General features: G+C 56.5%; 6 protein-coding genes across 14 annotated transcripts; 3 read left to right on the forward strand and 3 right to left on the reverse strand.

Annotated features, from left to right (window-relative positions):
- Window positions 1-2,479: 2,479 nt before the first annotated feature.
- SERPING1 (serpin family G member 1) lies at window positions 2,480-12,623 on the reverse strand. Its single transcript, XM_050957188.1, is given in 9 exon segments — window positions 2,480-3,461; window positions 4,168-4,387; window positions 6,167-6,309; window positions 6,661-6,864; window positions 7,599-7,736; window positions 9,514-10,267; window positions 11,656-11,711; window positions 12,504-12,572; window positions 12,575-12,623. Coding segments are annotated over 9 exon segments (1,869 nt in total). The 5' UTR covers window positions 12,609-12,623; the 3' UTR covers window positions 2,480-3,210.
- Window positions 12,624-13,599: 976 nt separating this feature from the next.
- On the forward strand, window positions 13,600-18,995 carry UBE2L6 (ubiquitin conjugating enzyme E2 L6). Its single transcript, XM_050954410.1, has 4 exons — window positions 13,600-13,717; window positions 17,242-17,337; window positions 17,498-17,684; window positions 18,080-18,995. The coding sequence occupies exons 1-4, from the start codon at window positions 13,691-13,693 to the stop codon at window positions 18,232-18,234; spliced, it is 465 nt and encodes a 154-aa protein (XP_050810367.1). The 5' UTR covers window positions 13,600-13,690; the 3' UTR covers window positions 18,235-18,995.
- Window positions 18,996-20,275: 1,280 nt separating this feature from the next.
- SMTNL1 (smoothelin like 1) lies at window positions 20,276-27,865 on the reverse strand. 3 transcript variants are annotated; one of them, XM_050954348.1, is made up of 11 exons: window positions 27,767-27,865; window positions 25,612-25,971; window positions 25,468-25,515; window positions 24,890-25,227; window positions 24,402-24,558; window positions 24,148-24,193; window positions 23,722-23,889; window positions 23,230-23,332; window positions 22,368-22,519; window positions 21,479-21,624; window positions 20,276-20,419 (listed from the first exon to the last, which is right to left on the reverse strand). In XM_050954348.1, exons 2-10 carry the CDS (start codon window positions 25,967-25,969, stop codon window positions 21,480-21,482), a joined length of 1,515 nt encoding a protein of 504 aa, XP_050810305.1. In that variant the 5' UTR covers window positions 25,970-25,971; window positions 27,767-27,865; the 3' UTR covers window positions 20,276-20,419; window position 21,479. The 3 variants fall into 3 exon arrangements, with proteins under 3 accessions (XP_050810305.1, XP_050810304.1, XP_050810303.1); XM_050954347.1 differs by having other exon boundaries at window positions 25,468-25,563; XM_050954346.1 differs by having other exon boundaries at window positions 25,468-25,971.
- Window positions 27,866-31,260: 3,395 nt separating this feature from the next.
- On the forward strand, window positions 31,261-32,549 carry TIMM10 (translocase of inner mitochondrial membrane 10). The gene is made up of 2 exons (XM_050954428.1): window positions 31,261-31,425; window positions 32,236-32,549. The coding sequence occupies exons 1-2, from the start codon at window positions 31,355-31,357 to the stop codon at window positions 32,435-32,437; spliced, it is 273 nt and encodes a 90-aa protein (XP_050810385.1). The 5' UTR covers window positions 31,261-31,354; the 3' UTR covers window positions 32,438-32,549.
- A 3,009-nt stretch (window positions 32,550-35,558) lies between these two features.
- SLC43A1 (solute carrier family 43 member 1) lies at window positions 35,559-59,650 on the forward strand. Of its 7 annotated transcripts, none has more exons than XM_050954332.1 (16): window positions 35,559-35,935; window positions 41,471-41,567; window positions 42,166-42,333; window positions 44,882-45,065; window positions 45,451-45,506; window positions 46,406-46,482; window positions 48,857-48,949; window positions 49,200-49,333; window positions 49,867-50,045; window positions 53,291-53,437; window positions 54,967-55,002; window positions 55,404-55,542; window positions 55,880-56,021; window positions 56,236-56,309; window positions 56,735-56,858; window positions 57,747-59,650. In XM_050954332.1, the coding sequence occupies exons 3-16, from the start codon at window positions 42,180-42,182 to the stop codon at window positions 57,939-57,941; spliced, it is 1,734 nt and encodes a 577-aa protein (XP_050810289.1). In that variant the 5' UTR covers window positions 35,559-35,935; window positions 41,471-41,567; window positions 42,166-42,179; the 3' UTR covers window positions 57,942-59,650. The 7 variants fall into 7 exon arrangements, with proteins under 7 accessions (XP_050810289.1, XP_050810288.1, XP_050810290.1 ...); XM_050954331.1 differs by lacking the exon at window positions 35,559-35,935 and adding an exon at window positions 39,818-40,239; XM_050954333.1 differs by lacking the exons at window positions 35,559-35,935; window positions 41,471-41,567 and adding an exon at window positions 39,818-40,239.
- A 17,414-nt stretch (window positions 59,651-77,064) lies between these two features.
- RTN4RL2 (reticulon 4 receptor like 2) lies at window positions 77,065-84,155 on the reverse strand. The gene is made up of 3 exons (XM_050954358.1): window positions 83,898-84,155; window positions 79,819-80,306; window positions 77,065-78,884 (listed from the first exon to the last, which is right to left on the reverse strand). The coding sequence occupies exons 1-3, from the start codon at window positions 83,926-83,928 to the stop codon at window positions 78,108-78,110; spliced, it is 1,296 nt and encodes a 431-aa protein (XP_050810315.1). The 5' UTR covers window positions 83,929-84,155; the 3' UTR covers window positions 77,065-78,107.
- Between the last annotated feature and the right edge of the window lie 53,634 nt (window positions 84,156-137,789).

Consider the following 137,789-nt stretch of genomic DNA (forward strand, 5'->3'; position numbering starts at 1 on the left):
ACAGGGGAGCACGGGGAGTACGGGAGAGACAGGTTCTCTGCTCAGTTCCAGCAGTGCAGTGGCTCCTGGCAGCCAAGAGCAGAAATTGTAGGGAAAGTGCTGCTGAGCACTTGCTTCCCTGGGCTGGTTGGCGCATGCTCAGTGCAGACAGAATCACTGGATGTTTTAGCTGCCTAATTCTTAGACTCTGCTGAGCATATGCAAGATGTATAAGTAGGTCAAATTTAGGTGGATTTTCACAGGCACAAAGTCCAGCCCTCTTGCGAGTACTCCTCTAATCACCAGACCACACGCCTCTTCTAGAGTCAAGAACAGAAGCCAGGAGTCAAGATCACCTAACGTTCTCCTGCTGTGTGACCCGCCACGAAGGCTATGCTGTGATGAGAGCTGGGAAAATGATCGATTTTTTTTTTGGTTCATTGGTCACTCGGAAAAGTTGGGAGAAAAAAATCTGTGTCAGGTTGGCCCTAAGACAAACATTTCCAAAATTTGTGGTGGACTGAAAAAATCGAAAAGAAAAGGGTTGTTTTGGGTCAAATCATGTGTTTTGTTATGACAACGTTGAAACATTTTTGATATTGACCATTTTTGTTACAAAATAAACTGAAAGGGCATTTTTTTAATGAAAAGTCTTTTTAAACTGAAAATTCAAAATGTTTTGAGCTTTTTTTTTTTTTTTTCCCCCAAACAAACAATTTGGTGAAACCAACACAAATTCATGAAATATTTCCAGCTCGTTGAATTTGCATTTTTCTCCAGCCAAAGACAGTTTTGGGTGAAAAAATATCATCGAGTTCTAGTCAAGCCTCCAGAGTCACTGACTGAATGTTATTGCTGTAACACCTGAGAAAGGGAACTGTGGCGAAGATCTAAAGACCAAAGGTTCAAACATCCATGCCGGGAGCCGTCATGGGCTTTTCTGTTTATCTCTTTCCCTGATTTATAAACCTGGTGTATTTCATTGCCTGACACAGACTTGCCCTTTCCAAGTGGTTTGATGGCTGGGGAATGTGGTGATCTGCCAGGCATAGGGAGTGACCTGCAGCAAAATCCAGGTGTTCTATAGTTTGGTGACTCTCGGAGGGGCGACCTCCTGACATTTCATTCTCCCTCTCTCTCTTTTTGTTCTGCCCAGCAGCCACCAGCAGCACCGTACCCATCCTTCTGCGAAGTGGCCTGGCCCTTTGCTGGCACCGGGTGGAGGGAGATCACCACCGGGCCCCAGCTCTCCAAGGAGCTTCTGGAGTACTTGAAGGAACTGCAGTTCCCCTGTGGCTGAAGACACATTTTTGTGCAGTGTGTGTGTGTGTGCATGCAAAAGGTAGGGGTAGGGGGTGAGTGTGTTTGTGCATTGCTCTGCGTATGTGTGTGCATGCGTGTGGAGGGACAGTTGAGACCATGGGTCGAATTTTCCAACATGCTTGTATGATGAAGTCATTTCAGCTCCAGACTTTCATTGATTTCAACAGAAGTGAGACGCCCCCTTTGTGGCTCTGGGCCTAAGTCCCATCTCTGAAAGAGACAGACATAGGTGCTCAGTCCCACTGAGACTCCGGCTCCTGAGGGCCTGAATCACTTTTGAAGATAGGATTTAGGAGCCTGGGTCACTCAGACACTTTGGAAAATGTACCCAGTGCTCCAAGCCCAGCTGGAAACCAAAAGCACTTTTGAAGTGATGAATGGGGCTCACGAGAACAAGAGGAATACGCTCTCCTGCACCCCTTGGTGCATGACTGCATCTCTCCAACCATGCTACTAATAATTATATTTAATATCTATTGCCTCTCTCACCTTCCCACCGGGGTGTGGCCCCACGAGGTGGCTTTGGTGGTGAGTATATTTTTAAATAAAACACATCTTTTCTAATCCTGCGACCATGGTATACCTGCAGCTCATCCCTTTGGCTCATTTGCATACAACACTCCAGCTGGCTGGCTGGATATACCGCAGCAGAATCTGCTCAGCCCTCCACTTGGCCAATCCAAGCGCTACATGCTAATTTCCCCTTGCCTCTGAAGCATACCACTGGAAGGCCAGGCCAATGGGTGGCGCCCCAGCTGTCAAGCTACTATACCACCTGGAGGGTGGAGTAGGGCTGCCCCACTGGCTATGGTGCTAAATATGGGGATTCCTTAGGGCAAGAAGAGAGATGGAGTGGGGGGCAGTAAGGGGCAGAGGGAGGCATCTGCGGGTATTATGGGATCTCTCACGTACATGTATGTAGCTCATACTAGGATCTTGGCCTAGGAAATCCTTGAGTCAGTTCCCTCCAGGGGAATTCAGTGTGACAACAACTTGCATGGGTGGTGACTAGATCTGGATAATGACCCCTTAAGGTGTTACCCTTGTGCCCCTACATTTACCACCCAGGGAGGTAACTGGACCAGTGGAATCACCTCCTCCACTCCATAATGTTTGCCCTCACACAGTCCTTCTGGCGGCAGGCACTTTGGAAAGTGAGAAGGAGAGGCCAGGAAGCCAAAGTTTTCAGAGTTTATTTACTGTTGGAAGAGGCAGCGGGGGCTGTGAGGGGGACAGAGTTGAGGGAGTGGGGAGAAGGGACCCCCCACAGCTCAGCTCTTCCCTGTACATTTCGGAAGATCCGAGCCTGGGATGGTCACAGGCTACAGACAGTCAAGTGAGGAGAGGGAGGAACAAAGGGGCTGAGGGGAGAAGAGAGAGGGAGACAGAAGGAAAATCCAGAGAGAACAGACTGTGGCGATGAATGAGGTGTATTGGGAGATAGCTAGATAGAAGCTACGTATTGGGGATGCATGGATAGATAATAATAATCCCTCGCTCATCTACAGCCCTTTCCATCAGCAGATCTTTAGTGCTTTACAGAGCAGGTCAGGATCATTATCCCTATTTTGTGGATGGGGAAACTGAGGCATAGAGCTAGAACATCTCTTGATCTAGGACGCCTAACAGCAGAACCTAGGTCTCTGAGAGTCCCAGTCCACTGTGCTAACCGCTAGGCTACACTGCCTCCCAGGTCAGTCCCTTGATAGATGCTGTGTGGAATTGATAGCGAAGTAGAAGGGAGTGCATGGGGATGAATGGATGGTTATATACGGAGGGGGAGAGACAGACACAGATATTCCCCCCCTCAAAGCGTCACAGCCAAGCAGCACTCCGTGGGCACCCTGTTCAGTGCCTGTGACACCACGGCATACCAAGCAAGTGGCACTGGGTGTGGAGAGGGTTGGTTCACACTCTGGGGTCATTGACGTGACCCATGAAGATGGGGAAGCTGTGGTCGTCATTCCACAGCACGAAGAGGAAGGGCTGCTGCACATCGAAGACCCAGGCAGTGCGGGCCACCGAAAAGGCCGTGGCAGCCGCGGCCTCCACCCCTTCCTCGTTCAGCTCCAGCATGGCCCGGTGCCGGGCACTCGTCACAAACAGATCTTCTGCCTCTGAGATTCCGCACAGGTTCGAATCATAGAAAATGCCATAGTCTGGAGAACAGACAGAGAAGGGAGGAGGTAGGAACCACCCCTCAGTGCACAGGAGTCTGCTCCAGTCCTGGAGACCCTCCTCCAGGGTAGACACCAGTGCCAGAGATCAACCTTGGAGATGGGCCACTCAGAACCAGGGGAGCCCACGATACGTCCAGTGGTCTCATGGGACCAAGAGACATGGGACTGATCAGCTATGGAATGAGTCATTCCAAACCAAGGGAGCCTGTGATGTGTCCAAAAGTCAAATGAAGCCAATAGATATTGGTGTGATGGATCAGCCCTGGAGATGGGTCACTCAGAACCAGGTGTCATGATCCACCCAGCAGTCTCACATATCCTTCAGACATGGGATAGATCGATCAAGGAAATGGGTCACTCAGAACCAGGGAGCTGAGGGGGGTGGGGGGGGCGGAGTATCCATGGTGTGTCCACTGGTCTCAGACGCAATAGACACTGGTGTGGTGGATTAGCCATGGGAATGGGTCCCTCAGAAGCAGCGGTCCGATGCCACCCCTCAGGAAATGACAGCATTGCTCAACCATTCCCCTCCAGGAAGTGATATCACAACCCAACACCCCTGCTCTGATGTCCCTTCCTCCCCACACGGGAGGGGGCTCTCTTGCCTCTTCCCCTCCCACCCCTCTTACCCCCCCAGCCCAGCCCCCACTGCCGCCATCCACCACCCGCCCAGCACCATTCTTACCCATCTCCACTAAGATGTCCATGAGGTCCTGGGAGCTGTCCAGCTTCAACTTGGGCAGGCTCACCACAGTGGGCTTGAACGGGACACCCATCAGCTTCTTCATCACCGCAGTGAAGGTCTCTTTGGTCAGCTTCTGCTCCACCTGGGCGAGCATCTGGGACACGTGCTGGGGCACGATGACTACGAGGCTCATGTTGTGGGACAGCTGCAGCCGGCCAACCTTGGGGGAATACGACACAAAGGCCTCTCTGTGCTGAGGGCCTGTCCTAAGCCCCAATCAAACGTCCCCTTCTCCTGTCCATCCCTTCATGTGCCACAGCTGGGCCCTCATCACCGCATCCCCCTATTCTTGGAGTCCTTCTAATGGGACCTCCAAGCCACCCGTGGGCATGAACCAGCATCATACCACTGACTGCCGTCTTGGGAGCTGTGCCTACACCTACCCTGCACCACCAACTGCAACCTCTGCGAGCCAGGGCATGGGTACATGATGTCTTTGCTGTCCCACTCTCCATCACTGGAACACTATCCAGTTCTCACACATGCTTTTGTGTCCCCAAGTCCCGCTCCCGTCCCGTTCTTGGTCCCACCCACGCCCATGCCTGGGCAATTAGGGCTGAGCGACACTTTTTCATCAAACCATTTTTCCCCCTCAAGGGAGCTGGCATTTTTCAACCACGTTTCCTCCAAAACTTCCTGCCAAATATATTTTTGGACAAAACAGTAGAAAATGAAAATTTTCCATTAAATGGTTTCAGGTTTCAAAAGCCAAAAATGCTTCTAACTTTTTTTTTTTAAACTGAAAAACTATTTTTTGCAAAAATCAAATTAAAAAAGTGTTTAAAACCAAAAAAAACCCCACTTATTTTTATGTAAAACTATTTTTTTTAACCAAAACCTGTTTTCTTCAAACCAAAAACCAATTTGGTTTCTTACTGAAATTTCCCCCCCTAATAAACAACTGATTTCCTTTATAACAGAAAACTTATTTTTTTAACCAAAAACAATTCGAATGTTGTTTTTACCAAAAACGTTTACTTTCTACCCAAAAACTAATTAAAAGGACAAAAAAGATTTCTTAAAGAAAACCAATTTAAAAAAAAAATTCTTGCCAGAAACCAATTTTCTTTCTAAACAAAACGCAGTTGTTTTAGAGCACTAAACTCAGGTTTTTCCCTGCTAACAACTGATTTGCTTTCTAACAAAAAAACCCCTGATTTGCTGACAAATTAAAATGTGTTAGTTTCTCATTTAAAAAAGTCAAGGCCAAACAAACGCAGCTGCGCCCCCGCCCTCACCCCCCCCCAAAAAAAATCTTTGAAAAATGTGTTGCCTGAAAATCATGAAGGAAACAACCATTTTTGGACTCTTGGTATTTTGTGACCAGTTCAGATTATAATGCTAGGGTCAGATGGAAATGTGGGACAATAAAGACTTGCAGTCGTCATGCTGGCCACCCTCTCTTAGGATCTTATCCCAGCACCCAATATCTGGGCGCCTTGCATGTAAAACCAATGCTCTACTGGAGAAAAAACTTCCCAGGCAATGACTGGACCCATGCTCTGTGGAGCCACGGATATTGGATGCCATGAGTTGAGAGTCCTCAGCTTGAGATCTCCACCTGCACCCTGAGCCTGCTATTTTGAGAGGTTGGCTTCACTCGGATGAGATGGGAGGTGGGGAGGGGAGAGGAGTGTGGGGCATAGGGGTAGAGTGACCAGATGTCCCATTTTTAAAGGGACAGTCCAGTTTTTTGGGACTTTTTCTTATATAGGCACCTATTACCCCCCCACCTTGTCCCATTTTTTTCACAGTCGCTGTCTGGTCACCCTACATAGGGGACATCATTAAGTGACATTATGGAGGAGGTGCGATGGGGTGGAAAACAAGGAGACAGTGGAGGGGAGAAGGAGGTGAAAGTGGAGTTGCCATTGGAAGGTGGGCAAGGCAGGGGCCAAGAGGGGAGGGGATGTGGCACAGAGCACCCACGGGAGCTCACCTTGGCCTGCAGGCTGGGGTCATTGAAGAAGGCCAGCGGGTACTTCTTGCTGGTCATCATGGGCACCTGGATGGGGGCCTGGCCTGGGCGGTAGAACGTCTCATTCACTGTGTTCTTGACTTTAAAGGTCGTCTTCCACTTGGCTGGAGGGCGAAAGGACAGGGAGATGTAGCCAGGGAGCACCCTCAATGCAGGGGTATCCCAGAGGAGTCCCTCAAGGGCAGGGGGCTTGAGGGGATGGGCAGCCTGGAGGAGTCCCTCGGGGCAGAGAGCTCCAGGTGGGCTCCCTGGGATCTAGGATATCTCAGGGGACTGATCCCAGTGGGTGCATGTGTTGCAGGGGTGAGTCTACCAGGAGTGGCAGAGGGAGTGTGTCCCTGGAGACTTGGATATTGAGGGGGGCAGGTCCAAGGGACCCGGGTTTCTGGAGGGAATGTAGGGGGGCAGGGGAGCCGGTCCTGGGCATGGCACGGTGCAATGCGCCCCTCCCTTACACTGGAAATAGACAGCGTTGAGCAGCACCAGCTGGACGTCAGGCTCCAGCTCCTTCAGCAACCTCTTGATCTTGCCCTTGGTCACGTCTTTCACCCACTTGTTGATGAATCGCAGGTCCTGGGTCTCGTTGCCACTGAGCACATGGGGCCGGCTGTTGTAGAAGCGCAGCGACTGGTTGCGGAAGGCTTCGTTCAGGGGAAGGCCTGCAAGCCAGGAAGGCAAGGGGATGAGGAATCCAATGCCACCACGTGAAGCCCTCAAACTCCCCTCTGCCATCTGGGCAACACCAACCTCCCCTTACTCCTACCCCCTAACCATGTCGCAAACCCTCTTCCTGACCAAAGGAAATTAGACAACCCCTCGCCCCTCTCGGTGCCTCAGTTTCCCCATCTGTAAGATCAGCCTCTCTGCTGAGCAGCATTAGATGCTGGGGCCCTGCAGGGGAAATCGTGAAGAGTGTAAATAAACAAGTTATCTATCTCCACCTGTCCTGGAATGGGGTGGTCACAAAGAGCACTCAGGCTAATCCTCTGTTTCAGAGATCCCAGTCCAGACTCCAACGCCCACTTCCCAGGAAGCAAGTCTGTCCCCAGAATCGACTCTAGTTACAGACATTAAGGCAGAGAGCAAAGCTTCTGCTGTTTGTAACAGCTTCTCCCAAAAAGAAGCTGGATTACAAAACTAACAGCAACACAGCATGTCTCCAAAGCCTGAACACTTGTTTGCATGCTAAAAAAATTAAAAAAAAAAAAAGAGCTTCTAAGACTCTGTGCAATAGTGCTGCCTTGGGACCCCTGCCATGACAATATATCCTTCTCTGAAGACATGCTGGGGAGGGGGAGCTGGAAAGTGCTTTGAGATTCTCAGAGGGAAGAGCAAAGCACTGGCATTTCTCTGCTGACCTGAGTGCCAATGCGAAGCCCTCATGCCCACTCACCTTGGCGGAGGAAGAGCTCTGAGGCCGAGATCAAGGGCTGGGATTTGACAAGCCGCTGCAGTGAAGCGTGGACGCAGATGAGATCTGAGGGGTAGGAGAGGATGGACTCCAGCCGCTCTTTGGTTTCGCCCCGGGCCCCTGTGTGAGAAGAATAAGTTCTCAGATGGGAGGGTGAGGATTGACAGGGCTGGGGAAAGGGGCAAGGGCCACTCCTGCAGGGGGACTGGCCTTGGATAATTCGGTATGTGGCTGGCACAGGGGGCTGGGCTGGAGACTCATCCCCATGGGATTGCCTGGTCTCTGGAGTTTCCTTGGTTGGCCGGGCCTCTCATTCTCATCAGGGGCTCTCAGTATCATACACAGTGGTTGTGTGTGTGTGAAATGGTCGTGTCTGCGCATGCAGTGGTTGTGTGCATAACGGTTGTGCATGAGATGGTAGAGTGAGCACGCAATGGTTGTGTGTGTGTGTGCACGCATGATGGCTATTTGGGCCTGTGATGTTTGTGTGGACATGTCTGTGCGATGACTGTGTGTGTGTGTGTGTGTGTGTATGTGAGAGAGAGAGAGAGAGAGATGGTGTGATGGGAGTCTGACAGCTGGATGCGGACGCGATGACTGTATGTGATGGCTGTGTGCATGCAATGTGTGTAAGACGGTTGTGGGTGTGATAGGTTTGATAGTGCACAATGGGGATGTGTGTGATGACTGTGTGTGTGCGCACACTGGTTTTGTGTGCTATGGTTATATGTGTTTGACGAGTGTGTGCGTGCCATGGGTGTTTACACATGATGGGTGTTTTTGTGGTGGCTGTTTGTGAGCATGTATGACAGGTGTGTGTGTGCACTGTGTGTGAGACAGCTGTGTGTATGCACTCTGGGTGAGTGTATGACGGTTGTGTGTGTGTGATGGATATTTGTGTGACAGCTGGGAGGGTATGCATGCACAATGGGGGTGTAGATGTGACAGGTGCATGTGCAGGCTGGGTGTGCGTAAGATGGGTGTGTGTGTGCACGTGATGGGTATCTGTGTGACAGCTGTGGGTATGCGTGATGGGTGACTGTGTGATAGGTGACTGTGATGTCTTTGACTGAGTATATGTGATAGGTGTATGTATGAGAGATATGTGTGCAACATTTGTGGGTATATGTGAGAGGTGTATGTATGATGTGTGTGTGTGAGCTGTGGGTATGTGTTATGGGTGTATGTGTGAGAGGTGTGTGTGAAGGCTGCGTGTATGTGTGACAGGTGTGTGTGTGACAGATGATGGTACATGTGGAAGGTGTGTGTGTGGCTGGTGTGTGCGCGGCTGGTGTGTGTGCGCAACAGCTGTGGGTATGCATGATAGGTGTATGTATGGTGTGTGCATGTATGAAGGCTGTGGATATGCGTGATGTATGAATGTGTGACAGCTCCGGGTATGTGTGATAGGTGTGTGTGTGTGATACCTGTGGGTATGCGTGATGAGTGGATGTGTGTGTGTGAAGGTTGGGTGTATGCATGAAAGGTGTGTGTGAGATAGCTGTGGGTATGTGTGATAGGTATATGGGGTGTGTGTGTGTGCGTGTGAGAGAGAGACAGCTGTGGGCATGTGTGATGTGTGTGTGTGAGAGGTGTGTGTGTGATGGCTAGGTGTATGTGTGACAGGAGTCCGTGTGTGACAAGTGTGGGTATGTGTGATGGGTGTATGTGTGACAGATGTGGGTACTCGTGGTAGGTGTATGTGTGGCTGGTGTGTGTGCAACAGCTGTGGGTATGCATGATAGGTGTATGTACAACAGGCGTGTGTGTGTATGTATGTGACAGCTGCGGGTATGTGTGACGGGTGCATGTGTGACAGGTGTGTGTGTATGACAGCTGCATCTGCGTGTGCGATGACTGTGTGTGCGACTGCTGTGTATGTGTGCACTGCCCTTACCCAGCAAGAGATGCGAGAGTGCCAGGGCCACACTGAAGGGCGAGAAGACCACGTTGGAGCCAGTGCCTTCCACCTTCACCAATTTTGAATAGAAATTCAGTGCAAAATGAGTCAGCGCTGTAGCCACCGTGGCGCTCTCCTCCTTGGAGTCGTCCCCACAGCTTCCCCAGGGGTCACTGGGTGGGCACCGCTGTGGTGTTGTAACAGGCGCCGTAGTGGCCTCAGTGGTGGGTGCTGCAGTGGGCTCCTTGGTTGATTCCTTGGCCGACTCCTTTTCAAGCTCCTTGGCTGGCTCCTTGTCTGACTTCTTGTCAAGCCCCTTGTCCGGCTTCTTGGCCAGTTCCTTGTCTAGCTTCCTGTCCAGCTCCATGGTACTCTGGATCTCTGATATGTGTCTCTCAGGGACCCCTCCCGGGCCACTCATGCCAGTAGCTCGATCAGCCTCCTCTTCTCCCTCTGTCACGCTGGAGGCAACTTCGCAACCTGTGGACTCCTCTCCCCCTGGCCCTTCCTGCACCAGTCCCTGCTGGGTCTCCTGCTCCTGCCCCTCCCCCTCTCCCTCATCCTCCCCTCCCTTCCCCAAGGTTTGTTCGGGGCCTTCCCTGGTCTGCGGAGCTTCTTGGCAAATCATAGCCTCCTGGCGGGTCCCATTGTTGGCCTCCTCATCTTCTGTGGAGTTGTGGGCAGTAGCTTGTTGGGGGATCTTGGAAGCAGGGCACTGTTTGTCCCCTTCTGCCCCATTCAGCCAATTCTGCTGTGCCAACACCATAGAGGAAAGGAGAAGGATCCATCAGATAAGCGAAATCCAAGGCCCAAGAGGTGTGATTGGATCTAGTACCAACTAAGGGGTGATTCTCTGTCCCTTACCTCTCAGGAACTGCCTGACTCTCCCCGGCTGGAGATTCAGTTGAGTGGGGAAATCCCCAAGGGTGGAGCTACAGGGAAATTCCTAGGAGGCGGAGTTTCCAGGAGGCAGAGCTGGGGTGGCGTTTTCAGGAGGTGGAGCTCTGGGGGAGTGGGTGCGGCCAGAGCACACCACTCCGGTCAATATTCTTTGATCAAAACGTTTTTTCAACAAAAAAAATGGCTTTTTAATCAAAATGGCATTCCTAGGGTGTGTGTGTGGGGGGGAATCTCCATTTTTGGATGACGAGGGCGGTTAGAAACCCAATTTTTCAGTTTTCAGCCACCAAAAACTGAAAAATTTCAGGACTTAAGTGAAAATGTTCAGTGAAAGCAAATATTTCTGTCCAACTGGCTAAAGTTTTTTGCTTTCCGGTTGCCAGAAACCAAAACATTTTCAGTCACCAAAAACCATCATTTCCCCCAGTTTTAGGTTTTTGCTGAAAAAAATGAAACGTCAGAAAACATTACAGTTTTCAGCAATGAAAACAAGTAACACTCCCCTTGGGGGGAGAGATAGCTCAGTGGTTTGAGCATTTGCCTGCTAAATCCCAGGGTGTGAGCTCAATCCTTGAGAGGGCCATTTGGGGCAAAAATCTGTCTGGGGGTTGGTCCCTGCTCTGAGCAGGGGGTTGGACTAGATGACCTCCTGAGGTCCCTTCCAATCCTGATATTCTATGAAACATCTCAGGAGGAAAACTTTCAATAAACCCCCAAAGCAGGTGAACATTTTGGCATTTCCAGTGCCTTAAAACCCCCTAGTTTTGGGAAACTGTTCTAGCTTTGGCAGCCAAACATGGAATTTATTTTCCTTTTTTTTTTTTTGGTTAATGAAACCCCAAAAGGTTTTGCAGAAAAATATAGGCAAAAAAGAAAGAAAATGGTTCTTTTTGCCAATTATTTTGAAGGTTTAATAAATCAAACATCCTCCACATCCAGAGCACTGACCATCCCCAGATGGGCACTTACCAGTTGGCACAGTTCAGAGCAACCCCCAGGCTGCTCCAGTCTGTGCCAGGATTGGGGCAGAGTTGGGCAAAGACCCAGGATGCTATGCTGTGCCCACTGGCTCTGGCCCTGTAGTCTAAAGAGTGGGATTTGTGGCAATGGAGCTGGTGCTCAGCACCTCTATATCTCCAGCCCTAGGGTCCTTGGAGCATTCATCTCCAGCACTCAATGGGTTAAACTCCCCACTCCCCAGGAAGGACAAGGCTCCCCCAGCACGGAGGATTGACTCACGCCTGCGAAGGTCACCAACCACACCAGGATCAACCAGCTCTTCATGGCAACGAATCCTGCCAAAGCAATGCCCAGAAGTCAGTGAAAACCCTGTCCACCTTTGCCCTCTCCTGGCCCAGATGCTCACAGTGCTGGGCCTGGCTGGGACCCCCAGGTGCACCCCCTCCTACCGAAGTACAGTGCCCCCTCCTCTGCCTGCTGAGCACAATGCCCTCTCCATTGCACTCCCTCGGATTCTGTCTGTCTGGCCACCCCCTCTGTGCCAGTATGTCTGTCCTGTCTCTCTGTTCCTGAGTCTCCACGTCTGTCTGCTCACCCCCTCTGTGCCTGTCTGTCCCCCACATCTCTATGTTAGTCTCTCCATCCTCCCCCTCTGTCTGTCTCCCCCACCTCCCTGCCTGCCTGTCCTTCCACACCCTGTCTATTGTTCCCCCATCTCCCTGCTTGTCTGTCTGTCCATCCCTTCTGCCTATCTCCCCACTCTGTGCCTCTCTGAGTCTGTCTTTACCACTTTTCTGTGTTTGTCTGTCCCCCACCCTCCCCACTTGTCCGTGTGTCTGTCTGCGCACCTCTCTCTCTGCCTCCGTCTGTCTGCCTCCCCCTCTCTGTGTCGGACTCTGGGTCTTCCCATTCTGTCTCTTTCGCAATCTCTTATCACATGGCCAGTGTGGATGCTAGGTTCGCTCCCAGCAGCTCCCCACCCCTGTTGCTGAAAGGCAGGGGCTGAGAAGCTGAGCCAGGGAGTCGGAGGAACAGACACCAGATGCAGAAGAGAGAGAGAGAAGGGATGACAGAGGTGAAAAAGGGCTGCAATCTGCTCATCTCCGAGCTCAGACCCAGAGCCCCACCTGCTCCCTGTGTTCCGGAGTGATCAGTGTCCAGACCTGAGCCCAGGCACTCAGGGCACAGAGGGCGGTTGGGGGTGGAGCATGGGGTGGACGGGATGCACCCATTGGTTGGCTCCGGCCCCGACCCGTTAAAAATTAAGGATGATTGATTCCTGGTGTGATTTCCCGTAAATCAGGGGGCAAGAGGGGTGGGCAGCAGCTCGTGCGGGGGAGGCACCGGGTGGATTATCCAACTCTGTCAATGGTGCCAGCTGGAAACCAGGGCCTTGGCCCCTTCCCCCGAGTATAGCCCCCTCTTCCCACCCTGGGGCAGCAACTGGAGGCCAGAGGTACTGGCTTGAAGTGCTTTCCATCATATACAGCAGGGGTGGGCAAACATTTGGCCCCAGGGCCCCACCAGATACAGAAATTGTATGGGGGGCCAGGTAGGGAAGGCAGGAGGAGGCTATGCCTCCCCAAACAGCGAGGCGTGGCCTGCCCCCCTATCCAACCCCCTGGAACCCACACCCCCATCCAATCTCTGCTCCTCACCCCTATCCAATCTCCCCTGCTTCCCACCCCGACCACCCCTCCTGGGGTCCTCTATCCAACCCTCCCTGCTCCCCCCACCCCGTGTTATCTGTGGGGTGGGGGCAGGGGGCTCAGTCCTTTCCCTGTGGTGTCCCGTGCTGGTTTGGCTGCTCTCCCTGGCCGTCGGGCAGGGCTCGCTCCGTCTGCGCTCGGCTGCTGCGGACAGGGGCCAAGCACGCTGGGGGTGGCGGGGGGGCCTGGCTTGCTCTGCCCCTGTCCCCGGCAGCAGGGCCCGGGCCCCCTGACCGCCCCCCGGCAACCTCCGCCCCGGAGCACCGGGCCTGGCGCCGCTAGAGCCGAGCTGCCCGGCCTGAGCCGCAGCCCGCGGCTGTGAGGGAGGCGGGGGGCGTGGACAGGCGCGGCAGGGGCGTGGCGCTGGCTCCTCCCCCAGCCCGTGCTGACCCCGCCCCCCGGCAGGGGCTCGGGGCCAGAGGGGCGGGTCCTGCGGGCCGGACTTTGCCCCGCCCCACCCCATCATGATCCCTGAGGAGGCGGGGCAGAGGCAGCGTTCTGGCCCCGCCCCCTCTGGGGCCGGCGCCGGTGCACCAGCTGGAGCCGCCGCCCTGCAGACTCGCTGCTCCGCGCTGAGCCGGCCGGGCTGGGCTCGGGCCGGGAAGATGGCGGCGAGCAGGAGAGTGGGCAAGGTGCGGGGGCCGGGCCGGGTGTCTGATCGCACTGGCCCGGGGCGGGCTGGGACGAAACAGGGTGGGGGATGGGTGAGTTGGGGGCAGGGAGTGATGGGGCGTTTGCGTAAGGTGGGGAGGACTGAGGATGATGGCGGGAGGGGGCTGGGTGCTTTGGGGGACTGGGGAGAGGCAGGGTGGGGAGATGGAGGAAGGCGGAGGAGAGGCTGGGTGAGGTGGGGGGCTGGGGAGAGGCCGAGTGGGGGGCCTGGGTGAGGTGAGGGGCTGGTTGTGGGGTACAAGGTAAGTGGTGGGAACTTTGTATTACTTTCACTTTTGTTTGAGTGCTCCTGGCTAGCCAGGGAGGTGCTGGACCCACCCTAGGGGCTTGTCTACATCAGAAAGTTGCAGCGCTGGTGAGGGAGTTACAGCGCTGCAACTTAGGAGGTGTACACATCTGCAGGGCACCACCAGCGCTGCAACTCCCTGTTTGCAGCGCTGGCCGTACTCCCGTTTTGTCTCGGGTGTAGAGGATCCAGCGCTGGTGATCCAGCGCTGGTAATCAAATATAGACACTTACCAGCGCTTTTCTTGACCTCCGTGGAATAAGCAGGTATCCCAGCATACCTGAGGAAGCCTCTGGTAATCAAGCTGGTCTCCTTCCCCGGTTTGCTCTCGCGTTCCCCGAACCCCGAGCAAGCAGGTCTCCTTCCCTGAGGTTTGCTGGGTGGTTCCGGGAACGCGAGAGCAAACCGGGAAAGGAGACCAGCTTCGCCGCGGTTTGCTCTCGCGTTCCCCGAACCCCGAGCAAGCAGGTCTCCTTCCCTGAGGTTTGCTGGGTGGTTCCAGGAACGCGAGAGCAAACCGGGAAAGGAGACCAGCTTCGCCGCGGTTTGCTCTCGCGTTCCCCGAACCCCGAGCAAGCAGGTCTCCTTCCCTGAGGTTTGCTGGGTGGTTCGGGGAACGCGAGAGCAAACCGGGAAAGGAGACCAGCTTCGCCGCGGTTTGCTCTCGCGTTTCCCGGAACCACCCTGCAAACCGCAGGGAAGGAGACCTGCTTGTTCGGGGAACGCGAGAGCAAACCGCGGCGAAGCTGGTCTCCTTTCCCGGGTTTGCTCTCGCGTTCCCCGAACCACCCAGCAAACCGCAGGGAAGGAGACCTGCTTGTTCGGGGGTTCGGGGAACGAGAGAGCAAACCGGGAAAGGAGACCAGCTTCGCCGCCGTTTGCTCTCGCGTTCCCCGAACCTCCCTTGAAGCCGCCCAACAGCGCTGCAGTGTGGCCACATCTAACACCACTTGCAGCGCTGGTTGCTGTAAGTGTGGCCACTCTGCAGCGCTGGCCCTATACAGCTGTACTAATACAGCTGTAACAACCAGCGCTGCAAAATTTTAGATGTAGACATGGCCTAGGTCTCTGATGGCCACCCCATGGGATGGGGGGCACTCCGGGTCCCACTGTGGCTCCGAAGGCCCCCTGCAGAGAGATTAAGCCCTTCCTGTGTGTCCCCCCACCGCATCCTGTCACACTTGCCCCATTGCTTGTCATGTGCCTGGAGCCGGATCGAAGGTGCAGCTGTGATCCCTGTGCAAGTGGGGGGGGGGGGGTTGTCTCCAGCTCTGATCAGCATCCGGCTGCCCAACCCCATCCGACCGGACGGGAATAAAACCCAGATTGGAAAAACCGACTTGTAACGTATCAGAATCACGCTGGTGGGGCTGGAGTGGCTGGACTGACCTACAGAAAAAAGTCAGGCCCTGGATTCTCCTTAGGGTGAGGTGATGGGGGCTGGCACCCTTGGTGCCCTGGCCAGCTTAGGACAAATGCCCCACACTGGCCCTGGTGGTGCTGGCTTTATAAAAGATCCAGGCCAGATTGCTATGGACGGGAGTGTTCGGGACCAAAGCAGGGATGAAGCAGGAGGAAAGGAAGCAGTTAATTTTAGGAACAATGCCTAAAAATAAGTGCCAGGACCAGGCAGGTGCTTTCACTTTCTATTGTGGCTGCCTCGGAAAGTCCCTGGCTGGTTTCTTGGAAACCAAAGGTGCAGGGTGAGGATGGATGCTGGCTGAGCTGATGGAGTGGACTCTCTCCTCTGGAGTGACCTGATCTGGGAGACATCCTGTGTCTGGGGGGCATGGGGAGGGGAGACCTAGAGTAGGGTGAGGTGAGGGGACTGGGTAACCCAAGGGTCCCTTCTGTCCCTGGGAGTTGGGTTGCTAGCAGCAGGAGGCTCTGTTGTTTATTTGCCTTTGGGAGCAGGAAGTGAGTTTGCCCCGCCCCCCAGTTTCAATGCATTTCTGAGAAATGTGCTTGAGCCCGGGCCAGCTGCAGAGACGGGAAGAGCCCCACTCAGCCCCTGCTCTCTGTGGCCCTGTTGTGGGGAGATAACGGCTGAGGGAGGGTGTTTTGCAGTGGTGCCAGTTGCAGGGGCTTCAGGGGATGAGCATTTGCTCAATGCTCCATATGCCCTGGAGATGGAGGCCATGGCCGACCACTTTTAAGCAGAGATCCCCGTACTAAATCAATGCAGCTGCTGCCGGAGCGTCACCCTGGCTGCGGGGTCTCAGCAGTGCTCAGATTTGCCCCGGTTGCCCCTCTGTCCTGACGGGAGGGTGGCCAGGTCACGTTTCAGCAAGTGACATTACTACCTGGCGCACAGGGGTCACAGTACCAGTCAGGTTTGGCCCGGCTGCCCCTCCGTCCAAAGGCTGTGGTTCTTGTTGGCTGTGGTTCCCGGCCAATGGGAGATGTGGAGTCAGCGCTGGGCGTGGAGGTAGCATGTGGCATTTCCCTAATCACCCCTGTGCCTAGGGGCCACAGGGTCATGCTTCTGGTTGCTGCGCAGAGCCAGCCAGACTTTTAACCGCCTGGCAATCCTCCCCCCGCAGGGGGCACTGAGGCTCCAGGCTTCTGGCCCACAGCATGGAGACTTGCCATGGGCCGGAGGTTTCCCACCCCCGAGTTAGACCCTGAGCATGCGAGCAGGATACAGCCTGCCAAGCACCTCTGAGAGAGAATGGTAGATATCCGACTCCTAATGTCCCATCTCCAGCTGTGGCCATCCCTGATGCTTCAAAGGAGAGAAAAAAAACTTCCAGAATACACTGAGAGAGAGGGGAAGTCCCTTCCTGACCCCTGCGGGTGGCTGTGGCTGAAACCCTGAAGCATCAGGAACACAGGACATAAACCAGAACTGAGCCTCAGGGCTGCTGAAGCCAGTCCTTACCATCACAAGCAGCCTTGTCATACAACTGCACTTAGACATTTACCCAGTGGAGGGGGTGACAAGTGGGAACTAGAGCAGGTTCCTGGTGTGTGTGTGTCAGGAACTGGAATTCTGCCCCCCGAAAGATCTGAATTGGTGCCACTGGTGGTTTGGTTTGTGCTGCTACCTGGGGGTGGACGGGGCTTGCTGGGGAAGTGGGAGTCTGAGGCCTCTTGGGGTGGCAATTTTAGGGAGCAGAAGGCTGGGGCCAATTGGGGGGCAGCTCTGAGGTGGGTGCAGCGCGTGATCCCTGATGACTCGGCTCTGTCCCACTGCAGGAGCTGGATGACTTGAAGAGGTCTGGGTCCCGCTGCTTGAAGGACATTGAGGTGGACGACACCAATGTTCTTCTGTGGAAAGGGCTCCTAGTGCCGGTGAGTGTGGGGACTGGGAGATGAGGGGTGATGATGTCAGAAGGGGCTGCATGCCCCAAAGGGGTCTGTGCTGGGTTCAGATGGGGGAAGCCGCCAGTTCTCCCCAAGGATCATGCTGGCTCTGTAGCTTCCTGCCCTCTTTCTCCTGCCCTATGACCAGGACAATCCTCCCTACAACAAAGGCGCTTTCCGAATTGAGATCAGCTTCCCGGCCGAGTACCCCTTCAAGCCCCCCAAGGTCACCTTCAAAACTAAGATCTACCACCCCAATGTGGATGAGAAGGGGCAAGTCTGCCTGCCAATCATCAGTGCTGAGAACTGGAAACCCGCCACCAAGACAGATCAAGGTACGTGCCCCCCTGCTGCACATACACTCCTCCAGGGAGCTAGTGGGGGTGTTGCCCAGAAGCGCTGGGCCTGTGGAGTCTGGGGGGTTACAACAAGGGTGGCAGTGACGTGGCTGCAGGGGTATGTGAGGATGGCAGCATGCGGCAGTTTGTGTGCCAGGATCAGTGCGGGGGGGTGAGGCTGGTATCCTGTGGGGTAGGTGGCAGTGCCAGTGGGCAGCATGGATGGGTGAGGCTGGTACCCTGTGGAGCGGCTGAGAGTGACAGGGGGCAGTATGGGTGGGTGAGGCTGGTATCCTGGGGGGTGGCTGGGGGTGCTGGGGCCAGTGTGGGGGAGCAGGCACAACCTGCCCTGCTCCGTGCTGTGCTGACCCCCACCCTGCCCCTCTGTGCAGTGATCCAGGCTCTGATCGCGCTGGTAAACGAGCCGGAGCCAGGCCACCCGCTGCGTGCCGACCTGGCCGAGGAGTTCACCCACAACTACAAGAAGTTCCTGCGCAACGCCGAGGATCATACCCGCAAATTCAGCGAGAAGCGGCCCTGCGAGTGACCCTGCTCCTGCTCTGGCATCCTCTGCCGGCTCCTGGTGGGGAAGACTTGGTGTCCCAGGCAGGGGTGGGGCCTATGCACTTAGTGGGTGGGGCCAAGGTGCCGCCTCCCACCATCACATGCTGTCATGGCGATGCACCCCATGGAATTCTGGGGCGTATGCCCCACCCCTGCCCGGACTAAGGGGGGACCCAACACCTCACAGGAACGCTGTTGTCACTTGTGGGAGCCCTTCAACCGAGAGGGGGCACTGAAGCCCTGGGGGGGTTGAAGTTGGGTATTGGGCTTTCCCCTTCCCTTCATAGATTGACTCCTTTGCTCACCCTGTCTTCACCGGGGGGCCCCCAGGCCTGCCAGGAGTGGTCGGGCCAAAGGCCACTCCCTGGGCACTGAGCTCTATGCCATGACCCCCGTTGCCACTGTTGATCTTGTTTTGGTTTGTTGCCTGGCACTTTAAAACCTCAGCTGCAAAGACCGGAGCGGGGAGAGAGCAGCTCCTGCCCCCAGCCCATGCAGACAGGAAGTGATGGGGGTTGGGGGATGCCCCCCAGGAGCCCTGCAGCTGGGCAGGTGACTGGGGCTGTGTGCGGGGGAGGGGAGGGGGTATCAGGCTGGAGGGTGATTCTGGGGTGTAATAGTGTGATGAGAAATGGTTTTTAAAATAGCCCCTTTGTTTGTCGACTGGAGGGTGGGGGTGGTGTGTGTGTGTGTGTGTGTGTGTGACATAATTTCCTTTTTCTGGTCAATAAAAATGAACCGTGATCCCTCTGCTCCCATGTGCAGATCCCCCCTCGGATGATTTCCCAGGTAGCTGCCTTCCCTGCCCCAACACAGTGTGGGGCCATTCCCTGGGGACCTCGGAATAGCTCTAGACTCTTCCTCTTTCCTGCTGTTCCTGCCCCAGCCACTTCCACCCTCCCCCTTTGAGGTGGGATTGGAGCAGATGCCCTGAGGATGAACCATTCTGACACTCCTCCCCCTGCTCTGGACTGGAGGGGAAGGACTCTGGGTCCTGTCTCAGCTCCCTGAGCCAGCCTGTTCACATGGAGCCGGGTGCTTTTCCTAGCCAGCTCCCCCCAGCCCTCCCTCACATTCTCCCCAGTTACCACGGGCTGGCTTGAGGGTCAGACCACGGAGTTGCCCAGCTGAGAGCTACCAAAGCCATATGTGTGACCCTATAGGGCCCCCCGGACAGCGTGGGGAGGGAGGCTGCATTCCCAGGGTACATAAAACCGAGGTCTTTGGCTGCTTGTGCCAATTAAAAATCCCACAGGCAGGTGTGTCAGAGCCCTTGCCAGCTTGAGTGATCACACCCTGCCTCTCTCTCTCTCCTCCCTTGGTATGGTCCACTCCTCCACTTCCTGTCCTAACCGCGGGTCACCTCAGCACACTGACCCTGCACCTCCAGAGGCCTGGGCCAGCTCTGATGGCCCTTGCACAGCTGCTGCCTTGTACCCTGGAGCTGGAGGAAGTGGCTGCTGTTGGTGCCGTCATCGGTCTGGACCATCCATGATCGAGCTATAGGGTCTGTGCTCAAGCATACAACTTCCAGGCCCTTTGCTGAGCACCCACTGCGGGATCTGGCAGGTTGGCAGAGCTGAGCCAAGGCCCAGAGCAGAGGCCTGCACTTGGACAAGGCCCTTCAGAGCTTGGAAGATCATTGGCACCAGCAGGAAGGCAGCCCAGGTTCAGTGTCACATGGAGCCTGGCAGCTGCTGTGGGGATAGCCCTGAGTGTGAGGCGCTTGGTTCTAATGGACCCTGGAAGTGCCAGGAGAACCACCCCTGCTGCGCCACAGACGTGTTCCAGGCACCCGCTGCCAGCTTGGATCCACGAGGAACGCTGGCCCCAGCCCTGTGGTGAAATGTGCTCATCTGGCGTTGGCGGGGGGCAGAGGCGACTGCCTGCTGCTGATGGGCATCGCTCCTGTCTGGACTGCAGCCGCAGCCACGTCTGTTGCGCCCTGGCCGAGGAACGTGGCCGGCGCTGATAAAGCCCTCAACCTACCCGAGCTAATCACAAGAAACCGCCCAGCGTCTGCCTGAGCTTGGAGCAGTTCTGCTTTACTGGATCTGCCAGGGTCTCGCGTGCACACGTGAGCTGTGGGGAGGGGGGCAGGCAGGAGATGGCTGAGGAGAGTCACCAGTGGAGGAGCTGCCACATTGGGGAAGAGCCCCAAGACAGACCTGTTGGGAGAAGGGGAGCAGGTGTTGTGGGGGTCGAATGCCTGTGAGGGGGGCTTGCTTCAGGAACTCTGCCTTGGAGGGGTCCTGGCCAGCTACCACACACCCCAGTGAGGTGTTGGTTGCACCTGTTGGAAGCTTGCTCTGCCTCCCACCAGCTGGGGCAGCCTCAGCTAAGGACTCCAGGGGTTGGGAGAGCGGGCAAGGGCCAGGCCCGGGTATCCTGCCCGTAGCAGGTCTGCTGAGCAATGGGCTCTATTGCTGATCATTGGGCACAAGGCTGAACCAGGTGGGGGAGGGCTCTGTTGAAAAGAGGCCACGGGAAAGAACCTGTTATGACCCCCTCCCACCATGCCTCCTTCCCTACTTCGGGCAGGGGAGAGAAGATGCCCCTGGAGCTGTCGTGCCCTGCTGGACCCCTCACCCCATCCCAGGCCTTGTGGAGGGGACCACCACAGGGGTGGTGCTGAGCCTCTTGCACTTCTGATTCAGGAGGTTGGGGGAGGGAGGGGATAGCTCCTCCCCATCATGCTCTTCGCTTTTCTTCAAAGCAGGAAACCCCCTCCCCACTCGTGCCTATTTCTACCCTGCCCCCATGGAGTGTTCAGAAACAGGCTCCCAGCTCGGCCAGGCGCGGGGCTAGGCCGACGGGCCAGGATGGAGGTGTCCCATCCTGCAGGGAGAACGCACACAGCCCCACTCGTGATTTGAACGGGGCCATGGCGGTGTCCTGGTGGGGTTGGACTCTGGGCCTTGGGGAAGGTTCTGAAGGGGCCAAGGTGGGCACAGCACTCCACCCCCATACCTAGCCCAATCTGCCCCTCTGGGAAGAGGTGATGCCCAGTCACTGAGGAGCCCCTTGCTCCCATGTGAGTAGTGAGAGGGAAGATGGGGAGGATGGAACGTGTAGACCCCTGGCTGCATGAGCGCTCCCATTCCCAGCAGCACCCCCTGCTGTTCCTCACGCATGCCCCCGTGTGCCAGGCTGAATGTCTGGGTGGCCTGTCCTCACCCATGCCACCTGGCGCTCTCTCTGCTTCCCTAGCCAGCTGCTACCCCTACCTCATTTCTTCTTGGTCTTCACCAGCCCCTTGTCCACCAGGCTGCGGTACAGCTCCTGGATGTAGGTGTAGACGCACTTGGAGTCTGGGACGCTCATGCGCACCATGTCCTCCACCTCCAGCAGTGGGGCGCAGTCGGCATGCTTCCTGCGGAGCGAGATGCCAGGGATCAGCACGGCAGCGCTGCCCTCGGCCAGGGCACTCGACTCGTCCCCAGGGCCCTCGGTTTGCTCTGTCCCCCCCCGGGCATGGCTGTCCCACTGGCCTCCCCTTCCTCCTATCCCAAGCCATGGCCCCTCTGCAAACCAGTGGGCATAGGGAAAGTGGCCCAGGATGTGCCTGTCGTGACGGGATGGGAGTGAAGGGAGGGGACCACGGACCTAGTGCCCTAGAGAAGGGCTTGGTGTCCAGTCCAGGCTAGAGGGTGTGTCCCTGGGGCTGCTCCCGGGCCTGTCCCAGTAGTATCATGCCCTGGTCTGGCTGGGTTTGGCTGCGTGGCTGGGCCCGTGCTGTCAGGGTCACTGAGCTCTGGGCTCATGGAAGGGGGAGAGGGCAGAGCTCCCGGGAGCCACAGGGTGGCCAAGGTGCAGAGGGAATATTGCTAATTAGCTAACAGCCTCAATTATTGGATGCAGCACCCAGCTGGGCCTCATACATCAGCTGACATAGGGTGGGCTGCTACTGCCAGGCCCACCTGGCATCACAGCACCTGCTGCTGGGGAGAGTGGGGCTGGGCAGTGCAGGCTTCTCCCCCTCCCTGGTGTCACAGCACCCCTACTGGGCAACTGCAGATTCTTACTTTGCCTCTGAGCCCCATGTTGGATGTGGAGCAGAGGCCCTTCCCTGGGTGGGGCTGGCCGCCCTGGGCTTTGGGGGTGGGGTGCACTCACTCAGCAGTGGCAAAAGCCAGGGCAAAGTTCTCCCTGCGATTGGCCGGGTCGAGGGCTGTGTAGTCAAAGGCATCAGGGAAGAACTTGTGGACGAGGGCGCAGAAGGCCAAGCCGCTGCTCCAGCTGGAGGAGAAGTTCTGGATGTCCACGTGCTGGCAGCCAGGCAGCAGAGCAGGGGCACAGGGAGGGAATGCCAATCAGCCCCATGAGCACTGGGTGGGCCTCCCCCCCCGCAGCCTCTTTGTGGGCACTGCAGGGTCCGGGGGTGCCCGACCTCGTGGGCTGCTCACCCCTCCCATGCACTAGGAAGAGAGGCTGGGGCAGAAAGCTGGCGGCTGCGTTCTGTGGCTGTCTCCACAGTGGATGGGTGGCAGCACTGTGCCCAGCATGGCAGAGGCCTGCCTGGGGCAGGGGGGCACTCTCCTGCTGTTCCTCCTCTCCATGTTGTAGTCATCACTGGTGACCCAGGGCCTTGGGGCAGAGCTGCTCACCCGGGGATGGGTGAGGGGACCTGGCCCCCCATGCAGCACCCATTGGGCCAGCCACCTGCCCCAATGCTTCCCAGCGGCTACCCCAGCTGCCTCCCCTTGCCATCTTTCCCCCCTGGGCCAGGTCTAGTCCCCCCCATGAAGATCCAGGTGGCAGTGTGCTTGGCTGGGTGTGCCCCTGCTGAGTTATGAGCACAGCAAGCATCCTTGGGCCCCTGCCCCTTCCATTTGACATCCCTCAAACCCCACGGTCATTGAAAGAGTGGGGGAGGGGGGCCGGCTAATGTCTACCCTCCTCTCTACTAGGGCCTGCTGTATGTCCGAGGGGAGGAGGCTGCAGGCCAGGCACCAACTCACCCTTGCCAGCCTCTCACCTCATAGCCACGCGTCTTGGCACGACACCACTCCAGCAGCATGTTCTTGATGGTATTGGCACCTCCTGTCTTCTTGATGTTGGGGGCAGGGCCGCTGGCTGCCCTGCAGGGGGGATGGAGGGGCTGGTGTCACAGAAAGAAGGGACAATGCGTGGCAGTGATTGGCCAGGTCCCCTATCCCTGGGCCTTCCCTCTCTGTCCCACCAGCCCCCAGAGCCTGTGCTGGGCCAGGCGCTGAAGGGGTAAACCCTCATGGTACCCCTGGTGCCACAAGAGCTGCCACGAGTGCTTTGCCCCTAATGTCCAGTGGCAGGGAGTTCCACAGGTGACTAGTACCTCTCCCTACACCCTCTCTTGGTGTGTGGCTCTTTAATGACACTGGGCACCCCCCATTGGTTGACCGACCAGGGCCTCTCCTCCAAGCTCCACCCTTTCGTGTGTAGGCTGGCCCATTCGTAGCCCCTGGCGGGAGGTTAATAGGGGATTGCGCACCCCCCAAATTTCTCCACAAGGTCCTTGCGGGACTGGGCCCTGGGTGCCAGGCGGGGTCGGGTCAGCTCCCTCCGATCCAGCGCTGGTCTCTTTGGCTTCTCCTTGGGAGGTGCAACTCCTTCAGGTGCAGGGCTCTGCACGCTGTCCTGCTGGGCTGTCCCTTCAGTGCTGCGAAGAAATGGGGAGTGGATCAGAGAATGGGCCAGGAAGGTGAGAGGGGGCAGCTGTTCTGTGGAGGGGGGAGATCTCCCTTCCCCAGGCTGTGTGCCTCCACTTCTCTGCCTGGCACCAGGGTGTGTGTGTGTGCTGGGGGCTCTCCCCACCCCTGGCTGTGTGCCTCCACCTCCCTGCCTGGCAGCAGGGGGCGCTGTGCTGGGGGTAGGAGTCCCTTATCCTAGTACTGGGGGCCCCCGCGGGTGCTCTCACCTGGTGCTGCCACCAGGAGCGGCTTCTCGGCCTTGGGAGGTGCCTCCTGAAAGGAATTTACGAAGTGTTTGATGTTAAAAACAATCACCACAGTGGGCTCAACTGGGTATCTGAGATTGGGGGGCTGTGCTGAGGGGGTGACCCTGTGTGAGTGGGAGATGGGACTGGGGGGGGCTGTGCTAGGGGGCGCTGTCGGGGGCATCCCCTCTCTGTATTCTTCCCCCACCCTCATTCCCCAATTCAATTGGCCTTACCCGGTTGGGAGGCCCCAGTCTCCTTCCCAAAGGCAGCGTCCCCTGTGGGGCTGGCCAGCCCCTCGTCGGGGGAGCTGGGTGCAGGCTCATCCCACTCCTCCTCCTCGCCCCCCATCTCTGGGGACAGCGGCTCCTCTGAGGTGCTCCCACCATGCCCCTGAGGGGGGGAACAAAGCCCTTTAACAGGCCCCTGCCCCTCAAATCGCAGACCCTCGCTGCTGGCCCCGGCTCCTGTCCTCCCCCCCATGGCCTCCCCGCCCCCCCCAGGTGAGATTTGAACCCACCTCCCCTGGAGGGTTACCAATGGGGCTGAGTCCCACAACCCATCCCGAGCCCTGGGAGCCGCTCCCTGCGATGGCCTGGGCATGGCATCAGGGAGGGCAAGTGGGCATCCGCAGCACCTTCCGGGCAAGCTGGCCCCCTAGGGAGGTGTGTGTGGGTTTCCCTCCTCCCTCCCATTGCCCCATCTAACCCAAAGGGACACTCACCTCTCTGGCCACGGCACCGTTGGTCCTCTCGGCTTCAGCCTCTTGCATCTCTGGCTCAGCCCCTCCAGCCCCATCCTGGGGCTCAAGCCCAGATCCACCTACTGCCTCCCTCTCCTCTGCCCCAGTCCTCTTTCCACCCTCTGCCCTCTCCTCTGCCCCAGCCCCAGAATCCCCTGCTCCCTCGGCCTCACCATCCCCCTTAGCATCTCTCCCAGAATCCCCTGCTCCCTCGGCCTCACCATCCCCCTTAGCATCTCTCCCAGAATCCCCTGCTCCCCCAGCCTCACCACCCCCCTTAGCATCTCTCCCAGAATCCCCTGCTCCCTCGGCCTCACCACCTCCCTTAGCATCACTTGCAGAAACCCCTGCTCTGGTGGCCTCTCCGCCTCCCTTAGCATCACTCCCAGAATCCCCTGCTCCCCTAGCCTCACCGCTTCTCTTAGCATCTCTCCCAGCATCCTCTGCTCTGGTGACCTCACCGCCTCCCTTAGCATCACTCCCAGAATCCCCTGCTCCCCCAGCCTCACCGCTTCCCTTTGCATCGCTCCCAGAATCCCCAGCTCTGCTGGCCTCACCACCCCCCTTAGCATCTCTCCCAGAATCCCCTGCTCTGCTGGCCTCACTGCCTCCCTTAGCATCGCTCCCAGAATCCCCTGTTCTGCTGGCCTCACTGCCTCCCTTAGCATCGCTCCCAGAATCCCCTGTTCTGCTGGCCTCACCACCTCCCTTAGCATCGCTCCCAGAATCCCCAGCTCTGCTGGCCTCACTGCCTCCCTTAGCATAGCTCCCAGAATCCCCTGCACCCCCAGCCTCACCACTTCCCTTTGCATCGCTCCCAGAATCCCCAGCTTTGCTGGCCTCACCGCCTCCCTTAGCATCACTCTCACAATCCCCTACTCCCCCAGCCTGAATGTCCCCCTTAGCATTGCTCCCAGAATTCCCTGCTCTCCCCTTCTCCCCCAGTCCATCCCCACCCCGAGCCACCTCCTTGGCTCCAGTTCCAGCCACCGCTTCAGCCTCCTTAGCTGTGGCCCCGGGCTCCTCTGCTGTCAGCCTGGGTGCACCTTCCTGTTCCTCCATCTCTGGAAGGAGACAAGAAGCATGTGGGTCAGATGGGGGCAGCAGGGACCTGGATTGAGGCTGTGAGAGGCCCCCAACTGGCCTGCCCAGGGATCAGCCTACCAGATCCCTCCATGGCTCTTTCTCCCCCACACCCCTGAGCCCCACCACTGCCAAGTTTGGGGGGGAGAGGGAGGGCGTAGGAGGCATCGAGTCGTGCTCTGCTGGCCGTACCATGGCATTGTGGGGCCTGTGATGGGGAGCTTACATCAACTCCAATGCAGTTCTTTTTCTTGGGGGAATGCAGCCTGGGGGAGAGATTGGGCAACCATGGTGTGGGGGGAGGGGGAACCTGAGAACACAGAGCCCCCTGACATGGGGGGCAGATTGGGGAACCTTGGTGTGTGGAGGGGAGGGAGAATGGGGGGCATACAGACGCCCTGGTGTGGGGGAGAGATTGGGGAAACCTGGGAGGAGAGGAAATGGGGGCACACACAGCCCCTGGTGTGGGGGAGTTGCTGCAATGGAGGGTCCCTACAATGGAGGGTTGAACCCAGGGACCTTGTAGGGGGTATGGAGGGGTGCCGGGAGCCCCTGGTTTATGCAATGAGCTTGGCCAATACCAGCGATTGTGTGACTATGCAGTAAATACTGTAGGACCTACTTAAACCCAGGAGAGCTGGAGAGGCAGCCAGGGAGAGGACCCTTGGGGCTGGCTGTGCTGTCAACCCTTTCAAGTGGAATAGGAGGCTAGGCTGAATGCTGGCCCTTTAAAGCAAGGTGCCCCACCCCCAGTATACAGTCCTCAGGGGCTGGAACAGGCCTCTGACTCAGGCACCAAACCTGCAGCAGGGGGAGGGCACCTTGGGTAGGGGGCAGGTGACCCTCTCCTCAGTGGCTAAATATACCCCTGACATTTACCGCTCTGCCAGACCCAGGGAATGGGGTATTCATCAACCGTGGCCCTGCCACCCCCCTGTGGTAAACTGCCTGCAGCTCCGGACTTCCACTCCAGCTCTGCCAGTGCCCCTTTATAGCGACCTGCCACCCCCTGCTAGCCCAGCTCTGAGCTCCCCCCAGCTCTGCCAGTGCCTCTCTACAGCGACCTGCCACCCTCTGCTAGCCTGGCCCTGGGCTCCCCCCAGCTCTGCCTGTGCCTCTCTATAGCGACCTGCCACCCCCTGCTAGCCCAGCCTTGGGCTCCCCCCAGCTCTGCCAGTGTCCCTCAATCCCAACCTGCAGCCCCTGTTATTCCAGGCCTGGGCTCCCATGAGCTGCCTTTGATTCAGATGGTCTCCCCTAGTGCCTGAGAGAGGAAAGGGGGTTGAGGTGATTCCAGGGGCTCCCCCAGTGCCTGAGAGAGGAAAGGGGGTTGGGGCGATTCCGGGGGCTCCCCCAGTGCCTGAGAGCAGAAAGGGGACTGGGGTGATTCCGGGGACTCCCCCAGTGCCTGAGAGCGGAAAGGGGCTTGGGGCAATTCTCGGGGCTCCCCCAGTGCCTGAGAGCAGAAAGGGGACTGGGGTGATTCCGGGGACTCCCCCAGTGCCTGAGAGAGGAAAGGGGGTTGGGGTGATTCCAAAGGCTCCCCCAGTGCCTGAGAGAGGCAAGGGGGGTTGGGGTGATTCTGGGGGATCCTGAGCCAGAGGCAATGGGCAGTGGACCCTCTCTGCACCCTGAGCCCCATAAGCCAGGGCAGGGAGTGTCTCCAGCCTGACCAAGCTCCCCCTATCGGAGGGGTTCATTCAATGCCCCACTTCCCGCCCCCCTCCAGCTCTGGGCCCTCCCTGGAGTAGGGGTGCTGGCCAGGGCTGCACCCACCTGCTGGCTGCTCCACGGGGCAGGCTGGTTCTGGGCTCAATCCTCTTCTGTCCCGCTCTTTGTGTCACCACCCTTGGCACATCCCCCATCCCGGGGCAGTGCAGCCTATTTTTACCAGGAGAGGAACAGGTGCCACTTTCATTCACACTCCTCCACTCTGCTAGCTCCCCTGGTCCTCTGGGGAGGCGGGGGTAGGGGGACCTCCACTCTCCCAGGGTCACATGGATGAAACCCCCTGGGACGAGCCTGGGGGGCTAAGGGGGGACCTCACCAGGCAGGAAGTGCAGCCACTAACCCTGGCAGGGGACCCTTGTGCTGAGAGGTAGCAAATGGGGAGTGAAGCAAAAGGACAAACAGCCACAGGGGATCCCACCCCGACAACACCTGGAGCTCTTCCCTTCCCCACCTCAGGGTAGTGGCTCCACTCCAGGGAACACCAGCCATCCAGCTTGGCACCCCGGGGCTGGAGCTAACAGAGCCATGGGGAGTGCAAGGGGGACCACAGGGCCTCTCCTCTCTGTACTGCTAGGGGTGCCCAAACACTGGGCAGGGTTGCCCTCCTGAGCCCGTGAGATGCAGGCGCTTGGCTGCTGGAGCATCAGGGATTTGGGGGTTGCTCCCCACTGCCCAGGCAACCAATCAGGAAGGAGACTGCCCCCCCCACATCCTCGTGAATGTCTCTGTGGACCATCCAGGCCACTCGATGTAGTACAACTGGTCTGTTCCCAGTGCAGCTCTGGGGCCTGGCACATCAACCCAGCCAGACACTGGGGTGCTAGGCAGTCACGTGGGCATCATCCATGCGGCAGAAGGAAAAGACGGGGTAGATTCCACCTAGTCCAGGCCCCTGGGTGGCTCCCCTGCAGCCATTCCCTGCCTCTTTTGGCCTCTCAGGCTCAACTGTGTCGCTGCCTCCCTTCTAAAGACAAAAGCTCCGTGCTCTTGCGGGTAGAGCCAGGAACTGGGAGTCAGGAGAACTGGGTTCTGTCCTGATTTTGAGCTTGGGCAAGTCCCTGCCTCGTTCTGTGCCTCAATTTCCCGGTGTGTAATATGGTGGTGGGGTGTGACAAACCGGGCATGCACACTGCCTAGGACAAGCTGCCTGGCTCTGTTTAGCAGGAGGCTCAGACCATCACTGGCTCAGAGGCAGATGCCCCTTTCCACATAAAATTGGCAGCAGCAGAGACAGGCACCGCCACAGGGCCATTCAGCCCAGGGCATTTGTAGGTGGCGGGTAGGTGGTAAGACTGGCAGCCAGGGTAGGGCACGTTCTTGTGATGTGTTTGGGGGGGCGATTGGGCAAGGCCTGCTCCAGCCCCGCCGGCTGTGGGGTCAGCCCCAGGTCCCACACTGCAGTGCCGCCGCTTCTCTCAGGGGCCCATTGTGGGAGGTGCTGCCTGGGGTCAAAGGGAGAAAGTGTCTGGTGGTGCCCAGCATGATGGTACAGGCTGTGTCTGGGCTCTGGCAGCTCTGTTCCTGCTCCAGGTACAGGGGACTCTGGGGGCATACCGCAAATAACAGCACAGCCCCACTGTCTGCTGGCTCTCACTGTGATCACCCCCTGACCCCCCCACAGCCCTTGTCGCCCCACTGTCTGACAGTCCTCACAATGAACCCCCCACAGCCCTTATTATCCCAAAGCCCCACTCCCTGACAGCCCTCACAATGAACTCCCACAGCCCTTGTCACCCCACAGAGCCCACTGTGATCACCCCAACCCCCCCCCAGCTGCTCCCGTCCCTGCTGTCCCCGAAGCCCTGTAGGCTCCCCGCCTGAGGGGGGCTGCCCCAGGGGGCCTCTCTCCTTCCCCTACACCCTCTCCTCCTCCCGTGGGGGAACCTAGCCCTCCAGGGGTTCTCAAACTGGGGATTGTGACCCCTCAGGGGTTCACAAGGTTATTACGGGGGGGAGGGGACGCGAGCTGTCAGCCTCCACCCCCAAACCCGCTTTGCCTCCAGCATTTGTAAGAGTGTTAAATACAAAACTCGTGTTTTCAGTTTGCGAGGGGCGTCGCACTCCTAGGCTCGCTGGGTGAAAGGGGGCCACCCGCACAGAGGTGTGAGAAACTGTTCTAGGCTCATTAGACATCCGAGCTTCTCTAGCAACAGCTAGATCTCTATGGTTACAAGGCCACGCCCATCAACTCGTCTGTTCTAGCCTGGGTCCTTCTCCAGCTCTATGGTCTAATTGGGTGCCCCGCCTTCCTCGGGAGTCAGCTCCTCTCCGCTCTAGCTCCAGTCCCGGCACCTCTCTATGGTTTGGAACAGGCCCCGCTAGTCTCCTGCCTGTTTCCTCCCGCTCTCTGGGGGAGCTGAGTCCGCCACATGCCGGAAGTGGTTCTCCCTCGCCCACTCTATGGTACCTTGGAGGAGAGCGGGGCCCATCATGCCGGAAGCGCCTGTTCCCCACGTGTTTCCGGTTGGCGGCAGGGCTGGGGAGTGTCGCGATACATCCAGGAGAAAGGGCCGGCCTGGGCCTGACCTTGCGGGGGAGGGAGGCTGTTGACCCCTGACCGCGGGGCTCAGTGATCCCCCGAGGAGCGCGGCGGGTGAGGGGTCCCCGCACAGGGCCCGGGGGAGGGGGGTTCAGCTCTGAGGCGTGGGACGTGCCCCCCCCAGTGCATTGGCTGGGGTCGGTTGGCCAGGCTCGGCGGTGGCGTCCCCTCGGGAGTGTGTAGGGTGCCCGCACTGGGTGGGAGGCTGCCCTGGGGGGAGCTGCACTGGGTGGTGGTGGTAGGGGCTAGGGGCTGCCCTGGGGAGTGGAGTTGCCGCCCTAGGGGGGGTGGGGGACTGCACTGGGGAATGGGGGTGACGGTAGGGGATTGGGGCTGCCCTGGGGGGTGGGGGGAACTGCACTGGGGGATGGGGGTGACAGTAGGGGCTGCCCTGAGGGGGTGGGGGGAACTGCACTGGGGGGAAAGTGGCGGTAGGGGCTAGGGGCTGACCTGGGGGGAAGGTGGCGGTAGGGGCTAGGGGCTGCCCTGGGGGGGTGGCGGTAGGGGCTAGGGGCTGCCCTGGGGGGTGGGGGGAACTGCACTGGGGGGAGGGTGGCGGTAGGGGCTAGGGGCTTCCCTGAGGGGGATGGGGGGAACTGCACTGGGGGGACGGTGGTGGTAGGGGCTAGGGGCTGCCCTGGGGGGGTGGCGGTAGGCGCTAGGGGCTGCCGGGGGGGGTGGGGGGAACTGCACTGGGGGGGTGGCGGTAGGGGCTAGGGGCTGCCCTGGAGGGGGGGTAGGGGGAACTGCACTGGGGGGGTGGCGGTAGGGGCTAGGGGCTGCCCTGGAGGGGGGGTAGGGGGAACTGCACTGGGGGGAGGGTGGCGTTAGGGGCTAGGGGCTGCCCTGGGGGGGTGGAGGGAACTGCACTGGGGGGTGGGGGCTGCCCTGTGGAGTGGCGTTGCTGCCCTAGGGGTGTGGGGGGAACTGCACTGGGGAAAGGGTGGTGGTAGGGGCTAGGGGCTGCCCTGGGGGGAGGGGGGGACTGCACTGGGGGGTGGGAGTGGCAGCTCTGACAGGCTCTGTATGTTTCCAGGAGCAAGTCACGGCCTCCCGCCCCAAACACTGGGGACCCAGTGCTGACTTGCTGTGCGATGGATCCGCTCAGGGCTCAGCAGTTGGCAGCCGAGCTGGAGGTGGAGATGATGGCTGACATGTACAACAGGTAATGACCCCATCATGGCTGCTCCTTGTCAAGGGCAGGGTCCCAGCCCCCCAGAGTGAGGCTTGCTGGGGTGTCATAGGTTTGAAAGCCAGCAGGGACTATTGTCTTCATCTAAATTGGAAGGAGTCTGGTGGTACCTTAAAGACTAACAGATTTATTTGGGCATAAGCTTTCGTGGGTAAAAAACCCACTTCTTCAGATGCAAATTGGAGATAGTCCAAGGAAGAGCCCCAAGAATAATTAAAATATGCCTCCTAGTGAGAGACTCCAGAAGCTCAGTCTATTTAGCATAACCAAGAGAAGGTTAAGTGATGACTTGGTAAGTACCTATGTGGGAAACAGACATTCAATAATGGGGTGTTTAGTCTAGCTGAGAAAGGTCTAACATGATCCAGTACCTGGAAGTTGAAGCTGGATAAATTTAGACTGGAAATAAGGCGTCAGATTCTAATGGTGAGAGTAATTAACCGTTGGAACAACTTACCAAGAGTCGTAGTGTATTCTCCATCGGTGATGAGTTTTAAATCAAGATGGGGTGTGGGTCACAATGAAGGGAACTGGCGGGCTATGGGCGTGCTGGAGTTGAGGACTGGAACATCAAAGGGCCATGGGTTGGGATTGAGTAGAATTGGCAGAGCCCAGAACTGCAGTAGCAGGGGCTCTGGATTGGGATTCAGGGGCACTGTCAGAACTGCGGGCAGGGTGTGGAGAACTCAGGGCTGGGATAGTAGTGGGGTCTGTGGGGAAGAGGCAGGACTGCGGTCACAGGGGCATCTGTGTATTCTCATGCTCTCCCCCTCTGTGGTCCAGAATGACCAACGCCTGTCACCGGAAGTGCGTCCCTCCCCACTACAAGGAGGCAGAGCTCTCGAAGGGGGAGTCTGTGTGCCTGGACCGTTGCGTCTCTAAGTACCTGGACATCCACGAGCGCATGGGCAAGAAACTGACAGAACTTTCCATGCAGGACGAGGAGCTGATGAAGAGAATGCAGCAGGGGGCGGGGCCAGTGTAGGGATTTCCTCTTGAACATGGACAGCATGGACGACTGGCCCAGTGGCCCCACCATTGCCTTCCGGACTCAACCCTGTGCCCCCTGTCAATAAAACCTCTGCAGTTGTGTATGAGCCAGGTCTTTGCCTGCAAAAACATTTCAGAGAGCTTGGGCTGGGATACACCAATGGGATGTTCCATTTCCCCCTCCCACTCCTGCCTTGCTCCATCCCTGCATGGATAGGATCCCAGTTCTGCCCTGTCCAGCTGACCTTCTCATTTAGCAGGCCAGTCTAAGTCCTTTTACTGTGTCATGGGAGGAAAGGGTTAATCGAAGTCAGTTCCTGCATGGGGAGCAGTTCTGCAGGAGGCCAGGTTGGATTCTGGCTGCTTTTTCTTCTGCCAGTATCCCAGTGGAGCTCTAAGGGGCGCTGTGCTGCTGGGGCAGGGGTATATTTTCCTGGTGCACTGTAAAGCTCAGGTTCTCTTCTGCTGGGCACACTAAATTCCCTTGGCACTTTCACTGGGTCGGTGTGTGACTGGCAGGGTCCTGATCAAGTCTGGATAACTTCCCCTCCCCTCCAGGTATCCTTTCACTTCCTGTCCCAAACTCCTAGTGGAGGGATGTCGCTCTTCCTCTTTAATCACCTCACCCCAGAGGTGGCTGCAGATCCATGCGTGCCTGTGTGAAGAGCTTGTCTCTTATTTCAATCAACTCATCCTGGCAAGCACAGGTGGCTGATGGTGCATTGTGTGCCCACTAGGGGGCATGCTGCTCCCTGCAGAGCATGCGGCCCTTAACCCCTCGGACTGTGGTACACGTTTAACAATCCAGGATCTTAATTGGGTTGTTTCCCTGCCTTTGTCTCATTCAGAGTGCTGACCGCAGGTTAATTACATGGCAGCTTTGTTGTGCCAGAGGCTGAATTCTCCCATCCCAGCTACTTAGAGATCAGAACTGGATTAAAAGGCACCAGCTGGGAGTTATTTTTAATTCACCTGACTTGAGGTTTTGTTCATCTTGGCTGGGTGGTGGCCTCTCTGGTGAGGGAAATGCTAGAGGAATGAGCTGTAATAATGAGGAGTCGGAGATTATAAAGCCAGAAGGGACCATTGTGCTTATCTAGTCTGATCTCCTGTATAACACAGGCCTGGGGACTTCCTTGAATTAATTCCTGGTTGAAGTAGCGGATCTGTTAGAAAAACATCCCACCTTGATTGAAGAATTGTCAGCGATGGAGAATCTGCTGCAGCCCTTGGTAGATTGTTCACATTTTGTGCTTTGTTTCCAGTCTGAATTTGTCTAGCTTCAACTGCCAGCCACTGCACCGTGTCAGATCGTTGGCTGCAAGGTTTTGGTAACCCTTGTGTGCTGGGGGCTTCCCAGATGTTCAGGAAGGGAAGTCCCTGCCCTACTTTGATCACGAGCTGCAGACAGACACACACACCTGGGATGGGGGAACAGCCAGACAAACCGGGCATTCGTAGTGGTAGCAGAAGCAGCCTTGTTTGCACACACTCCTTTTGCCCCTTTGCGCTGGGGACTGGGTCAGGCATGGAGCTGGGGTGGGGCGGGAGCAGAGATGGGGACAGGGCAGGGCCCTCCCTCACTGCCCCCTGTGGGGGCTGGCCTAGCCTGCTGTGCGCCCCCCCAAATGTCTAGGGGCCACGTTCCCCAGTCTAGGGATCTGTGCTGTAGAGGAAGGGGGCTAAGCTGTACTGTTGTAAGGCACCTCTCCATTCTGAGGGTGGCGCTGGTCTAACAACCATGCGGCTGTGGTTATTCTATCCCGGAATGTGTAGGAGCCGGCCTCAGGCAGTAGCCATAGGGAGGGACAGGGAAGGAGGCATGATGGAAATGATGCCAACGGCTGGCAATTTGGGGGCAGGGGAGCAGCATGATGGTGGAGGCAGAGATCCTAGATTCCCAGGCCAGTGGTGTGATCAGCGAGTGTGACCTGGCTAGCCCAGGCCAGAGCTGAACCCCAGGGCTGCTTGTGGGGTGGAGCCAGAGCGGAGTGTTAAGAGAGAGAGAGATATGCCCCCTCTTCCTTCAGGGGCTTAGAGTGTTGGGGAATCTGCCCCATGCCTAGGTGGGCCTCAAGGGTTTATGGCCTAAAATGAGCCCGTTATTTCCAGCCTCATTTGCTCCTGCTTCAGGCCATTGGCATTAGATCCAGGAGGGAGGAGAGCAGGGCTTCGAAGCTGCGGTGTTGGGGAGGGGAGCCCAAAGGAGTCTACTCTGGAGGGTGGGGGGCAGTGTGTGTTTGTGTGGAGGGAGTAGGGAACAGAGGGCCAGGCCCCAGCAGGAGTGGGTGACTGGGGGAGCCAGGCCCAGTAATGGGGACAGTCTTTGAGTTTCCCTGGTGCATTGGGGATGCTGTGCCCCAAGGTGATTTCATATAGATCCTGAGAGGGGGTAGGAGGATTAACTGGCCCCAGTGCCGTGGGCTCTGGGGAGGAGTGGTCTCCCAGCGCAGGTGAGACAGTGCCATCTGGGGGCTGGGCACCTTGCCAGATACTTTATGCCACCCGTGGGCCATTCCTGCTTGAGCCCAGCCATCAGCTGAGGCTACAGGTCAGGAGTTTTCCACTCACAGTGTTCCCCAGCCCCTCCACAAACCTCACCGCAGCATTTAATCCTCTGGCATCCAGTGGCAGGGAGTTCCACAAGGTCTCTTGGGGAAGGACAGCTGCCTGTTTCCATGCAGTTAATACCCCAGTGTCTCTGGTCAGAGGACTGGGGAACCGACCCCCTATAGCCCTTAAACACTGTGACGTTCCCCTCTGGTGTCATCTGGACTGGTGATCTGCTAGGTCACCCCAATCCTTGACTCTGGGCCCCAGCCTTACCCTGCTCTGCTGTGAGAACCCCCACTCCTGGGCAGTTCGTGCACAGCCTCTGGCATGTAGAGTGCTCCTTAGATTGCACAACGGAATGACATGAGCCAATATCTCCGGTCCCAGACGCAACCCTAGGAACCTGCAGTGTCCAGTTATGCCCACTGGACGCTGTGAGCTTATATGAGTTCGTCAATTTAACAAAGAAATTGATATGTACCAGGCTTGTTATCCCAAGGGAATCTCTGACATGCTTCAAACCAAACGCACTGCGTCAGGTAGAATAAACAAAACAAATGTCTTAACTATAAAGATAGATTTCAAGTGATTATAAATCAAAACATATGTCAGATTTGGTCAAATGAAATAAAAGCAAAACACATTCTAAGCTGATCTTAACACTCTCAGGGCCCTTACAAACTTAGATGCTTCTCACCACAGGCTGGGTGGTTGCTCTTCAGCCAGGCTCTCCCCTTTGATCGGGACTTCAGTCACTTGGTGGTGGTGTCTGTAGGTGGAGGTGGAAGAGAGAGGAAGAGCATGGCAAACATCTCTCACTTTTATCATGTCCTTTCCTCCCTCTTCGCTTTTCCCCCACCGCCCCTTCAGAGTCAGGTGAGCATTACGTGGAGTCTCTCCAAGCAAGGCTGAACAATTCCACTGGTGGGGCCTCCTGCAGGTAAATCGTTGCACTGTAGCTCCCTTGCTGGACAATGGTTGTTGATGGATTGTTTGACACCCCGCCCGGGCGTTGGTTACTTTCCTTTCTGTTGCCTCTGAGGAGCTAATATCTGGCTGATTCCCCCAACTTACAGCATGTTTTAGTGACAACCATACTACGCAATCCTCATAATTTCATATGCATTAATGATATATCGAGAGAAATGACTTTCAGCAGATCATAACCTTTTCCCTGATACCTTACAAGGCCTGCTTTACACGCAAGATCACGATGATATGAAAATGAGGAATATGGGGGTTACAGCACGCTCCCCCTAGGTACAGCGGCGGCTCCAGGCCCCAGCACGCCAAGCGCATGCTTGGGGCGGCATGCCGCGGGGGGCACTCTGCCGGTTGCCAGGAGGGCCGCAGGCAGGTAGCCTTGGGTGGCATGCCTGCGGAGGGTCTGCTGGTCCCGCGGCTTCGGTGGACCTCCCACAGACATGCCTGCGGAGGGTCTGTTGGTCCCGTGGCTTCGATAGACCTCTCGCAGACATGCCTGCGGAGGGTCTGTTGGTCCCGTGGCTTTGGTGGACCTCTCGCAGACATGCCTGCGGAGGGTCCGTTGGTCCCGTGGCTTCGGTGGAACTGTGGGACCAGCTGACCTCTGCAGGCACGCCTGCTGGAGGTCTGCCGGAGCCGCGGGACCGGCGACCGGCAGAGCACCCCCCACGGCATGCCACCGTGCTTGGGGCGGCGAAACATCTAGAGCTGGCCCTGCCTAGGTATAGAATGTCACAAACACCCCCTTTTATGTTGCATTGTTACCCAGTGGGGAAAAAGAACAGTTTGCTGTCTGGACAGGCTGGGAGATGTCAGTGTGAATGTTACATGGCTGCCTGAGTGGGTCATTAAAAAGGAAGGACTGGCTGAGGGTGGCTCCCCGAGACAGTAAATCCACTCACCAGGACATGGACGCCTAGCAGCCTATGCCCCAGAGGAGGATGGATTTCCCCACCGCTCAGCAGGGAGGCTGAGCAAACCCCCCAGCAGGAGAACAAAGGGCTGGGAAGGTGGGGTTAGGAGTTGGCTGTGGGAAGGAGTCAGGGCTCTCACCTGGGAACTGACCAGGGAGGTCAGACTGAGACAGAGCCTGAACAGAGGTGTTCACTACAGCTTGGCTGGGTTCTGGGCTGAGCGGGACGGACTTGGGCCGTGCTTTAACCTTCACTTCTCTGTGCTCACCTATGGCCCTCCTGTGCTGGGTAACAGCTGACTGCTGAACCCAGCTGTTTTGACAACACTGAGTGTCACCACAAATACTTAATGAGGCGCATTAAGAGCAGACAAGGCTGTGCCAGGAGTCTGTCCCAGCTGGGAACTCTGAACTGAGCTCACGGGATGAGGCAGAAGGGTCAGTCACGGCGGTGAGGCCTGATGCCCTTAAGGAAATGTGGGACCCTTTGGGGGTCTGGCACACTCCAAGAGACTGTTCCAAAGCTGGGGGTGTACCACTAATCCTGTGGATCCACATCACACAATCACACAAGGACAGACACACACCATGCAGTGTCACACACAACCACAGACACCCCATGCACCCACACAGAGACAGACACACACCATGCACAACCACACACCATGCAGTGTCACACACAACCACAGACACCCCATGCACCCACACAGAGACAGACACACACCTTGCACAGCCACATACATTTTACCACAACCACGCCAGGCACAGCCACGTGCACACACACCAGGCACAACCACATATGCATGTTTACACACAAACACCATGTACAACCACCCACCATGCACAACCACACGTACACCCACTCTCCATGCCCAACCATACGTACACACACACAACCACATGCACAACTATACACACACATGAATGTGCACATGCAGCACAACCACACAGGCCGGCCAGGGGAGGGGGCACCTGTGGGTGGCACCCGGGGAGTTAAAGGTTGATCTGTAGGTTGTGTTTGCGCAGCTGGACTCATCACAGCAGCTAAAGGCTGGTCAGTGGCCAATGAGAAGCTGGGAGGGGGGAGGGCTCCAACTGCACGCTGGGGCTGTGGGAGACATAAAGGGAAGGGTGAGACACTCCCCACCCCTACCACCAAGTGTGATCCTGGCATTTCTCAAGGGTGACCTGCACTGGTGAGATCTGCCTGGTCCCAGTATATGCTTTTCCTCTGTTCTCCCTGCCCTACTTTCTTCTCTTCTGTCCCATTTGGAAATCTCCTCTCTGTTCTTTCCCCCCTCCTTCTCCCTCTGCTCCCTCCCAGTCTCTCTTCTCTATCCACTCCTTCCTTCTCTCACTACTTCCTTCAGTTCATTCTTTCTGGTCCATCACTCTTTCATTCTTTCCTTCTTTCTTTCTCCTTTTAATTTGTTCTTTCCTTTTCTAATGCATTCTTTTATTTCTATTGTTCATTCTTTAATTCTGTTTCTCATTCATTTCTTTTCCTTTGTTTTCTTTCCTTAATCCTTCTTTCTTTCATTTATTCCATCTTTCACTTGTTCTTTCTTTCCTTCTTTAATTCCTTTTCTGTTTTGCTCATTCTTTATTTCATTCTTTTTTTACTTGTTCATTCTTTCCTTCTTTAGTTCTTTGTTTTTTCTAACATTTTTTCACTCTTTTCTTCCCTTCTTTAGTTCATTCTGTATTTTGTTTCTTCCATCTTTTGTTCATTCTTTAATTATTTCACAAGAACATAAGAATGGCCAGACTTGGTCAGACCAGTGGCCCATCTAGCCCTGTGTCCTGTTGTCCAACAGTGTCCAGTGCTTCAGAGGGAACGAACAGAACAGGGCAATTATCAAATGATCCATCCCCTGTCATCCAGTCCCAGCTTCTGGCAGTTGGAGATTTAGGGACATCCCCAGCATGGGATTGAACCCTTGACCATCTTGGCCAATAGCCATTGATGGGCCTGTCCTCCATGAATTTACCTAATTCTTTTTCGAAACCAGTTGTGGTTTTGGCCTTCACAACATCCCCTGGCAACGACTTCCACAGGCCGACTGTGCACTGTGTGAAAAAATACTTCCTTTTGTTTGTTGTAAACCTGCTGCCTATTCATTTCATTAGGTGACCCCTGGTTCTCATGTTATGCGAAGGGGTAAATAACACTTCCTCATTCACTTTCTCCACATCAGTCCTGATACCACAGACCTCTATCATGTCCCCCCTTAGTCATTTCTTTTTTAAGCTGAACAGACCCAGTCCTTTTAATCTCTCCTCATATGGAAGCTGTTCCAGACCCATAATAATTTTTGTTGCCCTTCTCCATACCTTTTCCAATTCTAATGTATCTTTTTTGAGCTGGGGCGACCAGAGCTGCATGCAGTATTCAAGGTATGGGCGTGCCATGGATTTACATAGCGGCATTAGGATATTTTCTGTCTTATCTATTCCTTTTCTAACGGTTCCTAACACTGTTCGCTTTTTTGACTGCCAGTTCACATGGAGCAGATATTTTTAGAGAACTACCATGATGACTCCAAGGTCTTCCTGGAGTGGTAACAGCTAATTTAGACCCCATCATTTTGTAGGTAGAGTTGAGATTATGTTTTCCAATGCGCATTCTTTTGCACTGATGAACACTGAATTTCCTCCAATTCATTTTTTGCTTGAATTCATTCTTTTTCACTCATTCCCTCCTTCTTTAGTTTGTTCTTTTATTTCTTCTCGTTCCTTCTTTCTTTAATTCATTTTTTCACTCATGCATTCTTTCCTTCTTCAGTTCGTTCTTTCATTTTCTTTCGTTCTTTCTTTTTGTGTCTCACTCTTTCTTTCCCTCTTTACTTTGTTCTTTCATTTCTTCTGGCTTTCGTTCCTCCTTTAATTCTTTCACTGACTCGTTCTTTCCTCCTTCAATTCACTTTTTGTCTGATCTTTTTTAATTTGGTCTTTCTGTAATTCACTCTTTCTTTGCTCATTCGTCCTTTCAGTCTTTCTTTAACTTGTTTATTCTTTTATTCATTCTTCAATTCTCTCTTTATTTTGTTCTTTGCCTCTTTAGCGCCTTCATATTTTCTTATCCCCCCTCCTGGCTCTCTCTCTCTCTCTCTCTCACACACACACATGCAGAGTTGATGCCCTTATAAAGCAGACCACACATGCTCTTTTCACTTCCTGCACTGCACACACAAGCGCTCTTCAACTCCCGCTCAGCCGTTTCTAACTCCAGCAGTTGGCAAACAGCAGGCAAAAAAAACACACCGCTTAGCCAGTGGCTTGAGGCAGAGAGAGAGTTCGCTTGACCCCTCCCTGCTCTGGGATCACTGACCCCTTTCGCCAGGAGGGTAAGTGTGTGCGAGGGCTGCCAAGGGGGAGCGGTGTGAGGGGAGGTGGTGGCTGGGGAGGGGGCCAGCTGGGCCAAGGGGACTGGAGTGTTTCACACGTGTGTGACTGGGTCAAAGCGATCGTTGTGCAGTCCACGTGGCAGTGTGGCCAGGCCAGGCGCAGCCCAGCCCTGTATTGATTCTGGGCTATTTTGGGGGAGGAGTAGGGCCATGTGGCTGGTTGTGCTGGAACAGGAAGAGGAGAGGGGGATTCTAGGAAGCTGCTGGGTGGGGGGAGGCCATGTTGCGAGGGGGCTTGAGTGGATTACAGAGCTGGGATGTTGGAGGGATGGGAGCACTGGAGGGGATACCCCTGCAATGGGGGTACCCCAGAGTGCTGCCTCCTGTCAGAGAAGCCTGACATGAGAATCCTGGCAGCTGGGGCTCAGCACCTCTGCTTCCACCAGGGGGTTGTGGGACAGCTTGAGGCAGGGCAAGGCCCTCGTGGACACGGGCCGTCTAGGGGCTCTTCCCCCAGGGCACAAGTCTTTGGCTGGTCCGTGGGGCCCCTGGTCCTTCCCCCAGGTGCTATTCCCCTTTGAAGCCATTTTCTCACCTAAATTTCTCTTCCTTAACATTCTCTCATCCCACCTTTGGAGATCTGCAAACTCAACAGAGCCCCAAACATTCTGTCTCCCATTGGGAACGAGCCCTGTGTAGAGTCAGCACTGGCACCGGGCCAAGGGCAAGCCTGTTGCTCCAGCCTCTTCACTCCAGCCTCCAAACTTGTGCCTCACTTCAGGGAGCGCTGCCCCACTCCCCCACCTTGGTCTTTTTCACAGTCTGTGCCCCCAGCCCCGGCGGGGGGGCACCCGGCTTTGAGATCGGGTTGCTCCAGCTGGATTGGCTGTTGCTTTTAGGGTGCTCAGACAGCAAATGTGAAAAATCGGGACGGGGGTGGGTGGTAATAGGAGCCTATATAAGAAAAAGCCCCAAATATCATGACTGTCCCTTTAAAAATGGGACATCTGGTCACCCTAGTTGCTTTCCCCAGTCCTTAATTTGTGCCAGGGCTCAGCCCCGGCACCTCAGGGCTTGGCAGGTCATAGCCCCCACATCGCTGGGCTTGGCAGATCGTGGCCCCTGCACCTCTGAGTTTGCTGTGTCAGTTAAGAAAGCAAAACAATTGCGTCTCTTTCACTACAAATCAAACACTGGCTTTCCCATGTGAAATCCCGTGTTGGTATTTCAGAGAGTCACAGATCCGAAAGCCAGACCAGCCCACTGCGACCAGCTCGTCTGACCTCCTGCTGCCTTGACTGAGTTGGTGTTTGAACGAGAGAGACCAGGTGGGTGAGGTAACCCTGCTCACTGGACCGACTTCTGTCCAGTTTTCCAGCTCTACAGAGACCAGCACAGCTACAGCAACCCTGCAAACACGGCCGAGCTAGAGCAGATCTAGCAAAACCGTCAGTCTCCATTTCCTGCCCAGGTGGACTAACTCTCTGGCCCTGGTGGGTTGTTTCCCTGGCCTCGCTCGTAGCATCTGTGACTTTCAATAGGAGAAAGGATGGTCCAGTGGTTAGGGCACTAGCCTGGGACTGGATAGACCTAGGTTCAGTTCCTTGCTCTGCCACAGATCTGGGGCAGGTCACTTGGATTTCCGTGCCTTAGTTTCCCCATCTGTACAATAGGCATAATTGGCCTGTCTGTGTAAGGGTACAAAGGCATTGAGGGAGCTCAGGCACTATGGGCCAGGTAAGTCTCTAAGACAGATGGATACTGTGCTGTTTACTCCCTCTTCCAAACTGGTAGGGCAGAGGTTAAATAAGACCAGATCCCTGCAGCACCCCCCATCCTATGCTTTGCCATTTAGTTAAAGAGGGGAGGGGCAAGGAGATAAAGTGGGAGAGGGCAAAGAATGAGCCAGTCGCTCTGTGTCCCCAGCCTGTGGAGCAGGGATGGTGCTGACGCTGCAGCAGGCGTACCGGCGGCGCTGGTGGATGGCGTGCACCGCTGTCCTGGAGAACCTCTTCTTCTCTGCCGTGCTGCTGGGCTGGGGCTCCCTGCTCATCATGCTCAAGCACCAGGGCTTCTACTCTGACATGTGCACAGGTGAGAGGGGAGGGGCCCAGGGAGAGAGCGGGGCAAGGGAAAGTGTGTGGGCTTGAGCGAGAGAAGGGCGGGGCACAGAGAGAATGGGAGGGACAAAGCTGGAGAGGAGTGGGGAAGGGCACAGAGAGAGTGGGAGGGACAAAGCTGGAGAGGAGTGGGGAAGGGCACAGAGAGTGGGAGGGACAAAGCTGGAGAGGAGTGGGGAAGGGCACAGAGAGAGTGGGCGGGGCCAAACATGAAAGAGGAAGGACAATGACATGGGCGGGGCCAAGCAGGAGAAGGGTGGGGGATGATATGAGGAGTGGAGGGCAAAGGGAAGTAATGGGATTGGGCAATCAGGGGAGGAAGCTGAGATGAGGAGGGGCATGGCCAAGCAGGGGAGGGGTGGAGGCACGGTAAGATGTTGGAATGGGGACATGTGGGAATGTGGGTGTGGCCAGGGCTCAGTCCCTGCAGAGGCCCCACAGAGCTGGGTTCCTCCCCAGATCAGCTGGGCTGGTTCTGGCCCCTCCTCCCAGGTGAGTGGGACAGGCCCGGCGGGGTGGATGGGTCTGACAGGGTCTGGGTTGCTCTGCCTGCCACAAGAGACCTGCAGCCAGACACAGCCTGGAGAGGGACAGACGGACCTGTAGGCGATTGACAGGCACCATGCCGCTGGCACCTCCCACCAATCCCAGCTGCTTAGAGCAGGCTGGGCCAGGCCCCCCTCAATGGGCCCGGGCACTGATGTACACATCTGCCCTGTGCCAGGCTGTGCTGGGACTCATCCTGCCTTGGCCCCCCCGACACCCACCCCATGGGGCTGCAGCATGCCCATGGACAGGTTGACAGTGAAACCAGCGCTTGGCACAGACCCCACCAGGTGTGGCACCATACAGCATTCCTGAGCCAGGGCTGGAGACCCTAAGGGACTCCTCTGCCTCACCCTTGCCCCCAATGGGATCCCGCTCCCTGCATGGGAACCCCTGCCCCTCCCATCCCCCATAGGAACGGTCAACGCTGAATCCCCACTCTGTCACGCTGAGTGCACAGATGGGGCCCACAAGGATTTTAAAAATTAATACTGGCCACTCCAGGCTTGTATTAAACTCCCAAGGTTACAGCTTTTCTCTGACCTTGGCTTGGTAAACACTGCCACCACCCAAATGCAAAAAACCCCTTTTGAACCCAGGAAGGAGCACTTGGGAATTCCTCCCTGTGGGACACCCTCAAGCCCTTTCAGCCCCGCTGGGGGGAAGAGCTGAGAAAGGAAACAAAGGAAATTAGCTGTGGCTAGCAGCTAATTAAACAACATGCACAAAGTGCTTAGGACACCAAAAATCCAATCCTGTTCTTAAAAAAGGTAAATTTTATTAAAATCAAAAAGGGGAAAAATACATCTGGAATTTAGGCTTTTTGCTAGATCTTAAAAGAAACAATTATACAAATCAGGCACCCAAAACAGCTTTCCTGGGGGGTTCAGCTTAAAGGTTACAAGCAAACGAAAGCATCTGGGGTTAGCACAGAGGAGTCCACAAGCCAAAATAAAGAAAATCAACCTGATCGCGTCTAGCTAAACATTCTGATCTACTTACACATTTAGAGTTCAGATAAGTAGTTCTAGTTAAGAGCTGATGATTTATGATCATACCTAGCTTAGCTGCTTATAGCCCGGCTGCTCTGTCCCTCTAGCCCAGAGAACAACAGGCAAAGGCAAAGTTGTTTTCCCAATTTTAAAAAGTTTCACCTTCCCATTGGTTCTTTTGGTCAGGTGCCCACTTTCCCCTCCCTTTACCTGGGGGACCTTTTAACTCTTTGTAGGTAAAGCAGGTAAAGAACAGCTCCCAAGAGGGATTTTACAGCTAAGTGGCTGGCTGGGTGGCATCAAAGGGAGCTCTCCCCCCCACTTCTTTATCACAGGAACCCTGACCCTCCCCCTTGCCTCCTGTCCCTCCATGGGAACCCTGACCATTCCACTGAGAGCCCCTTGTCCCCCCATGGTGCCCCCTCAACCCCCAGTGAGACGTTATTGCCCTCACTGAGAGCCCGGCTTGAATCCCATGAAACCTCTTGCCTCCTGCTCTCTCATGGGCAGGGCCGGCTCCAGGCCCCAGCGCGCTAAGCGCGTGCTTGGGGCTGCATGCCGTGGGGGGCGCTCTGCTGGTTGCCGGGAGGGCGGCAGGCGGCTCCGGTGGACCTCCCGCAGGCGTGCCTGGGGAGGGTCCGCTGGTCCCGCGGCTCTGGTGGAGCATCCGCAGGCACGCCTGCGGGAGGTCCACCGGAGCTGCGGGACCGGCGAGCGGCAGAGCGCCCCCTGCGGCGTGCTGCTGTGTTTGGGGCGGCGAAATGGCTAGAGCTGGCCCTGCTTATGGGACCCACCTGGTCCCCCACTGAGAGCTTTCCTGCCCCCCATGAGCCTCCTTGCTCCCTGATGAGACTCTGTGCTCCTCCCGTGGGCCCCTGCCCAGCTATGGAGTGAGAGGAGAGTACGGCCCCTGGGGCAAGGGGGGTCAGAATCGGGGGGCTCCCCCCAGAGCTGGGGAGGGTCTGACGCTGCGAATATCCCCAGGTGAAAACGGGACCAACGGCTCAGCTCCGGAGCATCCCCTCCACCACTGGCCTAGCTGCGTGGAGCAGGAGGAGATGCTGAACCTGGGCTTCACCATCGGGTCCTTCCTGCTGAGCGCCGCCACCCTACCCCTGGGGGTGCTCATGGACCGTCTGGGGCCCCGGCCCCTCCGCCTCCTCGGCAGGTGCGGGGTGGCCTGGGGGGGTCAGGAACCCCCTGGGTGGGGGCTGTGTGGAAGAAGGGCCCATGGAGATGGGGAAGAGCTCCACGGATTTCTTCAGGAAACAGGGCTGGGTCCTAAGATGGGGGAGGTGGCTGAGATGGGCGTGGGGGGGACAAGGTAAAAGGAGGGAGAGATGTGCACTGGGGATGTCCCAAGGTGTGGGGTGCCAGAGGTGCCCGAGGTGGGGGCTGGGTCCTGTGGGGGTAGGAGCCTCAGGGATATGCTTAGGGTGGCTAGATCTCAAGATGTGGGCACTTTGGGAGGTTTCCATGGGAATGGAGGGATCCCAGGGTTGGAGAGGGGCCCATAGACTGGGAGTGCTGATTACTGCCCTGTGCCTCTGTAGTTTCAGCTTTGCTGTCTCCTGCGCTCTGATGGCCCTGGCTGCCTACGACCCCCCAGGTGAGGTGAGGGCTCCTCCCCACAGCCCCCCACCCCCTTGTCTTCCCAGCAGCACCCACAATCTCCCCAACCTGTTTCCTGAACCTGTTCCGTACCTCCACTGACACAGTCCTCCATCTCCACTGCTTATCTCACGTTCTGCTGTCCCCACAGTCTCCCAGCCCTGCGCCCCTCTGCTTTCCCGTTCACGAATCCCCAGCCCTGCGCCCCTCCGCTCTCCCGTCCCCAAATCCCCAGCCCTGCACCCCTCCGCTTTCCCGTCCCCAAATCCTCAGCCCTGCGCCCCTCCGGTTTCCCGTCCCCAAATCCCCAGCCCTGTGCTCCTCCGCTCTCCCATCCCCAAATCCCTAGCCCTGCACTCCTTCGCTCTCCCATCCCCAAATCCCTAGCCCTGCACTCCTTCGCTCTCCCATCCCCAAATCCCTAGCCCTGCACTCCTCCACTCTCCCATCCCCAAATCTCGAGCCCTACGCCCCTCTGCTCACCAGTCTCCCAATACCCAAGCCCCATGCTCCTCTGCTCTCCCGGCCCCCCAAACCTCCAGCCCTGTGCTCTTCCACTCTCTCGGCCCCCCAAACCTCCAGCCCTATGCTCCTCCGCTCTCCTATCCCCCCAAACCTCCAGCCCGTTGCTCCTCAGCTCTCCTGTCCCCAAATTCCCAGCCCTGCTCTCCTCTGCTCTGTCATCCCCCTAAACCCAGAGCCCTGTGCTCCTCCGCTCTCCTATCCCCCCAAACCCACAGCCCTGCGCCCCTCTGCTCTCCCGGCCCCAAATCCCCAACCCTGTGCTCCTCCGCTCTCCTATCCCCTCAAACCTCCAGCCCTGCTCTCCTCCGTTCTCCCATCCCCTCAGTTCCCCAGCTCAAACTCATCTACTCTCCCCACCTCTCTCGCCCCCAGTTCTCTCCCCACTGATTTTCCTCGGCCTGTCCCTGAATGGCTTCGGGGGGATATGCCTGACATTCACCTCGCTGACGGTGAGTGTGGGCTCTGTGCCCCCTGGGGGGAGGGGCTGTGCCTGTTGCTGTGGGGCAGGAGGGAGTGCTGAGCCCCTCAAGATGGCCAGCTGGGGGCAGCAGTGGTGGAGAGGGGCTGTGCCTGTCACTGTGGGGCAGGAGGGAGTGCTGAGCCCCTCGGGATGGCCAGCTGGGGGCAGCAGTGGTGGAGAGGGGCTGCGCCCATTGCTCTGGGGCAGGAGGGAGTGCTGAGCCCCTCGGGATGGCCAGCTGGGGGCAGCAGTGGTGGAGAGGGGCTGTGCCTGTCACTGTGGGGCAGGAGGGAGTGCTGAGCCCCTCGGGATGGCCAGCTGGGGGCAGCAGTGGTGGAGAGGGGCTGTGCCTGTCACTGTGGGGCAGGAGGGAGTGCTGAGCCCCTCAGGATGGCCAGCTGGGGGCAGCAGTGGTGGAGAGGGGCTGCGCCTGTGGCTGTGGGGCAGGAGGGAGCGCTGAGCCCCTTGGGAGGGCCGGCTGGGGCCAGCAGAGTGGGGGAGGGGTACCATGCCAGCCTTCCTCAGGGCACAAAACATCTTTGGTCCCAAGGCTCCGCTTGGATGCCCAGAGAGGTCAGTGCCCTGATCTCCTCCCAGGGCTTGGCACAGGGGGCCTGAACTCCACAGCTGAGTACCGAGGAGGCAGGTGGTGTGGCAGGACCCTGGCCTAGAGTCACATGGCAGGGGAATGACTAGCCCCCCTGCCTGTTTCTGGGTCCCCACGGCTCCCTGCTGGGCCCTGCCCTGGCCTGCTGAGGACGCCTGTGCTTGAGCTTGCTCAGCCACTCCTGCCCCACGCGGGGGTTGGTCCAAGGACATGGCGCAGCACCCAGTTCTCAGCGTGGGGCCGAGCCTGGGTCCCCAGTGTGTGGGGAGGGGGCTGTGTGTGTGTGTGTGGGGGGGTGCAGGTCATAGTGCTCATGGGCAGGGGCTCTGTGCCGTCTCTCACCATCTCCCAGGGCTGAGCGCGCTCGCCCCTCGTTGCCTTGGGCTGAGGTGCCACTCGCCTGCCACGGCTCCCATTGCTCTGGGCCAGGCTTGGAGCTATCTGCCTCCTGGCTGCCTCTGCATGGGCCTGACCGATGGCTTACACGGTGCTGGGGAGCACTGCCCTGGTGCCCAGTGTGGGGCTGCTTGCCCTGTGGGGTGGAGACTAGGCCAAGCTCTGAACCTGGCACAGGAGGGCCTTGTGCACCTGCTTGGGTCAGGTGGGGGCTGGGGCGGGGTTGTGTTCGCCCCATGCTGAATGCTCCTGTCTGCGTTGGTTGCTGAGGGATGGGCAGCTGGGCACTGCAGTCCTGGGCACACAGGGGAGGCCGGTTGGCTGGAATGTCAGTGCAGGGTTTCTGTCAGGGCTGGGTCCCCTGCTGCAGCTGGGCCCCGGAGGACAGGCCGGGGTGGTCTTGGGGGCCATGTCCCCATGCCAACTGCAAGGCCGGGCGTGATCCCGCCCCTTGCCTGCTTCGTGATGGGGTCTGACCCAGGCGTCATGCACATGCTGCATGCAGTGCTCAGAGCTGGGAAGTGTGCCGGCGCTGGGTGCCAGCGAGCCCTCGGGGCCGGGCTGCCAGGGGACCTTGGCAAAGGGCTGGGCGGAGCAAAGTGGGCAGCCTCTGGCATGGGGCACTGCATGGGTCAGGGGAGCGGGAATCTCTCCATCCAGCACATGAGGGGTTAGGATTACACCCTCCCCACCCCGGTGGGGTCATGTTGCATCTTGGCACAGGCACAGGCCCCCCCCCAACCTGCCAGCAGTCACGTGACCTGGGCAGGTAGCCGTGCAGCCAATAGGGAGGCAGGATTGTGGAGCACACCCCCTGCCCCAGCGCTGGAGGAGAGGGAGGGAGGGGGCAGGGCACGTGTTGGAGCTGGGTTAGGGCCCCAACCACGTGCTGGCCTGTTTACTAAACCAAGGTGCCCTGCTGCTTGCGGCTGCACCTGGGGGAGGGGAGGATCAGGCCTGATCCCCTCCCCCATGGGGCCCCAACACTGTCCAGAGCTGGGATCCAGCCCTGCCCTGTGGCACCCTAACCCTGTATCTAGGCTTCCTCCCCAGGGGGAATCCAGGCCTCCTCTCCCCTTCCCCGACCCACTGCTCCTCTACTGAGATACCCCCCGCCCAGTGGGAGTCAAAGGGAAATGGCTGCCCCCAGGCTGGAGTGGATCTGGCCCCCTCAGGGCAAGTTGGCCTGAGCTGGGCAGCGGGGAGGGGCCTGCAGCAGGGAGAGGTGGTGTGGATGGGATGGGATGGGGGGAGGGGGAAAGAGATTGGGGAGGGCTAGGGGCTGTCCTGGCACTGGGGTTGTCCCCCCCACCCCACCGCCTCTCCCCCCACTAACATCTCTGCTCTGTGTCCTCCCCAGCTGCCCAACATGTTTGGGAACCTGCGCTCCACCTTCATGGCGCTGATGATTGGCTCCTACGCCTCCTCGGCCGTCACCTTCCCTGCAGTCAAGGTACGGGGCCTCTCGATGTGGGGGCAGGTTCAACCCCGCCCATCCCCACTTCCTGCTTCAGATCAGTGGGTGGCCTGGGCTGCTGGATTGGGGTGGCTCACAGAGCACTATCAGCACCTCTGGGTTACATGGGGAGAAATCGGGTATCAGGGTGACCCCTGCCCAAGATGCCAGCCAGACCCTCCCTGTCCCATCTGGCCCCCTCCCTGTCCTCATCCGCCCCACTAACCTCCTGGTCCCTTGTTCCCAGCTGATCTACGATGCCGGCGTTTCCTTCATCACCATAATGCTGACCTGGTCAGGCCTGGCCTGCCTCATCTTCCTCAATTGCCTGGTCAACTGGCCCAAGGAGTCCTTCCCGGCGCCCGAGGAGGCTAACTACACGTGAGCAAGGGTGTGGGAGCGCCAGCCTTTCCCAGCAGGGGGCGCTGGCTGTGGAGGGAGCTCCCAGCAGACAGTGGCAGGTCTCCCCCAGCAGGCAGCGCTATGGGGGCAGTGGCAGGTCTCCCCTAGCAGGAGGCGCTATGGGGGCAGTGGCAGGTCTCCCCTAGCAGGCGGCGCTATGGGGGCAGTGGCAGGTCTCCCCTAGCAGGAGGCGCTATGGGGGCAGTGGCAGGTCTCCCCTAGCAGGGGGCGCTGGCTGTGGAGGGAGCTCCCAGCAGACAGTGGCAGGTCTCCCCTAGCAGGCAGCGCTATGGGGGCAGTGGCAGGTCTCCCCTAGCAGGCGGCGCTATGGGGGCAGTGGCAGGTCTCCCCTAGCAGGAGGCGCTATGGGGGCAGTGGCAGGTCTCCCCCAGCAGGCAGCGCTATGGGGGCAGTGGCAGGTCTCCCCCAGCAGGCGGCGCTATGGGGGCAGTGGCAGGTCTCCCCCAGCAGGGGGCGCTGGTTCTCATCTCACCCCCCTTTCCCTGGGTCAGGAAGAAGATCAAGCTGAGTGAGCTGGCACTGGATCACAGGGTGACGGGCGATCGGTTCTACACCCATGTCACCACCGTGGGGCAGCGCCTGAGCCAGAAGGGGCCATGCTCGCAGGAGGGCAAGGAGCTTTGCACATCCACGCAGAACCTGTGCCACGGGGCCACGATCCCTGCCGAGTGTGAGTGCCACATGCCCCCTGGGCTCCTGGTGCCAGCTGGACCCAGCACCCATGGGGGCAGAGGTCAGGGTACCTTGCAGGGGGCAGGGTCTCTGGGTGGGCAGGGTTTGGGGGCTGCTGGGCTTCCCAGAGTGTGTGGGGTGGGGGAGAGGGAGGTTCAAGGTGTATAGGGGGAAGGACTTTGCCAAGGTGGGGGGCAGAGCTTCCTGAGGAGGGTAGTGTGATAGGGCCACCCAAGAGTGTCTGACGGGCTCAGGGTGTCTGATACCCCCCAGGGGAGCAGTGTGTGTGAGGGGGATCTGTCAGGCTGCGAGGTGCAGGGGGGTATGGGGCTCTCCCAAGCTGGGGGTACAGGGGACTGTAGGGAGTTGCAGGGCTCTCCCAGGCTGGGGGGTACAGGGGAATGTAGGGAGGTGCAGGGCTCTCCTAGGCTGGGGTTGCACAGGGTACAGTGCAGGGCTATCCCAGGCTGGGGTGTGTGTATGCAGGGATCTCCCAGGCTGGGGGGTACAGGGGTGCAGTGCAGGGCTCTCCCAGGGTAGGGGGTAGAGGGAAATGTAGGGAGGTGCAGGGCTCTCCCAGGCTCAGGGTACAGGGGAGTGTATGGAGGTGCAGGACTCTCCCAGGCTGGTGGGGGGGTGCAGGGCTCTCCCAGGCTCAGGGTACAGGGGACTGTAGGGAGGTGCAGGGCTCTCCCAGGCTCGGGAATACAGGGGAATGTAGGGAGGTGCAGGGCTCTCCCAGGCTGGTAGGCGGGTGCAGGGCTCTCCTAGGCTGGGGTTGCAGGGGGTGCAGTGCAGGGCTCTCCCAGGCTCGGGGGTACAGAGGAGTGTACGGAGGTGCAGGGCTCTCCCAGGCTGGTGAGGGGGTGCAGGGCTCTCCTAGGCTGGGGTTGCAGGGGGTGCAGTGCAGGGCTCTCCCAGGCTCGGGGGTACAGAGGAGTGTACGGAGGTGCAGGGCTCTCCCAGGCTGGTGAGGGGGTGCAGGGCTCTCCTAGGCTGGGGTTGCAGGGGGTGCAGTGCAGGGCTCTCCCAGGCTCGGGGGTACAGAGGAGTGTATGGAGGTGCAGGGCTTTCCCAGGCTGGTGGGGGGGTGCAGGGCTCTCCTAGGCTGGGGTGGCAGGGGGTGCAGTGCAGGGCTCTCCCAGGCTCAGGGTACAGAGGAGTGTATGGAGGTGCAGGGCTCTCCCAGGCTGGTAGGGGGATGCAGGGCTCTCCTAGGCTGGGGTTGCAGGGCGTGCAGTGCAGGGCTCTCCCAGGCTCAGGGTACAGAGGAGTGTATGGAGGTGCAGGGCTCTCCGAGGCTGGTGGGGGGGTGCAGGGCTCTCCTAGGCTGGGGTTGCAGGGGGTGCAGTGCAGGGCTCTCCCAGGCTCAGGGTACAGAGGAGTGTACGGAGGTGCAGGGCTCTCCCAGGCTGGTAGGGGGATGCAGGGCTCTCCTAGGCTGGGGTTGCAGGCTCGGGGGTACAGGGGAATGTAGGGAGGTGCAGGGCTCTCCCAGGCTTGGGGGTACAGGGGAATGTAGGGAGGTGCAGGGCTCTCCCAGGCTGGTGAGGGGGTGCAGGGCTCTCCTAGGCTGGGGTTGCAGGGGGTGCAGGGCAGGGCTCTCCCAGGCTCGGGGGTACAGGGGAGTGTACGGAGGTGCAGGGCTCTCCGAGGCTGGTGGGGGGGTGCAGGGCTCTCCTAGGCTGGGGTGGCAGGGGGTGCAGTGCAGGGCTCTCCCAGGCTCAGGGTACAGGGGAATGTAGGGAGGTGCAGGGCTCTCCCAGGCTGGTGGGGGGGGGGGTGCAGGGCTCTCCTAGGCTGGGGTTGCAGGGCGTGCAGTGCAGGGCTCTCCCAGGCTCGGGGGTACAGGGGAGTGTACGGAGGTGCAGGGCTCTCCCAGGCTGGTGGGGGGGGGGTGCAGGGCTCTCCTAGGCTGGGGTTGCAGGGGGTGCAGTGCAGGGCTCTCCCAGGCTCAGGGTACAGGGGAATGTAGGGAGGTGCAGGGCTCTCCCAGGCTGGTGGGGGGGGGGGTGCAGGGCTCTCCTAGGCTGGGGTTGCAGGGCGTGCAGTGCAGGGCTCTCCCAGGCTCGGGGGTACAGGGGAGTGTACGGAGGTGCAGGGCTCTCCCAGGCTGGTGGGGGGGGGGTGCAGGGCTCTCCTAGGCTGGGGTTGCAGGGGGTGCAGTGCAGGGCTCTCCCAGGCTCGGGGGTGCAGCCTGGGGCAGCGGGCGGTGTGTGGCCGGGGCTAGCCATGCCCCCAATCGACCGGCCGATTTATGGCCCATTTATGGCCGGGCGGCTGCTCAGTGCAAGGCCGGGTACCTTGTGCATCAGGCAGTGGCTCTGCCTGGGTGTCTAGCTCCACCTGCTGGCGGGATCGGGGCGCTGCACTTTCCCCGCCCGTAGCGCCCGACACCGATAAGTCCCGCTGGGCTCTACCTGCGGGATCTGGGGCGGCCCTAACCCACGGGGGGGCGGAGCACCCACGTACCCACGCGGCGGGCCTACTGCGCAGCTGCTAGACCGAGCTCGAGTTTGGAGAGAACCCAGGAGTCCTGGCTCCGAGAACCCCTGCCTGTTCTAACCACTAGATCCCACTGCCCTCCCAGAGCTGGGCTGCAACCAGGAGTCCTGACTTCCACCCTGCAACTAGACCCCACTCCCCCGCCTCTCCCCGAGATGGGGTAGAAGCCAGGAATCCAACAGTGCTGAGATTCACCTTTCCCACATGTCAGAGCAGAGGTGGGCAGTGACAGATGCCCCTGTCTGTTTGTAGGGAGGTGATGGGAGCTGCCTTAGCTGGTGAGAGTGGGGATGACTCTGGCTGAGGCTGTCAGGGGGATGGGGTCTCTGATGAGGGGCAGCCTGGGGATGACTCTGGCTGAGGCCATCGGGGGATGGGGGCTGGGGTGATGGGTGGAAGCCTGGGGATGACTCTGGCTGAGGCTGTCGGGGGGATGGGGTGTCTGATGGGGGGCAGTCTGGGGATGACTCTGGCTGAGGTTGTCGGGGGGATAGGGTCTCTGATGGGGGGCAGCCTGGGGATGACTCTGGCTGAGGCCGTCGGGGGGATGGGGTCTCTGATGGGGGGCAGCCTGGGGATGACTCTGGCTGAGGCCGTCGGGGGGATGGGGTCTCTGATGGGGGGCACTATCGTGTCTGGTGGAGGAGGTGTGGGGGTTGTCTGCTCTGCCCCAAGAAAAGCTGGTTAACCCTCTGCACTCGTCTCCTTGCCTTCTCCCTCCCTCGCCCCTGCCTGCAGACTCGATCCCCTTCCGCCACAGCGTCTGCTCCCCCATCTTCCTGTGGAGCCTGATCACCATGGGCATGACCCAGCTGCGCATCATCTTCTACATGGCAGCAATGAACAAGATGCTGGAGTTCCAGGTGACGGGCGGCAGCCAAGACGGTGAGGGCCCAGTGGGGACCGTGTCATGGATCCACTGGCCCAGCCTCTTACCAGTCCCTGGCCCCCAAGGCCCCACCCAGTTCCACAGGGGCAGGCCCATGGCCTCTAGGGCCCCAGCGATGGCCGTCTGTCTCCTCGGCTTCCGGCAGGTTTGTGCCCGTTCAGGGCACTGTGCTGTCAGGGGTATCTGCAGCGAGAGCAGCAGCCTTCCCAGACACGGGGGAACATTAGCCGCCTGGCCCACAGGATCGGAAAGGCCTTGTGTTCGCACAGAGAGGCAAAGCTCGAGCCATAGTCCAGCCTGGCCAGCGCCGGTGCAATTAGCCAGCCAAGCTGTTATGGCCTCTATCTCCATGTGGCTCCTTTTCAGCCCCAAGGCCTTGCCACCGGCCTCCTTTCCCCTTTGTTCTCCCGCTGGGGCCTTTGTGCTGCTTCTCGGCTGAGGGCTGGGGGAACGTCTCCTTCCTCCTGGCTGGTGGCTGCTAGGGGTGAACAGCCCGGCCATTGGGGTTCCCGCTCTCTTGCTGGATTCTCCATTGATGTGGGTTGGTTTTCGCCAGTCCTTTGCCGACCCTTCGTACCACCCCAGCCAGCCACGGGATGCACACACCTCATGGCTCTTGCTCTGCCCCAAGAAAAGCTGGTTAACCCTCTGCACTCGTGTGTAGAGCAATGCAAAGCGCAGAGGGAAACCGAGGCACGCATATGCCTCATAAACATGGCACCAAAATTCCCACTTGGTCACAAGGGGACATAGGCCAGGAGGGGGCTTTGGGTAGGGGCCTGCTGTCATGGACCCACAGGGTGTGTACTGTGCCCTGCTGTTTCCCCTGCCCCTTGGAGGAGCCCCACCGAGGGCCCCGCTCTTCCTGAAGGGCCAGACAGGCGGCCTCCCCGCCTCTGGGCTCCACTGCGAGCTCTGTCCAGCAAGGCAGGCTCCTGGCCACAGATTCGCCCGCTCTTCATGCCAATGTGATTTTCAGCACAAACCTGCCCTAACTCAGCCCGGCCAGTTCTCAGTCTGTCGTCCAAGGGACGAGTTTGCCTGTCCGCCTGCGGGAGGGTCCCAGGGAGCGCCTGGGGCTCCCACTGGCTTTACGCACCCTCCGTCGATGTGGAGCCAGGCCCCAGACTGTTATGGGACCCAACACCTTCTGCTCCCAGAACTGCTTTTAATCCTTTTGTGCCCACAAGTAGCAATGCAGAGTACAGAGGGAAACTGAGCAATGCATAGAAATATCTCAGAAAATCATCACTTCATCACAGGAGGGCATAGGGCATGAGGGGAAGCTGGGTGTGTGTGTGTGTGTGGGGGGGAGTTGGGGTAGGAGGGAGAGACCGAGGTGGGCTGGGGTGGGGGTAGGGGGGAGCTGGCATAGGAGCGGGGAAGCAAAGGCCAGCAGGGGGAGCTGGAGGTGAGTGTGAAAGGGAGAAGGTGTTGGAGGGACATTGGCTTGAATGGGGGCAGGGACCTTCTCTCCAGGCCCTTTATCCCCTGTCTGTGTGTCTCTCCCCCCTGTTGACCTCAGTGCCGGAGGAGCTGATGGAGCAGGCTGAAGACACAGGTAGGAGCGGCTGGGGGTAGCCGAGGCCAGCCCTGCCCCCTGCCCTTCCAACATTGCTAGCTCCGGCAATGTACGGAGCTGCCAAGAGACTGGGGAGCCCTGGGCCCCTATGGGGCAGGCAGTGGGAGTGGGGTCTCCCACATGCAGTGGCTGATGGACCGATGCCCTCCCCAGGTGCTGTGCTCTCCGCTATACAGCAGGGAGGTGGAGCGTGAGTGTGGGGTTCTCCCCCTGATGGGGAGGGCATGGGCATAAGAGTCTCCTCTCTGATCAGAGACTGGGGGTGGGGACTGGGCACAAGGGTCTCCGCTCTGATGGGGGTAGGGCCTGGGAGTCTTCCCGGCAGTGGGGTTGGGGACGGGGCCCGGGCACCGGGTTCTCACCCTCTCCCCGACGGACAGTTGAGTTCTACGCCTCCATCTTCGGGGTCATGCAGCTGCTCTGCCTCATAACCTGCCCCTTCATCGGCTACGTGATGGACTGGCGCATGAAGGACTGTGTGGATGGGCCGCTGGGCCCGGGCGCCACCGCGGCAGCTGGGTGAGTGTGTGTGTCCAGGGCATGAATCCAGCTTGGGGGCCTGCGGGTGGGGGTGGGGGGGAGAATCCTGGTGCCTCAGGGCGCGGATTCCTGCTGGGGGGGGGAATCCTGGCACTGGTGCCCTTGGGTGCAGACCCCACTTGGGCTGCTGGGGGGTGAATCCTGTCACTAGTGCCATTGGGTGCAGACCCCTCTGGGGCTGCTTAGGGGTGAATCCTGGCACTGGTGGCCTGGGTCACGGAACCTGCACGGGGTGCGTGTGTGAATCCTGGTGCTCATGCCCCGGGGTGCGGATGCCGCTGGGCTGGCTAGTGACTTTTTCCCCTGCCGTTGCCAGGGCCGGGGCTGAGAAGTCATCTGCTAGGCCCCGCTCCCGCAAGATCCAGAAACTCACCAATGCCATCCGGGCCTTCACCTTCACCAACCTGCTGCTGGTGGGCTTCGGGGTCACCTGCCTCATCGACAACCTACCTCTGCAGGTACCGCCGGCCCCTACTCTGCTCCCCCATGGTGCCCCAGGCAGGTGCCGCCCCGGCCTGCTCCCCCTTGCCCCATGGCCCGCCAGAGCTGGTGCCACCCTGAGTCTCCTGTCCTTTCCCATCGTGCCCCAGGCCCAATGGTCATTGTCTGCTGCTGATCCTCCAGGGTGCCCCCCACATTCTGATGCCCCCATCTCTCTCTCTCTCTCTGCAGTTTTTGACCTTTGTCCTTCACACCATGGTGCGAGGCTTTTTCCACTCCGCCTGTGGGAGTCTCTACGCCGCTGTGTGAGTCCCCCACTCCCCGCACACGCTTGCCCCATCCTTCCTACTTGCCCCTGCCACACCCAGAGCCTGGAGCGCTGGCTGGGGATGCTCACAGGGGCATGACCCAGCAGCTGGGGACCCTGTCTCCCTCCCTCCTTAATTTTCCTGGGGTGCCAAGGCTGATGGAGTTTGGTGATGAGCGTTAGTCCTTCTTGATGGGGGGAGGGGTACGAACCAGCTGGGATGTGGGGCAGGCGGGAGGGGAGATGGGGGGTTTCCCCCTCGATCCCACTCATTCTCCTGTCTGCTGGGGCCATGGCAGAGGACTGGGGTCACTAATCAAGGGGAGGGTCATTCTTAGGACTTTGGTGGGGGCGGGGCCTGGTTACCCGGAGGGGCACCGGGTGGGCAGAGCCCTCACTGGCCGCTTGGCCTTTGGTTGGCAGGTACCCGTCCAGTCACTTTGGCACTCTAACTGGCTTGCAGTCGCTGATCAGCGCCGTCTTTGCTCTGCTGCAGCAGCCGCTCTTCATGGTCGTGGTGGGGCCCCTGGCTGGTGACCCCTTCTGGGTAATTGAAAGGGCCGTGACCCCAGGCCAACCCTATCCTGGGATCCCCTCCCCACAGACCTCAGGCTGGGGAGTCCCTGCCCCCACCTGGGGAGCTAGCATATGGCAAGTGGCGGGGCAATACCAGTGCCTGTCCCCGCCCCCCAAGGGCTTAGGCTCTGCCCTGCTCTGAGGCTGATCCACCAAGGGATGAGGGAGGCTGGAGTGGGGAGGATGGATCTGGTGCCCCTTCCGCTGGCTGGGCAGGGGGCTCTGCGGAGGCACCTGGCCCCGTTAGACCAGAGGGTGCCGTTTGTCCCAGCTGAATGCGTTAGCTGACACTGGAGAGATGAGGGGTGGGGCTAGACCCAGGCTCCTCCTACCATCCTGAAAGGGGTCACAGGGACCTGCCTGCCCTTGGAGAAAAGGGTATAGTTGGGGGAACAGGATGTCTCAGGGAAGAGGGGAATGGGACATGGGGCCCCTCCCCTCTAGGGGGCACTGGCTCTGATCTGACCCCAGGATGGGGTCACTGACTGGCTCAAGTGGTCAACGGGGGGGAGTGGGAGTCTTTCCCCTCTAGGAAGCGCTGATCCCTGCGCCTGGCTGGCTTGGGGAGTGGGACAGTCCCTGGTGGGGCAGGTGCCTGTGTCCAGATTGGGAAATCTGCCCAGTTGGCACTAAAAAGGTCTTGGAGTCCGAGCTCCTTGCCCCCCCCCCCGGGGGAGGAGTGCAGGGCTGTGGAGCGGGCCCCTTTCCCAGCATGCCATGCAATTAATAGGGGGTGGAGAAGGAACATATTTTGGTGGCTGAATCACTGAGTGGGTAGCTCAGCTGTGAGATGAAATCACTGATTTCCCCCCTCCAAATCTCTCCCACTTGCCTTGCATCCCTCTCCCCCCCACCACAGGTCAATTTTGGCCTCCTGATCTTCTCTCTCCTGGGCTTCCTGCTGCCCTTCTACCTCTGCTACTTCCGGCGCATCCTGCTCCGGGACCAGCCGGTGCTGGGACAGATCCCAGACCCGGCCGAGGGCGCCCAAGTCAAACTCCAGGACGGCGTGGCCCTCAATGGCATGCTGAGTGCTGACGACACTGCGGCATAGGAGGGGCTGGAGAACGGGTTGGGGGGGGTGGAGAGCGTGGGTGACATAGAACAAAATGCCAGATCCGCTCATCAGCCGATTGCCGAACAGATGGGATGAGACACTAAGAGCAGGAAAAAGAAACACTTGTAGGTTTCAATACGCGGGAGCCATGGAAATAGCCGAGCTGCCTCGAATTTCTAATAGTTATTTTTTATATATATATCAAGAGAGAGATCTATATATTTTTGCAGGGAACTTTATAAAGCTCTGTGACTGTAAATAACTAACCAAAGATCGGGGTGCGCTCCTAAGCCCCAAATCAGGACATGCCCTTACCATAAAGATGTGCCCCTTGGAAAGAGGTGCTGGATCAGGGCATTCAGGATAATAATTTCTAGCACTTACCTAGCCGCAGTCAAACTGTGGTGGGTGAGTATCAGAATTCCCCCCCGCCCCATGTGATAGATGGGGAAACTGCCTAGCTGCCGAGTCCTGGGTTTGAATCGTAACTTCCCCCTCCCTGCCCTGCCTGACTGAGCCTTTGCCTATCAGCTAACATGGAGGGGTCAAAGTTTCCTCATGCTGCTAGGACGTCTCTCGTTGGCCCACACTGGGTTGTCGATAAAGGTTCCTTTAAAACAAATGAAAGGAAGTATTTCTCCACACAGTCAGCCCGGTGGAACTGTTTGCCAGAGGATGTTGTGAAGGCCGAGACTAACAGGGTTCAAAAAAGAACTAATTCATGGAGGACAGGTCCATCAATGGCTATTAGCCAGGATGGCGAGGGATGGTGTCCTTAGCCTCTGTTTGCCAGAAGCTGGGTATGGGCGACAGGGGATGGATCACTTGATGATTCCCTGTTCTGTTCATTCCCTCTGGGGCACATGGCACTGGCCACTGTCGACAGACAGGATACTGGGCTAGATGGACCTTTGGTCTGACCCTGTACGGCCGTTCTTATATTCTCTTCTAGGATGTCCCCTGTCTGCCAACACTGGGGTGTCGATAAAGTTTCTTTCTCTTCTAGGACATCCCCTATCGGCCAGTATGGGGTGTTGATTAAGTTTCCCCTCCCTTCTCAGGCCACCCCACACCAAGATACCCTTTATCTGCTAACTCTGGGATGTCAGTCAAGTTTCCCTCCATTATAGACACTCTCTGTCTCCTGACACTGGGGTGTTGATCAAGTTTCCCCTCCCCTATTTTATAAGCTATCTTGTTGTGTATGGTGGTTGTGGATCCCACCCCACCCCAGCAGAACCGGGCCCTGGGAGGTGTCTGGGTGTATTTCTCAGGTGCTCCAATTCATCTCTTATTTGGGAGAGAGCAGACGTCCATGTCCACAAATGATACTGAGGGTGGATCAGAGCCGACAGTGAGTTCTGAGTCTGGCTGCGGACCCCTCGGGGGATGGGTGCAGGGGCCAGGTTGGCAGTACTGAAGGGAGGTGCTTGAAATCACATCTGTCAATCCAGGCAGCGCTGGGGAGCAACCACAGTTGGGCACCTTCCAGAGACATCGTTGCATCCATTCTCTATGGTGTTGCTACCCCTTCCTGGAGACCAGCGAAGGGGTTGGCCAGGAAGGGGTGGGAATGGGCCCCTGCCCCCTCCTCTCTGTAAGCCCCTCTCTATTCCCTCCCCCGTTGCCAGTGCTCCCCAGCCAGTGGGGGATTTAATTTATTGTTCTGCTTGTATGTTTCAGAGGAAATAAAAAGGCAAATATAAGGCCTGGTAGTGATTGTGTCTCGGGGATCTGGGCCCCACCCCAGTGATATCCCAGCTCCCTTGGGGCTTCCAGGAATCTCAGGACAAGGCCGCTCAGGAGGCGTTGTCTGAAGAACAGAGGCTCAGGTCTTACCCCAGATCAAAAATGGGCCAAGAGGCAGAAATCAGCAAGATCAGGCAGGCAGGTTCCTTCCTGGCAGAAGGTTAATGCCAGGTCTGCCGGCTCTGCACGGGTTCCCGTGTCTAAGCTCTTAGGGTGCTGGCAGAGAAGGTGAGTGGCAAAGCAGCAGCAGCTGCAATGGAGAACACACCCAGTGCGTGAGGTCAGCCAAGGCACAGCGAGGGAGCCCAGAGGGACAGGAACGGGTAGCATGCTGGGAGCTGGAATTCAGTGTCTGCCCAATGCAAGGAGATGGAAGAATTTGAACCCCACATCCCACCTGCCAGGGGTCTGAAATAACTGTTGCAGCTCAGAAAGGGGCCTGGGTGTCATTGCAGACAGATCAGTGGAGAGCTCTGCTCAATGCGCAGCTGTGAGGATGCCGAAGGAACGAGATGGTGAATAATAGTGAGGATATTATAGCACTTTCATATCAGTGGATGGCGCAGTCTACTCCAGACACCATGCGCCACACAAGGATGGTGCAGATCTTGAGTGGTTCAAAGAAGGGTGACGAGAATGATCCGGGGGCCTGGACACATGCTTTAACGATGAGCGATTGAAAAGATGGGGGATTGTTACCTTAGACGGGATGGAAGTCTATAAAATACCACAGGGAGAGCTGGAGCGGCTCCTCTCCTTGTCCTGACACAAGGGGACAGTTGGAGACGTGGAAAGGGGGGCAAATTCCCACCACAAGAGCGGAAAGCTTATTTTAGACAACACACCACTAGCCGGGGGAACTGCCTGCCACAAGATTGCAGTGAGGCTGAGAGCAGGGCTCCAAAAAGGGACTGGCCATTTCTGTGGGTAACAAGACTAGAGTGAGTTTTAGTGACTGCTGCCTGCATTGGGGCAGGGATCTTAGAGCTCCGGTTTAAGCCAATCTCTGATTACTAGTGATGAGGATGAGACCCTGTGTGTGGGTGGGGGGTGGGGCGGCAGATGATCCCACCTCGGATCCCGCGGGATTCTTACACTTTCCAGCTACTATTAGAGACGGGAAACTGGGCCTGATGGCCCTGGGCTCTGCTCCGGTCTGCTGGGCCCTGTGTCCTCCATGGTGACTGGCTGTACCACTCGCTGCAGCCTCCTGCCACCCTGTGATTACCCAGTCAGAACAAGGTCGGGTCTGGTTAGTACTGGGATGAGAGTGCGGTGGGAGGTGCTATCCCCTCGCAGTCAGTGCTGGCTCCAGTGCCCCAGCATGGTGCTAGGGGGTGCTGTGCTGCAGGGAGCAAGGGTGGGGTGTCACGGATCTACAGGGTCTGTGCTGTGCCCTGGCCTGGATGCCCTTCCTTGGGAAGACTCCTTCAGCACGCCAGATCCCCAAAGGGTTCCACCTTTCCACCAGAACAGGCCACGTGGCTTCACCGCCTCCAGGACCGAGCCTCTGGGCTCCAGCCCTCCTCCTTCACCCCGCGAACCGTGCCCAGCGTGTCCAGTTGAGGCAGACACCCGGCCAGTGGCCAGCGCACCTCTACACTTCCTGCCGTGACCGCAGCCGCCATCTCCAGGGTTGTTACTCAGCTGGCCCCCTACATGGGGCAGGCCTGAGGTCAGCACGGAGAGACAAAAGGGGAGGCAGAGCTCAGCCTGGTCCACTCTGTCCTGTTCTTGGAACCGTCCTTGGCTTCCCGGCTGCGTCTCGGTCCCAGGGGAGAGTGCCCGTGTCTGGGAGGCCAATGCTCCCCACAGGTTCCGGTTACCGCTCTGCTCTGGACTGCACTGGGCCTTGCTGACGTGTTCCGCTGCCTCTGCAGGGAGATGTTCAGCTTCACTTCCCAGGGACGGCGTGTGCAGCAAAACAACTGGTAACCATGGCTCTTTGGTGGTGGTGGTGGGGGGGGGTCATTGGGGTTGCCATTCTCTCTGTAGGCTCTGCCAGTGATTGGCGCTGGTGCCAGTCTGCCCTTAATGAGTCCTTCAGATCACCCCATGCAGTTACACGTGCCAAACACTTCGGCTCTCTTGTGCTTTACACTCAGCGCATAGCCACACAGCGCACCAAGGGAAACTGAGGCATGCATTGAGTCATACAAATATGACAAAAATTCCTATATTTGTCATAGGGGGCTCAGCAGGGGGCACTCTTTCCTCTCACACCAGGCTGGCCCCAATGCCCCACTGGGGTGCTGGCCACGCCATGCTACAAAGAGCAGGGTATGGGTTCTGTAGGGCTCAATCTTGCTTCACAGCCAGTGCAGCCCCCTATGCCACAGCACAGCACTAGGGGGCGCTGTGCTGCAGGGAGTGGGTTGGGGGGACTAGATAGGGGGCGTTTTCCCCTCATAGTCAGCGCTGACCCCAATGTGGCACTAGGAGGCTCTGTGCCATTTTAGGTTCTAGCTTTCAGGTGAGACTGAAAAATGAGGCGTGGCCTAAGTGCAATGATGGAAAAGCCTGTTGCACTTTCCAAAAGCACAGGGGCATTTCCTCGCTGTCCCCCACAAACTCCAGCCCTGTATTCACCTTCTGCCTCCCCTAACTGCCCCAGGGAGTTTCATTTGGGCAGCGCTTTCGTCTGTTTCTTTGCCTAAATGCTTCTGCTGTGGTGTTAATAACAGCTGCTGCGCCTCTCCCCAGAGGTGGCTGTATTTGCATGCCGAGGGCATACGGCCCCTGGAAAGTGCTGTGGGGGTCCTACAGTATCAGGACACGGATGTTATTGTCTCATCCCCTGTGGGGTCTGGCCCTCTTGGTGGAGCTGAAGCCCAGCCCCACATGATTGCCCAGAGTTGGGGTTGTGTTTAAGAGCTCTGTCCGCCATTGCTGTCCCCTCAATATCTTGGCAGCCGCAGTGCGTTCCCAGCCATGATAGCTGCGGCGTCTGGATCCCACTCTGCCGCATGCTGGGCTGCGTCTCTCAGTGCCAGGGACCCACCGGCAAGCACGATGGACTCGCCGGCCGAGGGCGAGGCTCGCCAGCAGGCAGGGTAAGGGAAGGAGTGGGGTGGGGGGAGTAAGGCTCCTGGGAGGGCAAGGTAGGGGGCTCCCTCATGAGCTGAGACTTCTGGGATGGTGGTAGAGGGGCTCCTGGCTGGGCCTGGAGGGCACCTGTGAGGGGAAGTGGAGGGTGAGGCTCCGACTACAGGGGTCTGCGTCAGGGTGCAACCACCAGCCTCTGTCTCCCCAAGCTCTGTGGGGAAATCCCAGCACCTGTGCCATTCGTGGCAGCTCTGGTGGGTCCAGGTCCCCCCCAACACACACTGGTGCCCTCACGTGTCTCCGTAGTAGCCAGCTGCAGAAGGGCTGGCACTGGGCTCAGTCACGTATCAGCCTGTGTACTGTGTGGGGTCCCTGGCCCATTCCTTCCCCTGTGCAGGCCCCAGCTGCTAGATGCCATGGGGGCGGGGCTGGGGTCTCTCTCTCTCTCCTGCAATGCAAAGCCAGGCTGGACGGTGCCCTGGTCAGAGCCGAACCCTGCAGGAAGATCAGGAGTTTTGCCTGGGAGGAGGGAGGGGAGAATTTCCTTCATTTTTCTTCTTTTTTTCCAAAAATCAAAGGAGAATTCAGTGAGGTAACGCAGGCCGTGCCCTTGGCCCAGTGACCCCACCTGTCAGCCCTTTGTAGGGTTTCAGCAGATTTCCCTGGGCTGAACACCGGACAGCTGGTAAAATTATTCATATTCAAGTGAGTTCAACAGTGATCAATCAGAACTATGCGGTGCAACTGTTCAAATTAATATCAAGCTGACTGAGCCCCTTACAAAGAAATACTGAATAGCTGAATTCTTTTTATTTATCTTCTTATCTTTAAGCCTTTAAGATTCACATGGGAAGGGGTTACACCTTCCTTATCCACCCCCCCCCCCATGCACACACAGGAAGAGGGAACACACACACACTCCCATACACCTCTCTCGCACAGTGGCGGTGACCGACTGATCCAATTCTCCCTTCCTGGTGCTCTCCACCCTCCATGCTTGGCTGGACCCCAGGGATGGACCTGCCTGTCCTGGTACGCGGTGCCACATCTTCCTGAGGCAACACATGGAGTGTGTGTTGTGGGGGACACGCAGGGTCTCATACCCCAGCTCTTCAGATTTCTGTCAGGTTCACACCAGAATGTGGCCAGCAGCTTGAGGGAAGGGATCAAAACTGCTTCCAGCCACAGGGTAGGGGCGAGGAAGGATGACCTGGCCTGTGTCTTTGTCTCTCCTCCCCCAGCCCCCCTTGCTGGAAGCAGCTTGTCCCTTCCTGCTCCCACAGTTTCAAAAGGCAGCTAACACCTCCAGGCCGCTGCTGGCCACCAACATAACCCAGCCCCTTCCTGCCACCCCCCGCCCCCCCCGGCTGCAGCCCTAAGGCTGCATTGTGCACCAGGCTCCAGGGAACCTGACTGCAGGGGCTTCAGCAAACCCAGCTAGAGAGGTGGCTCAGCAGGTGTCTAGGGGATGGAGCAGCCCTGTGCCCCCTGGGACAGGGCCCAGGGAGGTGGAAGGGGTGTGAAGAGGGTGCTAAGCCCCTGCCTGGAGGGCTGCTATGGAGTCTGTAGCTTTGGGGAGCGAACGGGCGGAAATCGCTTCCACCACCAGCACTCCAGAGCTTAGCTAAGGGGCTTCCCCGTGCCAGTGCTATGTGGGGCTTTGGCACATGTAAGGCTCGGTTCCTCCTGGCCAGCCCCCAGGGCCAGAAGGTCTTGGGCTTTCCCGGGGCACTGGTCCAGCCAGAGGCAGGGGGGGAAGGAGCCTGCCGGCCAGGCTGCAGGTGAGCTCAGCTCTCCAACCAGAGGCTGGTTCTCCGCACAGCGCTGGGAGTGGGAGATGCCCTGCCAAGGCGGTACGGAGGAGCAGCGGGGTTGGGGGGATGCAAAGCAGAGAGAGAACAGTGAGAGGGGGAGCACATAAAGGGCCAGTGGGTGGGCAGCAGAGGCGACACGTAACTGGCAGCCACCTAGCGCCTGCCACACTCACCAGCCACTGCAGCTCGCAGTGTGCAGCGAGTGCCAGCTGGAAACGGGATGCGGGCTGGAGCCCTGCTGGCTGAGAGCTGGCACGCAGAGGGGGCTGTGCTGATGGACCTGTGTGTGTGTGTGTGTGTGTGTGTGTGTGTGTGTGTGGCCGGCCCCGCATGCTACATCTTCACCCCGCCACCAGCCTTGCACACCCACCCACATCAGCAGCCATTGGATCCCCCCTGCCCCGCCACTGGTTTTCAGGCTGCTGGCGAGCAGAGATCTGACCAGCAGCAGGACCTGACAGGACAGATTAGGGGGAGACAGAAAATACAGGACAATTTGCCCATTTTTAAGAAAAAGTCGGGAGGGCCTAAATATGGGACTGTCCCTTTAAAAACAGAACATCTAGTCTCCCTAGCCCTGAGACCATCTCACCCTGCGCCCATGGCAATCCCAGACCCCTCTCTGCCCCGTACCGAATCCTCCCGAACACACTAAATTAAAAAGAAGGGGGGGTTGCCCATTGCCAGAAGAGGATCAGGGTTAGGAGCAAGGACGTGATGCATTGAAGAAGATTAAAACATTGGGCTAGAGGCCAGGACTCCTGGGTTCTATTCCTGGCTCTGACCTTTTGGGTGACCCTGGCCAAGTCCCTTCCCTGCTCTGTTCCTCAGTTTCTGCATTTGTCAAAAGGGAGTGATGGGAGGGTCATGTGGCTAATTTGTTAATGACAAAGGGTTTTGAGCCCTGCGGCTGGAACAGGCTAGAGAGGGGCAAAGGGAAATATGATTTATCAGCGAGGGCTGAGTCTAAAGGCCATTTACTGAGGCTGAGGGAACTGGGATTGTTTATTCTGCAGAAGAGAAGAATGAGGGGGGATTTGATAGCTGCTTTCAACTACCTGAAAGGGGGTTCCAAAGAGGATGGATCTAGACTGTTCTCAGTAGTGGCAGATGACAGAACAAGGAGCAATGGTCTCAAGTTGCAGTGGGGGAGGTTTAGGTTGGATATTAGGGAAAACTTTATCACTAGGAGGGTGGTGAAGCACTGGAATGGGTTACCTAGGGAACTGGTGGAAGCTCTTCCTTAGAGGTTTTTAAGGCCCAGCTTGACAAAGCCCTGGCTGGGATGATTTATTTGGGGTTGGTCCTGCTTTGAGTAGGGGGTTGGACTAGATTCCTCCTGAGGTCCCTTCCAACCCTGCTATTCTATGAGTCTATGATTCTATACGTTAATAGACGCAGCGTTTCTTTCTTTCTTTGAAGTTCTTGTCTCACGTATTTCTCTAACCCAGCACCATGCTGGTAGCTCAGTTCATGCCAATGGATGGCAGAGAGATGCAGCAGGTAGATTTCCGTCAGATGGGGTGGGTGCTCCTATTTGCAGGAAGAGGGCACAGGCAGGGCCCACTAACACCTTGGCTGCTTCCCCAACCACAGGGACAAGAAGGGAGCGCTCTGCTCCCCTCTCTGGCACTGCTCCAAGGAAAATAAGCCCAGGGTGAGATCCATGTTCGCGGTTAAAAGATGGGCTCCAGGGCAAAGCCTGCTTCACTGCTGGGTTTAATGCACTCACCTGCAGGGAGGGCGGGTGACACAAAGGGCCCAAGGCAAATATCCATGAAAGGAGCCTCCCCGTCCTGCCTGTGGGGTGGGAAAGTATTGATCTCCTCAAAGGGGGAAACTGAGGCCCAGAGAGGAGAAGTGACTTACCCAAGGCCAGATAGCATGTCAGTGCCAGAACCAGGAATAGAACCCAGGAGTCCTGACTCCCAGTCTCACTCGTGCTCTATCCATTAGACCCCACTCCCCTCCCAGAGCTAATGACAGAACCCAGGAATCCTGGCTCCCAGCCCCTCCTCCCACTATACCCACTAGACACCACTCCTCGCCCACTGGTTGGGTTTCACTAGGCCTTGTGCCCCCACAGTAGGGATGGCTGCCTCCACAGTGACCCCTTGTGTTATACGACCCTTCTCACCATTGTCTCGCACTGAGGTTATTTCACGTGCTGAGAGGCCAGGATCCTGTCCCAGTTCTTCCCAGGGCAGTTGTACCCAGAGCCCATGGGGGGTGGGGCACAGTCAGAGCCAGTTGCCCGTGGGAGCAGGGGACAGGAGCAATGGGCCATGAGTGGCTGGCTGCACAGTGTGATCTCCACCCACAACACCAGCTGGCCAGGGGCAGGGGCTTGGCTGGTGCCCACTCAATCCATGGGTCAAGCTGTGGATGCCAGCGGGTGCATATCAAGCCGGTGGTCTGCAGCACCATACCAGACAGACCATGCTGCACATCCAGGGTGGGCCACCTTCCCATGGGCACAGGAGGCTGCCATGCCGCAGCCCTGGGGAGCGCAGACACCAGTTGGGGGAGGTGTGGGAGGGTCTCACCCAGCAGCCTCAAGCCCAGCCCAAGTGGTCAGAGCTGGGCTGCCCGCCTGGCAGTGGAAGCACCATGTTGCTTGTCGGGGACAGACCACCCCGGGGTGTGGCACCATGCTACACTCCCCGATCTGCAGCAGAGCTGTGGAGAGGCAGCCAGGCAATCGGGGTAGTCCCCTTCCCACACCGCCCCCTCCGCCCACCCCGGCCCAGCCAGAGCCCTTCACTTCCCTCTCCCTGCCCATGCTAATCCCTGCAGGAGGAAGTAATTCCCCTTGCCGGGAAGATTATTAGAAGAAGCTGGACTGCGCCCCTTCTAATCCTGGCCCCCGAGGGGGGGCCTGGGCCTAGTGGGGAGGGGCTGTGGGGGTCAGTGTGTGGGCCCCAGCCCCTCCCACCATCTGGGGCTGGCACAGCCACATGCGTGGTGTGGTCTCTCTCCAAGCAGGGGCACAAGGAAACTGACCCTCCTGGGGAGAGGGGTGATCGGGCTGGGTCTCCAGGCCACAGGACACCCTGCCCCGACCCCGGATTGTCTTAGTTCCCTGGGAAGGCAGCCCCCAGTATTAACCCTTGAGGGGTCAGGCCCAGCAGAGCTGGGTGTTGGCAGGCAGGGACCAGGAACAGCATCTCCCACTTGGCTGCTGTGTAGATGGGCACCAGCTGCAGTCTGGGCAGGGAGAGATGAGCAGCACTGGGCTCTAATGTCCAGGACACCAGGATGGGTCCCTGTGCCCTTGGGGGGCAGAGCAGCCTTGGTGGTGGGTCTCTCTCACAGCCCCCCCCCGCTCTGTCTGCCTTCAACCCGCGCCCTGGTGCGGCAAGGGGACCCCATTCCTGTAGGGACCCCCGGCTGCGCACTGCGGGCCAGGAGGGCTGGCTGGGGGAGAAGGGGCTTGTACATGTGGGGAAGGGCCCAGATGTTGTTGGAGGGGGAGGGCTGGACTCCTCCCCCTGAAGTTGGGCAGCGAAGAGCAAATGAAGGCACCGGGAGAGGCTGGAAAAGGGAAAACAACCTGATTTTGGCAGCCAGCAGATGCTGCCAAAGGGCTGCGTGTTGGCTGGAACATGGCAAAGGGATCACAGAGGAGGACTGAAGCCAGGGAGCAGGGCTGAGCCCCCCCAGCACCCTTCTGCCCCCATCCAAGAATCCACGGGGTGAGGCTGCCCCCTCCAAGCAGCCTCACTGCCCCAGGGCCATCGAGATAGGCACTGGGGGCCCTGGTGCAGCTTTGCCAGGGGGAAAACCCTGCCTCACATACACATGGCTCCCTCTGACCTCTCCACGGTTCCCCAGCCAAGTCTTAAGGACGCTTTCTGCCCGTGCTCCCCAGCGTACCCTGTCCTGGTCGGGAAGGGGGGCACAGCACCCCCCAAGCTCTCTATGTCATCGCACCCCCTTCCCAGCAAGGGAACCCCCCCAGCAGCACAGCTGGAGTGGGGTCAGGCAAGGGTTAACACAGGCCAGGTGCTGGGAGTGGGAGGTTCTCGCTTAGTCAGGGCTGCAAACGCTTGGCAAGGTGTTGGGCTTGCACCACAGGAGGGGGGTGGCTGAGGGGGTGGGAGGGCAGAGGGAGGGGCACAAAAGGGTAGAGGGGAGACAGTGGGGACCAGGCAGTATCACAGCAGGAGGGCAGGGGCCTGCGTGTGCCAGGTGGGCACTTCAAGGGCTGCCAACCCCCTCCTACCCCGCATGGGTCCATGGGAGAGGGGGGAGGATAGTGCCCACCAGCGTGTCCTGGGTTCACCCCACCTGCCCAGCACACCTGCACTAGCCTGCCCATTGCATGGCTGGGATCCTGGGTCGGGGCACCCACCTCAGCGCGGCTCCCGGCATGGCCCTGCCTTAGCTCCGGCCAGGCCCAGGTCCTGGGTGACAGGGCAGGGGAAGGAGGAGATGCAGCTGCCCCACCCACACGTCCATCACCTTAGATGAGGGCCTCTGGATTCAGGCCTAGGTGCTGAGAAGCCAAGCTGCAGCCCCAGCCCAGGATGCCTGGGTTTGCATCTGGCTCCGCTGGCAGTTAAAAAAAAAAGAAGCAAGTTCCTCGCCTTTGGGAAGCCCATCAAATTGTGACCCCGGTGTGAGAGATGCAGTGATCCTGCCTGGGGCTGCACAGAGCCTGAGCCCATCACTGGGAGGGGTGTGAACAGCCCAGTGTGTAACTGACATGCTGCCCTAGTCTGCTGAGAGCCTGAGCCCATTGCTGGGAGGGGTGTGAACAGCCCCCTGTGTAACTGACACACTACCTGAGTCTACAGAGAGCCTGAGCCCATTGCTGGGAGGGGTGTGAACAGCCCCGTGTGTAACTGACACACTACCTGAGTCTACAGAGAGCCTGAGCCCATTGCTGGGAGGGGTATAAATGGCCCAGTGTGTAACTGACACATTACCTGAGTCTGTACAGGGCCTGAACCCTTCACTGGGAGTGGTGTGAACAGCCCTGTGTGTAAATGACACGCTGTCTGAGTCTGCCCAGAGCCTGAGCCCATGCCTGCATGGGATGTGAACAGCCCCATGTGTAACTGACACACTGCCTGAATCTGCACAGAGCCTGAGCTGATCGCTCTGAGAAGGGTATCACTGTGGAGTGCAAACTCCAGTGTCCTAGGGATATCTCTCCTCCCCCGCCCCCCCGTGCCTGCCCCTCCGTTTCTCCAGCCCGTGCCTCTCCTCCCACCCTCCCCACACTGAGCAGGCAGGCGCACACTGGCAAGGGGTGTTCTGAGGGCACCAAAGGTCATGGGTGGGGGGTCAGACATCAAATAGCATCAATAACTGATGCTGGTCTTCTTCCCCTCCAAAGGGATCCCCTCTTCTTTGACTGCTCCCCCGACTCCTGGAGGGAAGAGTTCTTCATGGTACGAGCCCCCTCCCCAGCATGGGAAGGGTTAACTCCCCCATCTCCTTTGGGGGCGGTGGGGAGGGGTGCGAGGCCAGGCCGTTGTGCTCCCCAGGGGGAGGAGGGCAGGCAGGTGTGTGCCCGGGACAGCGGAGGCCAGGCCAGGCTTGGTGTGCAGATCTGGGCAGGATGATGAAGGGCCTGTCCCCAGGGAAGAGAAAGAGCTGAGCCCACAACACCAGGGGTCACCCTGCAAGGGAGGGCAGGAGAGAGATGGGGGACAGAGAGAGAGGGAAAGGGGAGGGGAATAGAAGGGCCCTTGGCTATGTTCTGGGCAGGCTGGGCCCTACTGTTCCCCCCACCCCTTGTTACTTGGGGCAAAATGATTTCTCTGTGTCCCTGTGTAGGGAGGTTGTGGAGAGGGGGCCCGGGGGGGGCACAGAGATAGGATCGGGAGAGCCCAGAACCTGGAAGAGGGGCAATGAATCATGGAGGCAGTTGGAGGTGGGCAGCGTTGGGGCTCAGCTGCCTGGTTGTGGGGGGAAGGGCCCAGCTGGATCGTATGGGGGGGTGCGTTGTAAGGTGAGTGGCACCTCTAGGGTTTCGGAAGGTCTGACAGGAGTGTGGGGCATTAAATATTCATGCTGGTAACCTGACCCCCTGCATTGTCTGCACAGCCGCTGGCATGAGTCACCTTACAGATTTCAGCTCTGCCAGCTTGCCCATGGCACTGCAAGCTTCCCCACAGCAGTGCCAGCCTGCCCATGGCGCTGTGATCTTCGTCACAGCAATGCCAGCCTGCCCACAGTGCTGTGAGCTTCCTCATAGCAATGCCAGCTTACCCACGGCACTGCGAGCTTTCCCACAGCTGTGCCAGCCTGCCCACAGTGCTGCCTGCGATCATCTCCCGCAGCAATGCCAGCCTGCCTATGGTGCTGTGAGCTTCCCCACAGCAGTGCCAGCCTGCCCATGGCACTGCGAGCTTCCCCACAGCAGTGCCAGCCTGCCCACAGTGCTGCCTGCGATCATCCCCCGCAGCAAAGCCAGCCTGCCTATAGTGCTGTGAGCTTCCCCGCAGCAGTGCCAGCCTGCCCATGGCGCTGCGAGATTCCTCACAGCAGTGCCAGCATGCCCACGGCACTGTGAGCTTCCTCACAGCAGTGCCAGCCTGCTCATGGCACTGCGAGCTTCCCCGCAGCAGTGCCAGCCTGCCCATGGCGCTGCGAGCTTCCCCGCAGCAGTGACAGCCTGCCCAAGGCTCTGCGAGCTTCCCCACAGCAGTGCCAGTCTGCCTACAGTGCTGCCTGCGATCATCCCCTGCAGCAATGCCAGCTTGCCTATGGTGCAGTGAGCTTTCCTGCAGCAGTGCCAGCTTCCCACAGTGCTGTGAGGTTCCCCATAGCAGTGACAGCCTGCCCATGGTGCTGTGATTATCTCCTGCAGCAGTGCCAGCTGCCCATGGTGCTGCAACCTTCCCCGCAGCAGTGCCAGCCTGCCCACAGTGCTGCGAGCTTCCCTGCAGCAGTGCCAGCCTGCCCATGGTGCTGTGAGCTTCCCCACAGCAGTGCCAGCCTGCCTGCAGTGCTGCGAGCTTTCCCACAGCAGTGCCCATTGCATGTCTCTCCGTGTGTGAGCATGTGTATCTAATGTTTCTGGAAGGATCATGACTGCGTGTGCACTGGTGTGTGCATGCATGTCACTGTGTGTGTGTCAGTGTGTATCATTGTGTGTGTGCATTGGTGCATGCGGGAAGTACCCTGCGTCCCAGAGACCAGGCGCTCATGGGGCTCGCTGACTGGCTGGAAAGTGGGTCAGTGAGCTGCTGTGATGTCACACGCGGTGCTGTGCTCTGGGCACAGGGGGCCTGGGAATCTGGGCCAGACACAGGGAATGCCTGGCTGTAACCTGCCCTGCCAGTTCCCCCTGCCCAGAGACTGCACCCTGCTGGACTGCGCAGAGCCTTGCCTCACCAGAGACTTCCTGCCCAGAGAGTGCCCTTCCCACACCCCAGCACTGGGACAATCCGGGACTCGTCGATAGCTGGGAGAGGTATGGGGCCCATGACATACATCTATGCTCCCCTCCAGCGGAGAGCGGTGGTGGGCTAACCAAGGGGTTCTCCCCAATGCAGCGGATCCTCTCCAGAAGTGAGGATGGGAAAGCAGGCCCAATCCTGGGACACATAAGAAAGGATCACTGGGAGCAAGGGGGTTGACTCTTATTGCAGTGCGTAACTTGGTCGTGGGGGAGGTGGACTCGGTCTGCTCCTGGGGGCCTGTCTCTTTCCTACCCTTCAGCCTGTTACACTGGGCACACTGGTCATGGCACCCCCAGACATGGGCACCCCAATGTGCTGTCCAGTTGCAGCTGGTTTCTTCTGCTGTGCAGACTCTGATACCTGATCATCCCAAGGTCTGACTCCCTGGACTCCTGGCTCCCTCCTAGATGCCAAGGCCAGCCCGGACCATTGTGGTCCTCTCGTCTGTTCTCCTGTGTAGCAGGCCAGAGACCTGCCCCCAAATCATTCCCAGAGTGGAGTTGAGAAAAGCAGCCCCTCTTGATTGCAAAATTGCCAGTGCTGGAGAACCCACCACACAAGGCTCAGTAAGTGGGTCCCATGGCTAATTACTGTCTCCGGTAAACATTTCCAGGCTGAATTTGTCTGGCTTCAGCTCCCAGCCATTGGATCGGGTTAGATCGTGCCCTGCTAGACTGAAGAACCCATTAGTAAATATCTGGTCCCCATGTGAGTACATTTAGGCTGTGATCAAGTCACCCCCATAACTTACTCTTTGTTAAGCTAAATACCTGCTCTTCTTTGCCTATCTCCTCAGACCCCTGGATGGGCATCATACAGCCCCATGTGCTGGCTCTCCAGCTCAGACGCTGGGTGCATTGGGCCATTTTCCCTCACCCATCCCCCCACCACTGCCAGCACAGACCCACACTGCCGGGCTAAGAGGCTCCTATCCCCCCCCTTCTCTGAGTCACCCCTCTGCCCCGGCCCCTCTAGACCACCTGGCTTGGCGCTGTAGGGCAGGGGAGACCCACCCCAGCATGGTGGGCAAGCACCATGCTGCATTCACAACAGGAGATGTTCTGGGGCATGAACGAGGGGTGTTGGCGGGGCCGGTCCTGCGCTATGGCTCTTGTTCCCTCGCCAAGCCCCAGCAGGGTGGATCTACCCCCCTGGCATTACCACAGGGGGGTTGGTCCCATCAGGCAGCGAGACCGTAGCTTTGATCAGCACCCCTGGCCTGTCCCACTAGCTGCCGTGCTATGGGGATCCCTCTGGTGCTGCCGGACCAAAAGCAGGCCCAATCCTGGGACACATAAGAAAGGATCACTGGGAGCAAGGGGGTTGACTCTTATTGCAGTGCGTAACTTGGTCGTGGGGGAGGTGGACTCGGTCTGCTCCTGGGGGCCTGTCTCTTTCCTACCCTTCAGCCTGTTACACTGGGCACACTGGTCATGGCACCCCCAGACATGGGCACCCCAATGTGCTGTCCAGTTGCAGCTGGTTTCTTCTGCTGTGCAGACTCTGATACCTGATCATCCCAAGGTCTGACTCCCTGGACTCCTGGCTCCCTCCTAGATGCCAAGGCCAGCCTGGACCATTCAGCCATGCGATCTCCCTGAATCGTGTCCCGTACTCTCTAATAGCCTTAGGCTTTAAGAGATAAAACCATTGAAGATGTTTGTCTTTTGCTTTCCTGCCACTTAATCCCCCTGATCCCCCCGGCCAACAGCTGTTCAAGCCATTAAATTGGAACTTCACTAATGGGAGATCGCATGGCTGCCCAGTGGGTTGTGGCCAGGAGGCCAAATTCCCCGATGACCCCCGGGAGAGGCTGCCCTGCTCGCTCCTGTCACAAGGCATGGAGAGAACGTTTCTATTTGTAGCACCTAGAAGCAGCAGCCAAAATCAGGCCCCTGTCATGCCGGGGCACCGCGCAATGACAGGCACTCCATGGACCTCCACTGAGATCAGGGCCTCCATTGTGCCAGGTACTGCCCAGCCCCCCATCAAGGTTGGGGTCCCTGTTGTGCTGGATGCTACACGGACCTGAGCCAAGCCCAGGGTCCTCTTTGTGCCAGGCGCTGCCCAGCCACACAATGAGAGGCGGCCTCTGCCTCAAAGAGCTCACAGCCTGAACAGATAAGGAGTGGAAGGGGAAACTGAGGCCCAGAAGGGAAAGCGACTTGCCTGAAGTCATGCAGAAGAGCCAGGAATAGAACCCAGGAGTCCTGAGTGCTCTAACCACTGGGAAATGTTGCCCATTGGGCTGATCCTGAATGCTCCCAGCTCTGTCACACCTTCCTGGCTTATGAGTCTGTAGTGACGTTGTTCCCGGGGCTTGGCCTGCCAGACAACATAGCCATGGAGAGCTGCCTTGGGGCCTTGTGTTACTGTTATGTGTCCCCCTGTCCCCGCTACGTTTCCCAGGTGTTTCTGCACAGCCGGCGCCCAGCCCAGCCTCTGGAGATGGGCCGCCAGCTGGGCAGTGAGTGGCTTGGCTGAGTGGCAGCAAGTTCGACGTGCAGCAGGCACTAGGCAGCTTTGGGGTGCTCCAGGGACCCCAGAGCCCCACTGCTGCTCCTCATGGTATGTGGCTATGTGCCCTGCTGGCAGGTGCTGGGCCTGGCCTGTACCCCAGTTGCAAGCTCCATCTTGTCTCACTGATTTAAAGGGCCAGCCCTATCCTTCCCAGCTGTTTTGCCCAAGCCCCCCCTTTAAAGGGCCAGCCACATTGTCTTCAGGTGCCTTCCTCCCCCCACTTGATTTAAGGGCCTGTCTCCCCTCCCTTCAGTTGCATGTGTGTTCACAGCTGTTGTGCAGGAAAGTGTGACACTGTGGGAGGGACGGGGCAAGGAGGAGTGAATTTGGGGCTGGCAGCAGCTGCCAAAGCAGGGGCTGGGCAAACCTCCCTTACCACTTCTCCACACTGCACTGTGGTTGAGCTGCATCCTTCTAAGCCCCACCCCCCCAAACCAAGCCCAACTCCCAGGACAACGAGTCTCTCTCCATCTTTCCTCTGCTTCCTCGCTCATTTCAAAGAGAAGCAGAGCCATGTTTCACTGAGTTGGCACCACAAGGGTCATCAGTAGGCTCCAGAGTCAACAGCTACCACGTGATGAAGAAGGGTGGCTAGTACCCATGCTAGAGCTGTTGTTTCAGGCTGCCTGCAGACTCAGGCAGGCAGCACTCTCTCTGGTTAGACTCCGTCCCCATTAGCTTCCCACCCAAGGGCATCATTTCAGAAAACTTTCCTTTGGGTGGGAGGGGAATTGTGTCAGCACACAGAGCCTCTCTGTGCCTCCGTTTCCCTCTGTACCATGGGGAGTATAGAGCACTGGTAACTACATTACAGATGGAGATGGAGGAGGGGCAGGGAAGTGCAGAGAGATACAGATGCACTGAGCTACCTTAGCTGCCCCTCAGCCAAGGGGTTTTTTTTGAGGAGGGGGAGGAAGGGGAGAAGCTAGCTCTGGGCTAGAGCCCCTCACACGGTGGCTCACACCAGCCAGCTGCCGAGGGGAGGCTGAGCCGGTCCCAGCCCTGTGCAGCTTTAACTCCTCTTGTAAACACAGAAGTGGATTCCCCCCCATTCCCTGGCAGGTTGGGGGCAGGGGTTGGTCTGGGCTGGGCTCTGTTCTGCCCCCATGGCTGAACAGGCCCCCCTGAGCCATGTGAGGGGCAGGGGTGGGACTGGGGGTCATGTGTCATGAGGCACCCCCTGGTTGCGGATAGGGTCAGCTTTAAGCCGATTCCCTGAAATCGGGCCCCACACCTTAGGCATCTGTTAATTTTTTTTTTAACTCACCTGGTGGCTGGGGTGGGAAGGGGGAATACTCACCTGGGGCTCAGGCAGCATTTCAGCAGCAAGGGGGGAAGGCAGGTCCGCTCTGGGGCTTTGGCGGCATTTTGGTGGCAGGGAAGGGGGCTGCTCTGGGGCTTCGGTGGTATTTCGGTGGTGGGGGTCCTTCGGTGCTGTGGAAGACCGGGAGTGGACCCCCCCCGCCACTGAAGTGCCACCGAAGCCCCGGACCACCGCCGGGTATTCAGATCAGGGCCCCGCCGTCCATAAAGCCGGCCCTGGCTGCGGGTGGGGGGAGTGTCAGGGTGCCCTGTGGGAGGCTCTTGCACGCCACCTTGCTCACTGGCTTGTGCTGCTATTCTGCAAGAGGGGCCCTGAATATTTCATGAGAATGACATGACGTGGAAAGGCAGGGCCCCCACCCCTGGCACAGAGCCAGGCCTGCCTACACCTCCACAGCCCAGGGCTCTGGAGAGACCCTGCCTTGACCCCACCCCAGCAACTGACCTCTAACCTCCATCCCCATGTGATTACCCCCACCACCTCATGCTCACCCTGCCCCCACCCCTAACCCCAATAATGAGGAGACAGAAGTGCAGTGGGGCAAGAGAACATGAGTGAACATGGGGTCCAAGTGTGCCAGGCCCCTGAAGGTGGATGCCAGGCAGGGGCCTTTGGGCAGCACCCCACAAATTCATGTCAGTTGCAGTGTGATCACCGTCAGTGGGTTCCAGAATTAACAGCCTACTCAGCTGAAAGGGAAACCCCCAGCTCAGACTGGCTGCAGACTCAGGCAGCATCACGCATGTGTCACGCCTCTGTGGGGTTCTCTCTACAATGCTGAGATCAAGCGCTTGCAATGGGGATAGTCAGAAGGGGCAGGGAGGTGGGGGGCCAACAAGTCGGGCCACCAGGATCCCCCCAAATCATCGCCAGCTTCAGGAGGCAGAAGCTGCTGTTTTGAAATGAGAGCGGAGATTTTGGGGGCAAGCGACCAAAAGCTGCCAGAGCTGCTCCTGCTGCTCCCCTCCTCTGGCTGCTGAGTCTGTGCGCGCACTGCAGGGGCGGGAGAGAGAGGGGAATCTGTGCCAGCTGGCATGAGGAGCTGGTAAGGAGGGCACCTACCCCATCAAGACTCAGACCCATCAGTCTTGGGTTTGGCACCCTCCTGGCCTGAGATGGGATCCAGAGCGAGCCGGGAGCCAGCAATCTGAATACTCCTGTGCTGCCCGGGCAGGAACGGCCAAGCTCAAGAACCGGACTCCGAAGCAGCTGCTACCCATGCGCCCAAGTGACTAAGTCTGACAAATGGGTCTAAAATAATAGAATTTTAATAAATAATTTTCCAAACCCCCCACCCCTTTTTTTTTGCTTGTTAGAAGGGGGGGCGGGGCGAGCAGCAGAAAAACATCCAGCAGCAGACATGTCGGTAAAGGGGCAGGAGGAAGGTCAGAGCCGCAGAGCAGGGTTTGAGGGGGGGCGGATCCCACCAGATTCAGGGAAGGAAGGGGGAGAAGGAACGAGCTTTCATCCCTGAGGGCCAGTCCAGGAACATGGAGATGGGGGCGGGGGCACATGGGACAGGGAAAGAAGGGGCTGGGGTCACTAGGTTGGAGAGGTGCACTGTGAGGGAGGGGACACTGCTCTCTCTCTCTGGCTTGGTGTGGTGGGAGGAAGTAGCTTGGAGTGGGGATATAGGGGTGCAGGCAATGGGCTGGGGGGACAGTTGTGGGCATGTGGGAGCAGGGGGTGGTGTGGCTTGGAGAGGACAGTGAGAGGATTAGAAGGGCACTGATCCCCCCGCTCTCCTGGAGGAGGGGGCCCTAACTCCTAGGGGCCATGCTGTGGACCTCTGGGGGCAGGAAGCATCCAACAGTTGGTCCCCCTGCACAGCTTGTCACATAGGAAGTGGGGGGGCTCTACCCAGGGTGGAGAGATGGTGTGGGGGAGGCAGTGAGCAATGTCAATGGGGTTGGGGGCTAGCATGGAAGGGTCTGTTTGGGGGGGATCAGATGGGAGTGTTGGGCCCCTACACCTCCAGGAACCCCACCCCCCAATGGGGAGGGAAGTTGGGGGTGCCAGTAGAGGGTTCCTTGGGGGTCCTGTTTGCAGTGGTGGGCTTCCCTCCACAAGCAGATAAGCAGCAGAAACCTGCTGGGCATCAGGAAAGCACTCGTTACCCAAACTCCACGTTTCCACTAGCCAGCTGCCCACAACGGCAGGTGTGTGTGGGGAGAAACCGAGGCAGGCTCAGGCCTGACCCCCTCAGCCTCAGTGCCATGGGGGCAGTTATTTAGGGCCTGTCCTCCCATAGTCGCTGTCCTTGCTCAGTCCGGGGCAGTCTGGTGGGGCTGGGTCAGAGCCCGGGGGGGCCCAGCAGCAGCAGCAGGAGTGGGGGGAGGACTGCGGGCAGTATACCTGGCCAACAGGCCCCAGAGTCCAGTGGGGAGCAGCCAGGCCCGGTGCAGCCCTCCTTGAGCCGGCCCTCCTCACTACCATAGCCAGCCCAGTAGTCCACCTCCGTGGGGGAGTCATACTTGGGGCTGCGGATGTCGCTGGCCGGCAGGTCCCGGTAGAAGGAGGAGGGGTCAGCAGGGGGTGCCCCAGCTTCCCCTAGCCCGTACAGGTGGTTGGAGGAGCTGTTGCTGTGGGGCTGGCCTGCCTCGGCCTCCCCACCCCACTTGGGCTTGGTGCCCCCCGCAGGCCGGGCTGGGGGGCAGTCTCTGAAATCAGCCGGGCTCAGATGGCGCAGGTCACGACCCTGGCGCTCAGGTGGGCTGGTGCAGGCCACATCCGAGCTGGAGACGCGGGCGTGCTGGAACCAGGCCCACAAGGAGCGGGCGCGGCAGTCGCAGGCCCAGGGGTTGTTGTTGAGGCGCAGGAACTCCAGCGAGGGCAGCTCGGCCAGCGTCTCGCCTGGCAGCGTCGCCAGGCTGTTGTTGAACAGGTAGAGGATGGTGAGCTTGGCCAGGTCCCGGAAGGCCCAGCGGTGCACCGAGTGCAGCCGGTTGACGTGCAGCAGCAGCCGGTCCAGCCCCCCCAGCCCCCGGAACACGTGCTCCGACAGCACACGGATCTTGTTCCCGTGCAGGAAGAGGTGGCTCAGGTTGGCCAGGTCCACAAACAGGTCGTCCTGAGAGATCAAGGTGGGAGGGATGGATGGAGAGCCAGGCAGAAAAAAAGAAAGAAAGGAGCGGAGAGGGGAAGAGAGAAGGGGTAGAGATGGATACATGGAGGAATAGATGGACAGGAGTAGAAGGAAGGACAGATGGAAAGAGAGGGGGTAGAAAGAAGGGAGAGAGGAGGGGTAGAGATGGATGGATGGAGGAATAGATGGTGATAGAAGGAAGGTGGATGGAGGAAGGGAAGGGTGGATGGTGGAGTAGAGGGGGAGGAATGGAAGGAAGGATCCAGGGATGACGGAGGGAGGTGGAAGGACAGCAGGAGGAGAGGAAGAGAGGATGGAGAGAGAGAGAGGTTGGAGGAGGGGCGAGATGACAGTGAGAGGGAGGGAGGGATGGTAATTAAGTCAGATGACATGGCACAAGCTTTGCCCCCTCACCACCCAGCTCCCAGCCCTGTGATCTCTGCAGGGCAGGACATGCTATGCTGGAGGCAGTGCTGTCTGGCAGGGACTCCCTCTCCTCGCCTCCCCCACCCCACAACTCGCGCAGGCCGCAGGGCCGGGCTGCTCCTTGCTGTGGAGGAGCCGCAGTGCCCGGGGCCGGATGGACTGTGGTTTGAGAGTAGCTGGCTGGCAAGGCACCAAAGAGCCCCTCTGCTCCCCCCAGCCTGCCTGAAGGAGTGTGGGGGAGGGGAGCTGCGTCGGCCAGGCAGCTGGACTCCCAGCCAGAGGACAGGTGGGGATCTCAGCCTAAGCCCAGGGAATCCAGTCCCCAGCTCAGCAGGACTGGAGCTGGTGCCCCCTGGGGGCAAAGGCCCCATATCCCATTCCCCACCCCAGAGCCAGCCAGTGTCCCAGGCCAAGCTGGGCTCCCGGTTGCAGGGGCTGGCGCACAGGCATCCGCATGTCCATCCCTGTGGCTGGGATCCCTGCCCCCACCCACCTGGAGGTAGAGCAGGTTGTTCTCCTGCAGGTACAGGTACTGGAGGCTGAAGAGGCTGCGGAAGAGGGTACTGGGCAGGCTGCTGAGCTGGCAGCGGTAGAGGTGCAGGGACTGCAGCCGCTCCAGGCCCCAGAAGGTGTCGGGGTCCAGGCTGCGCAGGTGGCGGTTGTCCCCCAGGTCCAGCTCCTCCAGGGCGGGCAGGTGGTGGAAAGTGCCGGGCTGGATGGAGGAGATGTTGTTGGAGTACAGCCAGAGGGTGATGGTGCTGGGCCCAAAGGTGCCCGCCCGCAGTGCCCCAATCAGGTTGTTCTGTAGGAAGAGGCGCTGGGCGTTGGGAGGCAGCACCTGGGGCACCGACGAGAAGTTGTTGGCTTGGCAGCTGACCGTGGGTGGGGAGAAGTAGCAGGTGCACAGCATGGGGCAGGTGGGCGCCCCCGGGGGCAAGGTCACCAGCAGCACCAGGAGGCAGAAGAGGGGAGTGACGGAGCCTGTAAAACAGAGGCAGGAGGTGAGAGGGGCTGTTGTACCAGTGCCATCCAGTGCACTAGAGCCCCCCTTCCACCCAGCCAAGGCCACTCCCCAGCCACCAGAGGGCCACGCCCCTGCCCCCCACATGCTTTCCCACTCAAACCAGCACGTGTGTGATCCCGTGTGTGTGTGGGGGTGTCTTTTGGGCACCTTTCCAAAGAGAGCTCCTCACCCAGGGGGAACGGGTGGGTATTCCCAGGCCTGGGGCCATAGGTGCTCCTGACCCCAGGCAGAAAACACGCCTGTGTGAACACTTCTGTGCACGTGTCCCATGTGCAAATGCATGTGCCCAGAGCGTGTGTAGGTGGGCAGCTGACGCCAGAGCCAGTGACACAAGCTGCTGCCATTCCTGTTCACACCACCTCCGCCGCCTCCTCCTCTCCCCTTCCCCACTCAGGACCCACACGTGCTCCTCTCTCCGCAAGGCAGCTCCAGCCACACCCCCACTGGGCTTGAGTGAGCGAGTGTGTGTGTGTTTCCTTGCTGGGCTGAGACTCTATAGCTCACTCAGCGGTAGATCCCCACTCTCACATGGGCAGGACCTCCCCCACGCAGACCCCCCAGGTACAGGACAGTCAGAGCTCCCCAAGGACACCACAATCACCCCATGCTCTGGGTATCCCTAGCCTCTGACTGCCAGAAGCTGGGACTGAACAGCAGGGGATGGATCACTTGATAATTGCTCTGTTCTGTTCACGCCCCCTGAAGCACCTGGCATTGGCCCATGTTGGCAGACAGGACACTGGGCTAGATGGACCATTGGTCTGACCAGTGTGATAGTTCCTATGAGCATTCCTTGCCAGCTCCACTCCCTGTCTCTTACTGAGGGGTGCTGATGAAGTTCCCCAAGCCCTGTATGGAGCACTTCCCCTCTGAGAATTTGAGGAGCCAAATTCTGATCTCTTAATCCTGCTCCGAGGATTAAGCAGCATCCCCTTAGCACTGGTCCAGCACTGTCTCCTGAGCACTCCTCTGGGGCTGGGCAGGAGTCCAGCCATGCCCAGTGCCTGGGGGGCTGTTCTGGGCCCCCACCCCTGGCTGAGCAGCTGTAACCCAAGGAGCCTCATCCATAATTCAGGCCTGTGGCTCTCTCTAAGTGCAGGTTGAGGGAGGGAGGAGGTGGGGGGAGGGCTGGAAGATTCTCAGACTACCCCCCCACCCCACACTCCTGTACAGCCATCAGCATGGTGTGCACCCACCAGGGCAGCTCTGCCTGTGCCCCTGGGCTCGTCTCCCTCAAGGCCTGCCCTGTTCTCTCTCCCCGCCCCAACCCCCCCATCCTACCCCCCTCAGATCCCCCTCTCCCAAGCCCCCATACCTGCCCTAGCTGGCTGCCCCCTCCATTCACTCCCTGCTACCAGCCAGTGGGCAGGGGTCCCTCAAAGGGAGGCCAGGATAGCACCCCTCACCCAGCCTGCATTTCACCAGCCTTCCCGCCTCAGCAGCACCTGGCCCCAGGGTGGGCTGGGGTTTGGCACAGCTGCCACCTCTCCCTTCCTGCTTACCCGGTGGGCCCCATGCCAGCACCCCAGATGCCAGCCCAGGCATATGCCCCAGGCCCTTCCAGGTCTTCAGGCCTCCAGCCACTTTCTTGGCTCTTTGCAGTGACCCAGGCGCCGGCTGTAGGTAGCTACCTTGTGGCTGTCTGATCCTCCTCTTTCCCCTGCTGAGGGCTGGGGCAGAGTCTGTGCCCCACCAGTTCATGCCCAGTTGAGCATCTGACCAGCCAACAGGGGAACCGACACAGGAGGCACAGCTGGGGGGGCAGGGTCCCCAGGACATGGCACTTGGCCATGGAAAGAGGGGAGCAGGGTGATGGTATAAAATGTGGTGGGCATGGGGGGGCACCAGGGCAGTGAGCCCTAGGGGGGAAGGGGGAATCAAAGGGGGATCAGAAGAAGGGGAGAGGAAATGGAGGGGCAGAAACCGCAGGTGTAAGGCCTGGGGGAGCAGTCCAGCCTCCCACAGAGGAAGAGGATGGTGGGGACGGAGATGGCTGCTGATGGGAATCAAGGTGAGGGGTGGTCCCCATAGGATCAGATGCTCAGATAGATGTGGAGGGGGGAGCCCTAAGAGGAGGCAGCTGGCTGGCAAAGAAGGTTCCACAGGTGAGGGCCCACCCCCGAAGAGGAGTGTGGTGGCGAGGATGAAGGCTCTGGGGAGCAGAAGGGGACAATACCTAAGGAACATCCTCCCCCCATCCGCAGCAGGGCGAAGACTGGCAGGGAGGCTGTGGGGTGGTGACGCAGTGAGTGATGCAGGCGAGGGGGCTCCATGCTGCTGGGAGCTGCTCTGTGCTTGTCCATAATTTAAGACCCTCAAAATAAGCTGCTGGCTGCGCCAGGAGCTCTTCCCTCACGCAACAGCTATAAACAGCACCAGTCGCCTGGGGCACCAGGACCAGACCAGCAGGGGGCAGCGCTGCCAAGCCACCCCCACTCCCCAGTGCTAGGGCAGCAGGACCACCAGACCCACCCCTTGCATGCTCTGATCCTCGCTTTGCCCCCTTGTATCCCCCCTGCCAATCCCTCCCCATCTGCCCCCTCCCTCGACCCATCTGTTTCACTCCCCCTCTCATCAGCTGAGTCAGTGCTGGAGTCACCAGCCCCTGGGCACCAAATACCCCAGAGAAGAACATGCCCCCCATCCACCCCAGACCTGTCCTGCAGGGGGCGCAGCTGGAACTCCTCCCACCAGATCTGTGCATTTGGGGGTAGGGGAGAACAACCCCCAGAACAACCCCCAGCCAACCAGCCCGCCCCTCCTGTCCAGGGCTGAATCAGAGCTAGCACCCCATAGAGGGGAAGGCCCCATGTCCCATTCCCTGACCTGCCCCCCAGGTAACTAAGGAGCTGGGTGCATGGCAAAGAGGGTGACACCGCCCCTGGCCTCAGGAGCAGGGTAGTGCTCAGCTCGCCCGTTCCCCATCCTTGTGCTAGCAGGGTGGGGGGAAACAGAGTGTGGACTGAGCTGCTCTGGCTTCCCCTCCCCATCACTCCGCCCTGCACACCCCAGGCCAGGGCACGAACAATTCCCACCCACCCCAGGGCTTGTCTTGCTCAGGCACCCAACGATCTGTGTCCTGCTGCCCCCTGGCACCTTCTTGTCCACAGCTGCCCCAAACCTTCCCACCATCCCCCTGCTCTCCTCTTCCATGCTTGTCCAGGGTGCTTGTGCCCCCACACCCCACCCCACCCCACCCCACCCCAGGAAGCTGTGCTGTCAGTGCCTGGGCACTGTTACCTCCATACGTGTCACATGCTCCCCCGAGGGTGCTGTGTACCCCACTCTGCAATGTCTCACCTGTACCCCCACAGCACTATCCCTCTCCCCCTGCCAGCACTGTCCTGTCCGTGTCCCCTTCACCCAGGACACTGTATCCTCCCCCGCCCCCGCTCCATCCGTGCCCCCCCCCCCAGCATTGCCCTCCACCTGGTACCACCCCTCAGCACCACCCCATCCTCCCCCTGCTGACAAGCCAGCGGCGGCTCCCAAGCTGCCCCAGCGGGCCCCGGGGTGAAGCCTAGGAGGCAGCTGGCGATGGCGCTTACCGTGCAGAAGGCGGACCGGCCGGGGCAGCATGTTGCCAAGGTGAGAGCGGAAGGGCAGATGGCCGGAGCAGGGCAGGGGCAGATCCGAGCCTCAGTGGCGCCCGGCCAGCAGCGCGCAGGTGCCCAGCGCCGATCCAGCCGGACGGGGTGTTTGCCAAAGCCCAGCCCAGCCCCAATGCACAGGGGGACACAGTCCAGTGCCGAGTCCGCAGGGCTCCCGGGCGTTGGGGTCTCAGGCCACAGTGCTCGCCGGGCCGGTGCCGGTGCCCAGGCTGGGCAGGGGGCACTCCACACACAGCGCTCTCCGAGGTCGGTGCCCGATGCGCTCAGCCCGGTGCCCGGTGCCCGCGCCTGGCCAGGGGCGCTAGCGCACAGCCCGCTCAGCTGCCGGTGCCCGGTGCGCTCAGCCCGGTGCCCGGTGCCCGCGCCTGGCCAGGGGCGCTAGCGCACAGCCCGCTCAGCTGCCGGTGCCCGGTGCGCTCAGCCCGGTGCCCGGTGCCCGCGCCTGGCCAGGGGCGCTAGCGCACAGCCCGCTCAGCTGCCGGTGCCCGGTGCGCTCAGCCCGGTGGCACCCGGCGCCCTCGGAGGGCACCGTCCCGCCTTAGCCCCCGCTGCGCCGGCGACACCGAGTGCGCGGCGGCCTCATGCCGGTGGGGGCGCGGGCGGGGCGGGGGCGCTGCACTCCGGGCTCCGTACGCTGCGCTCCCGGCCGCTCGCGGGAAGAAATAAGCCCTGAGCGCCACGGAGCCTTATCCCGGCCCGGCGGCTCCGCCCCTTGCCGCGGGGCCGCTGCTTAACCCTTGAAGGGCCGGGCTCCGCCCCGCCCCGCCCCACCGGGGGCAGCCCAAGGGTTCTGGGCTCCAGATGCCAACGAAGGGCGGGGAGCGGGGCAGCCAGTGCCCCTTGCACCAGGCGAGATCGGTGGGCAGGACACCGCTCCCCAGGCCCTCCCGCCGTGCCCCCTCACCCCTAGGGGGGCATCACTGCGAGGCGGATGGGAGCCGGCGCCCCCACAGGGAAAAGGCCCCACGTCCCATTCCACACACCCCTGAGCCAGCCAGTCCCCTGCTCTGGGTGGGATCAGAGCCAGCGCCCCACAGAGGGGAGAGGCCCTGTGCCCCATTCTCTGCCCCCCTGAGCCCGCCAGCCCGGGGACGGGGCTGGGCTGGCTCGCTATCTAGCAGGGCAAGGGAGCTGGGGGCTGAAGGCGGGGCTTAAGGTGGGAAGTGGGAGTGGCCAAGAGAGGGATTCCTCCCCCCCACACCCAACCCCTCCCTTGCTCGGGGTCTCTGGTGGGCACATCTGGGAGCAGAGCTGGGAGGGAGCGGGAGGAGAAGCCGCTGACAGAGAACTGGGAATGGGCACCAGCTGGTGCTGGCGTTGCCAGGGACTCATCTGCCAACAGGCAACATGCTCCCAGGAAACCAACCAGCAACTCTGGCCCTGTGCCCACCCTGCCCCCCTTCTCCGCTCATCTTGCCATGTCAGGGCAGTTCTGGAGCCATATGCCAAGCTGGAAGTACAGGGATCCATGCCCAGGGGCACCTACCAGGATTCACCCTCCCAGGCCTACAGTGGAATCCATGCCCTGGGGCAAAAGCACCAGGATTCACAGTCCCAGCCCCTCCTCCCAAAAGGGTCCGTGCCATGGGCACCAGCGCCAGGATCCACACTTCCAGCCCCCACTCCAGCTCAGCAGTCTGTGCCCTGGGAAGGTGATGGACCATGAGCTGTGCCCTGTGGCTGTCAGGGCCGTGTGTGCCTCACCGCCCATGGCCATGCTTCCTGGGGCTGGGCAGGGGGGCGGGGGGCTGGGTTGGTGGGCTATGCCAGGCTGCTGCAGCACAAGCTGGCGCAGGATTTGTTTGCTGCACTGCCTCCGGCATCTCCCGGGGAGCGAAATATCACAAGATGGAGAGACAGACGCTGCGGGTGCGGGTGGGCGGTGGGCACTGACTCAGGGGGCTGTCATCCGCTGCTGGCCATGTGCTCCGTGCCCAAGGGGGACCCAGAATGCACTAGGGGCCCAAGCAGGGATTGGTCATGCAGAGGCTGGGTGCTTCCCAATGCCCTCCATGCTCCCTTTTCCAGCATACCCAATGCCCCACTGTGCCCCCCATCCCTAGAGCTACCCACCCCCTCCAGCACACCCAACTCCCCACTGTGCCACCTCCTCTGGCATACCCCACCCCCACTATGCCCCCACCCCACATAGCTACCCACCCTCTCCACACACGCCCATTCCATGTCTGGCCTCCCCAATGGGTTAATTGTCTGTGAGAAATAAAATCCCCTTGCTTTCCAGCATCCTTTGGGAGCCTTGTATGGGGCAGAGATGTCCTCACCCCCACATGCAGAGCCTCATGCTGCCTTCCCCCTGCCCACCAGAGGGGAGCAGGCTGTGGAGTTGGGCACCCCAGGGGCAAAGTGGGGTGTGTGTGATGGTGGGGACCTGCAGCCTCTGGCACTGTAGCCACTTCCCTGGCACCAGGGCAGGTATGGCCTGGTCTCTGCATGGATGGGAAATGCCCAAGTGCAATAGTATGCTAGCATCTGGGGGGGGGGGGGGAAGAATAGCTCAGTGGTTTGAGCATTGGCCTACTAAACCCAGGGTTATGAATTCAGTCCTTGAAGGAGCCATTTAGGGAATTGGAGTAAAAATCTGTCTGGGGATTAGTCCTGCTTTGAGCAGGGGGCTGGACTAGATGACCTCCGGAGGTCCCTCCAACCCTGATATTCTATAATCCAAGAGGACCCAGGGCTCTGACCCCTGTGTCAACACAAGGTGAGGGCTGGACACATCCAGACATGTATGGGATAGATCAACATAGATAGAGGGGGTGTGAGCAGCTAGAGGGAGGGGAGGGTGAATGCTACAGTTAGACATTTATATAGAAAGACAGCTGTATGGGGTAGGTAGATTTATTGTCATGTTTGAGGTGGAAGGATGGATAGATGTCACATGACATAGTTGGATAGAAAGTCCAATCAATGGATAGCTATGGAGATAGATCAGGGGTTCTTCAAACTGGGGGTTGGGACCCCCCAGGGGGCCATGAGCTGTCTTGCCTCCAGCATTTATAATGGTGTTAAATATATAAACAAGTGTTTTTAATGTGTGTGTGTGTGGGGGGGGGGTTGCACTCAGAGGCTCGCTGTGTGAAAGGGGCCCCCCGTACAAGTCAGAGAGCCCCTGAGATAGATGGATCGCTGGACTGATAGCTGGTTGCCTATGCACATGATGCTCTCTAACACCATACGCTCACTTAACCTTCATTAACCCCACAGCTCCCATCTCACTGCTGACAATCCTCATGTCGAGGCCCCTGTGCCCCACTAGTGAGGCAATGTACACAACTAAGTGCTGAAATGAGGCAGATCGGATCTCCCCAGGTGCACATGCACTGCTCCTGTGATCACGCACATGGGGGACAGGGAGAGGGGCTCACATACACCTCCAGAGGGGCATAGCCCCCCCAGCACACTTCCCATCACAGTAACAGCTCTGCCAAGCTGCTTCAGCCAAACCCTTCGCCATTCAGTACAGTGACTGCAGCCAGAGCGCATGGCAGAGAATCGCCAGTGACTCCAGCTGGCTCCAGGGGTCAGAGTTATGGCTGTGGGGGCATTTACCTTCAAACTGTAGCTGCAGGTTTTCTGAGATTTAAGTTTAGCTGAACTCAATGTTCTGTAACGGCATGAGATAGCACCGGGCATGCGTCACTCTGCATTAACGAAGAGTTTTGCTATTTAATAGCTAGGCGAGCAGACAGGCAGCCGTGGAGCACCAGCGCTGCTGTAGTTAAGATTAAGACCAGCATTCTGTTTACAGCTCAACATTCGTAAGTGCTCTGAGGGCCACACATCCTCAGATTGTCTCGAAATTTGGTGTCCCCCAGGGGGTGGGGATGGTGCAGAGTTCAGTTACTGAGCCAAACGGGGGGTTCTTCTTCGAGTGCTTGCTCATATCCATTCCAGTTAGGTGTGCGCGCACCGCGTGCACGTTCATCGGAAGTTTTTTACCCTAGCAACACTCGGTGGGTCGGTTGGGCGCCCCTGGAGTGGCGCCGCCATGGCGCCGGATATATACCCCTGCCGACCCAACGGCCCCTCAGTTACTTCTTACCACCCGTGTCGGTTGTTGGAACAGTGGAGTGCCATCTCACTGACCTCCACCTCCCTAGCTACTCGTAGTTCTCTAGTTATTTGATTGTGTCTTTAGTTCAAAGTTATAGTTAATCTTTATTGTTCATACTTAGTGTATAGTTAAGAGGGTTAGGGGATTAGCCCCTTCCCCGCACCCGGTGCTGGGGCCCATGCCCAGTTCACCGGGTTTCAAACCATGCTCGGCCTGTGATAAGCTGATGCCGACGGGAGATCCACACGACTCCTGCCTTAAGTGCCTCGGGGAATCTCACCGGACAGATAAGTGTCACATTTGCAAGGCTTTTAAGCCAAGATTGAAAAAACTCAAGCAGTTCCTCATAGAGGCGGCTTTTACCCCTCCGCCTTCGGCTCCGAGTACTGGTCAATCGGCGGGCAGAAGCGCCTCCTTGGCACCGGATGGCGCCGGTACTGCCAAGGCCTCTCGGCACCGGCCGTCGCCAGCACCGAAGTTGACTCGGCACCACTCCCTCTCCCCGAGGTCGAGAAAGCCTAAGACTCCTGCTGCTTCTGTGCCACCTGCCCCGCAGCCAGAGAGCTCGTCTAAGTCGGATTGGCCGGCACAGACATCTGGCGAGGCACCGACAACGTCGGCACCTTCGATTCCGGTCCCACAAGGACCGTCGAGTCCGGTGCCTGACAGCTCCCCAGCACGCGCCGTGGTTGAGCTTACTGACACCTGCTGCTTCCGTGCCACCTGCCCCGAAGCCAGAGAGCTCGTCTAAGTTGGATCGCCCGGCACCGACACCTGCCGAAACACCGAAGATGTCGGCACAGTCGATTCGGGTCCCACAAGGGCCATCGAGTCCAGTGCCTGACAGCTCCCCGGCACGCGCCATGGTTGAGCTTAATGTTCCCTCCATGCTGGAGACATTTTCAACGGCGAGGGATCAGATTGCCATGACAGAGTCGACGCTGCCTCAACCTCTGGCACCGCCGGTGCAGGCAATACAGTCTATTGGCAAGCCTGCCTTGATAAGACTATCCTCTGTCGGCACAGCAGAGCAGCACTGTTCTCAATCACGGTCCCGCAGACGCCCAAGGCCCCTTCGGCGCTCCCGCTCCCGATGCCGCTTGCAGTCCCGGTACCATTCTCCTCCTTGGTACCGGTTGCACTTGCAGCACCGGTTGGTATCCCGTTCGCCAGCCCGCTACTCTTGGCACCGCTCCAGCTCCCGACACCACTCTAGGAACAGTGACTCCTGTAGCCTCTCCCGACATCGCGCCTCGAGATCTCGGTCGACCTCCCGACACCGCTCCGGTCATAGGTCCTGACCTCGTTCCCGGTACCAGTACGCCTCCCAGTACCGGTCCCCGGTGCCTAGTACGGCAAGGCACGATGGAGACAGAGACTCTGCCCCGGGGTTTTCAGCACCTCCATGGCCATCCAGACACGCATCAGTGTCGTCCCACATGGACGGCTCTTAGGCTCAGGACCATGATTCTGATGTGCCCACCAGAGTCTTCCTTGAGACCCAGGCCCAGGGCCACGGACCCTATCAGTGGTCTTTATGGACACCCTGGGTGTACCACCAGGTCCAAGGCGTACCAGTAGTTCCGTCCCGCTCTGTCTCATCAGAGCACTGAGTGCTGGAGACGACGGTTAGCCATCCCCCTCCTACTAATGCAGATGAAGCCCCAGTTCACCCACCGGCTTCTCCAGATGAGAGGGTGGCACGAACATCCTCCTTGGGCCCTCCTCCAATCGACCTGAGAGCCCATCAGGACCTCCTAAGGAGGGTAGCACTCAAGGTGAACCTCCAGGTGGAGGAGGTCCCGGAGGTAGAGGACCCGGTAGTGGACATTCTATCAGCGGATGCCCATTCTAGAGTGGCCCTACCGTTTATTCGAACCATCCAGGCAAATACCGGTACTATATGGCAGCCCCCAGCCTCTACCCCTCCTGCGGCCAGGGGAGTCGAGCGTAAATATATGGTGCCCTCTAAAGGGTATGAGTACTTGTATGTCCATCCTCCTCCCTGCTCATTAGTTGTCCAGTCCGTTAATGAGAGGGAACGCCATGGCCAGCAGGCGCCAGCCCCGAACTCAAAGGAGGCTAGGCGAATGGACCTACTCGGCTGCAAGGTGTACTCGGCAGGGGCCCTACAGCTCCGGGTGGCAAATCAACAAGCCCTGCTTAGCTGCTATAATTATAACACCTGGGTGGAGGTGGGTAAGTTTATGGAGCTTCTCCCTCAAGACTCCCGCCAAGAGTTCGCTGCCCTCTTGGAGGAAGGGAAAAAGGTGGCCAGAACTTCCCTCCAGGTTGCGTTGGATGCAGCAGACTCAGCAGCCAGGACTCTGGCCTCAGGTGTTGCCATGAGGCGCATCTCATGGCTTCAGGTTTCAAGCCTCCCACCGGAGCTGCAGTATAGCATTCAGGACTTACCATTTGATGGTAAAGGCCTCTTCGCGGAAAAGGCTGACCCCAGGCTGCAAAGCCTGAAGTACAACAGGGTCATAATGCGCTCTCTCTGCATGCATACGCCGGTAACCCAACACAGGCTTTTCCGTCCCCAGCCTCCCCGCCCATACTCTGTGCCTAGACAAAGACAGGACTTTGGCAGGCGGCGCGGCCGAGGTGGTAGCAGACGACCGTTAGGACCCCAAGGGGGCCAAAATCACAGTCCCTCGAAACCATCAACGGGACCAAAGACGAACATTTGAAGGTGTGCCCAAGGGCCAACCCTGTCACTCTTCAGGGACCCTGCTCACGAGCAATTCCTCTTACAAGAAGTGCAGACGCTCCACGCCGTAGGAGCTATAGAGGAGGTACCGATGGACGAAAGGGGCAAGAGGTTTTACTCCCATTATTTCCTAATCCCCAAGTCAAAGGGCGGCCTCAGCCCTATCCTAGACCTGTGAGGGCTCAACCAGTTTACGATAAAGTTGAAGTTCCACATGGTATCCCTGGGGACCCTTATCCCGTCTTTGGATCCTGGAGATGGATATGCCGTCCTTGATATGAAGGACGCGTTCTTTCACATCACCATGTTTCCTCCACACAGGCGATACCTACGCTTTGTAGCCAACCGTTAGTACTTCCAGTTTACGGTCCTGCCGTTTGGCCTTTCTACAGCCCCAAGGTTATTGACAAAGTGTATGGCCGTAGTCACCGCCTACCTCCGTTCACGTTGGATACACATTTTTCCATATCTGGACAATTGGCTCATCCGAGGGGCCTCCGAGAGCCGCAGTTTCAGGTGATGGCAACAATTATCCGAAGTCTAGAAAATTTCCCAACGACCTCGGCTCGCACTTGTCGGTCTCCTGGGTCACTTGGCTGCCTGCACGTTTGTAACCAAACACGCCAGGCTCCGCCTCCGTCCTCTCCAAGTTTGGCTCAACTCGGTATACCGCCCGGGCAGGGACCTGATGGACACGATAGTCACCATTCCCTCGAGCACCCTACGCTCCTTAGAATGGTGGCTAACTCCCTCTCTGGTGTGTGCAGGGATGTCGTTCCATCCGCTGCAGCCCTCAATGTCCCTGATGACGGACGCATCATCTCTTGGCTGGGGTGCTCACCTCGGCTAACAGGGAGGGACACGGTCCTCCCCCCTTTGTCAGGAGGCCATCCAACTCTGGGACTTTTGCATATCCCCCTCGATAGATCTGGCAGTGTTCATTCTCCCAGGCATTTGGAACACCCTGGCGGATCGACTTAGCAGATCTTTCCTGTCTCACGAGTGGTCCATCCACCCCGATGTTATGCATTCTGTTTTCCAGAAGTGGGGATTTCCCCCCATAGACCTATTCGCTTCTTGCGAGAACAGGAAATGCCAGATGTTCTGCTCCTTCCAAGGTCTCACCCCGGGATCGATCTCGGACACTCTCCTGATGCCGTGGAAGAGCCAGCTCCTCTATGCCTTCCCACCATTCCCGCTGGTTCACAAGCTCCTGCTGAAACTCCGCAGGGGCAGAGCGCACATCATTATGATCGCTCCAGCGTGGCCAGTCAGCACTGGTACACCACGTTGCTCGACCTGTCGATAGCCAACCCAATTACCCTGCCGCTCCACCTAGTCCTCATAACTCAGGACCATGGCAGGCTTCGCCACCTGGCCCTGCAGGCTCTTCACCTCATGGCCTGGCTGCTGCGTGGCTAATCCAGTCAGAGTTACGTTGCTCTGAATCAATACGACAGGTTCCCCTGGGTAGCAGGAGACCTGCCACCTGGTCAACGTACCTGGCTGAATGGAAGTGTTTCTCCTACTGGTGTGAAACGCTTAATCTTACTCCCACTGAGGTCTCGATCTCCTCTATTTTGGACGACCTCTGGTCTCTCAAACAGCAGGGCCTCGCAGTATCGTCACTGAGGATACACTTGGCAACCATCTCTACCTTCCACCCAGGTGAAGGTGGTCATTCCGTGTTCTCACACCCTATGGTTTCGAGGTTCCTCAAGGACTTGGAGCACTTATACCCTCAAGTACGCCGCCCAGCCCTGACCTGGGACCTCAACCTGGTTTTAACCAGACTTCGGTCTCCCCCATTCGAGCCATTAGCAACCGGCTCACTGCTATACCTGTCTTGGGAGACAGCTTTCCTCATAGCCATTACATTGGCCAGATGAGGCTCTGAGCTTAGGAGTCTTACGGTGGATCTGCCATACGCTGTGTTCCACGGGGACGGGGTGCGGTTGCAACCACACCCGGCTTTCCTACATAGGGTGGTTTCGGCCTTTCATGTTGGCCAGGACATCTTTCCCCCAGTCATCTTCCCGAAGCCACGCTCAAAGTGATGGGAGCAACAATTGCACTCCTTGGACGTCCGTAGAGCGCTCGCATTTTGTATTGAGCGGACAAAACCATTTCATAAAACGCCCCAACTCTTTGTCGCAGTAACAGACCAAATGAGAGGCCTACCGGTTTCCCCTCATGGGATCTCATCTTGGGTGATGGCGTGCATCTGCACTTGTTATGATTTGGCTCATATTTCCCCAAGCCACATCACCGTGCATTCTACCAGGGCTCGGGCTTCATCTGCCGCCTTCCTGGCTCGTGTACCTATCCAGGAGATGTGTCGTGCAGCTACCTGGTCCTCAGTCCACAACTTTCCTTCATGTTATGCTCTGGTTCAACAGTCAAGAGATGATGCAGCCTTTGACTCAGCAGTTTTGCATTCTGCCACATCTCACTCCAACCCCACCGCCTAGGTAAGGCTTGGGAAATCACCTAACTGGAATGGATATGAGCAAGCACTCGAAGAAGAAAACACGGTTACTCACCTTTGTAACTGTTGTTCTTCTAGATGTGTTGCTCATATCCATTCCAAACCCGCCCTCCTTCCCCACTGTTGGAGTAGCCGGCAAGAAGGAACTGAGGGGTGGTTGGGTCAGCTGGGGTATATATCCGGTGCCATGGCGGTGCCACTCCAGGGGGCACCCAGCCTACCCACCGAGTGTTGCTAGGGTAAAAATCTTCTGACAAACATGCACACGGCGTGCACACACCTAACTGGAAAGGATATGAGCAACACATCTCGAAGAACAACAGTTACACAGGTGAGTAACCATCTTTTATTTCATAGACTCAGAGAGTCCAAGCCCAGAAGGGACCACCGTGATCATCTAGTCTGACCTCCTGGGTAACGCAGCCAGGGAGCTTCCCAAAATCAATCCCAGAGCGGAGCTTGTAGGGAAACTGCCCATCTTGAATTAAAAATTGTCAGTGATGGAGAATCTACCCGGACCCTTACTAAATTGTTCCGATGGGTAATTACCCTCCCTGTTAAACATTTACACCTTGTTTCCCAGCTGAATTTGTCTAGTTTCAACTTCCAGCCATTGGATTAGCTTAGACCTGTCTCTGCTAGAATGAGGAGCTCATTGCTAAATATTTGTTCCCCATGTAGATACTTAGCGACTGTGATCAAGTCGCTCCTTAACCTTCTCTTTGTTAAACTATATTGAATGCCTTCAGTCTACCACTATAACTTTTCTTTTCTTTTCTTTTCAAGTTTTTGTTATTTTTTTAGAAAAAATGTATAGAAAAAACAAACATCACAAAACATACGTAAACTTCTCATAATATATTAACCATTTGCTGCCTAACTGTTGTGATACAGCAGACATTTAATAAGGCAGGTTTTCTAATCCTTTAATCATTCTTGGGGCTCTTCTCTAACCCCTCTCCAATTTCCCACCGTCTGTTGGAGGTTTGCCATTCCAGGAGAACCAGGGCCATAGCTGGTTCGTTCATGAAGTCTGAGGAGATCACAAGGCAGTGTGGTGGCAGGTTGACCCAGGGAGTCCTGAGATACAGCCAAAAAATATCTTGTCTTAAAGTTGACTTGTTTTGTCAGGGTTTTTTTTGGTAGCTAGCTGGAGATCAAACCAGAGTTGAGATCACCACACCAGGATCTCAAATGCTCTAGAGTTACCCCAACTGAGTGCACGGTACCCTCAGCACAGAGAAATCGCATTACAATGTTATGAGTGAAAGGGTTTGGTTCTCCAGCTAAGTGCATGCCTAGCAGGGCTAAGACCACGCCCACACTTACAAGCTTACAATGGCACAGCTGCCTGTACCAACACTGCTGTGCCACTGTCAGAGCGCTCATGTAACCGTGTTATGCCAACAGGAGAGAGCTCGTCATAAAACCAGCTCAACGAGCAGCGGTAACATTGTTGGCAGGATAGCATCTCCCGGCGCCGCAGTGCTTTGCACACGAGTGCTCCTGCCAGCAACAGTTATGTCGTTCGGGGTGTGTGTGTGTGTGTTTTTTTCACACCCCTGAGTGACAGAAGTTTAGCCAACATAAATACTAGAGTAGGCATGGCCTAAATGGATAGTGCCGTGCGTTTGCGGAGAGAGCGGCTAAAGGGGTGGAAATGTGGCTGTGCTCTGCTGTATGTGAGCGGCTCAAGGGAGAACTGTTGTGGCTGCTAAATCTCAGTGTCACCCAGGTGCTATGAGTTCAGCTCTGCCCTGGGCAGAAATCTGAACTGAAGAAAGGAGGCACCTTGCTGCAAGATGGGCACAGGGTTTTGACTGGAGGGGGGCGGGGGAATGTAATTGGAAGGCTGCTAAATATTCAGAAGGCATTGGCACTATTTTTGATCCCCCCCCAAAACATGCAAAGGTTGGCTGGGAGGTGATTGGAGGTGGAGGAATAAGTGGGAATAGTGGGACAGGATTTGGGATTCAGTGAAGAGAGGGACTCTAGGAAGGGGGATACATAGAGCTGGATGGGTAGGAGAGAGTTGGGGGGTCAGGGGAGGGGAGAGGAGGGGGTTAGGTGGAGGTGGAAGGGAGGGGTCAGGCACTGGGATTGTGGACATGGGAGTGCGCGATAGGGGGCTGGAGGAGAATAGCATGCTAGCGACACAACGTTTGGAAATGAGGCAGACCGGATGTGCTTCTCAGATCTGGACCCAGATGTCCACGTGTGTGCTGGCAGGAATATTACATCTACATGACAAGATGGAAAAAACTACTAGGGGAGAGGCTGTTCTAGATTTGATTTTGACAAATAGTTGAGAATTTGAAAGTGGAAGGGAGCTTGGGTGAAAGTGACCATGAAATGGTAGAATTCATGATTCTACAGAATGATAGGAGAGAGAACAGCACAATAAAGACAGTGGATTTCAAGAAGGTGACTTTAGCAAACTCAGGGAGTTGGTAGGTAACATCCCATGGGAAGCAAGTCTAAGGGGAAAAACAATAGAAGACAGTTGGCAGTTTTTCAAAGAGACATTATTAAGGGCACAAGAGGAAACTATCCCACTGCGTAGGAAAGCTAGGAAGTCTGGCAAGAGACCATCCTGGCTTAACCAGGAGATCTTCAATGATCTACAACTCAAAAAAGAAAGAGTCCTACAAAAAGTGGAAATTTGGTCAAATTACAAAGGATGAAAATAAACAAATAACACAAGTGTGTAGGGACAAAATTAGAAAAGCCAAGGCACAAAATGAGATCAAACTGGCTAGGGACATAAAAGGAAACAAGAAAACCTTCTACAAATACATTAGAAGCAAGAGGAAGGACAGGGTAGGCCCTGTTACTCAATGAGGGGGGAAAAACAATAACAGAAAATGTGGAAATTACTTTTATTTTTTGGTTTTCACCAAGAAGGTTGGTGGTGATTGGACGTCTAAAATAATGAATGCCAATGAAAATGAGGTAGGATCAGAGTCTAAAATAAAGAAAGAACAAGTCAAAAATTACTTAGACAAGTTAGATGTCTTCAATTCACCAGGACCTAGTGAAATGCATCCTAGAATACTGAAGGAGCCGACTGAGGAGATATTTGAGCCATTAGCAATTATCTTTGAAAAGTCATGGAAGATGGGAGACATTCCAGATGATTGGAAAAGGGCAAATCTAGTGCCCATCTATAAAAAGGAAATAAGGACAACCGGGGGAATTACAGACCAGTCAGCTTCACTTCTGTACCCAGAGAGATAATGGAGCAAATAATTAAGCAATAAGTTTATAAACATCTGGAAGATAATAAAGTGATAAATAGTAGTCAGCATGGATTTGCCAAGAACAAATCAGGTCAAACCAACCTGATCGCTTTCTTTGACAGGGTAACAAGCCTTGTTGATAGGGGGGAAGAGGTAGAAGTGGTATATCTTGAGCTTAGTAAAGCTTTTGATACTGTCTCCCACGATCTTCTCATAAACCAACTATAGAAATACAACCTAGCTGGAGCTACTGTAAGGTGGGTGCATAACTGGCTGGAAAATCATTCCTGGAGTAGTTATCAGTGGTTCACAGTCATGCTGGAAGTCGTAATGAGTGGGGTCCCTCAGGGACTGGTTCTGGGTCCGGTTCTGTTCAATATCTTCATCAATGATTTAGATAATGGCATAGAAAGTATAAAGTTTGCAGACGATACCAAGCTGGGAGGAGTTGCAAGTGCTTTGGAGGATAGGATTAAAATTCAAAATGATCTGGACAAACTAGAGAAATGGTGTCAAGGTTGTATCCTCACTCTGATCCTTAGCGTCCAAAAGATGGGGTATCTGCATGAACCCCTCTAAGCCTAATTACTAGCTTAGAAATGATAGAGCTGCCACCACCCAAAAACATAGTGTTTTGGGACACTTTCTGACTCCCCAAACTCTTCCCTGGGGATCCCAAGACCCAAACCTCTTGGATCTTAACACAAGGAAAGTAAACCCTTTCCCCCACCATTGCCCCTCCCAGGCATCCCCTCCCTGGGTTATCCTGGAGAGACTATACAGATTCAAGCTCCGGAATCTAAAACAAAGAAGAAATTCGCCTTCCCCCCTCCTCTTTTCCCCCTCACCACTCCCTGAGAGAGAGACAGATTCCTAACACAGAGAGAAATCAGGCTTTTCCTCCCCTCTTCTCTCCTTTCTCCCACCAATTCCCTGGTGAGTGCGAACCCCCTCCCCTTGAGCCTTAGACAAGGGAGAAATCAATCAGGTTCTTAAAAAGAAAAGCTTTTAATAAAAGAAAGAAAAAGTAAAAAATTATCTCTGTAATATCAAGATGAAAAAATGTTACAGGGTCTTTCAGCTTATAGAGAATAGAGAGAATCCTCCCCCCAGCACAATACAAGTTGCAGCAAACAGAAATACAATCCTTCTAGCAGAATACACATTTGCAATAAAGAAAATAATCAAAAGACTAAACCGCCTTTCTAACTAGCACTTACAAAATTTAGCAGAAGAGACTTTTTCAGAAAGATTGGAGGAGCCTGGATGCATGTCTGGCCTCTCCTAGCCCCCAGAGAGAACAAAAAAAAAAAAACAAACCCAAAAAACACAAACAAAGGCTTCCCTCCACCGAGATTTGAAAGTATCTTGTCTCCTGATCGGTCCACTGGTCAGGTGTTCCAGGTTTACTGAGCTAGTTAACCCTTTACAGGTAAAAGAGACATTAACCCTTAACCATCTGTTTATGACACGCCCCCCAAATCGCAGACAGTGGGGAACCTCACTGGCAGTGATTTCTTCCTAGAACTTTAGAATAAACAGATTAATACAACACATGTATCTTTACATATACTAAGTATGTAAACTACAAGACTTTCTACATTTGAAGGACAATTCTTAGCCAGTTGATTCTGGGAAACTTTCACGGGAGAGTGCATCAGCTACTTTGTTAGAAGCTCCTGAAATGTATTGAATTTTAAAATCAAAATTTTGGAGAGCTAAACTCCATCGAAGCAGTTTTTTGTTGTTTCCCTTGGCAGTATGAAGCCATTTTAGTGCAGCATGGTCGGTTTGTAGCTGGAACCGCCACCCCCAAACAAATGGGCATAACTTTTCCAGGGCGTATACAATGGCGTAGCATTCCTTTTCACTGATGGACTAGTGGCTTTCCCTCTTAGACAGTTTCTTGCTGAGAAACACGACAGGATGGAAGTTGTGATCCGGTCCTTCCTCCGTTAGAACTGCTCCTACACCACGCTCAGATGCATCTGTGGTTACTAGGAATGGTTTGTTAAAGTCCGGGGCCCTTAGCACAGGGTCAGACATGAGCGTCGCCTTAAGCTGGGTAAAGGCCGTCTGACACTCATCAGACTTAACTGCATTCGGCTGGGTCTTTTTGGTCAGGTCGGTCAGTGGGGCAGCGATTTGGCTGTAGTGTGGTACAAATTGCCTCTAATACCCGGCCAAGCCTAAGAAGGATTGGACTTGTTTCTTTGACTTTGGGACAGGCCACTTTTGGATAGCATCCACCTTGGCCTGTAGGGGGTTTATGGTTCCTCGACCCACCTAGTGTCCCAGGTAAGTCACTCTGTTTTGGCCTATTTGACACTTCTTGGCCTTAACAGTTAGTCCTGCCTGCCTGATGCGCTCAAAGACTTTTTCCAGGTGTTCTAGGTGTTTGGGCCATGAATTAGAAAAAATGGCCACATCATCGAGGTAGGCAACTGCATATTCTCCCAATCCTGCTAGTAGACCATCTACCAGCCTTTGGAAGGTGGCGGGTGCATTTTGCAGCCCGAAAGGAAGCACATTAAATTCATACACCCCAGCATGGGTGATGAATGCTGACCTCTCTTTGGCAGGTTCATCTAGCGGTACTTGCCAGTACTCCTTGGTTAAGTCTATTGTAGATATGAACTGGGCATGTTCCAACTTCTCCAATAGCTCATTGGTGCGTGGCATTGGTTAGTTGTCTGGATGAGTTACCGCATTTAGCTTACGGTAGTCGACGCAAAAGCGTATTTCCCCATCTGGTTTGGGTACCAGAACCACTGGAGATGCCCATGCACTGGTAGATGAGCGGATTATACCCATCTGTAGCATGTTTTGGATCTCCCGTTCTATAGCAGCTTGGGCATGAGGAGATACCCGGTAGGGTGGGGTTCTAATTGGGTGAGTATTACCTGTGTCAATGGAGTGGTATGCCCGTTCAGTCCGTCCTGGGGTGGCTGAGAACAATGGGGCGAAGCTAGTGCACAGCTCCTTGATGTGTTGCCGCAGCAGACATTCCAGGGTTGTGGAGAGGTTCACCTCTTCCATGCCACTGTCACTTTTTCCTTCGTAGTAGACATCTTCAGGCCACTCAGCATCATCTCCTCCCTGGGCTGTAAACTGACAAACCTGTAAGTCTCTGGAATAAAAGGGCTTGAGAGAATTAATATGGTACACTCTGGGCTTTAGGGAGGAATTGGGAAATGCTGTGAGGTAGTTAACAGCTCCCAGGCGCTCTTGGACCGCGAATGGCTCTTCCCATGATGCTTCCATCTTATGGGCCTGTTGCGCCTTCAAGACCATAACCTGGTCTCCTACCTTGAAGGAACGCTCTCTGGTATGTCTGTCATACCAGGCCTTTTGCTCTTTTTGAGCATCCTTTAGGTTTTCTTTAGCAAGGGCTGAAGAGTGTCAGAGGGTGCTTTGTAGGTTGCTTACAAAGTCCAGAATGTTAGTTCCTGGAGAAGGCGTAAACCCCTCCCATTGCTGCTTCACCAACTGTAATGGCCCCTTAACCTCGTGGCCATACACAAGTTCAAACGGTGAAAACCCTAAACTTGGAGGTGGTACAGCCCTGTAGGCAAAAAGCAACTGCTGCAACACTAGGTCCCAGTCATTGGAGTGTTCATTCACGAATTTACGTATCATGGCCCCCAAAGTTCCATTGAACCTTTCCACCAGGCCATTGGTTTGATGGTGGTACGGGGTGGCAACCAAGTGCTTCACCCCATGAGTTTCCCACAGATCTTCCATGCTTCCTGCCAGGAAATTAGATCCTGAATCTGTAAGGATGTCGGAGGGCCAAGCTACCCTGGCAAAAATGTCTGTTAGGGTCCGGCACACAGTGTTAGCCTTGGTGTTGCTTAGAGCTACTGCTTCCGGCCATCCGGTAGCAAAGTCCATGAAAGTCAGTACATACTGCTTTCCTCTGGGGGTCTTTTTTGGGAAAGGACCCAGAATATCCACAGCTACTTGCTGAAATGGGACCTCAATTATGGTGAGTGGCTGGAGAGGGGCCTTGACCTGGTCTTGTGGCTTTCCCACTCTTTGGCACACCTCACAAGACTGGACATACTTGGCAATGTCCTTGCCCATCCCCTCCCAGTGGAAGGACTTCCCCAACCTGTCTTTGGTTCTGTTCACCCCAGCATGGCCACTGGGATGATCATGGGCTAAGCTTAAGAGCTTCCCCCGCTACTTAGTTGGAACCACCAACTGTTTTTGCGGATGCCAGTCTTCTTGGTGTCCACCAGAAAGAGTCTCCTTGTATAAAAGTCCTTGTTCTACAACAAACCGGGATTGGTTAGAAGAGCTGAGAGGCGGTGGGGTGCCGCCGCCCAAGCTTTCTGAAGGCTGTCATCTGCTTCCTGCTCAGTCTGGAACTGTTCCCTTGAGGCTGGAGACACCAGTTCTTCCTTAGACTGTGGACTTGGGCTTGGTCCCTCTGGAAGCGATGTAGGTGATGGGGTTGTTTTCGTGGCTGGTGAACCACTCTCCACTGGTGCACCAGGTGGTATTTCAGGCTCTGGCTGAGCCTCTTGGGTATGGTTGTCTGCTGCTTTTGCCAGTTCAGGCTCACTGGTGCCCTCTGGCATTGGGGTTGAAGATGGGTTTGCAAGCGCTGGCGTCAGTGCTGGCCATGATTCTGGTGCTGGTTGCTTTTCCAGTTCCGGGTCTGGGACTGGAGGCACTGTGGCTGTTGCAGTCATTGGCAGGGGATCCGGGTCCACTACCTCTGTCTGGGTCTCTGCTAACACAGACGGGGCCTTTGTGGACAGTTCAGGAATAGGGATGGGTTTGGAAGCTTGCCTGGCTTGGCTGCGTGTAACCATTCCCACCCTCTTGGCCCACTTTACCTGGTTGGCCAAGTCTTCCCCCAGTAGCATGGGGATGAGATAATTGTGATAGACTGCAAAAGTCCACATTCCTGACCAGCCTTTGTACTGGACAGGCAGTTCAGCTGTAGGCAAGTCTACAGCTTTTGACATGAAGGGGTAAATTGTCACTTGGGCCTTTGGGTTGATGAATTTGGGGTCCACTAAGGATTGGTGGATAGCTGACACTTGGGCCCCTGTGTCTCTCCATGCGATAACCTTCTTTCCGCTCACTCTCAAATTTCCCTTCGCTCCGAGGGTATTTGAGAGGCATCTGGGCCTGGGGATCTTTGGTGTGATGGTGGTGTAATGAACTGCACTCGGTTGGGGTTCTTGGGGCAGTTGGCCTTTATATGTCCCCGTTCATTACATTTAAAGCATCGCCCAGCTGCCTGGTCACTGGGCCGAGGTGGGTTACTGGAGACTGGTGATGTGGGATAATAGGGAGTCTGGGGCTTTCCTTGGGTTGTAGGTGGGGTCTTGGGTTGCCCTCGGTGATAGGGTTTATTGTTGGTGTGCCCTCTGTGGTATTCGCTCCCCTTGACAGTAACTTTTTTCTTTTCTGTTACTTTCACCCATTTGGCTCCAAACTCCCCTGCCTCAGTTACAGTTTTGGGTTTCCCATCTAGGATGTGCCTTTCTATTTCCTCAGGGACACCCTCTAAGAACTGCTCCATTTGCATCAGGAGGGACAGCTCTTCTAGAGTTTTCATCTTTGTTGCTGATATCCAGGCATCCCAATTCTTTCCAATTTGGTGGGCGTGTTGGGGAAATGACACATCCGGTTTCCACCTTACGGCTCTGAACCACCGACGGGCATGCTCAGGTGTTATCCTCATTCTGATTCTGGCCTTGGTTTGAAAAAGTTTATAATCGTTCATGGTTTCCCTAGGCATTTCAGCTGCCACCTCTTCTAAGGGTCCACTGAGCTGTGGTCTCCGTTCTACCATGTACTGGTCTTCAGAGATGCTGTACCCAAGGCAGGCCCTTTCAAAATTTTCTAAGAAGGCCTCAGTGTCATCACCTGCCTTGTAGGTGGGAAATTTCTTGGGATTTGGAACCACAACTGGAGAAGGGTTGTTAGGGTTGGCTGGGTCATGCTGCTTAGCCTGTGCTAAGTCCAGTTCATGCTTTCTCTCTTTTTCCCTCTCTTACCTCCCTTTTTCTTGCTTTTCCATCTCTCATTTGTGGGCCACATCTTTGGCTTCTTGTTCTCTTTTGTGGGCCACCTCTTTGGTTTTTTTCTTCTCTTTCTCTCAGCTCCACTTCTTTTTCTCCTATTTCTATTTCTTTCTGTTTTTTCCCATGTCTCGCTTTTGGTCTGCGTCTTTGATTTGTTCCTCTGCATCCAGTCTTGCCCATTCCTGTTTCAGGGAGTCCTTGGAACTCATGGTTCCTGCTTTCTTATGCTGGTTGCCCCCTCTGCTGCTCAGTGCCTGAAATGCTGCAGCTCAGGGTTGCTTGGCAACAGACTTTTTTAACACTTCCTAACTAGCCTTTGCCCGTAGAGTTAGAAAGTAGAAAAACCCATTGATTTGTAAATGTCTTTTGCTGGTGTTTGCTGACTCACAGCTGGAGTCCCTTTGTTTAACAAAAGACCCTTGTTAAACCTAATGCCTCTGCCTTCAGAGTACTCAGAAGGGAGAGAGAAAAAAAACCTGCAGACTTTTGCTTTTTAAACCCAAACCTCTCAGTCTGCCTGCAGATAGCAAGCAGGGAGAGAAATAAAAACCTCACCGGCTTATTGATTCATCCCACCGCTACCACCATGTTAAGGTAGTATCCCCACTCTGAACCTTAGCGTCCAAAAGATGGGGTACCTGCATGAACCCCTCTAAGCCTAATTACTAGCTTAGAAATGATAGAGTGGCCACCACCCAAAAACATAGTGTTTTGGGACACTTTCTGACTCCCCAAACTCTTCCCTGGGGACCCCAAGACCCAAACCCCCTTGGATCTTAACACAAGGAAAGTAAACCCTTTCCCCCACCATTGCCTCTCCCAGGCATCTCCTCCCTGGGTTATCCTGGAGAGACTATACAGATTCAAGCTCCGGAATCTAAAACAAAGAGGAAATTCGCCTTCCCCCCTCCTCTTTTCCCCCTCACCACTCCCTGAGAGAGAGACAGATTCCTAACACAGAGAGAAATCAGGCTTTTCCTCCCCTCTTCTCTCCTTTCTCCCACCAATTCCCTGGTTAGTGCAGACCCCCTCCCCTTGAGTCTTAGACAAGGGAGAAATCAATCAGGTTCTTAAAAAGAAAAGCTTTTAATAAAAGAAAGAAAAAGTAAAAAATTATCTCTGTAATATCAAGATGAAAAAATGTTACAGGGTCTTTCAGCTTATAGAGAATAGAGAGAATCCTCCCCCCAGCACAATACAAGTTGTAGCAAACAGAAATACAATCCTTCCAGCAGAATACACATTTGCAATAAAGAAAATAATCAAAAGACTAAACCGCCTTTCTAACTAGTACTTACAAAATTTAGCACAAGAGACTTTTTCAGAAAGATTGGAGGAACCTGGATGCATGTCTGGCCTCTCCTAGCCCCCAGAGAGAACAAAAAAAAACAACAACCCAAAAAACACAAACAAAGGCTTCCCTCCACCGAGATTTGAAAGTATCTTGTCTCCTGATTGGTCCTCTGGTCAGGTGTTCCAGGTTTACTGAGCTAATTAACCCTTTACAGGTAAAAGAGACATTAACCCTTAACCATCTGTTTATGACAAATGGTCTGAAGTAAATAGGATGAAATTCAATAAAGATGAATGCAAAGTACTCCACTTAGCAAGGAACAATCAGTTGCACACATACAAAATGGGAAATGACTGCCTAGGAAGGAATACTGTGGAAGGAGATCTGGGGCGTCATAGTGGATCACAAGCTAAATATGAGTCAACAGTGTAACGCTGTTGCAAAAAAAGCCAAACACCATTATGAGATGTATTAACAGGAGTGTTGTAAGCAAGACATGAGAAATAATTCTTCCGCTCTACTCTGTGCTGATTAGGCCTCAGCCGGAGTATTGTGTCCAGTTCTGGGTGCCACATTTCAGGAAAGATGTGGACAAATTGGGGAAAGTCAAGAGAAAGGTAACAAAAATGATTAAAGGTCTGGAAAACATGTCCTATGAGGGAAGATTGAAAAAATTGGGGTTTTTTAGTCTGGAGAAGAGAAGACAGAGAGGGGATATGATACCAGTTTTCAAATACATAAAAGGTTGTTACAAGGAGGAGGAAGAAAAATTGTTCTTAACCTCTGAGGATAGGACAAGAAGCAATGGGCTTAAATTGTACAAGGGCAGTTTAAGTTGGACATTAGGAAAAACTTCCTAACTGTCAGAGTGGTTAATCACTGGAATAAATTGCCTAGGGAGGTTGTAGAATCTCCATCATTGGGGATTTTTAAGAGCAGGTTGGACAAATACCTGTCCAGGATGGTCTAGATAAATCTTAGTCATGCTTTGAGTGTAGGAGGTTGGACCAGATGACCTCTGGAGGCCCCTTCCAGTTCTGTGATTCAATTGCTCTTAGAATGAGGGTTGGAAGGGATCTTAGGAGACCATCTAGTCTAACCCCCTGCTCAAAGAAGGACCAGTCCCCAACTAAATCCCCAAATGCCCCCAAGGATTGAACTCACAACTCTGGGTTTAGCAGGTGTCACGGAGTCACCGGGCGATGCTCTGGAACTGCACCCCACCAAGCCAGTCAGGACTTTGGGGAGCCTCCTCTCCCTAGGAGCAGACTTGTTCAGGGCAAGAAGCTCACACGGCTTCACCTCCTGGGTCTCTCCTTGGAGCATTCAGCATCCTCTGCCCCTCCGTGCGCTTCCCACAGCGAGTCCACCCCAGCGGGGTCCTGGGGAAGCCACCGGGTCCTGCACCCCCACTTTGCAGTCAGACGTGACTCTTAGCCAGCCAGTAACACAGAGGTTTATTCGATGACAGGAACAGGGTCTAAAACAGAGCTTGTAGATACAGCGAACCGGACCCCTCAGCTGGGTCCATTCTGGGGGTCAGTGAGCCAGACCCTCAGGTCTGCACTTCACTCGACCCCAGCCAGCTCCAGACTAACAACCCCTCCCAGCCCCTCCTCTCTCCTCAGCTCCTTTCCCGGGCCAGGAGGTCACCTGATCCCTTTGTCTCCAACACCTTCAGCTGGCACCTTTGCAGGGGAGGGGCCCAGGCCATCCGTTGCTAGGAGACAGAGGGTCAGGCATTTAGGTGCACTGGCCCTTGGCTCTGCCAGATACTTAAGAACTGCCATGGGGACACTGAGGCACCAACACAGTACTCAGAGAAAACATTAAGAACTTTCCCAGTTCGTCACATCTCTCCCCCCTTCGAGACCGAACTGAGCGAGGTCACTCCAGCCAGTGACCTGGGGAAGTTCGAACCCACCAAGGTTCCCATGGATGCCCCAGCATCTCTCCCATCCCTTGGTCTGAGTTACACCAGGACAGTCCAGTCTTACGCCCTCCCTTAGGTCGGGTGTGCTTGATGGCACTTGCAGGCCGCATGTGGGAAGGTTTATGCAGCCCACACCCTTTGCCACCCCAGTACCCCTGGGCTTCAAGCTGGGATTGGGTCTTTTCCCAGCACTCTGGTCTGTGATTCGGGCTCCCTTGGTTAAGAGCCCCCATCTTGGCCTTTGCCAGCTCTGGGCTTGGGCAGCCGCTTCCCACTTTGTGGCCCAGACACAACACCTCTGCCGTCCCCCCTTGCACTTTCCAGCTTTTACCGTCAGTCCCACCTCCTTGAGGCAGCCCAGCCCCCTCTTCACCTGGGACACCTGTTCCTCCCAGGTCTGGCTAAGATGCACATGTTATCAGTGTCTGCCAGGGCCAAGTTCTCCATCCCTCTCAGCTTGTCTAGAATCTCCCCAGGCCTAGGCATGGGGTCGGCATCGGACACTGTGATGGCTTTAAGCTTCTGATAGCCCCCATAAAACCAGATCATCCTGTCTCGCTTGGGGATCAGCCCCACGGGTGAGGCCCATGGGCTGTAAAATGGCTGGATCCCATCTAAAGCCAGCATATCCCTGACCTCTCTCTCCAGGTTCAGGGGTCCCCTCACTCTCCTCCCATCCAGCAGCTCGAAAGGGAAGAACCCTGTGGATTCCTGGGGCACCACCAGCTGTCTCCCGATTCCCCCCAGTTCTACTTCCCCTTGGGGAGCCCATTCCCGGTACAGGAATCCCTTCTCTTGCAGGACTCTGTCCCTGCAGCCTTCCCCAAGGGGGTTTGCAGCGCTGTGGCCAGCAAGTTCTCTCAGCTTCTCCAAGGAGGGATCCTTCTGCAGCTCGGTCTGGGATCCAGCAGCTGGGGCAGGGAGTGGGACCTGCTCCCTCTCGCTGGCTGGGCCTGGGGTCACAGCCCCCCTGAGCCCTGTCCCTGGTAGCTCCCTTCCTGCTGTGTAATCACTTCCCAGCAGCACGTCTGGACCAGGCAAACCTGTTTGGCAGCCGATCTGCCCTGCCCGGGTGTCCCCCCACTCAGCTGGGGTCTCAGCTCCCCCCGTGCTCAGCGCTGCCCTTGCTGTCCCAGTGGGGGCAGGCAGCGAGCTCTCTGCTCTGGTCACAGCATCAGAGCCAGCGTAAGCCCCCTCTCCGGTGTGCAGGGGGGCGGGGAGCATCTCTCCCTCCCTCTCAGCCCCAGGGGGCTGGTTACAGGTAGGCAGGTATCCTGAGCCCAGCAGCCCCTCCCCCCTGCCAGCCAGGTTATTTGCATTTTCACTGACCATTTCCATCCTAGCCAATTGGTTCCCTGGATTTGAATTCAAACCCTCGGCCGTTACAGGAGCGGGGCCTGGATCCTGTCCCATGGGGAGACAGTCACCTCCCAACAGGGCCTCCCAGCTGATATCCTGGAGAACCCCAACGACCAGCCAGCCCGACCCCTTCTGGGTCTGCACAGGGATCTGGGCCATAGGCAGGCCGAGGGGCCTCACCCCAGGGAACTTCACCCAGGTCCCACAGTCCCTCAGCATCTGGGGCTGCACCACCACAGTTCTCTCTGTCCCAGGGTCTCGCCCCTGCAGGCGTGTTTCCCCACTGACCCCTGGGCAGCCCCCTATGTCTCTCTGCTCCACCATCACCAGTCCACGCTGCTGCTGCTTCTTCTGCAGCTTTTCCTCGGGCTCTTCCTTTCTCTCATGGTCCTCTCGCTCTCTCGGGCTCTGCTCCCATCCCATCCGTCTCCAATCTCCTGATGGGGAACCCAATCGTGAAGACCCTCGTCTGATTGGGGACCAGACTCCCGGGGATGCCTGGCTGATGCTCCAGCTGCTCTCAGATCCTCTTGTAGCCCCATCTGGGCCAGGAATCTGCTCCTCAGAGCGGTGCTTCTCCTTCAACTGCACGATTAACTGTGCCTTGGTGAATTTCCCCATGCGTAACCCTCTCTTTGTGCACAGGATCACAATGTCCTTCTCAAGGAGATGGTGATAGGCCATCACTTCACCGTTCCCAAGTGGCTCTGGACTCACAGGCCTGTGTGCTCTTGGCTCCCCCATGGTTTCCAGGAAGAACCCCTGGTGTGCCAGCCCTTCTCGTGATCACCACCTCTTTGCCAGGGTCGAGCTGCAGACTCCTCCGCCCCTGGGACTGCTCCTGCAATCCCCCGGGGAACCCTGCTACTGCAAAAATCCTTCTCTCTCCCAGGGTCGAGCGGCAAGCTCCTCCGCCCCTGAGACTGCTCGCTGCAGTCCTCAGGGGGACCCTGTTACTCCAACAGTCCTTCTCGCTGGTCACACGCTCCCAGAGGTTAACTGCCCCCTGAAACCGTCCCTCTCTGAGCCTTCCGCACGCCTGGTCCTCATTATCCCTCCTTTGTTTTACTGCTCCCCAGTCACTTACTGCAAGCAGCGCCATTCACGGGGTGCAGTACATCCCACCGCTGCCACCAGTTGTCACGGAGTCACCGGGCGATGCTCTGGAACTGCACCCCACCAAGCCAGTCAGGACTTTGGGGAGCCTCCTCTCCCTAGGAGCAGACTTGTTCAGGGCAAGAAGCTCACACGGCTTCACCTCCTGGGTCTCTCCTTGGAGCATTCAGCATCCTCTGCCCCTCCGTGCGCTTCCCACAGCGAGTCCACCCCAGCGGGGTCCTGGGGAAGCCACCGGGTCCTGCACCCCCACTTTGCAGTCAGACGTGACTCTTAGCCAGCCAGTAACACAGAGGTTTATTCGATGACAGGAACAGGGTCTAAAACAGAGCTTGTAGATACAGCGAACCGGACCCCTCAGCTGGGTCCATTCTGGGGGTCAGTGAGCCAGACCCTCAGGTCTGCACTTCACTCGACCCCAGCCAGCTCCAGACTAACAACCCCTCCCAGCCCCTCCTCTCTCCTCAGCTCCTTTCCCGGGCCAGGAGGTCACCTGATCCCTTTGTCTCCAACACCTTCAGCTGGCACCTTTGCAGGGGAGGGGCCCAGGCCATCCGTTGCTAGGAGACAGAGGGTCAGGCATTTAGGTGCACTGGCCCTTGGCTCTGCCAGATACTTAAGAACTGCCATGGGGACACTGAGGCACCAACACAGTACTCAGAGAAAACATTAAGAACTTTCCCAGTTCGTCACAGCAGGTCAATGCTCAAACCACTGAGCTATCCCTCCCCCAATGCCAATGGTGTGGGGTCTCTGCTGACAGCGACGGTCGAGCTGATTGCCATGGTTATTGCGAGATGTTTGTCCAGGAAACACCTGTAGAGTTATGGAACACTCAGATCTTGTGTTCCAAATCTGACACCTGGAAGCGAAACCTAGCACCTGAAGAGGGGAGGTCTGAGAGCTGAGCCAAACAATATGAGAACAAGGAATGCCTCTGGGGACAGCTGGTGTTTACTGTCTGGGGTAGATGCAGGTGGGAGAGTTACAAAGGCCCTGTCTACATTGGCAAGTTTCTGCACAATAAAGCAGCTTTCTGTGCTGTAACCCCCGAGGTATACAAACTGCCAAGCCACTTAGTGCGCAGAAACTGTGTATCTGTAGCGCTGTAAAAAAGCCACCCCAATGAGAGCCATACAGCTTTCTGCGCTGGAGCTACAGCGCTGCAGTGCCAGTGTAGACACCGTGGTCGATTATAGCACTGCGATTGGCCTCCGGGAGGTGTCCCATAATTCCTTTTCATACCTCTCTGGTCATCGGTTTGAAGTCTACTGCTCTGCCCTCAGGTGACCAACCGTCATCCTCACCCCATAAATTCCTTTGGAAGTTTGAAAGTCCCCTTCCTGTTTGCTCGATGACGTGTGCAGTGGTCGCAGCACATCGTTCCAGGTGGCCTTGCCTGTTCCACGCAGGACTGGAAAAAGTATTTACCCCACCTGCTGTTTGCATACAGAGAAGTGCCCCAGGAATCCACAAGGTTTTCCCCATTCAAGTTGCTGTAGGGGAGGAGAGTGAGGGGACTCCTGGACTTGATGAGGGACGAGTGGGAGGGGAAGGCCTCTCCGGATGGAGAATCAATGGTGGAGTATGTACTGACCTTGCGGGAAAAACTCGCTGAGCTCATGGGCTTGGCCAGGGGAAACCTAGCCAGGGCGCAAAGGAAGCAGACGGTCTGGTACGACTGCTCAGCACGTGCCCACTCCTATGCTACCGGGGACCAGGTGATGTTTCTCATCCCCGTGAAGAAGAATAAGCTGCCTGGGATGGCCCATTCAAGGTCATCAGACGGGTAAATGAGGTGAACTATGTAGTGGAACTGTCCAGCTGGGCACACAGCCACTGGCTGCACCATGTAACACGATGAAGCCACGCTGGAACAGGGAGAAATTGGCGCTGGCTGTGTGTGGGCAGTGGAAGAAGGGAGAAGATCCCTTGGTGGGTCTCCTCTCTGAGGCTGGGTCTGACCCCTCACTGGAATCAATTCCTCTCTCAGACCAGATAACACCTGCCCAGCAGGCTGAGATCAGAGGGGTGCTGCATTCATACTGGTAGCTGTTTTCCAGCTGACCTGGGCTCACGAACCTGGCTGTTCATTGGGTGGAGATGGGAGCTAACCCTCTCATCAGGTGTTCCCCATTCAGGGTCACTGGGAAAGCAGCCCAGGTCCTGGAGAGAGAGGTTGGGGACATGCTGGCTTTAGGGGTGATCCAGCCATCCTCCAGCCCCAGGCCTTTCCCGTGGTGCTGATCCCCAAGAAGGATGGGTCGATCCGGTTCTGTGTGGAATATTGGAAGCTTAATGCCATCACTGTGTCTGATGACGTGTGCCTAGGACCGATGAGTTCCTGGACAAGTTAGGGGGTGCCCAGTACCTCACTACCATGGATCTCATCAAAGACTACTGGCAGGTGCCTTTGGAACCAGACGCCAGGGCGAAATCTGCCTTCACCACCCCAATAGGGCTATTCGAGTTCCTGGTTCTGCCTTTTGGTCTCGAGGGGGCACCTGCCACCTTCCAGCACCTGGTGAATCAGTTACTAATGGGATGGAGGACTTTGCTGTAGCGTACATGGACAATATCTGTGTGTTTAGCCAAACCTGGGAGGACCATGTGTCCCAGGTGAAGAGGGTGCTGGGTCACCTCCAGGATGTAAGACTATAAAAGCTGGAAAGTGCAAGGTGGGGATGACAGAGATGTCATACCTGGGCCACAAGGTGGGGGGCAACCACCTGAAGCCGGAGCCGGCCAAGGTGGAGGCAATCCAGGACTGGCCCGCTCCCCAGACTAAGAAGCAGGTCCAGGCTTTCATTGAGATGGCGGGGTACTACTGGAGATTTGTGCCGCACTTTAGCTCCCTGGCAGCTCCCCTGACGGAGCTTTGTAGGAAGGACAAGCCAGACAGGGTGCTCTGGACCTAGCAATGCCAGAGGGCACTCTGTATGCTGAAGGGGGCACTCATCCAGAACCCGGTGCTGGTAAACCCGGATTTTAACAAACCCTTCCTTGGTGTTTGCCGATGCCTCAGACACCGGGCTGGGTGGGGAGCTGATGCAAACTGATACTAAGGGGGAGAGACACCCCACTGCATACTTGAGCAAGAAGCTGCTGCCCCGGGAGCAGTACGATGTGGCCATAGAGAAGGATTGTCTGGCCATGGTGTGGGCCCTTAAAAAGCTGCAGCCAGATCTATTTGGGTGAAGCTTCACTGTGTACACTGACCATTCACCCCTAGCGTGGCTGCACCAAATGAAAGGGACTAATGCCAACCTCCTGAGGTGTGGCCTGCTCCTGCAGGGTTATGACATGGAGGTGGTCCATAAGAGGGGCAGTACCAATGTTATAGCCCAGAGGAGGACAAACTATGGCCTGTGGGCCACATCCAGCCTGCAAGACCTTTCCCTCTGGCCCCCGAGCTCCTGCCAGGGAGCAGGGTCAGGACAGGCTTGCGGAGGAACCAGCGCAACTCCACGGCCGTGCCTGGCCCTCCCCTTCTGCTCCCCTCTCGCCCGCCTCCCTTGCAGTCACAGTCCCCCGGCACCTGGGCAGCGTGGCTGCAGCTCCGGCCAGGTGGCACAGCTACAGCACCGCCAGACCTGGTGCTCCAGGGCGGCGCTATCAGGGGGTGGGAAGCAGGGGGAGTTCTGCTGGTGGGGAGGTTGCAAGGGGGCTGTCAAGGGTCCAGGGCCCTGCTGCCGGGGACAGGAGAAGAGCAAGCCAGGGACCCCCTCCACCCCCAGCGTGCTTGGCCCCTGTCCCCAGCAGCCAAGTACAGATAGAGAGTGAGCCCTGCTCAACTGCCAGGGAGAGCAGCCAGATGAGCAGGGGACATGCACAGGGAAAGGACTGAGCCCCCCTCCCCCACCACAGGTAACGTGGGGTGGGGAGAGCAGGGAGGGTTGGACAGGGGACCCCAGGAGGAGCAGGGGAGATTGGATAGGGGCAGGGGTGGGGAGCAACAGAGATTGGATAGGGCTGGGGATCCCAGGGACCATCAGGGGTGGGGAGCAGTGGGGGTTGGATGGGGATAGGGAGTCCAGGGGGCTGGATAGGGGGCCAGGCCACATCTCGCTGTTTGGGGAGGCATAGCCCCCGCCGGCCTTCCCTACCCAGACCTCCATAAAATTTCTTTATCTGATGTGGCCCTAGGCCCAAAACGTTTGTCCATCCATGTTACAGCCGATGCTTCATCACGCAGTGGGGCCCTTAACTTCCCTAGGTCACTGGCTAAGTGACAACACTCGGTTCAGACTTGAAGCAGGGAGCGATGTGATGAACTGGGGGATTTTCTTGGTTTTTTCTATGGTTTGCATGGAAAGGGGGTGGGACTCAGTTTCCCTGGGTGTTACTGGTTTAACAAGGTGAAGGGAGAGGGAGTTTGTTGTTACAGAGGACCAGCGAGTGAACGTGGGACCCCAGCCAATGGCCAGGGGAATGGACACCCCAGCGATTTGTGACCTAGTGATTAGGAGGTCCAGCTCGGACATCACAGCCAGTTCTGGTCAGTGGGAGGACAATGGGCTGTGGAGAGAGGACTCTGGTGACCTGACCAGCCAGTTCCAGCCAGTGGGGAACAGAGGACAGAAGAGAGGAGAGGAGGCCCAGGCAACCCTGTTTACCTGGAAAGACGACAATGGAAAGAGACGGGGCTTGGGGGAGATGATATCAGATGCCCAGCTTGAAAGCGTGGGGTCTCTAGACTGGGGAGGGGGAGCAGGCAGAGCCCACTTGGATGCAGGGGAGACTTAGACGTGCTGTGCTGAGGGAGGCCAGGCCTCAGGGCCCTGAGAGTTTCATGTGCTGTGTTCAAATGCTCAATAAACCCTCCTGTTTTACGCTGGCTGAGTGTCACTTGGCCTAGAGAACAGGGTTGCATTATTCCCTTTGGTAGTGGAGGCCCCGGGAGTCCAGAGCGAGTGGACTCCCTGAGGGGGCCCAAGGAGAGAGACAGGCATGCTACGGCTCAGAGAGGTGCGGCTCCAGAAGGCAGAGGGGCTTAACCTCTGAGAGAGAGTGGACCCCTGAGAAGGGCTGTCACACTGAAGGGGGTTCCCCCCAGGGACACTACGGGGCCAAGAGTGGGTACAACCTGTGAGTCCGTGACACCATGTACCATAACACGAAAAGGACTGGTTAATAAGTACAGGCTAGTGACTGGGTCTGATGTTTTTCTTTTTCCTGTAACCTAATGTTTCCAGCTCCTTACATCTGCTTTTATTTGAATCTTTCCCTCTAGCTCTTTTAATAAACTTCACTTTGGTTCTGCTCTAAACTTTCCGAAGTGCCCTGTGCTAAGGAGAGTGTTGAACCAAATCCAGTGCCCTGGGGCAGCAGATCAGTGCGCATGGCAGGTGTCCAGAAGACAGGGGACTGGGCACTCGAGTGTAGCAAAGTGAGGGGTGTGACGGGTTGGATCACAGAAACCCCCTTGGGGCTGCCACCTGATGTGCTTTGACTGCCTCTGAGCCCGTTTTCCCTGCCAGCTTGGGACTTCAGTGCCCTGCCTGGTTGTGCCAGACACATTTGCCTGCTACAAACCCAGACCCAAGTCTGAACCATGTCCCCTAAAAGCTGCAGGCTTAACTGAAAACAGCTCACAGAAGTGTTCCTGTCTCCAACACTCAGATGTCCAGCTCCCAATGGGGTCCATACCCCAAATAAATCCATTTTACCCTGTATAAAGCTTATATAGGGTAAACTCATAAACTGTTCACCCTCTATAGCACTGATAGAGAGATATGCACAACTGTCGTCCCTCCCCAGGTATCAATACATACTCTGGGTTAATTAATAAGTAAAAAGTGATTTTATTAAATACAGAAAGTAGGATTTAGATCATAGATTATTAGGGTTGGATGGGACCTCAGGAGATCATCTAGTCCAACCCCCTGCTCAAAGCAGGACCAATCCCCAAATCCCTAAATGGCCCCCTCAAGGACTGAACTCACAACCCTGGGTTTAAGTAATAACAGACAGAATAAAGTGAATTACCAAGCAAAATAAAATAAAACACGCAAGTCTAAGTCTAGTATTGTAAGAAAACTGAATACAGATAAAACCTCACCCTAGATGTTTCAATAAGCTTCTATCACAGGCTGGACGCCTTCCTAGCCTGGGCACAATCCTTTCCCCTGGTACAGCCCTTGTTCCAGCTCACGTGGTAGCTAGGGGATTTCTCATGACTGCAGCCCTCTTTGTTCTGTTTCACCCCCTTATATATCTTTTGCACAAGGCAGGAATCCTTTGTCTCTCTCTGGGTTCCCACCTCTCCTTCTAAATGGGAAAGCACCAGGTTGGATGGATTCCAGTTCATGTGACATGATCACATGTCACTGTAAGACCCCAAGCCCTCACTCCTCCCAGCCTGACTCACAGGAAGGCCTGCCTGCAAACAGAGCCATCCACAGTCCATTGTCCTGGTTGATGGGAGCCACCAAGATTCCAAACCACCATTAATGGCCCACACTTTGCATAACTACAATAGGCCCTCGGAGTTATATTTCATATTCCTAGTTTCAGATACAAGAGTGATACATTTAGACAAATAGGATGACCACACTCAGTAGATTATAAGCTTTGTAACGATACCTTACCAGAGACCTTTTGCATGGAGCATATTCCAGTCACATTATAGTCGCACTCATTAGCATATTTTCATAAAATCGTATAGAGTGCACCGTCACAAGGTGTGTCAGCTGCTAGCCTGCACTGGGAAACAGCAGGGCTCATGGAGGGTGGTGCAGAGTGCCTGTGCTGCCAGCAGCTGGTGGCTTGGGTGGGTTTCCCCAGGTGGAAGTGATTCATCCCAGAAGCTTGGCTAATCCCCAGAAGTGTCCGTCCCACACACCTCTTTCCTTTGATCACACGCAGGGGGCAGGGAGAGGGGCTAACCATCCCCTCTTGAAAGGTCCTACCCCCTCAGGTCAGTCACAGTTCTGCCAAGCTGCACCAGACAACCCCTCCACCATTCAGTACCACAACACCTGGCTCAGTGACTGCTGCTGGAGCGCATGCTGAGAATTGCCAATGATTCCATAAAAGCAGCAAAGAATCCTGTGGCACCTTATAGACTAACAGACGTTTTGGAGCATGAGCTTTCGTGGGTGAATACCCACTTCGTTGGATGCATATAGTGGAAATTTCCAGGGGCAGGTATATATATGCAGGCAAGCTAGAGATAACGAGGTAGTTCAATCAGGGAGGATGAGGCCCTGTTCTAGCAGTTGAGGTGTGAAAACCAAGGGAGGAGAAACTGGTTTTGTAGTTGGCAAGCCATTCACAGTCTTTGTTTAATCCTGAGCTGATGGTGTCAAATTTGCAGATGAACTGAAGCTCAGCGGTTTCTCTTTTGAAGTCTGGTCCTGAAGTTTTTTGGCTGCAGGATGGCCACCTTAAGGTCTGCTATAGTGTGGCCAGGGAGGTTGAAGTGTTCTCCTACAGGTTTTTGTATATTGCCATTCCTAATATCTGATTTGTGTCCATTTATCCTTTTCCGTAGAGACTGTCCAGTTTGGCCAATGTACATAGCAGAGGGGCATTGCTGGCATATGATGGCATATATTACATTGGTGGACGTGCAGGTGTATGAACAGGCAGGTATATGATTCCATACTGCTGTAGGGGGCAGAGTTAAGGTTACATGGGTGTTTACCTTCACGCTGTAGCTCCTGGTTTTCAGAGGTTTAAGTTTGGCTAAACTTGATGTTCCAGGAGGGCAAGAGGGCTAGACAGGCAATCGTTACAGGGCCATAACAAAGATTTTTGCCATTTAGTAGACAGGCAGTTGGGTAAGGGAGTGTGATAGATAAATGGATCTCTATGGGTCAGGGGGATACATCCATAAATAGAGGCTTATGAGATAGATAGAAAGTCAGATAGATGATTGAATATAGAGATGGACAGATAAAGGGTTAGATAGATATGGAGCCCATGGGACTGGCTCCCATGGGGCGCTGCAGGCCTGGAGCCCCTTGGCAGGGTGACCCGGACTCAGCACTCCAGGACTCCGGTAGGATTGCAGAGACAGAGCTGGGGGTTAGAGGCAGAACAGCCCAGGGTTAAATCACTAGCCTGCTGCTCAGGAGATTGGGTTCTAGTCCTGCCTCTGCTGGGTGACTGTGGGCAAGTCACTGCCCTGCTCTGTGTCTCGGTTTCCCCATCTGCCTTGGCTATTTGGAGTGTGAGCTCTTTGGGGCAGGGCCTGACTCTCACTGTGTCTGGGCAGCATCTGGTTCAAAGGGGTTGTAATCTCACCTGGGGCAGGGTCTGTCTCTCCCTGTGTGTCTGTGCAGTGCCTGGTTCAAAGAGGCCATGATCTCACCTGGGGCAGGGCCTGTCTCTCCCTGTGTGTCTGTGTAGCACCTGGCACAACAGGGCTGTGATCTCACCTGGGGCAGGGCCTGTCTCTCCCTGTGTGTCGATGCAGCACCTAGCACAATGGGACTCTGATCTCTGGGTGCTACTGAAATAGAAACAGCAGCCAAGTGGCGGATTCCCTCAGAGCCCAACAAATTGTTCCCACTGAATCATTTACTCTGAGCATTTCCATCAGCCCCAATCACAGGGGAACCCTGTGCAGGGCTGTGACCGGGAGGCTGGTGGGAATCCAGGCAGGGCCACCCACACAGTGCAGAGTTTGTGATCCCCGCTTGGGGGCTCATGTGATGTAGCAATGTGGCATGAACACAGCGATCACCAGCGCCAGGATGGGGTCCAGCGGAAAACCAGCTGTTTGTGCCAGCAGAGCCCCTGGCGACTCAAAGGGACCAGGAGCAGGGCAGGGCTGGAATGTGCTTCCATAGTGCCAGGGAGAGGGGTCACAGGATGCCCTGCTACCCACCCACCCATCGCCTCACCCTCTATTTAACCCATATGTACCCGCTAGCCTTCCACCGTTCTGTTCGTCTATTGCATCCACAGCTTCCAACCCCACACTCTGCACCTGTCCCGTACTCACCCTCTGGCCATGTCTACATCTAAAATTTTGCAGCGCTGGTTGTTACAGCTGTATTAGTACAGCTGTATTGGGCCAGCGCTGCAGAGTGGCCACACTTACAGCAACCAGCGCTGCAAGTGGTGCTGGATGTGGCCACACTGCAGCGCTGTTGGGCGGCTTCAAGGGGGGTTCGGGGAACGCGAGAGCAAACCGGGAAAGGAGACCAGCTTCGCCGCGGTTTGCTCTCGCGTTCCCCGAACCCCCCTGCAAACCGCAGGGAAGGAGACCTGCTTGTTCGGGGAACGCGAGAGCAAACCGCGGCGAAGCTGGTCTCCTTCCCCGTCTTGCTCTCACGTTCCCCGAACCCCGAGCAAGCAGGTCTCCTTCCCTGCGGTTTGCTGGGTGGTTCCCGGAACGCGAGAGCAAACCGCGGCGAAGCTGGTCTCCTTTCCCGGTTTGCTCTCTCGTTCCCCGAACCCCCGAGCAAGCAGGTCTCCTTCCCTGCGGTTTGCAGGGTGGTTCAGGGAACGCGAGAGCAAACCGGGAAAGGAGACCAGCTTCGCCGCGGTTTGCTCTCGCGTTCCGGGAACCACCCAGCAAACCTCAGGGAAGGAGACCTGCTTGCTCGGGGTTCGGGGAACGCGAGAGCAAGACGGGGAAGGAGACCAGCTTGATTACCAGAGGCTTCCTCAGGTATGCTGGGATACCTGCTTATTCCACGGAGGTCAAGAAAAGCGCTGGTAAGTGTCTATACTTGATTACCAGCGCTGGATAACCAGCGCTGGATCCTCTACACCCGAGACAAAACGGGAGTACGGCCAGCGCTGCAAACAGGGAGTTGCAGCGCTGGTGGTGCCCTGCAGATGTGTACACCTCCTAAGTTGCAGCGCTGTAACTCCCTCACCAGCGCTGCAACTTTCTGATGTAGACAAGCCCTCTGTCTGTCTATCTATTTATTTATCATAGATTCCCAGGCCAGAAGGGATCTCTGCGATCAGGTAGCCTGATCTCCTGGCTAACAGAGGCCAGGGAGCTTCCCCAAATCATTCCCAGAGCAGAGCTTTGAGAAAAACAGCCCCTCTTGATTTAAAAAATGTCAATGATGGAGAATCCACCGTGAGCTTTGGTAAGTTGTTCCAATGGGTATTTACTCTCACTGTAAAAATGATCCCTTACTTCCAGGCTGCATTTGTCTAGCTTCAGCTTCCAGCCTTGGATGGTGTTAGACCGAAGAGTCTGTTATTAAATATTTGTTGCCCATGTAGGTACTTATAGACTGTGATCAACTCACCCTAGTGAGAGGGTCTGGATGACTAGCTAGCCAGTGGGTGTGGGGACAGATGGACGGACGATGCTCTGGGGATGGCTAGTGAGAGGGTCTGGATGACTATCTAGCCAGTGGGTGTGGGGACAGATGGCTGGACAATGCCCTGGGGATGTCTAGTGAGAGGGTCTGGATGACTATCTAACCAGTGGGTGTGGGGACAGATGGCTGGACAATGCCCTGGGGATATCTAGTGAGAGGGTCTGGATGACTAGCTAGCCAGTGGGTCTGGGGACAGATGGACAGACGATGCTCTGGGGATGGCGAGGTCCATGGATAGGAACCGTGCTCAGGGGATAGATGCGCACAGTCACCCTCACCCAGAGGTGGATTTACCATGAAACAAACAGTGCAGTGGCATGGGGCCCCCAATAATGGGCCCCCCCCAAAATGCAGGACAAATCTCATCTACAACCTGCCCCTGAGTCCCGGCTGGCGGCGCAGCAGGGCTCAGGAAGGCAGGGCTGCCTGCACTCAGTGGCCGGTGGCCCCTCCTGCCCCAAGCCGCACGCGGAGACCCACTGCCCCCTTCCCTCCAAGGGGCACGCAGAGATGTGCCAGCAGCAGTGCAGCAGGGCTAAGGTGGCTCCCTGACCGCGCTGCCTCCCTTCTTCCATGATTTGCTGCTCCCGGAAGCAGCTGGCATGTCCCTGCAGCTGCTGGGGTGGGTGTGTCTCTGCGTGTTGCCCCCAACCTAAGCGCTGACTCTGCAGCTCCCATTGGCTGGGAACTGTGGCCAGAGACCCCCTCCCCTCAGCCTAGAAGCTGCCACCAGAGAGGTGTGCCGGTCGCTTTGGGAGCCGCGCCGCGCAAGGGAAGCACCGCCGCCGACCCCTACTGCCAGGGCCGGTGCAACCATTTAGGAGACTAGGGCACTGGGATTTGGGGGGTGCCATTTTCTTCAGCAGCGACCGTGGCGGACGGATCTTCAGCCACCCCAGTTGCCGCTGGCATTTAGGCGGAGGGAGCTGGGGCAGGGGAGTGCGAGGAGGGCAGCCTGCAGCAAGTAGGGGGGCGGCATGCAGGGGAACTCCCTGCCCCAGCTCACCCTTGCCCTGCCTCCTCCCCGAGCACGCCGCGGCTGCTTTACTTCTCCTGCCTACCAGGCTTGCAGCACCAATCAGCTTAGGCACCGCAAGCCTGGGATGTGGGAGAAGTGAAGCAGCGACGGTGTGCTCATGCACGGAGCAGGGGTGAGCTGGGCACGGAGGGTGCCTCATGGCGGAGGGTGAGGGGTGGGGAGCTGCTGCAAGCGAGGAGTCTCAGGGCGGAGGGGGGGAGCACCTCAGGGCAGGGGCGTGGGGGGAGGGGCAAGGTGGAAGTTTCGCCTAGGGCACGAAACATCCTTGCACCGGCCCTGCCTACCGCACCCCAACCCCCTGCCTTAGCCCAGAGCACGCACCCCTCACCCAAACTCCCTCCCAGAGCCTGTACCCCTCTCCCCATCCCACACCCCAACCCACTGCCCCATCCCAGAGCCTGCACCCAAACTCTCTTGCAGAGCCCGACCCCTCATCCCATCCCAACCCCCTGCCCCAGCCCAGAGCACGCACTCAAACTCCCTCCCTGAGCCCGCACTCCATGCCACACCCCAACCCCCTGCCCCATCCCAGAGCGTCATGGTATAATTCCCCACTCTGAACCTTAGCGTCCAAGAGATGGGGTACCAGCGTGAATTCCTCTAAGCTCAATTACCAGCTTAGTACTTGTAGCGCTGCCACCAACCAGGAATTCCAGTGCCTGGTACACTCTGGTCCCCCCAAAACCTTGCCCGGGGACCCCCAAGACCCAGACCCTCTGGATCTTAACACAAGGAAAGTAAACCCTTTCCCTTACCATTGCCTCTCCCAGGTTTCCCCTCCCTGGGTTACCCTGGAAGATCACTGTGATTCAAACTCCTTGAATCTTAAACAGAGAGGAAAATTCACCTTCCCCCCTCCTTTTCTCTCCCTCTCCCAGACTCTCCCTGAGAGAGAAAGTAATCCTAACACAGAGAGAAATTAACCTTTCTCTCCCCCTTCCCTCCTTTCTCCCCACCAATTCCCTGGTGGATCCAGACCCAGTCCCCTGGGGTCTCACCAGAAAAAAAAAATCAGGTTCTTAAACAAGAAAAGCTTTTAATTAAAGAGGGAAAAACAGTAAAAATTATCTTTGTAAATTTAAGATGGAATATGTTACAGGGTCTTTCAGCTATAGACACTGGGAATACCCTCCCAGCCTAAGTATACAAGTACAAATTAAAATCCTTTTAGCAAAATACAAATTTGAACTCCTTCCAGCCAAATACACATTTGCAAATAAAGAAAACAAACATTAGCCTAACTTGCCTTATCTACCTAGTACTCACTATTCTGACCTTATAAGAGCCTGTATTGGAGAGATTGGAGAGAAACCTGGTTGCACGTCTGGTCCCTCTGAGCCCCCAGAGTGAACAACAACCAAACACTAACAGCACAGCACAAAACTTCCCTCCCTCAAGATTTGAAAGTATCCTGTCCCCTGATTGGTCCTCTGTTCAGGTGACAGCCAGGCTCACTGATCTTGTTAACCCTTTCCAGGCAAAAGAGATATGAAGTACTTCTGTTCTATTAACTCTTACTTATCTGTTTATGACACAGAGCCTGCACCCAAACTCCCTCCCTGAGCCCGACCCCTCACCCCATCCCAACCCCCTGCCCCAACCCACACCCCAACCCCCTTCCCCATCCCAGAGCCTGCACCCAAACTCCCTCCCAGAGCCTGACTCCCGCACCCCAACTCCCTGCCCTTCCTTTTACTTACAATATAGGAGGAGGCTGAAGGAAAAAAGAAAGAAAAAGGGGGATAAGAGAGAATGTTCTTTTTCTTGGCTGGGTCCCCAGCCCCCCCCCAATGAAGCTGCACACAGGGCCCCACTAACTCCAAATCCGCCCCTGCCTTTGCCCATGACCCCGGTCCCTGCAGGCCCGGACTCAGCTCCCTCTTTAGCGCAGGAGGCACTGACGATCCCAGGGCGCCCCCTGCTGGACGATTGGCGGAGTCCTCAGCCGAGCTGCAGCCGCCTTCCCTGCGGCAGGGATGCTGCGGTGCCGGGGCCAGCTGGGCGGAGGAGACGCCCTGGCCAGGTCGGCAGCTGCCCGTGTGGCCGTATGGGAAGGCAGCGGGCGGCGATGACAGGAGCCGTGGGATCGTGACGTGAGGCGGGCAGTGAGTGCGTGGCACGGCCCGGGCTGGCCTCCGCCGGGCTCTCCTGGCAGTGGGCACTGTGCTCCCACCGGGGGAGCCCCGAGCCGCTGATCCACAGGGCTGGGGCCGCTGGGGGCTTTGTCGTCCCGGGTGGGGCAGACCGGGGAGCGCACAGAGGCTGGGAGACAAAGGGGGCAGCTTGGGGGTGGGGGAGCGGACTGGAGCAGGTGGAGGAGGGAGTCCTGGGCACTGGAGTGGGGCTTGGAGAAGGTCCTGGAAGTAAGGGGCTGCTGATGGAGCAGGCATCCCGGTGGGGCAGGCTGGCATCACCCCAGCTGCACCAGGCGGGCGGGGACCCTGACTGGACAATGGCATCTGTTGCTTTGGTCCGGGCTGTGATTCTGGCCTGGTGGTGTGCTGGGAGTGGCACTGTAGGGGGAAAAGCCCGTGCCAGACCGGCTGCGCCCTTCGTGCCGCAGGCAGGGACCGTGGGAATGGGCTGGACTGCGTGTGGGGCCAGATCCCAGCTGGTGCCAATCGTCCGTAGCTCCATTGGACTTTCAGAGATTTTTCCGTGTTCTCTCGCCACCCTCCCACTGTGTGAGGTCATCTCCCCTCTATTTACCAAAGGTGCTGTGGGCAGGGCTCTCACCCCTGCTTCCAGACATGAACCAGGCTCTAAGGACTGGGGGGCAGGAGGGGACTTCCCTTGAGGAGGGAAGTGTGACACTTCTGGGGTAACCCAGGGGGTGCAGTGTGAATCAACTACAAGAGAGTCTTGTCCGTGCCCACTGGGGGAAACTGGCCCCAAACCACTGGCTGGTGGCCACTGCGGGCTCTGCAAGCCCTGTTCTTCCCTGCCGCAGGCTAACAATCTACACACCTCAGCCCTAGGGCTCCCTATGTGGGGCCTTGGGGCAGAGCAGACATACCCTGTAGCTAAATCTATGGAGTTGTCAGTCCCCTCAACGTGTGTGTACACCCCTCCTTCCCCAGCATCCCACTGAGTGCCCAGGCCCTTGACTCCTGGACACCACAATGCCCATGGATTCGCTGGCCCTGCAGAAGCAGGGCCCCCAGTGCAGCTCACTAGTTTCTCCTTGGCACCCAGCACCAGCCATCTCTGCATTAAAACCAATTAGGCGTTTATGTGACAGAGCTTAGGATAAAGCTCCAAATAGACGTGAGCGGAAGGATCGGAAACATCTTATTACAGATACACCAAAAATAGAAACCAGCATCTCGAGCCCCTCCTTAGGAACAAGTCCCTGCCTCGCCTACCAAGGTATTTCTCACCCAGTGGTCAGTCCATCTGGAGAGTGATTGGCCAGCTGAGAGCTGGGCTCCTTTCTGCATGAGACGCTCATGCAGGCGGGCGGTGCCCCTCCAGAACGGATGCCATCTTGTGCCCTCCTTTCCCATATTCTACAGCTCCAGACCTTTCGTCTCTTTTCCCAACCAGGGCGTTTCATTAACTTCAGCTCGCCCCTGCTGGGCCCACTAGTCAGGGTCCTTTTTCCTGGGCTCTTCTGAGCTTTGTAAAGGCCCGAGACAGCCTCTGTCTAGGCTGTGAACACTTGGCTAGGCTGGGGCGGAAGATGGCAATTCTCACTCTGCATTAGGTCTGAGAACGCTCCCACCCACCTGGTGACCAGTTTCACGTCCAGCAGCTTTGGCCACACTATACTCCACGGTACCTGACTCGTAAGGCTACGATTACACTACAGCCTGTGTTGGGTAAGCGTATGTCGCTCAGGGGTGTGAATATGCCACCGCCTGGAGCGACTGAAGTACACCAGCATAAAGGCTGATGTGCACAGCGCTGTGTCGATGGGAGAGCGTCTCCTGCCAATGCAGTTCCTGCCGCTTGCAAAGGTGGGTTTTTATGCCGACCGGACAGCTCTCTCCCATCGGCAGAGTGTCTGCCCTAGATCCGGTGCAGCTGTGTCGGAGCAGCTATGCCACTGCAGCGCGGTACATATAGACACACCCTTAGACTCTTTCCGGTATGTGCATCCCACAATAACCATGACAACCAAAGAGTAGGTTTAGAACAAACATAAAGCAGCTCTTCTACACACAGTGCACAGGCAACCGGTGGAACTCGTTGCCAGGAGACCCTGTGATGCCCAAAAGTACAGCTGGGTTCAGAAAAGGACTAACTAAGTTCATGGAGGATAGCTCCATCAGTGGCTATTAGCCAAGATGGTCAGAGATGTAATCTCATGCTCTGGGTGTCCCTAAACCGCTGACTGCCAGAAGCTGGGGCTGGACAGCAAGGGATGGATCACTTGATAATTGCCCTGTTCTGTTCATTCCCTCTGAAGCACCTGGCACTGGGCACTGTCAGAGACAGGACACTGCACCATTGCTCTGACACAGTCTGGCCATCCTTCTGTGCTTAACCAGTAGGTTCTTAGTTTTTGGCACAGGCCACGCCCAGCCCCCTTCGGTGAAATATCAGGAAGGTGGCGCTCACAGGGGATGGGCATGTCTGGGCATATCTGTGTTTCCCCAACATGGGGCACTGGGATCTTGATAGGTTTGTGACTGTGGGGTCCTGGTGCCTTCCTGGGAAGCAGCTGTTGCTGGGCGGCTTTGGGGACTGGGCAAGATGGGGCTGGGGTTAGGTCCAGCCTGGCTGTTGCTGTGTTCCCAAGTTTTGATGTGGCCTAAATCTCTGTGTCCAGCCCCTTCCCGACTCCTGGATGTGAGGAACTCCTCTCTGCTTTGCTCATGGCTCAGAACAATCCACAATGGCCCTGTGAAGAACGGCCATTCATGTGTAGACGGGCGTGTGCACATGTATATGGCACTTCCCCACATGCATGGCGGAATTGTCCCGCAAGTGGTGTCAATGCAAGGGGAGGGGGAGATTGGTGAGTGAGCAAGAACTGCACCTCAACGGGGGTAGGGTTAGCTGCCCTCGGCCCGGCTCCCTCGTGGGAACCCATGATAGAAAGGCAGCAAGGGACTGATGTCCCAGAATTAACTCACACCCGAGGAGGAGATTCTGATCTGTGATCCAGGGCTGTAAATCTGGAGGGGCCCCATGGGAAGCACCCCCCAAAAATACACTGGGATAAGTGAGAACTGTGCCCGAGGAGCTCCATGCACCTGGTTCACCATTTCTTGCCCCTCACCTTATCATTACACCAGTGCAGGATGGGATGGAAAGCTGCTGAACCCAACGGGTAGCAGTTTGCACCGCCCCTGCATCGGTGTGAATTTCCACCCACCTTGCAAGACTGTGGATTCGCCACTGTGAATTTCCACCTAGTTCACGCTCATCTTGCACCGGTGTGAACATCCACCCCTTTTGTATTGGTGTCGATTTCTCCCCCTTTGTGACCTCACTCCACCAGTGTGTATTTCCACCCACCTGGTAATCACTTTGTAGCGGTGTGGATTCCCTGGCACGAGTTTCCACACAGTTTCCACCCACCTTGCACCTGAGTGAGTTTCCGCTCAAAGTCTCATTTATCAACAAAGCATCTCAGCAGCCAGCCCTGACGCTCAACAAGCAAAATTCACACGTGAGAATCCTCTCGCTCTAAAAGATGCAGAAGCACCGATTCTACCTTCTTAATTGCACTGACACTTTAAAAACAGCCCAGAAAAGCCACATGGTAGAATCAAATGAGAATAATTGGCTCCTCTTGGAACCTCAGAGAAACATTAATTTTTGCACCATGTGTTTCGTATTTTTGCCACTCACCCAGCTAATAGGGCAACTGAATGAGCCAAAACCTTATCTGAATGGTTCAGAGGTGGCTTGATCACATTCTGTAAGTACCTGGCCCTCCTGCTTCATGCAGTGAGCTCTGCCCAGCAAGTCCAACAGAGACAGGCATCCTGGGCAGAGATCTTTTGCCCGCCTCAGAGATCAGTGCTCCCGAGCATGTATGGTGCAGGGACACGGGGCAGCCTTTGCAAACCGAATAAGGGTCTGTGGCTGGTGCACAGCATTTCAAGGCCTTGGGTTAGCAGAGAGAAGTGAACGTCAAGCTAGAGCAGCGGTTCTCAAACTTTTGTACTGGGGATCCCTTTCCCGTAGGAAGCCTCTGAGTGCAACCCCCTCTTGTAAATTAAAAACGCTTTTAAATATGTTTAACACCATTGTAAATGCTGCAGGCAAAGCGGGGTTTAGGGGGGAAGCTGACAGCTCGCAGGTAAGTGAGCCCCCCCATGTAATAACCTCACGACTCCCTGAGGGGGGGAGGGAGAGCTCAGTGTTTGACCATTGGCCTGCTAAACCCAGGCTTGTGAGTTCAATCTTTGAGGGGGGATCTGGAGTAAAAATCTGTCTGGGGATTGGTCCTGCTTTGAGAAGGGAGTGGGACTAGATGACCTCTTGAGGTCCCTTCCAACCCTGAGATTCTATGACCCCCCACTTTGAGAACCCCCGAGCTAGAGTTCAGACTAGCCAGTGTGAGGCCCTCCCCAGCCAAGCTGTTGAATCCATTTTAGTTTTTTTCCCTTTGTCTGTCAGTCCAAGGTGAGAGCTGCTGGCCCTGCACTTAATCCTTTGTTCTCCAGCTCCAGGCTGTGCAGAGAGGTGAGGGGAGATCTGCTTCCTCATGGCTGCTGATTGCTAGTATGTCCCCGACCCTTGGGGTTCCCACTGTCTTGCCAGATCCTTCATTGTTATGGGTCCATTTCAGCTAGGGTGACCAGACAGCAGGTGTGAAAAATTGGGACGGGGTGGAGGGTAATAGGATCCTATATAAGAAAAAGACCCAAAAATCGAGACTGTCTCTATAAAATCAGGACATCTGGTCACTCTAATTTCAGCTAGTTCTTTAAGCTCCCCACCCGGCTGTTTGACACCCCCTCTCCTGTCCCTTGCTACGCCCCAGGAACAGCTGTTTAACCTTTTTGCACCCAGTGGGGTGCAGCTGCTAGACAAGTGAGTCACTGCCATGCCCAGCATTCATAAAAACATTACAAACAATCCCCACTTTGTCACAGCTGCCGGCTCCCCTTCTGGCCTTGCGATCTATGAACTGTTGCATAACAAGTATTTGCCTTTTTGAGCCAGTGAGGCCAAAGGACCAAGATTGGAGAGAGCCGTTTAATTCTCAAACAACTCTGAAAGTGACAAAACAGGAAATGGTGAAGCAAATCTGTCCAGACCCGCAGGCCTCCACAGGCTGATGTCTCTTGCTACTGGAAGAGAATCCTGTGAACGTTTCCTGCTATACCAAGGTGGCAGAGGCCTAGATCTTCGTCAGTGACAGTTGTGCTTTATGCCAGCTGATTAGTGGAGATCTAGCCAGTAAAGAGATTATAATGGGACTTTGTTTGGTACCAGGAGCACTGTTCATTAATTTGATTGGATAAGCTGGTATGTTTCATGAGTGCTTGTTGGAACCTTAATCATTCTTGTGGTTCTGGGCTGGTGAGACTCATGTTGATCAGCTTCAAATAGCAAAGATGCTCCTCAGATCTCCTAGACTGTTATTATTCCTATTTCTTGTAAGCCTTTTCAGCTACCGGCTTCTCAGTTATTCATTTCCACTCAGCACTCTCATAGCACTGGTGTCAATTTTCACTCGTGTGAACGTCCATCCACTTTGCGCTTGCTTTTCACCGGCAAAAATGGCCACATGAAGTTGCATTAGTGCTCAGCAGTGTGATGAGCAGCAGAGAATATTGTCTTTTGGGCATTTGAATTCATTACTGTAATGTAGCTTCTTGAAGTGGAGAGGAAACGGTGGGTGGTGGGAGCTTCTGCTAGTGGTATTGGGTTTGCACGTTGTGTGACGTAGCTAATACCTTGTGTTTACATGGGCGGTATGGTTGAAAAGATAACAAAACATTTCTTATACAAAATAATGTATTCCTGCTCTTTATCAGAAGCTTCTCTGAAAAGCTGTGTGTTATTTTCTAAAGAGCCAAATTCTCTTGCATGAGAAACATATCGATTGAGCTATTTCGTCTGAAACAGCTACATTAAAAGAACATTGAGGTTAGGAGCACTGCCAAGTTAGGAGATGCCAGAGTTCAGGATGCCAGAGCAATTTAAATTCACCCCTCTTGTGTATTATGATCAAGTCTTTAATTACGTGATCACAGAGTTTTTTTCACAGCGCCCCTGCCTCATTCAGCGCACAAGAAGGATGGGGCTTGTTCAATATTTCTTTGTATCCTCATTGTTCGATGCATGACCCCCAGGTCTGACTGACTGCCCTGTATTCAAACCTGGTTCTGAAGACAGAATTTTTATTTTCCTCGGGGGCGTTTCTATGGTGCCTGTCACTATAGCATTGGAGAGCTTCACAAACACTAGTGACCCCATCTTCACTGTCCCTGTGGGAGGCGAGGGTGTGGGCACATCCCCACTTTGCAGGTGGGGCACTGAGGCACAGAGATCAAAGCCAAAATTGTCACCCATGCATTGCCACTAATTGTGGGTGCCCAGTTTGAGACGCCTGGTCCTGACTTTCCCACACACTTCGCGCTAGGTAGCCACTTTGTGTGTTCAGAGGGCAGCCGCCATTGATGTCCGGTGCAGCTGGGAGTGCTCAGTTTGGTTTCTGTGACTTGCAGAGACAGGGCTAGAATCCAGTTCTCCAGGATGGCGTTGAGCTGCCTTGGCCATGAGACCCTCCCTTCTCTGCCCCCACCCAATACTCTGCCTCTTGCACAACACACCTTCCAACTTCTGTAACAAACGAGGCAGGGGCCTTGCCTACAACAGCCTCCTTCCCTGCACACCCTGATTCATCACCAGGGCTGGGGTCCTGTGGAAAAAAGCAGCACGTGATCATGTCATTAAGGGACACCTACCCTCTGTCCCCCTACAAGGTCTGCCCTGGCTCGCCTCATCACCCACTTCTTCCGTTCCTGCTGTCGTCTCTGGTGGATATCTGGAGAGCAGGCTGGCCTCCCCCACTGCAGATTCATCCTCTCTCCTTTCAGTTCAGCCATTGCTCTGGCTGAACAGCTTCGCTTCTCTAGCTCCATTGAATCCTGCCTGCCTTTGTCTCAGCCCCTCAACTCCTGCCTCCGCTGCCCTCTCTGCACAGAATGGTGCCCATTTCTTCCAAGAGAACGCTGATAAAATACCGCGTGATCTTCTTCATCCCTTCGGCTTGTCTTCCCTTCCCCCTCCAACTCCATCCTCCTTCTCCCCGGTACAAGTTTCTCACCTGCTCTCCTCCTCTAACCCACTTGCCCCAGTGACCCCATCCCGTCTCCTGATCTCCCTCACCCCCACTCCCATCCCCTCCCTTCTCCTCTGGCTCTTCCCCTCCCCACTACAAACATGCTCTAGTCCAGGGGTTCACAACACATTTTTTGGTGGCCTCAGAGTGAGGCCACGAACTCTTGCTGGTGGCCACTCTGACAAATTTTCCTAAAATACTTAATTAACTTTAGGAAAAACAAATAAATATGCACATATCCATGTCCAAATCATTACAATTTATTTATGTAGGGTTTTTTTTGCAAACTCAATAATAAAAATAAATTACAGTTGTATTTTGGTGCCAGGGCTCCCGCTTCCTCCTCCGGCCTCCCAGACTCCACTTCTTCCTCTGCCCCCCCCATTGTCCCAAGCTCCCTTTGACGGCCTCAGACCCAGGCTCAACCTGTTCCTTGCCTCTCAACCATGGCACCAAAGTAAGTCTGGTCCTGCTGAAACCCTGCTGCCCTGGTCTGAAGCCCAGAGCCAGTGCCCCACAGCTGGAGCTGAGGGAGAGAGGGGGGCTGAAGCCTGGAGCCCTGCCATCCTAGGGGGCTGAAGTCCAGAGCCCACTGCCAGAGCCCCATGGCTGAAGCCAGGCATCTCAGAAACCCCACCCTTGATCCCGCTGGCCTCTACAGCTACTGCGCCATCTCCCTTCCCGCTGCCATTGAATGGGCTGTCTACAGTCATTTTCTGGAGCTCCTCTCCTCCAGTTCCATCTCAGAACCCCTTCAGTTTGTCTTCCGCCTCTTGCACTCCACTGAAACCGTCTCTCCTGAGCTCTTCCTAGACAAAGCTCAGAACCATACTCCAGCCTCATCCTCCTTAACCTGTCAGCGGCCTTTAACACTGTTGACCATGCACGTCTTGAGATCTTCTGCTCCTCTGGCTTCCATGACCTGTCCTCTCCTGGTTCTCCTCCTACCTCTCTAGTCACTCCTTCAGCATCTCCTTCAAAGGATCCCCCCTCCAGCTTTCTGTGGGGGTCCACAGGGCTGTGTCCGTGGTCCCCTTCTCTTCTCCCTCTACACCATATCTTTGGGTAATCTCATCTGCAAACATGAATTCAGTTCTGTGAGAGTGAGGGATCATCCTTCAGGGTAGGTGGTAGATCCTCGATGATGCGCTGGAGAGGTTTTAGTTGGGGGCTGTAGGGGATGGCTAGTGGCATTCTGTTACTTTCTTTGTTGGGCCTGTCCTGCAGCAGGTGACTTCTGGGTACCCTTCTGGCTCTGTCAATCTGTTTCTTTACTTCCCCAGGTGAGTATTGTAGTTTTAAGAATGCTTGATAGAAATCTGGAAGATGTTGCAGTTTTGTTTGGTACCCCTCAGTGGGATCAGAGGGTAATGGCCTGTAGAATGTGTTGTCAGAGTGTTGTCTAGCAGCCTCACTCTCACAGATCTTGGGAGACAGGCCAGTCCTCGCTTACAGACAGGCCCCTAACCTGAAGCAAATATCAGCAACTACACACCACACAACAGAAATGCTAACCCAGGAACAAATCCCTGCAACAAACCATGTTGCTAACTCTGTCCGCACGTCTGTTCAAGGGACATCATCATAGGACCTAACCACATCAGCTACACCATCAGGGGCTTGTTCACCTGCACATCTACCAATGTGATATATGCCATCATGTGCCAGCAATGCCCTTCTGCCATGTACATTGGCCAAACCGGACAGTCTCTACTCAAATGAATAAATGGACACAAATCAGACATCAAGAGTTTGTAACATTCAAAAAGCAGTAGGAGAGCTCTTCAGTCTCCCTGGACATTCAATAATGGACTTAAAAGTGGCCATTCTACAACAAAAAAACTTCAAAAACAGACTTCAGTGAGAAACTGCAGAACTGGAATTAATTTGCAAACTTGACACCATCAAATTAGGCCTGAATAAAGACTGGGAGTGACTGGGTCACTACAAAAAGTAATTTTCCCTCTGTTGATATTCACCCCTTCTTGTCAACTGTTGGAAATGGGCCACATCCACCCTGATTGAATTTACCTCGTTAACACTGACCTCCCAGTTGGTAAGGCAACTCCCATCTTTTCGTGTGCTGTGTATTTATTCCTGCCTACTGTATTTTCCACTCCATACATCTGATGAAGTGGGTTACAGCCCACAAAAGCTTATACCCAAAGAAATGTGTTAATCTCTAAGGTGCCACAAGGACTCCTCGTTGTTTTTGCTGATACAGACTAACACAGCTGCCTCTCTGAAACTTAATTCAATTCCCATCTCTACACTGCTGACTCTCAGATCTACCTCTCCGTTGCAGACCTGTGGCCTTTTGTCCAAACTAGAATCTCAGCCCCTCTGTATGACATCTTTTCTTGGCTATCCAGCTGCCCACTCAAGCTCAACATGGCTAAAAGAGAACTCTTCATCTCCTTTCCCAAGCTCTCCCTGCAATCTCCCGTCTTCACGGTGATCAATGTCACCATCCTGTCTGTCACTCAGACCGGTAACCTGGGTGTCATCTTCGACTCAGACCTCTCTCTAGGTCCTCCCAACCAGGCTGTGGCTAAGTCTTGCAGATTCTTTCTGTATGGCCTCTCTAAGATCCCGGCCTTCCTATCCATCTGCACTGCAAGCCCTCGTCATGTAGTGTCCCAGTCATGGCACCCTCCTTCCCTGTAGCAGTGACACATGCAATCCTGGCCCGCTGATATCCATTCAGTTCCCTAGCCCGTTGCTCTGACCATGTCACCCCTCTCTTTGCACCCTCCAGCAGCTTCCCGTTCCCTTTTGCATCCAACACATTGTCTTCACATTCTAGGCCCTTCATGGTCTATCCCCACCCGACATTGTCGAAGTGGTGATGCTCCACTGCCCACTAGTTACATTTTCAATGAAGCACTCTCAGGCTTTCTCCCCGCTTCCCCTCACTCCTGGCAGGAGTTCACTGCCAACATCCCTTGAGCCATCTCATTAGCCGCCTTCAAATCCCACCTTAAAACACTCCTTTGCCGCGATCTGTCCATTCACCTGTATCCCATGGTCGTCTCTTGTCCTATACTTTGATTGTGAGCTTTTTGGGCAGGGTCTATCTTGTTGTTCTGTGTCTATATGATGCTTAGCGAGGAGTGCGGGATGCTCCCTTGAAGAGGGGGGGCCACTGATGCCCGGATTGTGGCCTTGCCCCCGGCTCTGCTCCTCCCCCCAACGCTCTGCATCCGCTCTGCCTCTTACCCTGAGGTTCCACCCTCACTCTGCCTCTTCCCCTCTTCCCCCCGCCCGAGGCCTGGGCCAGCTCTGCCTCTTCCCCATGAGGCCCCACACCCTGCTTGCTTCTTTCTATCCCCTCCCTCCATCCATTGCTTGCCCTTAAGGCAGATAAAAAGTGATGGGGCCATGGTGCCCTGGGCCCACACTTTTCTGGCGCCCCTGCCCCTTGCACGGCAAGGTCCTTGTCCATGGCTGGGGATCCAGAACACTACGCTACTACAAATAACTCATAATAATGAAGAGTGCGCTCATTTCTGAGCACTTTGCTTTGTAACCATATTTTAACATTGGTTTTAAAATCTAATTTCCCACTTTTAAAAAAAAATCTTAAAAGTTGGAAGAATAGAAATCACCTCGTCGGCCCCCATCTTGACCCCTCCATGGATTGGAAAGTTTAGACTCACAGCATGAACCTCTGCCACTTGCACTATGGAGAAATTGGTAGCAGTAGAAGGTTGTTTTCTTTTATGCCAGTGGTCACCAACCGGTCGATCCTGATCGACTGGCCGATTCTAGAGGATCTCTGGTGGTGCAGTGTGACTGCCGCTAAAGCAGGCTCCCTGCCTACACCAGCCCCATGCCACTCCTGGAAGTGGCCAGTGCAGCCCCATGGCCCTGGAGGTAGGGGGCAGGGGTCTCCATCCACACACTGCTCCTGCCTGCAAGCACCATCCCCGCAGCTCCCATTAGCTGGGAGACCTGCAGGGGCGGTGCTTGCAGAGAGGGGCAACGCATGGAGCCATGTGTCCCCTGCCCCCCAAGGGGCCGCAGGGGTGCATTGGCCCCTTCTGGGAGCATTGTGGGATCAGGGTAGGCAGGGAGTCTGCCTTAGCCTTGTTGCACCTGCCACCAACTGGGAGCTGCTGGAGGCCACACCCCAACCTCAATCCCTGAGTCCCCTCCTGGAGCCAGCACCCCATACCCCCTTCTGCACCCCAACCCCCCTCCTGCACCCCAAGCCCCAGCCCTGACTCCACTTCCAGAACCAGCACCCCAGACCCCCTCCTGCACCTCAACACTCTGCCCCAGCCGAGCCCCCTCCTGCACCCAAACTCCCTCCTAGAGCTTGCACCTCTCACCCCCACCTGCACCCCAACCCCCTGCCCTTGGTTCAGCCCAGAGCCCCCTCCCACACTGTGAACCCTTCGGCCCCAGCCCAGAGCCCGCATAGCCTCCCCAACCCCATGCCCCAGCCTGGTGAAAGTGAGTGAGGGTGGGGGAGAGAGAGCAACGGAGTGAGGTGGGGGAATGGAGTGAGTGGGGCGGGGCTTTGGGGAAGGGGTGGGGTAGATCCTGCGTCATCCTTAGATTCAAAAAGTGATCTTGGTCTTAAAAATGTTGGAGACCACTGGTCTATGTGAACCAGCCACACAAGGGGGTAAGCTGAGTGGGTTTTCCAGCTGTTGGCTGACAGCAGGGGAATGGTGGGAGTGTCCTCTACTGGTTACAGACCCTTCTGCCCCTGTGTCCCCAGCTTTTCTTAATCTCTTCTGCTCCTGTCATGGTATAATTCCCCACTCTGAACCTTAGCGTCCAAGAGATGGGGTACCAGCATGAATTCCTCTAAGTTTGATTACCAGCTTAGGACCTGTAGCGCTGCCACCAACCAGGAATTCCAGTGCCTGGTACACTCTGGTCCCCCCAAACCTGGCTCAGGGAACCCCAAGACACAGACCCTCTGGATCTTAACACAAGGAAAGTAAACCCTTTCCCTCACTGTTGCCTCTCCCAGGCTTCCCCTCCCTGGGTTACCCTGGAAGATCACTGTGATTCAAACTCCTTGAATCTTAAACAGAGAGGAAAATGCACCTTCCCCCCTCCTTCTCTCTCTCTCTCCCAGAATCTCCCTGAGAGAGAAAGTAATCCTGACACAGAGAGAAAATTAACTTTTCTCTCCCCCTTCCCTCCTTTCTCCCCACCAATTCCCTGGTGGATCCAGACCCCGTTCCCTGGGGTCTCACCAGAATAAAAAAACAACAATCAGGTTCTTAAACAAGAAAAGCTTTTAATTAAAGAAAGAAAAAAAAAAAGTAAAAATTATCTTTGTAAATTTAAGATGGAATAGGTACAGGGTCTTTCAGCTATAGACAATGGGAATACCCTCCCAGCCTAAGTATACAAGTACAAATTAAAATCCTTTCAGCCAAATACACATTTGAACTCCTTCCAGCCAAATATACATTTGCAAATAAAGAAAACAAACATTAGCCTAACTTGCCTTATCTACCTAGTACTCATTATTCTGGACATATAAGAGCTTGTATCAGAGAGATTGGAGAGAAACCTGGTTGCACGTCTGGTCACACTCAGAACCCAGAGAGAACAATAACCAAACACTAACAACACACACACAAACTTCCCTCCCTCAAGATTTGAAAGTATCCTGTCCCCTGATTGGTCCTCTGGTCAGGTGACAGCCAGGCTCACTGATCTTGTTAACTCTTTCCAGGCAAAAGAGCTATGAAGTACTTCTGTTCTATTAACTCTTACTTATCTGTTTATGCAAGATGACTCTTGCAGTTTCTTCTAGCCCTGTGATTCTATGTTCGCAAATGAACCAAACTACCATCAACCTTTGATTCTTTGTAGGTGAGCCAAAAAGAGATATGAAGTACTTCTGTTCTATTAACTCTTAAGTATCAGAAGGGTAGCCGTGTTAGTCTGGATCTGTAAAAGCAGCAAAGAATCCTGTGGCACCTTATAGACTAACAGATGTTTTGGAGCATGAGCTTTCGTGGGTGAATACCCACTCTTGCATCTGAGAAAGTGGGTATTTACCCACGAAAGCTCATGCTCCAAAACGTCTGTTAGTCTATAAGGTGCCACAGGATTCTTTGCTGCTATTAACTCTTACTTATCTGTTTATGACAGCTCCTATCCCCAGCTCAGGCTCCTGCCTCAAGCCCCTCCCTGCTGCTATCTCCAGCGACCCATGCTACTCCGGCCACCCCACCCACTCCCCCGCAGCTGCTGCCCTATCTCCTCCTCCTCTGTTCCCGACACATTGCACACAGTCCCCCCCATGCACAGCATATGCACTGATGGAGCTATGCAATTGTACACACACTGCCTCAGGACTCTGCTCTCCTCCCAGGCCCTGTCGGTTTCGAAGGCCTCACTGGATCCACTCCCAGCTTGGCTCATGCTAGCTGGGCCGGGGTGTGGGTAGCGTGTGGTAGTGGGGGCTGCCAGTGTCCCTAAAACCCTAAAGTCAGAGTCATGAATGGGGTTCAGCTGCCGGGCCAGCGATAGTCTCGAGCCGAAGGCAGGAAACCACAGGTCAGAGTCAGGAGCTGAGTATTGTGGCAGGACTAAGGCAGAAGCACCCACGCCACTCAGCCAACTCCTGGGACCGGCTTCCTGGTTGATATGGGTAGTGCCGGCTAGTCAGAGAATCACAGAGCTGTTGCTCATACCCGTTAGGGCACAACTTCCTGCAGGGCTTAGCCTCCCCATATGTCTTGGAGCAGTCCTGGGTGACCCCTTGGCGGTAATGAAAAAGCAACACCTGCCTTGACCCCCCCTGCGACCCCAGTTCTAATCCCCTTGGTTCTTACAGTGGCTCTATCGTTTCTGCCCTTATCAGTCCCCTGCAGGCCTCCTGTTAGGTTTGATGACATCCCTCCTATCCTACTGGCAGTGCAGCCCTGTGCAGGGCCCCCAGGCCACTGCTCAGCCCCGGTAACCTGCAGCAGCCCCACAGGGCCTGCACCGTTCCAGGCAGCAGGCAAAGCTCCCTGACGTTACCAGGGCAGTATAGGGCGAGAACTCCCCCTGCCCTGATTCTGGGCTCCCCCAGCCTTCCCACCTCACTGCCGGGTTTTAACACCTGGGTGCTTTCCAGGGGCCCCACACCCGCCTGGTCCGACATGGTCCCAGTGAAGTGGCCCTGCATTGCGCCAGCTGGGATCTAACCACTCTCTGTTGAATGCCTGGCTCGTGGTGTCCTGCCTTTCCCACTATCCTCACGGTTCCAGTCAGTTCCTCACCCTGTTAGAAGCCCGTCCAGGGCAGCGTCTCATCTTTCTTGACCCCCTTCTCTCTAGATCAGGCCAGGTCTCCATGGGGAAATGAAGCAGCATAAGACCTTCCAGAGTAGCTCCCTCCATGTAGACTTTTCAGTCCAGAATAAAATAGACTTTGTTCAGGAAGAGGAGTAATTAATCCAGAATATTGATTCTGCAACAGAGAGCCCACAGTGGGCACTATTCTGGAATGGTTTATCCTGCTTGGTCAATTTCCCCCTTTAGCCAGTGCCTAAATGGCACAGGGGCTGCTTGACCTGGCCATGTTTGCCTGTTTGGAGAGCAGACAGCTCTCCGAGAGGATAGTTTGGGCTAGTGGTTAGATCGTGGAGCTCATTGCTCCCTGGGATCTGGGCTGACTCGCTGGCTGTTGTATGGGCATAGCTTTGCCTATACGCCATGGGGGGGGAGGCTAAATAACAGTAACGAGGGCAAAGATGTCTGAGTGGAAGTGGCTAGAGAAGAGATGGGGGCACTGCTACCCTAGAGAGCAGGATCTGTGTGGGAGATGCAGGCAGGGGTGGGGAGCTGGGATCTCGATCCGCCCCCAGAGGTGGGGGATTTCTGCATGAGAGCCTGCTGATGGACGAGGCTCCAGGAGTCGGAGCGCTAGAGAATTGAGAGTGCTTTCTACATGAGACCAGTGGTGCAATGACCCAGAAACATGACACCCTAGAGCAAGGGAAGTGCGTGTGGTGCCCAGGCATCAAAGGGCTAATGGATAAACGAGGCATCCCAGCCAACAGCACTGCTCTGGGCTCCCAGCCCAGACAACAGCCGCTTGTTCTCATGATGTCACGCATTGAATTGAAAGAAAGTCTCAGCTGGTGTCAATTGCCCTCAGTGATCCCAGTTGAGCTACTGCTGATTGACACCAGCCGGGATCTGCCCCATTGACTCCAGTGGAGCTACGGCCAATTGACACCAGTTGGGGATCTGGCCCTTTGGCTCCAGTGGAGCTATGGCTGATTGACAGCAGCTGGGAATTGGGCCCCACTGACAATAAGAACTGAATCTGTATAAAATAAAGTTGGAAAGTGTGTTACACTTCGATTCCTGTGAATAATCTTGCAGGCTCTAGCCTGGGACTTGTTCCATTCCCTGCTGTGCCCCGGATGACCAATGGGACCTTGGCGCGTTGCTTGGCCTCTCCGTGCCTCAGTTCCCTCTCTGTGCAATGGGGGTCACAGCCCTGCCTCCCAGGGGTGTTGGAAGGCTCCATAGATGAGAACGGTGAAGTACTCAGATGCTATGGTGAGGGAGGCAGTGTAAATCCCAGAGAGATTGAGTATACTGATGCTTTGGTATGATTATGGACACACACACACACACACACACACACCCTTGCCTGCCTGCCTACCCCCTTTATTTGTTAAGGACTCTTTGGAAGGGGCAGGTTGATTTTTGTGGGTGATTCTCTTTTGGGGTTGTGACAAGTTGCAAAACAAAACAAACAAACAAACAAAAAAGTGGTGACCAATTTTCCCAGAGTGAAAAAGAGTTAGCTGGAGTAATCTCTTCACCCCTGCTACCACCAGCTGGTCAGACACTCCTCTAGCCCTCCACAAGGAATTCTGTCCCCATCATGACATCTGCATAATCAGCTTAGGTTGGCATTGGGGAAGATGAAGGATTTGAGAAATAGCTTCAGCCTTAACTGTGGAGGGATTAGTGTCTCTGTCTGTCTGTCTGTCT

This window comes from Gopherus flavomarginatus, chromosome 5 (genome assembly GCF_025201925.1).
Source record: "Gopherus flavomarginatus isolate rGopFla2 chromosome 5, rGopFla2.mat.asm, whole genome shotgun sequence".
NCBI classification, from domain to species: domain Eukaryota; kingdom Metazoa; phylum Chordata; order Testudines; family Testudinidae; genus Gopherus; species Gopherus flavomarginatus.

Bases quoted from the DNA above. Each gene is read 5' to 3' on its own strand.
- RTN4RL2 (XM_050954358.1), bottom strand. From the start codon at position 83,928: ATGCTGCCCCGGCCGGTCCGCCTTCTGCACG. The intron at 80,307-83,897 runs GTAAGCGCCATC...TCTGTTTTACAG, and splicing joins GCCGGTCCGCCTTCTGCACG to GCTCCGTCACTCCCCTCTTC. The intron at 78,885-79,818 runs GTGGGTGGGGGC...TTGATCTCTCAG, and splicing joins ACAACCTGCTCTACCTCCAG to GACGACCTGTTTGTGGACCT.
- SLC43A1 (XM_050954332.1), top strand. From the start codon at position 42,180: ATGGTGCTGACGCTGCAGCAGGCGTACCGGCGGCGCTGGTGGATGGCG. The intron at 50,046-53,290 runs GTGAGTGCCACA...CCCTGCCTGCAG, and splicing joins GGCCACGATCCCTGCCGAGT to ACTCGATCCCCTTCCGCCAC. The intron at 56,859-57,746 runs GTAATTGAAAGG...CCCCCACCACAG, and splicing joins TGGCTGGTGACCCCTTCTGG to GTCAATTTTGGCCTCCTGAT.
- TIMM10 (XM_050954428.1), top strand. From the start codon at position 31,355: ATGGATCCGCTCAGGGCTCAGCAGTTGGCAGCCGAGCTGGAGGTGGAG. The intron at 31,426-32,235 runs GTAATGACCCCA...TCTGTGGTCCAG, and splicing joins ATGGCTGACATGTACAACAG to AATGACCAACGCCTGTCACC.
- UBE2L6 (XM_050954410.1), top strand. From the start codon at position 13,691: ATGGCGGCGAGCAGGAGAGTGGGCAAG. The intron at 17,338-17,497 runs GTGAGTGTGGGG...CCCTATGACCAG, and splicing joins GGAAAGGGCTCCTAGTGCCG to GACAATCCTCCCTACAACAA. The intron at 17,685-18,079 runs GTACGTGCCCCC...CCCTCTGTGCAG, and splicing joins CGCCACCAAGACAGATCAAG to TGATCCAGGCTCTGATCGCG.
- SMTNL1 (XM_050954346.1), bottom strand. From the start codon at position 25,969: ATGGAGGAACAGGAAGGTGCACCCAGGCTGACAGCAGAGGAGCCCGGG. The intron at 24,194-24,401 runs GTAAGGCCAATT...AATTCCTTTCAG, and splicing joins GACTGGGGCCTCCCAACCGG to GAGGCACCTCCCAAGGCCGA. The intron at 23,333-23,721 runs GTGCGCAATCCC...TCCCCCCTGCAG, and splicing joins CTTGTGGAGAAATTTGGGGG to GGCAGCCAGCGGCCCTGCCC.